This window comes from Protomyctophum parallelum (assembly GCF_964188405.1).
Source record: "Protomyctophum parallelum genome assembly, chromosome: 12".
Lineage (NCBI taxonomy): Eukaryota > Metazoa > Chordata > Actinopteri > Myctophiformes > Myctophidae > Protomyctophum > Protomyctophum parallelum.
The window spans coordinates 6,362,964-6,507,142 of NC_139712.1; the positions used below are offsets into that span (position 1 = coordinate 6,362,964).

The 144,179-nt window shown below is 42.4% G+C and overlaps 2 protein-coding genes across 2 annotated transcripts in view; one reads left to right on the forward strand and one right to left on the reverse strand.

Annotated features, from left to right (window-relative positions):
- The window catches only part of LOC310867478 (microfibril-associated glycoprotein 4-like), a gene marked incomplete at its 3' end in the record, with an annotated part of 8,707 nt that extends 6,778 nt beyond the window's left edge, over positions 1 to 1,929 (forward strand). Inside the window, exon 4 of the mRNA XM_083777593.1 lies at positions 1,640 to 1,929. Within this exon, the coding sequence (XP_083633719.1) occupies positions 1,640 to 1,929 (290 nt within the window). The remainder of the gene's footprint in view (positions 1 to 1,639) is intronic.
- A 12,138-nt stretch (positions 1,930 to 14,067) lies between these two features.
- LOC310867480 (extracellular calcium-sensing receptor-like) lies at positions 14,068 to 87,824 on the reverse strand (the record flags this gene model as incomplete). Its single annotated transcript, XM_083777595.1, has 14 exons — positions 14,068 to 14,378; positions 14,577 to 14,981; positions 15,071 to 15,194; positions 15,359 to 15,565; positions 20,044 to 20,267; positions 27,013 to 27,229; positions 30,149 to 30,235; positions 33,084 to 33,360; positions 34,240 to 34,379; positions 80,290 to 80,364; positions 86,283 to 86,452; positions 86,619 to 86,764; positions 87,339 to 87,459; positions 87,680 to 87,824. The coding sequence occupies 14 exons, from the start codon at positions 87,822 to 87,824 to the stop codon at positions 14,068 to 14,070; spliced, it is 2,649 nt and encodes an 882-aa protein (XP_083633721.1).
- Between the last annotated feature and the right edge of the window lie 56,355 nt (positions 87,825 to 144,179).

The following is a 144,179-nucleotide window of genomic DNA, read 5'->3' on the forward strand; positions in this document are numbered from 1 at the left end:
CCCAGAAGCAAAGATTTTAGTTAAAATTGTTCACTCTGAAATAATAGTAGCAGATCTACAAGCTCATAGTGCGGCACTCGGTGCTTGTAGATCTGCTATTTTTTTATTTATTACATTTTTAATTAATTTTAAATATATTTTTATAATAATACTAATAATAACTAGAACTGCACTCTGTCGAGTGCATACTTGCTTGTTGCACACTAGTAGGCCATAAATGGCCAACTAGTAACACCTAGTATTATTAAGTATGGTTCAAGTTTCTATCTATATAAGAAATAGTTTTATCGATGTAGATATATTCTGGATCCCTTTTTAGTTTTTTAAAGAAAAATATATCATTGATATGTGATGAAAAAAAAGGTATAGCCTATAAACTGAATTAAAATGTTATTTTGTTATTTATTGTAAATTGTCAATTGTTTTAAATGTATTTCATCTTGGAATATAGTGATATTAATACTAAATCATGATCAGAGTAATATGTGTCTCTAAGTTCAATTTCTGTAATAATACTTTCACATTTGTTAAAATATACATGATCTAAAATACTTCCGTAATCTGTAGTTGGATTTGTATTTAATTGTTTAAAGCCTAATCTTGACATGAAGGTCTTTATACTTCTATCTTTCTCAGTATAATATACTGTGGTTACTTTGCGCCAAAAACCGTGCCAGCCAACCCGCCACTTGATGCGTATGCAAATAAAACTGCAGATTTGTGCCTGGTTTGCTGGGACCAGATTACATACATGAACAGAGCTAGTCATACATATACACACCATGTACTCTGGTCCCAGCAGATCAGGCACAATTTGCTATTTTATTTTACTGATTATGTATAATATAGTATACGTATGACTAGCTCTAAATGATGATGTAAGACATACGTATACATATACATATACTATATATATAGATTATGTAGTTGTAAGTTGATTAGCGGTATACTGTGGTTACTTTGCGCCAAAAACCATGCCAGCAAACCCGCCACTTTTGATGCGTATGCAAATAAAACAGCAGATTTGTGCCTGGTTTGCTGGGACCAGATTACATAAATGACCATATTTCTTACATCATAATTTAGAGCTAGTCATACATATACACACCATGTACTCTGGTCCCAGCAAATCAGGCACAATTTGCTATTTTATTTTACTGATTATGTATATAGTATACGTATGACTAGCTCTAAATGATGATGTAAGACATATGGTCATTTATGTAATCTGGTCCCAGCAAACCAGGCACAAATTTGCTGTTTTATTTGCATACACATCAAATGGCGGATTGGCTGGCACGGTGCACACAGACCGGGCAAAATTATTACTTGCGCGCTCTGCTTGCGCAAGTAATAAGGGTAATGATAATAATTAAAAAAAATAATAATAATAGTATGTTACTATGAAAATGCAAAATATGCAAACAAAATGCATAATAAAAAAACACTATGGAAGTGCATATAGACTGCACAGCTTTTATTTGTACTTATATACAATGTTAAACCCTCAGAAATCGCCGTGTTCAATACTTTTCCAAATATCGTATTGAAGTTTAAAATCCAGTATTGTGACTACACTAATAGCAGCATACGACAGCAGATACTACATTACATTCTCTTTTTAACTCTCTCCACACAGGAGACTCACTGAGCTATCACAATGGAAAGAGATTCTCCACTATAGACCGAGACCAGGATACCTTTTCAGGACATTGTGCTAGAAAACAACTGGGAGGGTACTGGTACCGCAGCTGTTATGATTCTAATCCCAATGGAGTTTATCTGTGGGGAGATTATTCTGGCTCAGATGGTGCTGTTGGTGTTATGTGGCGTCATTGGAGAAGTGGCATGTATTCCCTGAAGTCCATCAGTATGAAGGTCAGACCTCAATCCAGAAGAGACGAGCTGGACGGACAGACAGACGAATAGATTCACTATCTGACACTTCAGACACAGGATGGACAGGCAGGCAGGCAGACAGACAGGCAGGCAGGCAGACAGACAGACAGACAGACGGGCGGACGGACGGACGGACGGACGGACGGACGGACGGACGGACGGACGGACGGACGGACGGACGGACGGACGGACGGACGGGTGTTCGGGCGGGCGGACGGACGGACGGACGGACGGACGAATAGATTCACTATCTGACACTTCAGACACAGGATGGACAGACAGACAGACAGACAGGCTTAGAATACTTGTATAGAATACTTTTGTACTTTTACTCAAGTACACCTTGGCTTACATGGAGTTACTGCTCATGATTATACTCACACACATTATTGGTTTAATATGAGAAAGAAACCAAACATAAAGCGGTGTCTCCCAGGGCTCTGTACTTGGTCAGCTCCTTTTCCCCCCCTCTAGTCTCCTCTACACCAAATCTCTCTGTCTCAAATAGCCGATCTACAAGCTACACCACGAGTCCTGAAGCTTCCTGTCTGAACAGGTCTGATAACTCCTGCTTCTGAACATCAGTGTGATCTGAAGTTATAGTTTCACCCATTCTGACCTGAGATCAGATTCATACGAGGTTTTCCACTGGACACACACTGGTCTGATGATTAACCCATTCTGACCTGAGATCAGATTCTAAAAATGTCAGTCGTTCTTCGATTTTTATAAAAATAGCAGACCTACAAGCTCATAGCGCGCCACTCGGTGGCGCGCTATGAGCTTGTAGATCTGCTATTTTTCAATAGCTAAAGCATGACATGATGCTAACACCAAAATGGGTTCCCGTTCAGAATGGGTTTCATCTCCTCTGGTTACGACTCTGGCCTGGACACTGGATTACGTTCTTATTATTTACACAACAGAATTGTTATAGACTGTTATTAATTGTAAAATGTGATCATATATAGCGTGAGTGGAACTAATTAACTCAATGTCATTCCCTTCTCTGTAATGACTCTAATAATAAAACAATAGTAAGCATCATAATGTTCATTTATTTCATTAATTTATGAATACTATTTTCAGGCTATCACTTCATTATTCCAGTATAGTTTTAAGAAAGCTTTTCACTAAACATGTTTTACTGCTTGTGATGTTGCTTACGCTTCTTTATTGTATTCTATTTTATTTATTTTGCTTTTAATCCTTGTAGCACGTTGAGATCCGTAAGAATGTAAAGCGCGTTATAAATAAAATGCATTATTATGATTATTATTATAGTTCTCATGTCAGAGGGAAATACGCTCAGTCAAATTCCTTGTACGTGAACATACTTTGGTTTTAGCTAGTTTTGTAAACACAAAACAGTTACAGGTTTTTTTTGTTGTAAAGCCTTGCTATTTATATTTTAGTAAACTAAAATGTTTAATCAATCATAGGTTTCATTATTTCATTAGTTTTACTTAACTTTACTATACTTTTATTACAATATTTTTTAACCCATTCTGACCTGAGATCAGATTCTAAAAGTGTTTTCAAAAATAGCTAAAGCATAACATGATGCCAACACCAAAATGGGTGCCCGGTCAGAATGGGTTAAAGGGTGCATTTATACTTGTATCTTTACATTGTGGTATTTCTTTCTGGACCACTGGTTGAGAACCACTGTTTTAAATGATTCCCAAGCACACAGGGTGTAGGCACTCTATTTAATGGGTTAGTTGTATTATTATTGTCTCCACCAGGCCATAGGCATGGGGGGAGAGTATGTTTGAGTATGTTTTGCACTCCGTCCGTCCGTGTGTGTTTGTGTCCGTCCGTGTGTCCGTGAGCAGCTAATCTCGGCCACCGTTAACCCGGTCGATGCCAAATTTTGCACACACACTCCCTGGATGCCAACGATGAACCTCTGCCCCAAACTTTCCAGAACGGCCTGTTATAGCGCCACCAGGAGGCCGCTTTGTGCAAAACAAGTTTTTGCACAGTACACCTACAGATTTTGTCCAAACATCACGCAAATTGGTACACAGTCTCTCTAGAGCCATTCAACGAAACCTGTCTTTCACATTTCTCACACTCCATCCTGATTGGTTAAGATTGGCTTCCAAAGTTCACAGGAGTGCTCAGTTTCAAACAAAATGCTGCAAATCATGAACACATCGCGTGATTTCCGTGAAATTCTACACCCACATTCCCACTAGGCTGAGGACGAAATGCCACATGAACAATTTCAACTCAGCCTCAAGGTGGCGCTATAACTGGCCGAAAAGTGTTTTTACCTCTAACTGCACGGATCTGTGGATAACTTTGTATGCCAACTCCCTAGAAGCCAAGGAAAAACCTTTGTCTGGATTTTTTCACATCTGCTCTTTATAGCGCCACCAGGAGGCCCACATATGTAAAACACATTTTCTATTATTACTCCTTCAGATTTTATCCAAATTTCACGCAAATCGGTACACATGATCTCCATAGTCATGTGATCAAGACAGGTTTGTTTGATTTCTCATATTCCATCCTGATTGGCCACGATTGGCTCCTACAGTTTTCAGGAGTAGCCCGCTTTGTACAAATCGCCACAACTCCTCAACGCAGCGTCCGATTGCGATGAAACTGTGCACGCATATTCCCACTATAGGCTGAGGAAGAATCCTGATGGAGACCTGTGCCCAGAAGGGCACTTTTTCTAGTTATTAATATTACTGCTACTACGCCCTCTCCTGGCATAACCATGCAGTTACTTTTTTACAAAACACAATAGCAGAGGGTGATACAAAACAGCCAAGACATGAACCTCACAAACATTGGCCAAAGGGTGGCGCTACAGCGCTCAATTGAACAGTTATGAGAAGAACTCATGCCCCGTTTAGATTCAGCCATAAAACATCAATACACGTCATGTGACAGACTTGACACTGTGACCTATGACCTCTGCCTCCAACCATGTTGAAAAACATTTTTGAATAGTTTAACTAGCTGACTGAGAGTGACACACACAAGTTATACATTTGAAATATTGGTCTACAAGATTGGCCAGAATATGTAATGTATTTGAATATCATTATTAATATTATATATATTTAAAGAAATAAGTAGTAGGCTATATTACAGTACACTTTACACCACTGTTTAGAAGATTTAGAAGATGGAAAAGAGTTGGCATGAGGAGTTAGTCATATAGTCACAAACAGAAGTAAGGTAAAGGTAAGCATGTATTTCCACACAGCCAGGAATTGTCCTTTTTATTAATTGGGTCGTCCACTCACAGTTAACAGTCTTTGTATTGAGTTTGTGCTTGAAATGTACTGTAATTCTGCAAACTGTTAATACATATTTCAATCAATCAATCAATCAATCAATCAATCAATCAATCAAAACACCACGCCACCATACAGGCTCTAATGTCTAGCCTCCATGGATGTACAGTACAACAGTGCCCCCCAGTGGCAGAAACATGCAACTGCACCAAATGGCAGCATGGCAGAGGACAACTTGAAAATGACTTGTTGTTGTTGTTGTTGTTGTTGTAAAAATGGCGGTAGTTTTTAATAACTTGATGCGTTGGTTTTGTGTTGTACCTGTCAAATATTTGTTTTTAAACATTAAATTATTATACTCGAATATACATTTTTTCCCGTATTTGAGGAATATTCGGAAATCTAATATTAATTTACCAGCCCTATTATATTGTATAGTATTATGTTGTATACAGTAGACTACTGTATACAACACAATACTATACAACACAATACTACTGTCAGTAGTATTGTGATGTATACTATACAATTACAATTTACAATTTAGGCATTTAGCAGACGCTCTTAATCCAGAGCGACTTACATTAAGCAAGAACAAAAAAGCATGGGAAAACATTTATCAAGAAACATGCGTAAGCTAAGAAAGTAACAGTGGCATATCTATATAATGAAGCTATACATATAAACTATACATCTATACTACTATGCTATACATATGTACTATGACGTGCTATGACTACATACAATGCAATTATAGTGCTGTCTACATAATATGCTATAAGTCTGTATCAAATGCTATCTAAGTCTACAGAAATGCTATCTAAGGGGGTGGGGTAAGTGCTATGGGCCATGATGGAGTCTGAAAAGGTGGGTTTTCAGACTACGGCGGAAGATTGGGAGTGATGCTGCAGTTCTGACTGCAATGGGAAGTGCATTCCACAGTTTTGGAGCCAGAAGGGAGAAGAGTTTGGGACGTGTGGAGCGTTGTCCCGGCGTTTTTAGTGAGGGTACTTCCAGCTTCCCTGCGTTGGCTGATCTGAGTGCGCGGGAGGGTTTGTAGGGTTCGATCATACTTGCAAGATATGGGGGAGCCATGCCTTTGGTTGCTTTGAATGCCTATAGTGAATGACTATAGTATTGTGTTGTATACTATAGTATTGTGTTGTATGCTATAGTATTGTGTTGTATACAGTAGTATTGTGATGTATACTATAGTATTGTCACTATTGTGTTGTATACAGTAGTATTGTGTTGTATAGTATTGTGCTAAATACGAAATACTATAGCTCCACACGGATTAAATGAGGAATTTGATATCAAACCATTTCTGGGTTGAATAACTTTGCTTTTAATTTTATATATAATTTTTAAATATTTAATACTACTACTACTAATAATTTTTTTTGGTATATTTGGTATATAGTATTTTTTATTGGCCTAAGATATTGTCTATATATTCATGAATCCACGTGCTGACCGGCTGAAAGTATTGGGCAATTTATTTTTCATTGGTGTTTCTTGTGACCCTACCATTAATCACTTTTCACGTTGATCCTTTGTTTTTTTATGTTTAAAAAAATAAAAGAAAGGAACAACAAGTAATTGTATAACGATAAAGGGTGTGGAATAGATGTGATGATGAACTGAAAGACTGTGGAGCTAAAGGATAAACTTAACCCATTCTGACCTGAGATCAGATTCATACGAGGTTTCCAGTGGACACACACTGGTCTGATCAACCCATTCTGACCTGAGATCAGATTCATACAAGGTTTCCACTGGACACACAGTGTTTTTTCAAAAATAGCAGACCTACAAGCTCGTATCGCGCCACTCGGTGGCGCGATATGAGCTTGTAGATCTGCTATTTTTAAATAGCTAAAGCAACTTTAGTTTTTTTCAACCAAGGTTCATGTTTTAGGTTGTTATTAGAGAAAGTAAAAGATGAGTGTTAATTTTCTTTCATTTGCTGCTTTCTTTAGTTTTAGGGATTTTAGCAGTTTTTGACAGGGGGGCGGGGGCATTCGAGCATGGGGCTAAATATGTATTTTTTTACAGAATATTATGGCGATTCATTTTTTTTATTATTTACTATAGTCCTAATAAACCCCAAGAAATTACATCTGACCACAGCAGATCACAGGATCTACTGAATGTGACAAACTGACATATTGAGCCTATACACACAGTATAAGCCTTCCCCCAGTAGGCTACCTTCATATTCAGTAGATCCTGTGATCTGCTGTGGCCAGATGTAATTTCCTGGGGTTTATTAGGACTATAGTAAATATTACAAAAATAAATCACCATAAAATGTTGTAAAAAAATACATATTTAGCCCTATGCTCGAATGCCCCCGCCCCCCTGGGGCTAAAATCCCTAAAACGAAAGAAAGCAGCAAATTAAATAAAATTAACACTCATCTTTTACTTTCTCTAATAACAACCTAAAACATGAACCTTGTTTGAAAAAAACTAAAGTTGTCCTTTAAGAAGGTATTCAAAAACAAAGTATTAAAATGATCGCTACACAGAGTATAAAGGCTCAAATCAAGTGAAAAGGTTACTACTGTGACTATTATTAGCATATTGTTTTGCTTGTTTTTTAGAAAAAATAGCATGTAAGTGTTTATTTTATTATTTTACTTGAATATGACATTGTTCAGTAGAAATTAGCTCTGGTCCATAGCTCTAATTTTGCATTAGAGCTATGTTACTCTCAACTTCCGCCGCTCGCATGAATGCAGAACAGCCTCTACTCTTTAGCGTAAATAAAAACAACGCTTTTGCTACTCACCAAAACAAAGGCGAGTTGTGTCATTAGAAAGCCTACTTTCCTTAGTGGACGCACCCCCCCACCCCCCCCAATATCAGTAGAGGGCGCAGCGGAGTAACTAAAAATGTTTTTTTTCCAGTGGAAACAAAATCCCCTTTTGGCCAAAAAGTACAGTGCAGAGACAGGGCTCAGAGTGCGTCCACTAAGGAAAGTAGGCTTTCTATTGACACAACCCGTGTTTGTATTGGTGAGTAGGTCAAACGTTCGTGAGATTTCCACTAAAGAGGAGAGGCTGGTCTGATTTCGATTTGAGATTTAAAACTGAAAGTCCCATAGCCTTCTGCGAAGCGGAAGGTTATGGAACAGAGCCAAGTAGAGATAAGATGAACTGTTTTGTTTGAAAACCTGTAAAAGGGGTATACATATATATTTGTATTTTTTATTATTTTAAGTTAACTGACAAAAGGGTAGACGTAATAAGCCTAGGCTTCAGTCTATACCTTTTTTTCAGAATAAGAAAAAAAAAGATAATAATAACTAAGAATGTTTTTTGTATGAAAAAAAAAAAAAACTAATAAACTAAACTAAATTAACAGCTATGGCAGGCAAAAATGTCAAACTTTCCTTTTGCAGCATAAATTATGTGACATATCAAACTAGGGGGTTTTCATGAATCTGAATCCATTCCAAGCATTCGTTTTGCACAAAGAAAACACTCCTTGGGCTAAAAACGGCCATAGACGTCATGACATTAATGTGATGAGGTCAGCACATGTTGGGCACATCTGTGTGGCTTATGGCTGCTTTTAGCAAATGGATTCAGAAAAGCAATGTCCTGCTGCCTCCTGCAATTATGTCCTAATTATAAACAGGTGGTACACAGGGCAGGCGAGTGATTATCTTATCTAACGAGCACTTCCAGACTCCAGCACTTAGAAGAAGAATCACCTGCAACTTAAGGACACAAAGTAGCTCTCATAACATGTCTACAGTGGATTTTAATGAAACAAACACTTTGAGGATAGAAAGAGGATAATCAAGCTTTCCGTACAGCTGCAATGTTGGTGAGTTTGATGTTGTTTTAATACAATCAGAGAGGAGTTTTATTTGTGGATGAATGGGCTGCCATTAGAAGTTGCACCTAGGTTAGTAGCACCCTGCCATTAACTTACATGGTATGATGGCCACGGTCTGCATATTATGGAGAATGACACAACCCACTGATTAGTTTAGTGGGTTGATTAGTAGAGTATAAAGGTCTGCCGTATGTGTCAGCTGGTTGTCTCTTAGCCCAGTGCTTACAGCCAGTCTCTCTCTGACGCCCTGTGGAAATCCCTTCCGCAGCCCTCTGGTGATATTCTCACTCCCATGCGAGTGTTTACAAATCCCAGCAAATAAACAAAACGACGTAACTATACTCACCGACAAAAGCCTGCTAGACCTTAAGGTAAAAGTCTATTGTCGTATAGCTGGGAAGCGTCTCAGGTCCCCAGCTTCTCTCTAAAATGCACTTTTTGTGCCATTTTAATAACGCAACTGAATTTACCGGGGCAGAGTCATTTCTTCTACTACGGCATTTCCGGGTTTTGCCTGTGCCGATCTGGTTGGATTCATTTTATTTAATGATTAAAATAGTGCATTTTAGAGAGAAGCTGGGGACCTGAGACGCTTCCCAGCTCCGAGAATAGACTTTTACCTTAAAGGTATATTCAGTGATTTCACTCAAAAAACCTTAGGTTTCGTTTTTGGCTGTGGGACCCAGCCTTTCGTCCAATCAGGATAGAGAGTCAATAACGAAACCTAAGGTTTTTTGACCCCCAGGGGTTAACTGGGGACAGGGAGGAACTCCTTATATGGCCAGCACACTCTATAGTAGGGAGGATTATCACAACAAAACAAAAAAATAAGTGATATTTGAATTAAGTGAAATCACTGAATATACCTTTAAGGTCTAGCAGGCTTTGTGTCGGTGAGTGGTGACCAGGGGGGCAGTCAGCCAGATATTTCGTGAAGCCTCATTTGAAATCGGTAGTTCATATAATGGCCTGTTGTGGTGCTGGACTGGACCCAAAAAGCCCCATAGCTCCATAGAGGCCCATGTATTTTGGCCCAACTTCACCTAGACTGTATTACCTTAATAAACATGGTCATGAATACTTTCTTCTTCCAGTCACTAGTTTAAAGTCTCATTTCTAATGTCATAATATTATTTTTGGAAAATTATGGTCCCATTAATTAAAATAATGACCATAAAGTCGCGTATGTTCTGAGGGGCGTGGCTACCGTTACCGTCTATGATCGGGATTCCCCTCCCACTCAAGAGTCTACTCCTCCCACTCGAGTCAAAATAAAAACCAACGGAGAAGAAGGGGGGAAGTCCTGCCTCGTTGTCTGGGCAGCCAATGGCCAGCTGGACCCAAACGGAGCCAGCCAATGGCCAGCTGGTACCAAACGGATCTAGAAAGATGGCGACTTACATCAGGAATTAGCATATCATTACAGGCTTCATTTTACGTTCATGTTAGACCCGGCGAACGCTTTGTCCATATTGTTTACAGTCTATGGTGGTGACGTCGTTTTGTTTATTTATTATATGTAACTATATTACTCTTGATTCCAAGTAATAAGTAATGTCATAGTATTACTATTTCTAATGAGTAATAAGTAAAGTAAACATATTACTCTTAAGTAATATTGCCCCAGATGACAGTGAAGTGACAATTTAAGGACTTTTAAGACTTTTATAATGCCTCAAAGGCTCTAAAAGAAAAAATACCATTACTGCATCAAAAGTAATCAGCAAACCATGCTATAAAAACTGGTCAAACTGGTGAAAATAGCCGAACTACAAGTTCACAACGAGCTTGTAGATTGGCTATTTTCACAATATTTATCTGTGGAACCATTCTGTTGCTTGTCTGGGTGGGGGATCCCCAGTTCAAATATGATTACTTTGGGGGTCCTCAGAACAGGGGGTCCTCTCAAAACAGGGGGTCCACAGAACAGGGGGTCCACAGAACAGGGGGTCCTCTCAGAACAGGGGGTCCACAGAACAGGGGGTCCTCTCAGAACAGGGGGTCCACAGAACAGGGGGTCCACAGAACAGGGGGTCCTCTCAATTTCAAGGACCCCCAGTTTGACATGCATTAGTCTATGGAGTATGGACCCCCATTTAATGGCATTTATATCTCTGGGACCCCCAATATTTATATTGTAACATCAATAATAATTTAACTTTAGAGTGTAGGAATGGAACCAAATGGACCCTAACCGCTTACTCAAATAAATGTTACTTGTAACAGTATGTATTTCAATGTATTTCAATATTGCAGATACAGTACAAAATGTGATACTTTTTCCACCACTGCATATTGCTAGAAGCTATTAAGACTTAATAGCTCTGCTCATCATGGGCCGACGCAACCTGGTGGTTGAATAGCTACTCCACACTCCACAATAAACCTGTGGGTGTGGCTGAGAACCTGGGGGTGTGTCTGTGGGTGTGTCTAACATAGATACCTGTAGGTACCCATGGATGTCATTTTGAGATCTAGGAAGAAACGGAAAGGATTGTACTGTATATCTGGTTGGACCATATCATGTATAACCTAATTCTGATCAGTGTTTGGGTCTATTGAATTACGCCTCTTGTGCAGATCCAAATAAAATAAATCAAATGTGTGTGTGTGTGTGTGTGTGTGTGTGTGTGTGTGTGTGTGTGTGTGTGTGTGTGTGTGTGTGTGTGTGTGTGTGTGTGTGTGCGTGCGTGCGTGGTATTAGGGAGGTGTTTCAGCTTTCCGTGCACGGACAGAACAGACACATGTGGTGATTTGAAGATTGGGCATCATGACTAAGTCTGTGAATCTTTGGGTGTCCCACACGATTCAATTCGATTCCGATTCTTCAGGTCACGATTCGATTCAAAATCGATCTTTTCGATTCAACTCCATTATCGATCCAAATTATTGTAAAGGTTTTAAAGGGTAAGACCACTTTTTTTGAGGTTTGGGTTGTTTTCTTACCTTATTATGGTCAAACTAGTCCAGTCCAGGAGTTATTTCGCTCTGTTGTGTTGTTTATTAGCAATTTAAGAAATAAAAAATAGGGTCCATTGACTTCCATTGTAGCGGGGAAACAGCTCTCAAAGTCACTCTTTTAGCACATGAACGAACGCAACAAAAGCTGATTCTGACAGCTTATGACATCAGGAAAACTCATGCGGTTTTATTTTTAATAAAAAATGTCAACGTTGTCTTGTTTTGATTAATTTGTGTAGAACGAAGATCTGGTAGGTATGCTTACGCTAACCGAATCACTTCTGTTTTCACGTGACGCGGTACTACGATCCGATTGGTCCAACTCTAACTGCAACAATCTGGAACAGCGCACTTTATCCTCCGTTCTAAAAGTATCGTAAGCCTACAAATTTATAACTGCTTGCCGTGGGTGTCTGTGTCGGGGGTACTGCTCGACTGCAGATGGATTTGGTGCTCTCAGCGTACAACACAGGCAGCCAGCGTGCTTCCTTGTTTACAAATGAAACCGGGAACGGAAGACCGCATTGCAGCTTCAGTGTCCCTCCAAACAAAATAGTACCTTTATAAATATACGTTAAAACACGAAAATAAAACCGCATGAGTTTTCCTGATGTCATAAACTGTCAGAATCAGCTTTTGTTGCGTTCGTTCATGTGCTAAAAGAGTGACTTTGAGAGCTGTTTCCCCGTTACAATGTAAGTCAATGGGGCTCATTGGGCTGGTATTTTTATAAAGCTATTTTCTATAAAACTGCACAATGGAGCGAAATAACTCCTGGACTGGACTAGTTTGAACATAATAAGCTAAGAAAACAACCCAAACCTCAAAAAAAGTGGTCTTACCCTTTAAGGTAAATCCAAGACATGTACAAAGCGTTTTTACTTTTGAGTCTGACACTCAATACATTCAAAGTTAAAACTGCTGTAATATAAATAGAATTGGTAGACTTAGGCTAGGAGGTAGTAAAAATGCACACATGCATGGTATGCAGAAACCCATAAGGTATTACACAGGTACACTTTGAACTCACTAACTTGTAGAGCACACGTTTTTTTAGTGGTGCAACCACTTCTACATCCAGCATGCAATGTCCATGTACCTGTGTACGTGTGTACGTGTGTACCTGTGACCCTGTGTGAGCACGAGTAGTGTGCGCATGCGTGAAATTGGAATGAGAGAAGTATGTGACATGGCTGCCACCTGCTGGACGCAAACGATACAGAGAAGAAATTGGAACGATACAGAGAAGAAATTGGAACGATACAGAGAAGAAATTGGAACGATACAGAGAAGAAATTGGAACGATACAAATTGGAACGATACAGAGAACCAATAGACGGGAGTTGCACCACTTGGTTCACACTGGTGTGATTTTTATTTTACAGTTCACATTTTACAAATAATGCATGCTTTTTGTGTCCATATAACTACGCCCAAAAAATTGTTCCATGTGAGGGTCAAAGTTGAACGAAAGTTGCGCTAATATTTTAGAAATAGGTCAACAATACAAATGACGTTAGTTTTGTGGAGTAATTTACTTTTACTGCGTGGGCCCCTTGTGCTCCCCCACAAAATGACCGGAACTACTTAATATTGACCAAAACCAGAGCAGAACTCCCACCACGGGACTCGGGCAATCAATTAATGCAGTTACAACCACAATATTAATGGCAAGTATACATTTCATACAGCTTAAGTTCAACAAATCTTAATATCCCTTTAATTTACATTTGACTAACTTCCGACTAACAGTCCGACAGGTATTATTCCGACAACACCGACGGTTACAACAGACCCGTGGCCGGGTAAAAACTCATATGTGGCTCCCGACATGTTGCGGCAGGTTAAAACAAAAATGTGGCGGGTTAAAACTAACCCGTGCCATCCTGTGAGGTTAGTTTTGGGTGTTGTGTAGAGTTTCTCATGGCTGTAGATCTGTACACCGGACCAAACACATACACCACATGTTTGCGTCACTGATTGTGTTACTGCTTTTAGTTTATCTGGTAAAAGTTTTAATCTTCTGCTAACAAGGTTATCAGCAGTTCGATATATCCATGTAAAATACACACACACACACAAAGCCTAATCTGCTTCTACGTCTTGGTGGCACCTCGACCCATGATGGACTTCTTAGTGTTTTTCTCAGGTTTCAAAATTATTATATAACACTTTGGTCCAAACAGCGCCAGCAAAATTCCAAAACTAGAGGCTAGAATAGCAAACACCTCCACGACGTCTGCATATTTGCCTGGAGAGCTGATATATGCTGGTATGAAGGCTATCCACACGGCGCAGAAGATCAACATGCTGAACGTGATTAACTTGGCTTCGTTGAAGTTGTCTGGAAGATTCCTAGCCATGAATGCCAGGACGAAACTGAGAAGTGCTAGTAAGCCTATATAACCTAGTAACACCGCAAAACCAACTATTGATCCCACATCACACTCATAGACTATCTTATCACTGAGGTACTGTGTGTTTTTATGAGGAGTCGGTGAGGCAGACACGAGCCAGGCTATGCAGATTATTCCCTGGATTGAAGTAAGAATCAGAACTGTTCCTCTCTGCTGTATAGCACCAAAGAACTTCATGATGCCTGCACCCCCAGGCTTGGAGGACCTGAACACAGCCAGCACCACCATAGTCTTTACCAGGATGCAGGAGACACACAGCACAAAGCTGATCCCAAATGCTGCATGCCTCATCTGACAAGTCCAGAGTCTGGGACGGCCAATGAACAGGAGTGTGCACAAGAAACATAGTTTGAGTGACAGCAAAAGTAGGAAGCTGAGTTCTGAGTTGTTGGCGCGGACCATGGGCGTGGCTCGATGATAGATGAAGATCCCCAGGACAACGGCACAGACGAGTGTTCCTAGCAGTGAGATGGTTGTTAAGGAGATCCCCAGGGCCTCATGGTAGGACAGGAACTCAATGCTCTTTGGGACACAGCGGTCACGCTGGGGACTGGACCAGAAGTCCTCTGGACACACTGTGCACTCTGTAGAGTCTGACAAAGTGGTAGGAAATTAAAGGGACAGACACGTGTCTTCTTATAACCTTCTGTACATCTACTGTAGCTACATTATGTAACCCTACCTGTCTCATTGCTGATCTCTCCCTCAGAACACGCGATGCAGTCGTAGCAGCAGACCGGTTCTCCTTTCCTTCTGGCCACACGGGTTCCAGGAGAACAGCTCTCACTGCACACCGACCGAGGAGGCTGCAGAGGACAGTAAAGAAAACCATCAATCTCTGTCCAAACTAACTTACATTCACACTACAGTATGAAATAACTAGTTATAAATCATCAATCTCTGTCCAAACTAACTTACATTCACAGCATGAAGTAACTAGTTATAACTTCTAGAAAGCCAAAGACGTGACCTTTGAGTATTCAAAGTTCCAGAAGATTTTGTCCTCGTCGAGGATGAGTTCTTCGCCTGCCGCGGTAGATTTCTTGACCACGCCCACGTGTTGAACCTCCATACGTCCGTCAGGGAGCCAGGCGAAGTTCATGATGTCCCAGATGGGCAAGACGTCCCCGTTCTCATCGAACGACACGTCCTCGCCGAACGACGTGGTGAAGTTGACCTTTTCCACGTAATACACAAGCTACAAAGTACAACTAATGAAGCTGACGAGATCGACTTTCAAAAACCTACTTCTCGAATACAATAATATGCACAATACATTAAGATGGACCGTTGTTGTATAAACTACACCCTTGCATTATTTACAACACAATAATGCCAGCCATCTGTGCCTGAGGGATTGAGCTGAAGTATGGGTCTTTGTCTTCGGCATGATTATTTTTTTATCATTAATATAACTTTTTGGTTGATGAAAGGTCGATCATTAAACATTTTTGTAATGATAGGGACTTAATGAATAACTGCATAGACCCTTCTGATAGGGACTTAATGAATAGCTATGAATAAAATAGCTATATAAATAGCATAGACCCTTCCAAGTATATGCATTAGTCCATTAGAAAGAAAGGGCTATTGTTTTCAGCATGACATTATTTATAACACATTAACATTTACTAAAGGCCTATTCATAGTCTGGATTTATTTATAACACATTAACATTTACTAAAGGCCTATTCATAGTCTGGATTTACGGTGGTGAGGTGACCACCGGAGCTGAAATAACGTTGAGCTTGCTGCTCTTATTGAAGCATCCCCTGCTAATTATGAATTTTCATATTCCATGAGGCAGGGAAAAACAGGTGGGGGGACAGCCTCCATATTCAGCACTGCTCTAAATAGTAAGAGTATATCCTTTGATACATTTATTTCTTTTGAATATCATGCCTCTATCTTCAACTGCCAGTCCCCTGTCCTAACCTTAACTTTATATAGACCACCAAAGAAAAACTGCCCTCTTTTCCTAACAGAATTTGCCGAGCTCCTATCCATAATTAACACAAACTACGATATGACAATCATCAGTGGAGATTTTAACTTCCATATAGACAATGAAGCTGATACACAGGCTAATAATCTAATCACTCTATTGTCTGACATGGGATTCGCTCAACATGTGAGTGGCCCAACCCATGACCGCGGCCACACCCTTGATCTGGTCATTACACGGGGCCTTACTGTAAATATTTTATCAATCACGAAAGTTGCTTTCTCAGACCACTCCCTCATTGAATTCTCTGTATGCTTACCAGTACCACAGTGCAATACAAACCGCCTGGTGAAAAAGCGACACCTCGACTCAGATGCCGCTGACAAATTTATAGACCACTTTAATAATGTACAAACCCCTGATACACGCCCGTCATCAGTAGATGAACTGGTTTCTGTTTTTAATATCAAGCTAAGGTCTACCCTTGATTTTATTGCGCCTGTCAGACTTAAGAAGGCCCCCCCAAAAGAAAAATCACCATGGAGAAAAAATGAAAGCGTAATTGAAGAGAAAAAAAACTGCCGCAAAGCAGAACGCAGATGGAGAAAGACAAGATTACAGGTTCACTTTGAAATTTTACGAGAACAACAGATCTTATATAACAAGACCATCAGACAAGCCAGGGGATCTTATTTCTCTGACCTCATCCAAAAAAACCTGCACAACCCAAAGATACTTTTCTCCACTATTGATGGCCTAATAAACCCCCCTCCACAAACCACATGACCTTGCAACACAGGAAAAATCAAACGAGTTCTCAGCCTATTTCAGGGAAAAGGTCACTTCCATACGCATGGATATTGCCAAAACAAGGACAGCAAACACTGCCATAAAGTCCTCTGCACTTTTCAGAAGCACTTTATGCCAGTTCACCCCAGTAGACACCAAAATTGTTAGCAAAGTGGTAAGGGCTCTAAAGTCATCTACGTGTTCCCTCGACCCTATCCCCACTAGCTTTTTTAAAACAGTTTTTAACTGCCTATCTGGTGAGTTACTAGAACTAATTAATAAATCCCTGCTTACCGGTATTTTTCCTGGATCACTCAAAAGTGCCTTAGTAAAACCTATCCTTAAAAAGCGAACACTGGACTATCTGGTTCCCAGCAACTATCGGCCCATATCCAACCTCCCGTTTTTAAGTAAGATCCTAGAAAAACTAGTTTTTAATCAATTAATCTCATTTTTAAACGACAATGAAATGCTAGAGATTTTCCAATCTGGTTTCAGAGCAAACCATAGTACAGAGACAGCACTAGTAAAAGTACTAAATTACCTAAGAAAAAACACTGATGCAAAAAACCTCTCCGTTCTTGTTCTTCTGGACTTAAGTGCAGCATTTGACACAGTAGATTACGACATCCTCCTGGACAGACTCGAAAACTGTGTTGGCCTCTCAGGAACAGCTCTCGAGTGGTTCAGGTCCTACCTGACTGCTCGTGATTTCCGAGTAACACTTGGAGAATACTCCTCCGACATCGTTGAGCTGACGTGCGGTGTCCCCCAGGGCTCTATTTTAGGCCCCATCCTCTTCAACCTTTACATGCTACCACTTGGCTCAGTTATCAGAAAACACAATATACACTTCCACAGCTATGCCGATGATACCCAATTATACATCTCCATATCCCCAGGTGACCTTACCCAAATTGACACCCTCATAAACTGTATCACTGACATAAAAACATGGATGTCAGAAAATTTCTGCAATTAAATGAAGGTAAAACCGAAATCCTCCTTGTCGGTGCAAAGGCCGAAAGGGATAAATTATCTGCATACCTTAAAATAAAAGCACTTCACACCAAGGACCAGGTGAAAAACCTTGGTGTTATTTTTGACAGTGACCTGAACATGGAGGCTCATATCAGAAACACCACAAAAATATCATTTTACCATCTGAGAAACATTGCCAAAGTCCGACCATTCCTGTCCCAAAATGACACCGAAAAGCTCATCCATTGTTTCATCACCAGCAGGCTTGACTACTGCAATGCTCTCTTGTCTGGCTTACCCAAAAAGTCCATAAACCGGTTACAACTGGTCCAAAATGCAGCTGCCCGCGTGCTGACAAAGACCAAACGCAGAGCGCACATTACACCAATTTTAAAGTCCCTGCATTGGTTGCCTATATATTTTAGAATAGATTTTAAAATTATTTTACTTGTTTTTAAAACACTAAATGGAAATGCACCTATCTATTTTTCAGAAATGCTTCCAAAATATGTGCCAGGCAGACCACTTAGATCATCCAGTGCTGGTCTCCTAGAGATACCAGAGACCCCAAAAACAAAGAAATATGGCGAAGCCGCCTTTAGCTACTATGCCCCTGTGCTGTGGAACAGCCTGCCAAGGGATCTACGGTTCTCTGAATCTGTGGACATTTTTAAACGAAATCTTAAAACACACCTTTTTAGCATTGCTTTTACCTCCTAGATCAGGGTTCCCCAATTAATTTTCCTCAAGGGCCATATTTTGACTAGCGTACCAGGCTGTGGGCCGAGTCTGCACGCGCGAGGTCGAGGTCTTGCCCTGAAAATTCATTTTCAGGGCAAGACCCCATTTGAAAAGGATGCCCAGTTTGACATGCATAGGCTACTGACCCCCATTTAATGCCATTTATATCTGGGACCCTTTTTTTTTTGAAATTCTTTCATGGGCCACAAGGGGGCGCTCTGTGGGCCGCAAATGGCCCGCGGGCCGCCTATTGGGGTACCCTGTCCTAGATCATTACATGTCCTTTTCCTGTTTTTAGTCTCTCCTTTTTATTATTGTTTTTTCTTTGTTTTTTTTTTTTTTTTTCTCTGCTTGTTATTACTATATATGTAGTTGATGTTTCCTTGCTTTGTTTTTTGTTGTATTTATGCATATATGTATGTGTATGTATATGTATGGTATATGTATATGTATATATGTATATATATTATTATTATTACTATTATTTTTTTTCCTGCTCTTACTGTAAAGCACTTTGAACTGCACTCGCTGCCTGAAAAATGTGCTATATAAAATAAAGATTGATTGATTGATTGATTGATTGATTGATTGATTGATTGATTGATTGATTGAGCGGTGGTGAGGCGACCACCGCTCCGGCGCTGAGGTGATCACCGCTCCGGTGGTGAGCAGACCACCGGAGCTGAAATAACGTTGATCGGTGGTGAGGTGACCACACCGATCCGGTGGTGAGGTGACCACCACTCCGGTGGTGAGGTGACCACCGGAGCTGAAATAACGTTGAGCGGTGGTGAGTAAAAACAGAGAGAAGGGCTGGAGCGGTGGCGGTGGTTTGCTCTTCACCGCGGCTCAGTGACGTCATGTTGTAGTTGTAGTAATCCAGACTATGTATGAGCCTACCATTTAAAAAAAAGTTTATTTTTCCATCCTACCATTTTTCATGCAATTTACCAATGTCACATTTAAATATGCATTATTATTCTAAATTCCAGGTCTGCTCAAGAGGGTCTGGATCAATGACCTCCAGGTGTACACGAAACAAGCACGCGCGCAAAAACAAATCCACGCTTGCGTTGTCGTACCGTGACTTCTCAGAGCAAAAAAACGCAGGTCTCAGTGAAAATGAACTATATAGGCGTGTTTTATCGCTCCCCGTCAGCAAGGCCCTTAAGAGACTAAAGTGTTAATGAATATCCCACCTGCCATGGCTGTATAGTCTGCAGAGTGGCACAGCTGTGCCCAGGGAAAGGCCCTCTTCCAGGGACACACTGCAGCATGTCATGGAGGCCGTGGGCCAGAGCGTACACAGCCTTGTACGTGTTATACTCTGGTCTGAGCTCAGACAGCTCGTCAAACAGGGTGGTCTCTGCTGTTCCCAGGTCCTCTTGTCCAGTACACACCCTTCCACCAGCGTCCACCCACTCTGGTGGAAGGGGTGCAAATTTACACCGGAATGTGTGCTCCCAAAAATGTCTCACCTGAAAGAAACGCAATGATTATACATAGCAGACCTATAGGGGCCTACTGCTTCCAAAAGCTAATGTGAGATAACGACTAAACTGGTAACTATAATTGTTGACGGTTTTAAGAATTTGCTGAAAACGTATTTATATTTAGTTTGCATTTTGACCTGTGAAATGAAATGTCTACCTGACCTATTTGTGCAGGTCAATGTTTTAATTTGATTGTTTTATTTTGTACCTTGTTGTCCACTGTAGGCTACAGCACTTTCTTTTGGAAAAGGCCTTTATAAATAACATGTACTTATTTACTTACTTATGTAGGGCCCTGTTAATACGTATGGTTTTAATGTCATCTATTTGTATTTAACTAAACATTTTGGGGGGCATGTTATCTTTAACCCTCTAACACCCAGCGTTGCTTTTTAGCAACAATTTTATTTTATTTAATTACTATTTTATTTTATTTTTTCTGTTCTTTTTTCACCTAAACGTCATCAGTGATGTTCATTGCAATGCCATTTCAATGCCATTGGTCATGATATTTGCATATAAATACCCCCCACAGAGGCTGGCATTCACACAAATTAAAAATGTCTGGACAATTTTGAACATTTTTTAACCTAAGACTTTTGACCTTTACCCTAATAAAAGTAGGTAAAATAATTGTAATATATGTTTTTTTGTGATCATTAGAATGTCTAGAACATGTTTTATTCATTATTGTGAAAGATATCCCCAAAATGTAAATTATTAATTTATTATATTATTATATCATTATTAATAATTATACATTTTTCATCAAACTTTTTTTATTTTATTTTTTTCAACATATTTTTTTAGTCTTAGTCCTAGTAGTACAAAGTAGTAGTAAGGTTGAAATCTAGTTTTTGCAAGTAGAAATTAATGCGGGTGTTAGAGGTTAAGGAGGGGTGTAGGCTACCTCACCAGCATTGTGGGAGGTTTTGGTACATTGTGCCCAGTTTGCGGGTGAAGAAAGGAGGAAGAGAAGACAGGTCGTCATCGCTTTAGTTTATTATCCTGCCCAGTGGCATAAACTGTGTTTCGCACGTTCATTGACGACTGCAACTCAACCACAAAGACATACGCTGTGCACGTGAGTGCAGCGCAACTTGTGCGAGCCGTGGCGGACATTAAACTGTCACTAAACTTTGGACAAAGCTTGTGTTCGAGTGCCTGTTGCCGAGAGGAGGAGGAGCCCCGGCGCTTGGAGGGACTGCGCCCGGCTGCAAGTGCCTGCCATGCGGGCAGTATCTGAGGGTTCCCCCGCGTCACAGTAGAGAGAGGATTAAAGCCATACGGCTGTGTCGTTCTACAAGTGGTTCGTGACTTCGTGAGTACTGTGTGTGACGACAGGGATTAGAGTACAAATATTGCTTGCTATACCAAACTGCAGGACTGATAGTTTATGTGAACCAACTGGGCCCCAACGAATTATACATCCAATCCCTTCGTGGTAGGCTATAGGTTATTGAACTGTAATACTGGATTGGACTGGGTGTTTGAAAAAGGAGACTTGTGGCGCCATCTATAGGGGGTTTTCTCTGTTTTGGGATGGCATGTCTGTTTGGGAATTCATGCAGAGGGTTAATTATTGTTGAAGACAAATGTTTGAAAGGTTCTCTTGATTTGATACTTCCTCACCAGTGAGGTTAAGGGATAGGTATTGATTTATTTTTGTTTTTGAAGTACAAAACCGTTTACCATTTATTTGTGTTGGCATTTAAGGTATTTTGTTTGTTTGTTATTGAAACCATTTATTTTCTATTGTGATACTTGCTGGTATATTATTCTAAAACGGCTATTGCATACTGCCATTTAGTTGAAAATGAATAGGTTTAGTTACAAACATTTGATTCAAATTAATTCCGGGAGTAAAGAAAACAAAACAGAGTTGGTTTACATTTTAAAGCACAGGGATATAACATGTTGTTGTTTAAAATATTTGTTACACAATATAAACACACACACTCTCAGTCAGACAATTAATAAACGCATGTTTTGATGCTTTTAATTGTTGTGGACCTGTGTGTCTGTTAAGGTAAAGGTTGTCATACACATTATTTGTCTAAATAATGTTCTGGGGAAGTGCAGATGAATTAGCCCTGCATGGTCCAAGGCTTACAGCGAGTCTCTCTCTGACGCCTCGCGAACCGCCAGCAATGTGATCCTGGCGGTTCGCGAAATATGGAAATATGACCAGAGGGCTGTGGAAGGTACTTCCACAAGGCGTCAGAGAGAGACTCGCTGTAAGCCTTGGACCAGGGCTAAGTGCAGATATACCATAACTGGTGTGGTATTTCCACAGTGGATGCACCGCGCTGTTTAATCACTACAAATGAAGAGGGAAATGTTATTGGGTTTATTTTCGTGTTCTGTGCAGTGCCAGTCAGGAAGTGTTAGCAAATTCACCATCAGCCACTAAGAACTCGGGATCCTGTTTTAACCCATTTATAGGCCTGACGTCAACAAAAACAAAAAATGTCTTTTTTAAACTCATGTTTCTATATCAGTGGTTCTCAATATTTCCTGTCAAGGACCACAAAAACTATATGTAATTGGCCGCCGACCCCCATCTGAAAATATGTTGTTCCAGGGACCTCCCCCATGCAGAGGCAAAGATTTGAGTTTAAAACTGAAACTCTGAATGAACATATTATTCAAAGATTTGCTAAATTGTAACATAACGTTTAAAACACCAAAAGGGGTTCCCGCCCCACCCAAATGGGTTAAACTGTTAATAGTGTAGCCATCGGTTTGTACGGCACAGATACTGTAAAAAATCCTTTAAATATCGTTTATGCCTTTCCTGTCGTGGTGGTGGTGGTGGCTCAGGGGTAGAGTGTCTAGATGGAAACCACAAGGTTGCCAGTTCGAACCCTGTGGGCTCCCCCAGAGTTACTGTCAGGCCCGGCGCCAGGATGAAATGACAGAGGGGGCAATCGGGGGTAGGTATTGGACATGAAGACAATGCGCCACATTTGCATATCTATAGAGGGCGGAGGCGCACGATTTCGTTGGCTTCCTTCCTTTCAATGCCTGGAAATGTACCATTGTTTTGTCTGTAACTATTTGATCTAAGGGGGCAAAGAGGTTGATTTAGGGGGGCAAACACCCCCTTTGCCCCCTCGTGGTGCCGGGCCTGGTTACTGTCGAAGTGTCCTTGAGCAAGACACTGAACCCCTAATTGCTCCTGATGTGCAGGTTGGTGCCTTGCATGGTTTCCGCTGCCATCGGTGTATGAATGAATGTGTGTGTGAATGGGTGAATGTAATGCACAATCTATGTAAAGCGCCTTGGATAAAGGCGCTATATAAATGCACCCATTTACCATTTAACAATAGGGTTACACTTACTTACTTACTTACTGTATGGGGCTGTCACACAGAACTGTGATTCTGCCTATGAGGGCAGATTCTGCAAATGCTTTTCAACGGGAATGGAGTGGTTTGTTGCAGATTCATGCAAAAAAAGGGGGTATTCATTTCAACTACTTAGCCTTTTGTGTACATCCCAGACATTTTGTACGTGGCTTGATTCAATATTTTGTGTGTATTTTCTTCTTTTACAAATAAACGATGGGGTGCACACACAAGCCACATTAAATGATAAAAATGACCCTTGTGGCAGCGGTGGCCGAACGGTTTGCAGAGCGGTCTTGATATCGAAAGGTCACTAGTTCGTATCCCCGGACCAGCACGTTAAAATTACCACCGCTCAAGTGCCCTTTGAGCAAGGCATTGAACCCCTACCATGAAATGTTCTATGAGCAGGGCCTGGCTGTAAACAAGTTCTTGAGCTTAGTCCAGTTACCCTGGGTAAACATAGTACCTTTCCTTTCCTTTTACCCCGGGAGAATGTTTATGGAATATCATATATACAGAATTACTCACTATGGAGTTTTCATTTGTAATGTCATCATCGTGAGGATGTATTTTTGACAAGAAGTCCTTGAATCCTGGTATTTCTCCACGGTGGATGGCGACCCCTAGTGTGCCCGCCAGGTATGGCATGTAGTGAGGAGCGTGGAACTTAGGGTCTGACGCCCAGCCCGCGGCCGCTAACCATAGCAGACCGGTCACTTTCTGTCTTAACACCTGTTGAGGGTGTGGAAAGACACACACACACACACACACACACACACACAAACACACACACAATAATGTATGATATAATGAGGCAATGCATTTCCTTCAGTGTAACTTATTTCAGAATCCTTATAACCATTATTATATCATAATATGAAACGATACAAACATACATGCATGCATGCATACATACATACATCTCAGGACGCCTCTGCCTTGCATAGTATGGTTTAGCCCATTCTGACCTGAGATCAGATTCATACGAGGTTTCCACTGGACACACACTGGTCTGATTAACCCATTCTGACCTGATATCAGATTCTAAAAAATGTCAGTCGTTCTTCGATTTTTCAAAAAATAGCAGACCTACAAGCTCGTAGCGCGGTGGCGCGCTATGAGCTTGTAGATCTGCTATTTTTCAATAGCTAAAGCATAACATAATGGGTTCCCGTTCAGAATGGATTAAGTATGCGGTCTAGCTTAAACTTGGACTCAGGGGGGTGGACGCCTCTGCCTTGCATAGTCCCCAGTGAATAGGCAGTTTGCCCTTCACTGGTAACCCTATTTTGGACTTATTGTCTCCACCAGGCCGAAGGCATGTGGGGAGAGTATGTTTTGCACTCCGTCCGTCCGCGTGTCCGTCCGTTTGTGTGTCCGTCCGTTTGTGTGTCCGTGTGTCCGTGAACAGCTAATCTCGGCCACCGTTAACCCGGTCGATGCCATATTTTGCACACACACTCCCTGGATGCCAACCATGAACCTCTGCCCCAAACTTTCCAGAACGGCCTGTTATAGCGCCACCAGGAGGCCGCTTTGTGCAAAACAAGTTTTTCAATGCCATATTTTGCACACACACTCCCTGGATGCCAACCATGAACCTCTGCCCCAAACTTTCCAGAACGGCCTGTTATAGCGCCACCAGGAGGCCGCTTTGTGCAAAACAAGTTTTTGCACAGTACACCTACAGATTTTGTCCAAACATCACGCAAATTGGTACACAGTCTCTCTAGAGCCATTCAACGAAACGGGTCTTTCAGATTTATCAGACTCCATCCTGATTGGTTAAGATTGGCTTCCAAAGTTCACAGGAGTGCTCAGTTTCAAACAAAATGCTGCAAATCATGAACACATCGCGTGATTTCCGTGAAATTGTGCACCCACATTCCCACTAGGCCGAGGACGAAATGCCACATGAACAATTTCAACTCAGCCTCAAGGTGGCGCTATAACTGGCCGAAAAGTGTTTTTACCTCTAACTGCACGGATCTGTGGATAACCTGGTGGAGACCTGTGCCCGGAAGGGCACTTTTTCTAGTTTTTAAATATAATTATGATTTTTTACGATTTTAATTTTTATGATTTTTATGATTTTTACAAAAAAGCCCCCCTTTTAAAATGCATACACACATACATACATACATACCTACATACATTTCAGAGGTTTTAGCAGTTTTTAAGGACCCACTTTTAGGCCAGTGCACCAGAGCAAGCTCTTGCCTTTTTTTAAACCCTACCCATTTTAACCAAATACATACATACATACATACATACAAACAACATACATCTCAGAAGTGGAAGCAGTTTTTAAGGACCCACTTTTAGGCCAGTGCAACAGAGCATGCTTTTGCCCTTTTTTTAAACCCTACCCATTTTAACCACATACATACATACATACTAGGGTTGGGTGACGATACGAATACATCGTCAATCGCGAATATACGAATCCAATCGCCGAATATTTTTATTAGGCGATTTCTCGGGACGATTTAGCCCATTTCTCGGGACGATTTAGCCCAATTAACCTACAGTATAAAGTGTGAGCAACATGTGAATCAATTTGGCCCAGCAAAGTAGTAACAGCGGCCGGGTGGAAATCACCTCCTCCGTTATAATGTATGCTCCCACAGTCCCCGCACTCAGCAGCATCAGGCACCGGGGCACGGCACTTACGGCAGCCGCCAGCCAAAGTAAAGGCTGGGAGCCTTGGTTGCTGAGGGAGGCTGTACATGTTGTTTAAGCTCCGGAGTCCAGACCCATGCAGTTTAATAATATACAGTCACAACAGAATGCACACTGCTGTCTTGTGTCTCATCACAATCCCAATGCCTCTCCCGTGAAGTCGGGGGGGAAAATAAAAAAACTGTCTACTAGTGTTAGTGTATAGGCACGGGGATCATAAGTTAGCTTAGCGTGTAGCCCCTACTGGTGCTGCAACCCACTGATTGAACTTCATATCCGCCTGTAATCTAATCTAATCTTTATTGACAACGAACCCCGACACCAGCACTGCAAAAATAGACTGATCTACAAGCTCTCAACGCGTAGCGAACGGCACTGCAAAAACAGGCAGGACGCGGTGCCTTGAGAGCTTGTAGATCTGGCTTTTTTGCGACCTGCAGTGAGCTGTTCTCACTTTACTTTTATGACACGAATACATCGTCAATCGGCGAATATTTGTCAGACGATGGGCGGTTGAAAAGAATTGGCATATCGCCCCAACCTTAATACATACTGTACATACAAAACTCCCTGATAATAAAACCAACCTCGTTCATGATGTTTACCATAAAGATTCCATACGCAAATGCGATGACCACACGAGCCGTGGACTCCTTCATGACCGTGACGATCCGGTCCAGTTTGTGCCGGTCGTTGTCAAAGGGCAGAGCCTCTGAATACGCCACGCAGCCCACGCCGGACAGGCCCAGGTCCGAATGGAAGGTCCGGCCGGCGTTGTGGCCGTAGGCGTCGTCGCCAAACAGCAGTCCCACCCAGGTCCAGCCGAACCGCATCATGAGCTGCAGCATGGCGCGCACCTAAAAGGATTTGAATCTGATGAGGAAAGAATCTTACTCAGCTCTATTCCCTGGAACCTAAGGGAGGAATTTATGATGAACTAGAAAAAGTGCCCTTCTGGGCACAGGTCTCCACAAGGAGGATAGGAGTGTTTGTAAATAATTACTTGAGTAAGCATAAGAAAGTATGTAGTAGAGTTAATATTAATACAATCTGAATTATTATTTAAACTAGAGAGACTGTGTACCAATTTGCGCAATGTTTGGACAAAATCTGTAGGTGTACTGTGCAAAAACTTGTTTTGCACAAAGCGGCCTCCTGGTGGCGCTATAACAGGCCGTTCTGGAAATTTTGGGGCAGAGGTTCATCGTTGGCATCCAGGGAGTGTGTGTGCAAAATTTGGCATCGACCGGGTTAACGGTGCCGGAGATTAGCTGCTCACGGACACACGGACGGACGGACGGAGTGCAAAACATACTCTTCCCCCATGCCTTCGGCCTGGTGTTATAAATTATGATGAATTCCTGTTCTGTTCTTTGGCTATATAGAAGTGTCTTATTTGTACGTCTCTAAATGTGTTGATGAATTGAACATGGTGGACTCTCTTGTTAACAAGTGTAATGCTTAACCCATTCTGGGCGGGCACCCCTTTTGGTGTTAGCATCACGTTATGCTTTAGCTATTGAAAAATAGCAGATCTACAAGCTCTCGGTGGCGCGATACGAGCTTGTAGGTCTGCTATTTTTGAAAAATCGAGGAACGACTGACATTTTTAGAATCTGATCTCGGGTCAGAATGGGTTAATTGGATCGTCCACTCACAGTTAACAGTCTTTGTATTGAGTTTGTGCTTGAAATGTACTGTAATTCTGCAAACTGTTAATACATATATCAATATATCAATCAATCAATCAATCTCTCTCTCTCTCTCTTATTACAAACCACACATTAAAGGTGGTTGTACACTGGGCGCGTTCTTCGGAAAACCGATGGAGAAACGCCACTAGAAATCCGAAAAACGCCCTACTACAGATATTCAAATATAGAGCTGCTGTTTTTTTTTTGTTGGACAAAATATAAAACGTACAAAGGTGAGCCATTCGTAATGAGTATTGTACTTTGTAAAATGTTATTTTATTATTATTTTAATTATTTTATAGTATTTACTAAATTGTGGTATTACAAAAAAATCTGACACATCTTAACTGAGTGGTGCTTTGAAGAGAGAGAGAGAGAGAGAGAGAGAGAGAGAGAGAGAGAGAGAGAGAGAGAGAGAGAGAGAGAGAGAGAAAGTTAAACATCCAAATACAAACCTGGCTAAAGATACAAGACTCTGTTAGGGCGGCGGTGGCTCAGGGGTAGAGTGCCTGGATGGTAACCGTAAGGTTGCCAGTTCGAACCCGGGCTCCCCCAGAGTTACTGTCGAAGTGTCCTTGAGCAAGACACTGAACCCCTAATTGCTCCCGATGTGCAGGTTGGTGCCTTGCATGGTTTCCGCTGCCATCGGTGTATGAATGTATGTGTGAATGGGTGAATGTAATGCACAATCTATGTAAAGGTGTGTGAATGTGTGTGTGAATGGGTGAATGTAATGCACAATCTATGTAAAGGTGTGTGAATGTGTGTGTGAATGGGTGAATGTAATGCACAATCTCTGTAAAGCGCCTTGGATAAAGGCGCTATATAAATGCACCATTTTATAGAACCCATTTGCCTCTATGGTTGGTTCTGTTATAGAACCCATTTAGAGCCTCTATGGTTGGTTCTGTTATAGAACCCATTTGCCTCTATGGTTGCGAAGTCTGGGGCCCAACTTGCCGATCAAGAACCGGAAAAATGGGATAAACACCAAAATTGAAACTCTGCATGCAGAATTCTGCAAATCCATTCTCCGCATCCAATGGAAAACGGCAAATAACGCATGCAGAGTAGAATTAGGACGATACCCAATAATTATCTCACACACTGGGAAAAATCTACTCAAAACCAGAGCAAAATGGAATATGCTATTTAGCTCTAAACAGAGAATACACAGTAGCAGAATACTTGAGCACAGTAACTGACCCAAAACGAAGGAAAACATGAACTCGATATAGACTCAGTGAACACAGTCTTGCGATTGAGAAAGGCTGTAGTACAACAATGTGCAAACACAGCAGCGAGATTTGTGACAGGAGAAGGATGTCAAATGGGATACAAGCACCTTAAGGAATACAAACCATATGTGTACACTGTTTATCAAAAGTATAAAGCTAACGTATTATATATGGATGTATGTTGTATAACTATCTCTGACAGAAAAAGCTTTTTATAGTTTCACAAGATGGTATTACCCAAAGTTCTAATATAACACAGCTCTGTTTAGCACCTTTATTTAACCTATTTTGGGCGGGAACCGCTTTTGGTGTTAGCATTATGTTATGGTTTAGCTATTGAAAAATAGCAGATCTACAAGCTCATAGCGCGCCACCGAGTGGCACGCTACGAGCTTGTAGGTCTGCTATTTTTGAAAAATTGAAGAACAACTGACATAGAAACATAGCTTTTTCAGAAAACTGTCAGGATGTAGAAGACATTTTTTTAATCCGATCTCGGGTCAAAATTCCTATTTATATCCAATATTTATTTGTAAATACATTGTTCTATTTTGATTGTCTCGTTCGACTAATAAAGCTCCTTTGAATTAGAGAGAGAGAGAGAGAGAGAGAGAGAGAGAGAGAGAGAGAGAGACTCAGCTACAGGGGTGAATAAACAGAAAAGGTCAAAGGTTATATTATATATATATATATATATATAAATAAGCACCACTCAAACAGTTGTGTACTTCTAACACCACTGTGGTAAATCCATGGCTCTCCTACGCAGATTATTATTACGCAATACCAGTCCCACTCACTAGAGGGCGGCATAGGCCTATGAGTGGAACAGTACTGCCGTTACCTGGAAGTCATTGTTTGGGATTGTTCTGAAGAAGGACGGGAACTGATCCACGTCACTCAGCGCAGAGGAAGCGGCATAGTAACTTATCTGAAAAGGAAGCGGCAGAGTAACTTATCTGAAAAGGAAGCGGCATAGTAACTTATCTGAAAAGGAAGCAGCATAGTAACTTATCTGAAAAGGAAGCGGCATAGTAACCTATCTGAAAAGGAAGCGGCATAGTAACTTATCTGAAAAGGAAGCAGCATAGTAACCTATCTGAAAAGGAAGCGGCATAGTAACTTATCTGAAAAGGAAGCAGCATAGTAACTTATCTGAAAAGGAAGCGGCATAGTAACTTATCTGAAAAGGAAGCAACATAGTAACTTATCTGAAAAGGAAGTGGCATAGTAACTTATCTGAAAAGGAAGCGGCATAGTAACTTATCTGAAAAGGAAGCGGCATAGTAACTTATCTGAAAAGGAAGCAGCATAATAACTTATCTGAAAAGGAAGCAGCATAGTAACTTATCTGAAAAGGAAGCAGCATAGTAACTTATCTGAAAAGGAAGCGGCATAGTAACTTATCTGAAAAGGAAGCAACATAGTAACTTATCTGAAAAGGAAGCAGCATAGTAACTTATCTGAAAAGGAAGCAGCATAATAACTTATCTGAAAAGGAAGCAACATAGTAACTTATCTGAAAAGGAAGCAGCATAGTAACTTATCTGAAAAGGAAGCAACATAGTAACTTATCTGAAAAGGAAGCAGCATAGTAACTTATCTGAAAAGGAAGCGGCATAGTAACTTATCTGAAAAGGAAGCAACATAGTAACTTATCTGAAAAGGAAGCAGCATAGTAACTTATCTGAAAAGGAAGCAGCATAATAACTTATCTGAAAAGGAAGCAACATAGTAACTTATCTGAAAAGGAAGCAGCATAGTAACTTATCTAAAGGAAGCAACATAGTAACTTATCTGAAAAGGAAGCAGCATAGTAACTTATCTGAAAAGGAAGCAGCATAGTAACTTATCTAAAGGAAGCAGCATAGTAACTTATCTAAAGGAAGCAGCATAGTAACTTATCTGAAAAGGAAGCAGCATAGTAACTTATCTGAAAAGGAAGCAACATAGTAACTTATCTGAAAAGGAAGCAACATAGTAACTTATCTAAAGGAAGCAACATAGTAACTTTTCTAAAGGAAGCAGCATAGTAACTTATCTGAAAAGGAAGCAACATAGTAACTTATCCCATTCTGTCATGAGATCAAATTCTAAAAATGTCTGTTTGAAAATGACAGTTTTCTGAAAAAGCTATGTTTCTATGTTAGTCGTTCTTCGATCTTTCTAAAATAGCAGACCTACAAGCTCGTAGCGCGCCACTCTGTGGCAGATCTGCTATTTTTCAATAGCTAAAGCTGCATAACATAATGCTATAACACCAAAAGGGGTTCCCGCCCAAAATGGGTTATCTGAAAAGGAAGCAGCATAGTAACTTATCTGAAAAAGGCACGAGAGAAAAGCACGAGAGAAAAGGAAGGAAGAAATAAATGCATACAAATAAAGCATAATGATAGAAAAAGGCTATATTGTCTTTTTTTCCCCTTCAAACGAGGAGGGCAGGCATCTCAGATCACATTAAATGTGATCTGAGATCATCTGACATTAACTTTCAACACAATCTGCCCTACTGCCCTAACGATGTATAATCCTAAGCATCCCCAGTTTGAGGTGCTTTTTGGTGTTTTAAATGCTTTCACTATTGAAAAACAGCAGATCTACAAGCTCATAACGCGGCACCGAGTGCCGCACTACGAGCTTGTAGGTCTGTTATATTTTTGAAAAAAAAAACCCTGTGAAAATGTGGCCCAAATCTTTGAATATATATTATTTCAGAGGGAACGTTTTTAACTCAAATATTTGCTTCTGGGGGCGTCCCTCCCTGGAACAACATATTTTCAGATGGGGGGTCTGCGGCTAAATACATATTTTTTTGGGAGTCCTTGTCATGAAAATGTTTGAGAACAACTGACATAGAAACATATGTTTTCTTCTGAAAACTATCATGATTTAGAAGACATTTGTAGAATCTGGTATCAAATGGGTCAAGCACCATGGACAGCGCCACTGTCTGCCTGTCTGGGGGCCGTGTAGGATTCCTACTCTCAGATTTGAGCGTCTATACTTCTAACACAGATGAAAAGCTGCTTCACAATCCATTCCACATCATCTCTCTCTGCTCTGCCTGCAAGTAGTTGTCTTTATAGGACACATGTATATTGTATAATATATAATATAGTGATGCACCGAATATTCGGCCGCAGAAAATATTCGGCAGAAAATGGCTAAAAATGCATTTTCGGCCTATTCGGTTTCGGCCCGAATCGGCAGAAAATATATCACCGAATAGTGTATGCAATTAATGGATTCAAAAGAGCTGAATAAATGTTTTATGGACCCATAATAGTGATTATTATTTAAGTTAAGTTTTGCCTTAACCATTTATTTTGCCATAAATCAGGTAGCTTTAAGGTACGGCCATGACAGCAATGGTAGGAAAAAAGATATATAATATTAATCATATTCGGATATCCGGTATTCGGTTTTCGGCCAACTGTTTCCTATATTCGGTATTCGGTTTCGGCCAAGAATTTCCCTTTCGGTGCATCCCTGATATAATATAGTATAGTATAGTATGTATAGTTGACATATGATACTCCACTGTTACGTTCTTAGTTTATACATGATTCATGATAACTACTTTTTATATATGTGATGTATGACATGCTTTTGTTTTTGCTTAAATGTAAGTCGCTCTGGATCAAGAGCGTCTGCTAAATGCCTAAATTGTAAATTGTCAACGTGTAAAAAAAATAACCAAATAAAAAAAATATATATATGTATAATATTTTACATTTGTGAATATAAAAATGACGGGGGCATTCGAGTAGGAAACGTACCATGGGGACTCTGTATAATCCTGATATTCTAGAGATGGCAATGGCACTCGATGAGGTGCCAGGACCCACGATTCCCAGGATGGGAGGCAGAGAGCCAACGCAGCTGCCGTGCAGTGGAAAGGTCTCCCCTCTCCCACTGATCAGTGACATCGCTCCGCGGAAATCAACCTCAGTCGTCATGCAGCCATCGTATAGGATGTATCCCAGGGTGACGTTGGGCAGTAAGCTGGGGTTTCTGTTGATTTCAGTTATGGCATAAGCCTGGGCCATGGCCCACCTGAACCCTTGAATGTAAACACTAACACAACACAACATAACACTGTAAAACCGTGCGTATTTATTTATCTATGTAGAAAAATACAACATTAAATAATCCTTTGTTACTTACTATCTATCAATGCAAGTTTCACCATTCTCCAAAATGTGCTATCAAAATGTGCTGTCAATCAAAATCATCTACTTTAGTCCTATTTTATACTTGATCAACAATTCGAAAATACACCAGCGATCTACACATTTTAAATTGGCTATTTCGAAATAAATTCTGGGAAATCTAGACACATTGTGAAAAATCTGGTATAAATTTGACAAACTAAAATATGACAAACATTTAGTTTTTTTTTGTGTCCCTGGCACACAACCTTTTTCAGATGAGATTCCACCGACAAACGCATAATAATATAGCATCAATACATGGCAGTTACTGTATATAGGACACACATCACATACTGTAGCATGACACAGCCAGCAAGACATGAGAGCATTGGAGAGAGCATTATTGGCCAAATGCAACATACATGATGTCGACACATTCTCTCAAATATATATAAGGGCTCCATGACAACTTGACAAAATGGCATGAAAATGTTTGAAATTCATGTCCGTGCTATTAACCCATTCTGAACGGGCAGTGTTAGCATCATGTTATATGCTTTAGCTATTGAAAAATAGCAGATCTACAAGCTCATAGCGCGCCACCGAGTGGCTACGAGCTTGTAGGTCTGCTATTTTTGAAAAAAAACGACTGACATTTTTTAGAATCTGATCTCAGGTCAGAATGGGTTAATCAGACCAGTGTGTGTCCAGTGGAAACCTCGTATGAATCTGATCTCAGGTCAGAATGGTTTAATTGAATGTGTGCTGCTATATACTTTACCTATAGCAACTGAACTCGTGTGGCTTGGCGGTAAACGACGACAGCTCTGGGGAGACCGAGGAGTAATGGACCGCGAACAAGCCGCCCAGAATAACGTCCCCGGGCCTGGACATTCTGCTCAGCTTAAACTGTGCCTGTCTCTGACACGAGGAGTTGAGCGAGGAAGAGAACAAAGAGAACAGCATCAAGGACAGGCAGGAGAGCAGGACATGTGTGCCTAGACAAGCCCTCATCATGACCCGTCCTCCTCGTCTCTGAGCCCCTCTCCCAACTCCTTTGGTGCAGCTGTTGCATTTTTATAAACGGAGCTGTGTTGTGCCATCGTCCATTCTGTGAAATCACGCCATCATTACGTAACGTGGTACATGTGGACAGAGAGATCAAACTGGGTTGTGTGTAAACACTTCACTTACACAGAGAATGATGCAATCTCTCAATCTTCCATTGCTAAAACTGGGTGGAAACAATTGAGTGTCGAAAAAAAAAAAAAACTTTACGCAATTGATTGAAATATTTATTAACATTTTGCAGAATTTACAGTACATTTCAAGCACAAACTCAATACAAAGACTGTTAACTGTGAGTGGACGACCCAATTAAGCATTACACTTGTTTACAACAGGGTCCACATTGTTCAATTCATGAAAACATTTAGAGACATACAAATAGACATTTCTATGTAGCTAAAGAACAGAACAGGAATTCATCATATTGTGATACATCTCATTGTGAGACGGATAACCACAATGCCTGTGCTGTTTCACCCGCGTTTGGTTTGAAGTTATATCGAGTTACGTACAAACATTGCAAAGTTGTCAGTCCAACACCTGCACATGTTCGGACGTGTAGGCTACTAGCCTTTGCATAGGCCCTTATATTAATTTTGTCCTGTTTTAATATGTGCATTATTTATTTACTCATTGTTAGTGTTGACGTGTAGGCTACTAGCCTTTGCATAGGCCCTTATATTAATTTTGTCCTGTTTTAATATGTGCATTATTTATTTACTCATTGTTAGTGTTGACGTGTAGGCTACTAGCCTTTGCATAGGCCCTTATATTAATTTTGTCCTGTTTTAATATGTACATTATTTATTTACTCATTGTTAGTGTTGACGTGTAGGCTACTAGCCTTTGCATAGGCCCTTATATTCATTTTTTGTATGTACATTATTTATTTACTCTGCACAATTTCTTGCACCCGGTCATTGTTCGTGTAGCATTGCTGGAGATTTGTTGTATACTTTGTATAGGTTTCTTGAGGTATGTCATGGATGTATTATTTGGCTAATTTCTTGGCTATCAGGTAGTAGCTCCATAGAGTATATATGAATAGAGAAGACACCCGAGTTCTCCTCCCATCCACTTGCATTGAGTTGCTCAAAAGCGCATGAGGCGATTTCACTCCTCCTTCCTGGTAGGAACAGAGTGCATTCTGGGATGGATTTGCCTCAAACACATGAACACGCTGCCGTTGACTATCATTGTGCCGTTTGTGCTGCGTTCACGTATGAAACATTCGTTCACGTGTCATGGCCTCAAACACATGAACGTGCGCAATGATAGTCAACGGAGAAGCGCTGGCTCGAGCTGCAATGACAAATTCGGCCACTATTTCCATTTCGCCTCAGGGTTTCCTCTGGGTGCCGTCTCTATTCATATATACTCTAAGAGTAGCTCCCACAACTCCAACTCTCTTAACCCATTCTGACCTGAGATCAGATTATAAAAATTTCTGTTTGAAAATGACAGTTTTCTGAAAAAGCTTTGTTTCTATGTCAGTCGTCCTTCGATTTTTCAAAAACAAGCTCATAGCACGCCACTCGGTGGCGCACTATGAGCTTGTAGATCTGCTATTTTTCAATAGCTAAAGCATAACATAATGCTAAAACCAAAATTAGTTAAAGACTAACGCCCTCATTTATCAATCGAGTGTAAAATCTGCCACAGATTCGAGTGCAGGTTTCGTAGTACACCCACGTCGCCACAAATTAGTTTGTAGGCTGGGCTGGCCTATATTAATTTTACCCATTCGTGCACAGTGCACGGCGAAGGCGTGAGACTGTGCACTGCTGTGATATTAAAGTCCTGTGGGTGAGTGATGCCTGCATGAGACATAGGCTATCATGTCGTCAAGGCAGTCATTATCAGTCATAATCAAGTCAAAATCCCTTGCTTGCCTTGCTGCCCCCTTTCTCATACACACACACAGACGCACGCACGCACACACACGCAACTTTTGTTGTATCTTAAAGAAATGAACCTGCATGAATTAAATAAAGTTGTCTGTTTCTCCTCTCGCTTCGCTTCCCTTGCTGCCCGCCTCACCCCCCCCCCCCCCCCCCGCACGCACATATCGCAATTTGCAAGCAACTTTCACTGTGTGTTGTTAGTTGTATATTAAATTATTCAAGTATTTTTAATTTAATATACAACAAGATATATTAGTGAACGAAAACCTGAACCTGTTTTTTTAAACGAGGAGGAGATTGCACATACCGTAACTCCAGAAAGACGGCCTGCTGTAGATTAGGCTATAGTATAGACTACCCACGTTAATTGGGACTCTCCGTCATGGAAATATTTCAGCACAGACAGCCCAAATCCTCGCATGTATATGCGCTCATGCAAAACACTGTTTAAATGGCTTAAGCATCTAACTTGCAACATTGTTTTTAATTGCGCAATTTTATCTCCTACTAATTTCATAATGACACAAAGACACATCGTTGATGTATTCCTTAACTTTTTTCTTTTTTACATGTAGCCCATATACATACCTACATAGTTTTATCTAAACATTTTAGGAGTGAATACATATATGTTTAGATGCCTCTGACAGCCTCTCAGCTGGTCAAACAATGCTGCCCCGCTGTTCTACGACAGAAAAACTGGTGAGGACAAAGCGTACGACAGCTCCCGACCAGACGTGACTTTTGAACTTTGTCAAGTTCAATTTCAAGCTTTGGCGGAAATGGTAACTGCCGAAAATGTCGGTAATTTCGGCGTGCACCCATATTTTGGCGTACGCACGGTTGATAAATGAGGGCCTAAGCATTTACCGGGTGCGCGGTCGGGTAAGTCCATCTCTAAAAGAGAAAACACCGGCACTCGAGGAACTTTTGTCTTAAAGACACTTTTTTAAAATGTATTAAGAGTTGGCATGGTAGCTGCAGAGAAGCAACGGGTTTTCGACCCTGGCCTCAAGTCTTCATTTTTGATTTGATTTGATTCGTTTGATATATTCATGATACAATTCATAGGAGAGCCGTACAGAATTATCAGGATTGCACAAAAAGGCTGAGGACTTCATCAGCGTCGAACGCTACAAACACAGGAAGTGTCACCTTTTATGGTTTCCCCCTGGTGCAACAACTTGGTCTGTTGTGTAATTTGACATTTAAGTGTAATTTTGTTTCTGCCTCTTGGCCAGTTCACACTAAAAGAGACTCCGTCTCAATGTGTTCTAACTTCTTACTGGTCAAATAAAGGTTAAATAAAATAAATAAATACATACATAGTGCTATGATGGTTCAGGCTATGCCTCATATTGTTCCTATTATTTAGCTTATAGTTATTGTTACAGCATAAGTGATTCTCTTATATTCCTTATATAAGCTCAACGTTGATAACGGAATTACGTGTATATGCGGCAGTGTTGTTTTCGTCGACTAAAACTATAACGAAATATGTCCGTCGACTAGCTTTTTTCCCTGACAAAAACTACATAACTAAATAAAAACTAAGCCATGACGACTATACAACTAAGACTGAAGGCCTATTCATAGTCTGGATTTTCGGTGGTGAGATGACCACCGCTCCGGTGGTGAGCTGACCACCGGAGCTGAAATAACGTTGAGCGGTGGTGAGTAAAAACAGAGCCAAGGGCTGGAGCGGTGGCGGTGGTTTGCTCTTCACCGCGGCGCGTGACGTCATGTTGTAGTTCGGTGGTCACCTAACCACCGAAAATCCAGACTATGTATGAGCCTTAAATCTACTGCTCGATTTAGTCTCCAAATAAAAACTAGACAAAAATGTTAGGAAGGGACTAGTGGACAAGAGATAGAATATAAGTCATTTTACACTTTTTGCAGGTTTCAGCAGCTTCTTCTCGTGAGGTACAGCCACTGGTTCGACCAGTAAAACCTCCACTCAAACGTCCATTCAGGTCTTTGCCAATAAGCACTTTTTGTTGTTTTCTTTTGCACTTAATTTCCGTGATATTCCACAACACTTATTTTATGCTTTCTGGACTTCATACTTGAACCAAAGAAAGACTGTGCTGTTACTTTCCTTTTATACTCATTTTGATGGACTATATTCAACAGCGGTTGCCTCATGTATATGGTGATGAAAGCACTTTAAGTTTTTCACTTTGATTCTGAATAATATATTCAGATTGTATGCACTATGCAGTTATTATTTCAGATTGGAATATACGATTTATTTTGTGTTTGTTATACATTGTCATGTCAAGGGGTTTTTCATGATTCTGAATCCATTCCAAGCATTCGTTTTGCACGAAAAACACTCCTTGGGCTAAAAACGGCCATAGCTGTCGTCACAGATGTGATGAGGTCAGCACATTTGGGCAAGTGGCGATGACCACATTTTAGGTTCAGAACACCACTTCACTTAATTCACTTTGAATTAAAACAAATAAATAATTCTGGCACATTTTCACATGAATTATTATACTCTTCGTGTCACATTTTAGGCAAGGAAATTGGACGGTATTATTTAAAGTTATTACTATTGTAAACAATTGCATCAGAACAGTTCATTTAGCAAGGCATCGACCCATGTGATATTTAATTGGTGTTATTGTGTGTTTCAATATGTTCTTTCAATGGCCTCTAAGGCCTGGGTTAATTAAATAACACCACTGTGTGTGTGTGTGTGTGTGTGTGTGTGTGTGTGTGTGTGTGTGTGTGTGTGTGTGTTTGTGTGTGAGAGAGGTGATATTACATAAAGGCTCTAAGGGGCTGTCATTTGGGACACACCTGATGACTTTAGATGCCTTTGGGTCACGGTGGCGCAGTCGCCTCACAGCTGATTACGTAACGGCAGAGGTGGAAAAAATACTCAATTGTTTTACTTAAGTAAAAGTACCAATGCTGCAATTTTCGCATTTCCGCACTGTGAAAACATGCAAATGCGCGTTTTCACATTTCCGCTCTGTGAAAACATGAACATGCGCGTTTTCACATTGCTGCAGTGGGACATGCAAATCTGCGTTTTCGCATTTCCGTAGTTGGAAAACATGCAAATGCGCGCGTTTTTACATTTCCAGACTGGAAAAACATGCGTTTGCGAGTTTTGGCATTTCCAGGCTTGAAAAACGTGCGTTTGCGCATTTTGGCATTTCCAGCCATGAAAAATGTGCACGTTTTTCATGCCTGGAAATGCCAAAATGCGTAGTTGCGTGTTTTTAATTCCATAGCCATAATTCCATAGCATTGGCCATAATTTCATAGCCATAATTCCATAGCATTGGCCATAATACCATAGCATTGGCCATAATTCCATAGCATTGGCCATAATTCCATAGCATTGGCCATAATTCCATAGCATTGGCCATAATTCCATAGCATTGGCCATAATTCCATAGCATTGGTCATCATTCTATAGCATTGGTCATAATTCTATAGCATTGGTCATAATTCTATAGCTTTGGTCATAATTCCATAGCATTGGCCATAATTCCATAACATTGGCCATAATTCCATAGCTTTGGTCATAATTCCATAGCTTTGGTCATACATCCATAGCTTTGGTCATAATTCCATAGCTTTGGTCATAAATCCATAGCTTTGGTCATCATTCCATAGCTTTGGTCATAAATCCATAGCTTTGGTCATAATTCCATAGCTTTGGTCATAATTCCATAGCCCTAATTCCATAGCATTGGTCATAATTCCATAGCATTGGTCATAATTCCATAGCTTTGGTCATAATTCCAAAGCCATAATTCCATAGCATTGGCCATAATTCCATAGCATTGGCCATAATTCCATAACATTGGCCATAATTCCATAGCTTTGGTCATAATTCCATATCTTTGGTCATAAATCCATAGCATTGGACATAATTCCATAGCATTGGCCATAATTCCATAGCATTGGCCATAATTCCATAGCATTGGCCATAATTCCATAGCATTGGCCATAATTCCATAACATTGGCCATACTTCCATAGCATTGGTCATAATTCTATAGCTTTGGTCATAAATCCATAGCTTTGGTCATAATTCCATAGCCACAATTCCATAGCTTTGGTCATAATTCCATAGCATTGGTCATAATTCCATAGCTTTGGTCATAATTCCATAGCATTGGTCATAATTCCATAGCATTGGTCATAATTCCATAGCTTTGGTCATAATTCCATAGCTTTGGTCATAATCCCATAGCCATAATTCCATAGCATTGGTCATAATTCTATAGCATTGGTCATAATTCCATAGCTTTGGTCATAATTCCATAGCATTGGCCATAATTCCATAGTTTTGGTCATAATTCCATAGCTTTGGTCATAAATCCATCGCTTTGTTCATAATTCTATAGTGTAGGTGCCAAAATCCCAAACAATGTATCGTACGCGTTTCAAAAGCATTAGAGTCCACTTCCAACGTACACTTTCTTCATTTATTAAAACAAAAACAAAAAAATCCAAAGTGTGAAAACTCAATCAAACAAAAACTGTAAAATAATTGTTTCTGGTCTAATATAACTTTGATTGATTGATTGATTGAAATATTTATTAACAGTTTGCAGAATTTACAGTACATTTCAAGCACAAACTCAATACAAAGACTGTTAACTGTGAGTGGACGACCCAATTAAGCATTACACTTGTTTACAACAGGGTCCACATTGTTCAATTCATCAAAACATTTAGAGACATACAAATAGACATTTCTATGTAGCTAAAGAACAGAACAGGAATTCATCATATAGGAAGCAAAAAGGGAAAAGATACATATACAGTGAGGGGAAAGGGGGGGGGGGTGGGGTGGGGGGGATTCAGATTTTACAGAGGCCAGTTTCGAATTGCACTTCAGAGCTGTCTTTCCACTGAGAACCAAACTTGTACTGCCACGCAGTCACTGTGACCCTGGCTAGAATCTGATCTCAGGTCAGAATGGATTTAGTGACCCTGGCTCATTTATAAAGAATCTGATCTCAGGTCAGAATGGGTTAAGTGATCCTGGCTCACTCAATTAACGCAGCTGCTCCAAATACCTTGATTAAAGCAGATCCCTGCACAGATCAACTATGCCCAACAGAATAGTTGAACAAACACTGGACAATACAAACCTATATAACATGAATTTACATACAAAATTGCAAATAAAAAATTCTCACAAATCACAGGTAGGCCTTCAGTATATATGTGTTTTCAGATACCGGCTCCTACATATACTGTAGCATTGGTCATCATTCTATAGCATTGGTCATCATTCTATAGCATTGGTCATCATTCTATATCATTGGTCATCATTCTATAGCATTGGTCATCATTCTATAGCATTGGTCATCATTCTATATCATTGGTCATCATTCTATAGCATTGGTCATCATTCTATAGCATTGGTCATAATTCTATAGCATTGGTCATAATTCTATAGCATTGGTCATCATTCTATAGCATTGGTCATCATTCTATATCATTGGTCATCATTCTATAGCATCGGTCATCATTATATAACATTGGTCATCATTCTATAACATTGGTCATCATTCTATAGCATTGGTCATCATTCTATATCATTGGTCATCATTCTATAGCATTGGTCATCATTCTATATCATTGGTCATCATTCTATAGCATCGGTCATCATTCTATAACATTGGTCATCATTCTATAACATTGGTCATCATTCTATAGCATTGGTCATCATTCTATAGCATTGGTCATCATTCTATAGCATTGGTCATCATTCTATAGCATTGGTCATCATTCTATAGCATTGGTCATCATTCTATAGCAGTGGCCATCATTCCATAACATTGGTCATTATATATGATTGGTCATTGGTTTACCTGTCTGTCTAGCATCAAATGTTGGATGAGTGAGAACTTTCTCAAGCTAAATGAGGATAAGACAGAAGTTCTTATAATCGGTTCTAGTGAGCAGAAAGAATCAATAATAAGCAGACTTGGCAACCTGGCTGTAGAAAGTAACAGTACAGTAAAGAACCTGGGGGTTATTATTGATTCTGAATTGAATTTTAATTCACACATTAATCATGTTACCAAGATTGCCTTTTTTCACCTTAGAAATATTGCACGAATCAGAGCCTATGTGTCCTTGGACGATGCAAAAACGCTAATCCACGCCTTTGTTTTTTCTCGGCTTGATTACTGCAATGCACTTTTTTCAGGACTGCCTAAGAAAACAACTGACAGATTACAACTTGTCCAAAATGCAGCAGCCAGAGTTTTAACTAGAACTAAGATGAGAGAACATATTACTCCAGTTTTGGCATCACTGCACTGGCTTCCGGTTGTTTTTAGGATTGATTTTAAAATGATTTTACTTGTCTATAAAGCTCTCAATGGTCTCGCACCTTCCTACCTACATGACTAAATATGTCCCAAACCGCCCGCTAAGGTCTTCCACTGCTGGCCTGCTCGCTTTGCCTAAAAAAATGGCAACAAAAAAATACGGGGAAGCAGCTTTTTGCTTCTACGGGCCGTCGGCATGGAACAAGCTCCCACTGTACCTTCGTCAGGCAGCCTCTGTAGACATTTTTAAAGATCAGCTCAAGACCCACTTCTACAACATTGCTTTTAATTGATCTTTTATTTTTATTCTTTATTTTTTGTTATTCATGTCCACACTGTATTGCATTACTGCTTGTTTTTTTAATGTCGTTGCCTTGCTTTTCTTTTATTCTCCATTGCTCTGTAAAGCACTTTGAGCTGCATTTCATGTCATGAAAGGTGCTATACAAATAAAGTGTTATTATTATTATTATCATTCTATAGCATTGGTCATCATTCTATAGCATTGGTCATCATTCTATAGCATTGGTCATCATTCTATATCATTGGTCATCATTCTATAGCATTGGTCATCATTATATAACATTGGTCATCATTCTATAGTGTTATAGTGTTTCTATAGTGTTATAGTGTTTCTATAGTGTTATAGTGTTTCTATAGTGTTCCAGTTTCAAATTGCAGCCATCCGTATCTGCCCTTTAAGAGCGGTTTTGAAGGAGTCAAGAGATTCACATGTCTTAATGACTGTTGGTAGGGCGTTCCACATTTTGGTGGCATAGGAGCGAAAATAATTTAGTCCCTTGTTTGTGCCGAATCTGGGTTGTACATGGTTTGTTGCACTCCCTCTGGTGTTGTGGGTGTGGACTTCGTTTACATTAAGGAAGTATTTAGACAGGTACATGGGTATCTTGGTGGTGTATCGAATCTTGTGGACCAGACCCATTGCAAGATGCTGTACTCTGTCGTCGACCCTAAGCCATCCCAGCCTGTCAAAGTGGGCAGGGGTGAGGTGGGTTCGGGGGGTCAGGCCAAGAAGGAGTCTGACCAGTTTGTTTTGGGAGGTCTGGAGCCTTGTTTTAAGGGCCTTTGAGGTGCTGTGGTACCAAGAGGTGGATGCATAGTCAAAGAAACCTTGTACGAGGGCTCCTGTTAAGGTCTTCAAGGTGTTTTTGTTGACCAGTGAAGAGATCCTGTAAACTAAAGGAATCTTGTTCTTTGATTGACTTTTTTTATTACGTTGGTGGCCATTTTATCACTGGAAAGATTGGCCTCCAGGATGGAACCTAGGTAAGTAATTTCATCTTTTCGTGTGAAAATATTGTCACCCACACTAACCAAGCCATCTGCCTTGCTGAGATTACTATTAGGGCCGATTCATACTCCTATTTTACCGCTGTTTCGGCGCTGTAGTGCCTAAATGATTTCGGCTCGTCAGAAATTTTCAGTAGCACCGAAGAGCCGACTTTAGAACGGTACCTGCCCCCCCCCCCCGAACCTCAAATGACGTCAAATTGTAGGCTTTACAGCGCCGAACCAACTTTTATTCGGCTCTAAAATAGGAGTATGAATCGGCCCTTAGATCCGAAGAGAATGGATTCAGTTTTTCCCAGGTGTAAGGATAGTTTGTTATCAGCGAGCCAGGTGCAGATTCTACCGAGTTCAGAGCTGAGGGTCTTTTCAACCTGCAGTTTGTTCCTGTCCGAGACCAGCAGTGCTGAGTCATCTGCAAACAGGAACAAGTTGCAGTCACAAGCTGATGTCATGTCGTTAACATATATTAGGAACAGTAAAGGCCCTAGTATGCTTCATTGTGGGACGCCACAGCTCACTGGGAGGGGGGGGGGGGGGGGGGGGGGTAGTGTTCCGTTCACCTCCACCATCTGTTCTCTCCCCTCCAGGTAGGATTGCATCCAGCTCACTCATGTGCTATCAAAACCAATAGCTTTAAGCTTGTTAACCAGTATGGAGTGGTTCACGGTGTCAAAAGCCTTTTGGAGGTCCAGCATGACCATGCCGCAGCATTTTCCAGCATCCACCTCGTGTTTGATGTGGTCGCTCAAATAGAGGAGGCATGTGTCAGTGGAGTGGGATGTTCTGAAACCAGATTGGAACTCGTACAACAATGTATTAGTGGCAAGATACTTTTCAACCTGTTCATAGACTATTTTTTCCATCACTTTCGAGATGGAGCTTAGAATAGAAATAGGGCGGTAGTTGCCGGGTTCTAATTTACTCCCTTTTTTGTAAAGGGGGGTTACTTTGGCCAGTTTAATATCTTGGGGGACCTGTCCCTGTTTGATGGAGAGGTTTACTATGTGGGTGATGATGACTGGAGCTATGGAGTCTCTGAGACATTTGGAGGGAATATTGTCATGGCCAGTGGCCTTGTGGGGTTGGAGGGCACTCAGTTTTTTAAGTACCTCCTCAGTTGTTACCATTGCCATTTTAAAATAATCTTTACAAACACCTAGGTTTTTGTAGAAGGCTTTGATGTGCTCTACACCAAAACCAAGTTTGTTAACCAGCATTGTTGCAATGTTTGGCATGGGGACCACCTACAGTAGGAAGTAGAAACCCCTTCAGACCACTGGTTGAAAACCACTGGTGTAACGGATATGTATTTGCTATAGTATAATTCCTATGCTGCATAGTATTACGCTGTACCATGGCTCCCCCTAGCGACCGTTTATGCTACGTGCACGCAGCCAGGGTTGCCAAGTCTGCTTATTTCCCGCGATCTTTTGGCATCTTCTTTTCCAGAGATCCTTTTCTTTTCTTTATGGGCTAATTATTAGTATAATACATTACTAAAACATTAATTATCATAGACATACATAGTATGTATAATGATAAATGCATCAAATCATTTTTTATTAGAATTATATGGGGATGTTATTGGGTTTGTTTTGGCTTGTTTTTGGAGGTGGTTTGGCTTATTTCTCTCACGTGGGTTGGCAACACTGGCTCCAGCGCTAATGCGCATGTGCACAACCACCATGTGTGTTCGCCGGGTCGGTCCGTTCCAAGTGAACAGACGTTTAAATTGTAGCTAAAGTTGAACAAAGTTGAACCAGTCGGTCGTTTTGAGGGACTGTCTGTCCTTTTCAACCTGAAGACACACAGAGGACAACCCAGAGCTTTGAGCAACCAGGGCTTCATTCACTCAAACGTCTTATTTCTCTCACACTGCTCCAGTCACAACACAACAGTTGTGCTAGTAGCTAAGCTAAGTCCCTCGTTGCTGTTTCTCTGATGAAGTAAGTTATACTATTTTTGCTTTGTTTATAGTTAGCCTAAAACTAACATAAGATATGTTGAAATGCACACTGTCACGTGACAGTGGTCGCTAATTGTGTGGATTAGTCGTTTTGTATCAGTTATTGTGTCAGACTTTATAGTTTGACCGTTTCTTTTGTAACGCAGATCAATGTAATGTTTACATAGGGCGTCTGAAAAGCCAGCGCAGAACACTGACTACATGTCCTGAACTGATCATTGCAGACGTCTGTCTGGTCATTCAGTTTGTATTAATGCACTCTTAGATTTTTATATTGAGGGGATTGTTGGAGGGACTTTTAAGTGTAGGGCTGCAACAATTCAATTTAGAAATTATTTTAGAAATGAGTCCCAGGACCATTTTATGAGTCCCACTTCAACGACGTTAGGAGTCATATTTTGCCATTTTTACAAATTGCAGCATTTAACTACCATTTAATTTTGTATGGTTATAATAACCATTTCTGCTTCTGTTTTCTACGTGAATATAACCACATTATAACTAAAGCTAGCAAAAATAAACTAGAATAAAAAACAGTACAGTAGTAGGCTACAATAGTGCATCCCGTGGATGCAGGAGTCGTTGTTTTATTGCGTCCCTTAACTATAAACTGCGTTTTGATGTGCAAGATGCACCCTATTTTAATCTCTGATGATATTGCTGCTTTATTGCTTGTTATTATTCATGTCATGTCTATGGATTGATGGCGTAGGGCCTAAATGGAAACAAGGCCGCAAGCTTGTTTTTGGTGTTACTCATTTTAGACGAAGTGTTTGACTGTACTGTAGAAAAAATACAACTTAAATTTCTCAAGTATATCCTAAAAGTTAAAACAACTATCTGTAGTAATATGGTGTATGGTGAGCTGGGGAGGTACCCAATTTGTAGCGCTGTTAAAAAGATACTTATCGGGTACTGGGCCCGTAAACTGAGTCGAATAATGTACGACTGTCTGCTTAACCTGTTCAACACAGGTGCCTATGTGTCACCTTGGGTTGCACAGGTGAAGAAAATACTGGATGACTGGTATGTCTTACATGTGGTTGGCTCAGAAATGTAATAACATTGACTGGTTGAAGCGAACTGTCGAACAAAGGTTGAAAGACCAGTTTTTGTAAAAGTGGCAAAGTGAACTCAATAGTATGACATCATGTGACATCTATGTTGAATACAAGAGTTCAAACTAGAAAAATACCTTCTATGTGAAAACCGTAAGTATAGACAGGCTATTTGCAACCTTAGGCTAAACAACACAAGAATCCCAAAGGTCATCGGTAGATATAAAGGACTGGAAAGAAGTCAGAGGATTTGTAACCTATGTAATGAAGCCAGAATTGGAGATGAGTATCATGTTTTGTTGGAATGTAAGAATACTGGCATTATGAATTTCAGGCAAAAATACCTGCCAATTTATTTTTTTTACCCACCCTTCTATGTTTAAATTATTTGCATTACTAAAATCTGAAAAACTAAAAGTAATCAATAAATTGGGTGCTTTTCTGAAAAATGTTCTTCCACTGTACAAATAGGGAAAGCCTTCCGATATGTCTATGTATATCGTGTAATCTGTAATGTATTCTATACTTTCGATTGTATACTTTTATGAATCTGTTCTCCAAACCATGTGATCATGGTCGTGAGTTAAATAAATGACATTTATATAATAAGCCATTCAATCAATCACATCTCAAGTCTAAGAGCATTCTACCATCAACATTGTAAAGAAAAGGAGGTCTGAAATCTATCTATAAAAGCACCGTTTGTCCGCCTGTATGTGTGTACGGCTGTAATGCACGTAACTCGAGACCCGTTCGCCCCCGCCGACTTCATATTCCACACCACCGGTGTCGAGTCGGTAGGACCCACGGTTGTCCAGAACAGCCACAAAAACAAGATACAGAAATCTCCATATATGGGCATAAAAGGGACACAGACAGATGGGTGGAACGGGTACTCTGACACGGGTACAATGGGTATTTTATAGCCGGGTGGGGAATGGATCTCCAACTTACATCGTTACCGACTCGTTACCGGGCACCGGTCTAGTACTTCTAACTTTCTAAACGGCTACTATAACTGTATGCAGGATTATAGCTTACAATTAAGAACAAAAATATGACTTGAATGTTTATGGTTGTTAAAGTTAACAACCTTTTTCCATTTCGTTATGATTGATCATTAGAGGCTGGTCGGGGATTTAGCCTGGAAGGCTCTATGGAAACACTCACTCACTCTTGAAGTTGAACCTGCCAAAGTGGCGTTCACACACGCCAGAAATGAACGCGTTCACGATGACGTTCATCAAGTAGAAATACAGTACGTTCCGTTAACGTCCACCCTGGATATGAAGGCGTTCGTGAACGATGGTTCTTTGAACACGTTCGGGTACAACTAGGGCTGGGTGCAATAACCGCAATACCGCCGGTATGTAATGCATACCGCGGTATCGGGTTCATTACCGCGGTTTAAAAAAAAATATATATATATATATATTTTTTTTTTAGCGCAAGACAGAAAGAAAGTTACACTCAGGAATAAGTCAAACATCACAGCAACGTGTAACACAACTCACCACTGTTCAAAGACGCTCACAGGTAAAGGAAATAAAAGAGTATGAACAGGAATGTCCGTGGTGAGTTTGTGAGCAGATAAACTCCGACGGGAGAAAACACAGTCTCTTGGCGTCACTTTGTTTGATTACTAAATGAAAGGTGGGCGCACTCCCGCTGCGAGGCGCGCTCATGCACGTGCTTTGGGAGCGTGCCTCTTGGACTTTGTAACTGTGTGTGTGTGTGTGTGTGTGTGTGTGTGTGTGTGTGTGTCATCTATGTCCGATGGCCATGATGGAGACAGCATGTCAGGATGCTGTGATCATTCAGGTTGCTGAATGATAACTAAACATTCTTCTCTGTTGGTGATTTCCACAGAGCACCACAGGAGGAGATCTCACGCCATCAGGAGAGAGATGGCTTCCAAAAGACATTCAGCACGGTCAGAGGAACAGCGGGATATGGACCGCCAGGGACATGGACTGTCTGATGCAACGCTGCAACCCGTAGTAAAGTTGTACAGGATGGGTAGGTACCGTTTCATTTACAGCTAGTTAAACATGTGCTCCTCTCTGACTGTCCTGTTGTACCTTGGATTCAAAAGGTGCTGAAATATTTGCCACTGAACCTGGCAACTCTCAAGCCAATGGGTTCCCAGAACTAGCGCGCCGCCTTCAGCACACACCCCTACTTGTAGATCTGCTATTTTCGACACGTGGCCCATACATTCCGCTGTAACACACGTGCCAGTTTCAGGTTACTGCGTGACTGTCATAAAATGAACAGAGACGAGACGTGTTTATACAACAAAGATTTGTAAAACATATGGGGGTAGTGCCTGCTATGCCACTGAACAAATTGGTATCATCACCTACCTTACATGTTTTCACACACTTCTTCATCACTGTTGGTAGGTCATTGCAAATGAGTTTGTTTGGATGAGGGCTAGGTGTACAGAAATGGACAACGAAACATTTAGATTTGTTTTTTTGTTCATGCAAGGAAGGTGTCCACTGTCCAAACATATACGGTTCAAGAAAAAGGAAAACAGTAAACGTACATGCCTAATTCAAGCACAAGTCTAAAGTACCTTTTGATGAGGGAACTGTAGAGCTGAATACACACGTAGCTAGCATAGGACGTAGCATTCAAAATGTTTGGTGCCGACCATGTGGCTATAGAAAAAGGTAATGAGTAGAATGCATATGATAACCAGAAAATAGTAAATGTAATCATGAAAAAACAAATGCAATCATGGAAAAACAATCATTGAACATGTGAGTTTAAAACATATTGTAAGGACCCTGCAAAAGACCTGGCCGTATCTTGCTCCTTGCTTTTAAAACAAGCCCCAAAAAAGCAACGCGTTGTCCATTTGAATAAAGACCTGGACTGGCGATACGTACAACACAGAGGCCGTCAAAAAGGAACAGAGCAAACTAGGGGTGTAACGATACATTTCAACTGCGATACACGGTTGACGATACATGGACGATATTGGTTCATTATGGTGATCCGATACGATTTTTTTTTTTTTATCGATACAGTAACTATTTAAAATACATTTACATTATTTTAAACTAAGTAATTAATCCCCTTTTATCTTCTGAAAATTGCTAAATACCGTGCACAAAAATATAGTATTGATACAATTGATTATTTGCATAGCAAAACGATACGATACATAATCAATGTTGCTGTTTTCGTTACTATATCGTTACACCCTGTCACGGAGCAGCCCGTGCCCTATACACACACACACAAACTGATTAACCCATTCTGACCTGGGATCAGATTCACACGAGGTTTCCACTGGACACACACTGGTCTGATTAACCCATTCTGACCTGAGATCAGATTCTAAAAATGTCAGTCGTTTTTTTAGATTTTTCAAAAATAGCAGACCTACAAGCTCGTATCGCGCCACTCGGTGGCGCGATATGAGCTTGTAGATCTGCTATTTTTCAATAGCTAAAGCATAACATGATGCTAACACCAAAATGGGTGCCCGTTCAGAATGGGTTAAGGACATTGCACGCACACACCACACAGACTGTGGGTAGTGGGGCAGACAGGTCCTATCATTAATGTCAATACTGTTGATGTATGCATTTACAGGATGTACAAATGAAATGATACACACAGGGAAAACATTCAGTTTATTAACCTGTGTGTTTATTGTAACCTCAGTATTTGTATGGCCTCTCCAGTGCTGGCACTTTAAGAGGGGGAAGGTGCCAAGTACTGGTGAGGAGTAGGGGTGTTCCACAATGTAATTTATCAAAGTATGTCTATTATCTGGGGAAATGAACGTATGATGTTAATCTAAAATAGAACATCTAGGTATGGGGTTACTGATTCAGGTTCAGCTGATAACTGGGAGCTTGTAGATAAGCTGGGTATATTTAATTGCTTCTCTGTGTGTGGTAGGGTCCTCTCATATAAAGGGGAGACTGCAGGCAGAGCTAGTCAGTTAGGCTCGGACAGGCGTCATGCTGACACACCCGTGAGAGAGCTGCTAGGGCCCATGTCCTGGGCATAGCCTAGTGCAGTTTGTTATTTTTCCTTTTTCCTTCGTTGAGCGTTAAGTATTTTTGAGTTCTTTATTTTGTATTTTGGCCAGTATTATTTTTGTTGTTTGATTTTTTCCGTTGAGAATATCTGCACTGGAGCTGGAGTTTGGAGCAATAAAAACCATCAAAAAGCATCGCTGACTGTTTTTGGAGCCTTGGCCCTCGGGCAACTTTACACACCCCTAGAGCAGACTGTACCTCCTGAGGAGGCTCAGGTCCTTTAATGTGTGTAGTAGGTATTGTGTGTAGTATGTACTAGTAGTGTTTTGTGTGTGTTGTCTATTGTACTCTGTAGCATTCTATTTCATGCAGTAGGATGCTGGGGGGGGGGGGGGGGTTAGAGTAAAATCTCATCTGTTTGGCACTCTAGCGCCCTTTATTTTTTTAATTTCCCCGGCATTAAAAGTGTTAAGAAGGCCACCTTTGTTGTTGGCCTCAGAGGTGCAGCACCTTCAGCCGCATGCTCACATTCCCCCCGAGGATGCATATGGAGCGCTACAGACTATTTTATGCCAACTGCCATCCGACTATGATGCAAATGCATAACAACAGTCTCCCCTAATGCATAATGTCCTATGTTTGCCCTGGTCTTGTGTTGTTCTGTCCACCTGTGTCTGTTTCTTTTGTTTCTGTTTGTCCAGTAGCTTCAGTTGTATTTATGTGTCACATTATGCTGCTGTATCTCATCTACTAGCAACCGAGACGCTGATCACAGAGAGTGACAGAAAACACAATGTGTTTCTCTCTGCTGATGTTACCTCCCCTCTCCTCCTTCCAGATTTCGAGGTTTCCCCTGAACAGCAGGAGAGGAGCCCATGTCTGGTCCAGTTGAAACTAGAAGCTCCACTGATTAAAGAGGAACAGGAGATGCAATTTCAAAGACCAAAGGAGGGTGAAGGGTCAATGTTCACATTAGTAGCTGTAAAAAATGAAGATGATGAAAACAGAATGACGTCTCTGGCCAGGACCTCAACTGAACACATGGTTGTGTGTAAAGAGGAAGTTTCTCCTGAACAGGAGAGGAGCTCCAGTCTGCTCCAGGAGGAACCAGAGCCTTCACACGTTAAAGAGGAACAGGAGGAACTACTTCAAAGACCAGAGGAACCTGTTGGGTCAATGTTGGCATTACTAGCAGTGAAAAGTGAAGTTGATGAAGACATCTCTTCACACTGCCCTGAAGTTGAAGTTAAACTTGAATCTGAAACTGAACTCACTGAAGCCAGTGATGATTGGGGGAAGACAAGTGGACGTGGCCACACTGGAGAAAAACCTTTCCAATGTAAACATTGTGACAAGAGTTTCAGATTATCAAATAACCTGAAGACACACCAGCGTATCCACACTGGAGAAAAACCTTTCCACTGTCACTATTGTGACAAGAGTTTCAGTGTATCAAAAAACTTGAAGACACACCAGCGTATCCACACTGGAGTAAAACCTTTCCACTGTCACCATTGTGACAAGAGTTTCAGATTATCACATAACCTGAAGACACACCAGCGTATCCACACTGGAGAAAAACCTTTCCACTGTCACCATTGTGACAAGAGTTTCAGTCTATCACGTCTTCTAAAAATACACCAGCATATCCACACTGGAGAAAAACCTTTTCATTGTAAACATTGTGACAAGAGTTTCAATCTGTCAAGTAATCTGAACAGACACCAGCGTGTCCACACTGGAGAAAAACCTTTTCAGTGTAAACATTGTGACAAGAGTTTCACTCAGTCAAATAATCTGAACAGACACCAGCGTGTCCACACTGGAGAAAAACCTTTCCACTGTCACCATTGTGACAAGAGTTTCAGTCTATCACGTCTTCTGAAAAGACACCAGCATATCCACACTGGAGAAAAACCTTTTCATTGTAAACATTGTGACAAGAGTTTCACTCAGTCAAGTGATCTGAAGAGACACCAGCATATCCACACTGGAGAAAAGCCTTTTCAGTGTAAACATTGTGATAAGAGTTTCATTTTGTCAGGTGATCTGAAGAGACACCAGCGTGTCCACACTGCAGTAAAACCTTTTCAGTGTAAACATTGTGACAAGAGTTTCACTCAGTCAAGTAATCTGAACAGTCACCAGCGTGTCCACACTGGAGAAAAACCTTTTCAGTGTAAACATTGTGACAAGAGTTTCAGAGTATCACATCACCTGAAAAGACACCAGCGTATCCACACTGGAGAAAAGCCTTTTCATTGTAAACATTGTGACAAGAGTTTCAATTATTCATATAATCTGAAGAAGCACCATCTTGTCCACACTGGAGAAAAACCTTTTCAGTGTAAACATTGTGACAAGAGTTTCAATCAGTCATGTCATCTAAAGACACACCAGCGTATCCACACTGGAGACAAAACTTTTCAACTGTAAACATTGTGACAAAAGTTTCATTCAGTCAAATGATCTCAAGAAACACCAACGTGTCCACACTAGGGCTGGAGCTTGATAACCGATACCCGACAAAATCTGATAACAAGCTTATTGAGTACCCATTATCAATAAGCTTTGGGCTTATTATGCCTGTTATGGAGCATAGCGGCCCATGACATCATGTTTACAATATAGGCATTTAGCAGACGCTCTTAATCCAGAAGGATTTACATTAAGCAACATTAAACAAATAAAAAGACAGGAGGTGATCAATAAATAAATGTAATAATCCACGCCTGGCACAAACATGCTTGATAGTGGGCTCGATAAGCCTGATCGATAAACTGCTCGTTATCAATACAAAATGAACGAGCTCCATCCCTAGTCCACACCGGAGAAAAACCTTTTCAGTGACATTGTGACAAGAGTTTCTGGCATTCAAGTAATCTGAACAGATCCCAGCGGGGTCATCCCTATGTTCCCCAGGTTCTATGTTCCCCACTTACCTATAGGGTTTAGGGTTAGCGTTAGGTTTCTGGTTTAAGGACTTCAGTGTTTTGTACTATACAATTGTATGTATAAATACAGAACAAAGAATGTTTGTTTTTGCCATCAGTTGTTGAAGTGTCTGAGCATATATGTTTCATATTTAGTTGGCTAAGACTAGATAGTTTAAGTAGCCTAGGCAGGCCTAAAGTTCAATGGATTGTTCAAAGAGTAACACTAAGGCCTCTTTTCCACTATGGGGTGGAACAAGAACCAGAACTAGAACTTTCCAGATCCCAGAACTACCAGGAACCTGTGAAGTTCCAGAACCAAGTTCTGCTTCTGTTTCCATATAACCAGAACCCAGAACTTTCAAGAACCTGTTAAGTCTCCCCCCCCCCCCCCCCCCCTATTCCCCCACTGCTGAGTAGCTCGGCCGGCAGGGACCCCCCTTGGCACGGCCGGGGGGGTCCCGGAATACAGAGATATTCGTGTTTAAATAATTACTGGTTATTATTCAACAGTGGTGGAAAGTAGCTGTATATAGTATTGTACTTAAATACATTTCGGCCATTTGAAAAAAGACAAGCTCGATGAGACACGTGAGCTTGTAGATTGTCTATTTTCAAATTTATTTGCTTTATTGTACTTTTTTAAACCAATAATATGAACATATTTTATTTTTATATGCCACATGTGCCACAGCTGTGGCAGCCACATGCCACAGCTGTCACATATATTTCCTATACATAATACATATACTGTATATGCACATACTGTAGTTTATATGAACATGGATATATGCAGCATACATTATATATAGGCTATATTTGCCGATATGGATTTCCTTTCCATGTGGGGAGTGGGACAACAGTAAAACACCCGTTTTAAATGCATTAGACCAGTTGTTCTCCAACCTTTACCTGTCTACAATATTTTGCTTAAACTGCAAAAGAAAAATATAATCTCATATAGGCTATAGCTCATATGATGATAAATGATAACCCACCTTTTGAATATAGCATTTAACATTGTGTGGGTTGCAATTATAGTGCCTCTTGAGCAGATTGAGCAAATTGTGCCATAACATCCAGTCCCGTTGTAATGTCAATATCAAGAAATGTGCAAATACAAATCATTTAACCGTTGTGCTAGTTGAATTTAATTCTTCCAATGTGTAGTATTGTGTACAGCACATTTCTAGTAATGCTATGCCTAATGCCTTGCCCTGAAAAAGAAAGACATTTCTGTTCTGGCAATTTAGAATAGATCATATGGCGCGCTCGCGCGCGAGCACACGCACGCGAACACTATCTGCAGTTAGCCTAGCTGTTAGCTGTAGTGATGTAGAACAACAACTGCAAGCAAACAACTCGTCGCGACATCTTTATGGCTCTCTCTCTCTCCCTCACGCACGCACACACAAGCTCTGTCTCTCCCTCTCTCGTGGCCATAGTGTTTCTGTGTGCATTTCCAGGTTATGTTTCTGTGTGTCCGCTGTCGCTGTGTCGCACTTAGGAGTTTAAAATGTGCGCTGTTGTGTTGTGTGCGCTTCTCCTCGCTCCGGTCTCCTCAGTGCTCAGAGTGCCGTCACCTCAGCTCGACCGATCGAGAGCAGCAGCGCTGCTGGCCCCGCCCATAGGTTCCCAGAACTCAGTGTTAGTACTACCTCAAAAGCAGGGCCGAAAAAAGGTTCTGAGAACCTGGTCTGAAACTGTGCCGTTCCGCGCTGTGCGCTGTGGAAACAAACCCAGAACTAAAAAAATAGGTTCAGGTTCTGGAAAGTTCTGGTTCCACCTTGCTAGTGGAAAAGGGGCCTAAGACTAAGGGCGCTTTCACACCCAAAGTTCGCTTAGAAGGTCCGGACCAATTTTGATTTTGGTCCGTTTGGTGTTCACACTGGGCTTTGTAAAGCGTACCAAATATGTAAACAAATGACACGTGGACATGTTAAGCGAACCAAATAGTGAGGGGGAAAAGAACATGAGGGGAAATCACTGTCTACAATTTTTGGGGCAACCTTCAGTCACACAGAGAGAGAAGAGAACAGCAACATGACAGGCAGCAACAACTTGCTATTGCATTCATTCTTATTAATTATTTTATTAGCCAAATCAGAGCAACAGATGAACAGAGGAGCAGGTGTTTGAACAATAATGTGCTTGCTGCTGAATGCTGATGTATAAATTCACGGAGACGTATAGCCTACAACAAGGTATCCCCGATAAAAAGGACTTTTCTTCCATGTGTGCACCTTCACCCATGTTATTTCTGCGCATCAAATCGTCGCCGCGGCGGGCATTTCCATGTCATCTTATGGTTTGGTCAGTTGGTTATTGAGCTTCAAGTCAGAACAGCTCCGCTGCAGCTAATTGAGTTGACCTAGTTTTACGTCTTTTGCTATAGTGATGTAATCAATTAATCATTTGGGACCACCTGTGTATAGCTTATTTAACATTGGCTTTTTCTCGATACCTGCGGCCTGCGCGACATGGATGATTTTAAATATTTCTCTGCGTCTCTCCCATATAAATATATGGGTCTCTCCCCCAGTCCCCTCATGTGCGTGTGCGCCCACGCGCCCAGACACACACACACACACACACACACACAGGGAGGGAGGAGGGGACACGAGTTGAAAGAGAAACTCGCATGAAGACTCATGCATCGCAGATTCGCATACTTTGTCATAACTTTGCGTGGCGGCGGCCGGCGCATGCTTAAAATAAACAGATCTACAAGCTTACATCGTGTGCCATACCGTGGCGTACAGCATTCCATGTCGATAACTTGTACATTTTGCGCATGTGAACCTCGTATGCTGCGCTGCGCCTCGACATATACTGTATGCGTCTACTATTAAAATCAGACTGTCAGCTGTCATATGATCCCCGTAAAAAAATACATGCTTTTATTAATGCAGCCTCACAACTGCCGACGCCCGACGGCTATTTTGCCTATCGTCCTGTATTTGGTCCTCTATAAAGTCCGAATGCATTCACACCAGTAACGAAGCGCACCGTGGTTCGTTTGGAAGCGAACCGAGTCCGGCCTTTTTTAGCGGACCATGGTTCGTTTCTTTGATCCGCACCAGAGTTCGTATGCACGTTCACACCAACCGAACCAAAGGGGTAAGCGGACCATGGTTCGTTTTAAACGAACCAAACATGTCCGGTGTGAAAGCGCCCTAAGTTGCTAAAATACTTTTAGTCTTACTAGAATTATGTTTATTCTAATTGGGAAACAAAGAACCTTTTTTGCATGGTTGGGAATATAGAACCTGGGGAACATAGGTACGCTCACACACCAGCGTGTCCACACTGGAGAAAAGCTCTTTATTTTAAATTATACATATTTGAGAATGTCATGTGGTCCACCTGCAGAGCCTTTGTGATCTACTGGTAGATCTACCTTTTGGGCACCCCTGATCTAGATGTTCTGGCCATAGTTGGACTTGCACTACATTGACTTGTTTTTGTTGCCACTGAATAAATGTGACCAAGGTTGAGTATTTATATATTTGTTTGAATGGTTTATTTCGATCTTATGCCATTGGAACATCACAAGAAGAATGTATTAAAGTACCTATAACATCAAATTCAACTTTTTTGAATTTCTTTTGTGTTTCTGGGGCTCCCATGTGTGTTTTCTATCCCCACAAATAACCAATTTTGAACAATCAGGCTTTCATATCATATGGGTGTTTTAATGGAAATTGCTCTCAGGAACAGCTCAACTGATTTTGGCCTCATCGTGATGTCATCAATGTCACCCTACTTTGTATAATTCCTCCTCTTATTCAGTCTTCAGTTCCAAATTTGCATTCCCACTTTGTTTACAATGTCCACCATTGTTGGTTTTACAAGCTGGCATGGAATGGAAACAAGCCTGGTTTATCTAGCATCAGTATTATAATGACTCAAATATTAAATAATCTGCATATCAGCACCCCCACCACCTCAGGACATTGTGGTACTGCAGCTAAAACTGCTTTCAAAGTCCAGAAAGAAATGACAAGGCCTGGTTATATCAGAGTGGTGATTGAGGCTCAAACCATTAGAAATAACTTTGAGGGACATAGAAAATATGATTATTAACTATTAAAAGCAGTTTTTAAATGCATGTTATTTGCCCTTTAAACTCAAGATGGTTACCAACTCATCATATCTATTTATCTGGGGACCACCTGGAACCCCCTCAAGGACCACTGGTTTACAGCAAAGCAACATCTGTGTCGCCGATAGAAACGTGAGTTAGAATAAAAATAACAAATACAAAAAAATTCAAGAGATTTTACTGGGTGCCTGCAGCTCGCCAAGTCTGTGCAGCATTTTGCAGCATTTGAGCCACTCTAACGGGCAAAGCAGTGAGCTGTTTAGTAAATCAATTCATGAATCAAAATATTATTATTATTATTATTATTATTATTATTATTAGACAATGAATCAATTTGTATATTTATTCAAGAGTACACTTGCCTTTTATGATCCAATAGAATAACAGAATAAAGTAAGTCTATGCCATAGACTCTATGGTACATGATGTGTATTGAAATCAGACACCTTGACGTCTCTCCATGTTGCAGTTGGCATACAGTCTGAGTCGGGATACACAAAGCAGCAGCAGATACAGTTAATTAACATCTACTGATGCATGAACTTGGACACATCATCAGTGTTGTAAACCTGGGATCGTTGGGTGTTTCTGGGTCTTACAACATACACCCTCCATGCGACCCGACCATGGCTGATCAGACCCCGGCCTGTGTCCAAGTCACTCACGACTGATAAAACCAAGAAAAATAAAAAGAAGAAAGCGACGGGCCCCCGCTGGTCGCTTTCTTCTTTTTCATTTTTTCTCTGATGTAAAGAGAAGTTTGTGGCAGCGCGAGCTGCGCGACGCCGCGACCCATGCTGCTGGCCCGTGCACTCAGCACATCGCAATTTCGTTTTTTTCTGCTGCTGCAGTTGGAATTAAAGAATGAAAAATAAATCAATCTTGAATCTTGAATCAACCAGATACAGAGCCTATTATAGCCTATAATAGCCTACACTTTAACAAAATATCATGTCTGTCTGATGAGAATTTACCACGCTGCCGAGAGAGAGTCGCTGTAAGCGGTCCAGCCAGGGCTACAAAAGTGGCAAGACCTGTCACTCATTAGTAGGCTAATCACTCTGTGTGATTCCACAACGGACTGTTTCGATTCTAAACCCCTTCTTGTTGCTTTTCCCTGTGTGCGATCACTCAGCAAAGGTGAAACAGAACACAAAGATGAGTAGTAGCCTATTTTTTTTTAACACGCAGCACCTCTCTCTCTCTACGTCTCTCTCTCTCTACGTCTCTCTCGCTCTCTCTCTCTCTCTCTCTCTCTCTCTCTGTCTCTCTCTCTCTCTCTCTCTCTCTCTCGTGTGTGCATGCACTGCTGCGCAATGTCACAGACACAGACGCGATCAATAATATATAGCATAAATAACAGGCAAAATATAACACTTTCCCTCTATCTGTGACTGTGATCACCTCCTCACACACAACTCCTCTCTCGTTCATGCACGCCTGCTCAAATTAGCAGCAACTGTTAGCGTAAATGTTTATTGTTTTTTTCCCGATCGGGGGGGGGGGGGGGGGGGGGGGGGGGGCTGTTGGGAGTCATGTTCGGTGAGGCCCGGTCGTGCTGTCTCACACCCCGGCCCGGCCCAGTGTTGTTCCGCCACTGCACCACTGTCTCTGTCCTGTGTCCTAGTGGCATGCTACACTACAGCCCCCACTGTCTCCGTCCTGTGTCCTAGTGGCATGCTACACTACAGCCCCCACTGTCTCTGTCCTGTGTCCTAGTGGCATGCTACACTACAGCCCAATCTGTATATTTCTGTACTGCAGGAAGTATACAGAAGAAAGGAGGGAATGGAAAAAAGCTGGATTAGCTGGATTTAGAATAAAGGGAATATTGGTGTAATGTATTCGCTATCATACAATTCCTATGATGCATAGGATTCATATTTTTTTTATTTGCACGTTTAAAAACAACACATTTGGAACAACAACATATTGTGCAGGTGAGATTTGTTAATGTGATTCATCAAAAGGTTTATATTATGGTTTATATTTAAAATGATTAGATAGACTTTGATGACACCACAGTATAGATTCTATACTGAGTGTTTCTCAACCTATGTACCGCGGCACTTTACTGTGCCCTTGATTTGTCCAGGTGTGCCTCGAGATTTTGACCGAAAGTAACACTAGCCCTCCCCCGAAAGCGATAGCTAGGCGTCCTATTGTTGCGTCGTTGTTGTTGTCACACGTCTAAATAGACGTGCGAAAACAACATGACGACGGAACAATAGACTCTTAACGACCATCGGCCATAGAAATGTTAATCGCCTGGCAACTTTACTGTATAAATGGGGCACAGCACAGACATGGCATTCACATTGTACAGCTACTACAAGATGGAACCAGCAGCAAAGAAGAGATGCATCCAGAAGACGCTACATTTCGTTCCCTCCAGAAAGACACCACCAGAACCCGACAGCACAGACAGCGTCGCCGTGTCACCTGCATCTGATGACGGCACAGCAAGCGGTCCCTCGCCGCCGCCACCGGGGGGAACGGCGACTACTACCAACGCAACGCCTACAAAGAAAGCCCCTGCCAGACTGTACCGTGATGATTACATGAAGTTTGGCTTCACGTTTACTGGGGATAAAACGTACCCGATTCCGCTGTGTATAGTTTGTGGATTCAAGCTTGCAAACAGCGGCATGGTTCAGAGTAAACTGAAGCGCCACCTTGATACCAATCATGATGAACTCTCTACAAAGGACAAACACTTTTTCGTGAGCTTGAAAGAAAAAAAGGAGAAAGACACAACGAAGCAGGCAAGTCTCTTGATATGCAGTACCACTAAGACTTCTGAAAAAGGTCTGGAATTAAGCTACCAAATCGCAGAGTTGATGGCACAGTTAAAAATGCCACATACATTGGCAGAAACAGTAATAGCCAGAGCATTCAAACTCGCGGGGGGTGTGCATGGGCTTGGTGCCAGCAGATCTTGCAAAGGAATTAGCAAATGTGCCGCTCTCAGATAGCACAATTGGGCGACGCATTGAAGAAATGTCTGCAGACATCGAGAGTGTTGTCATACACAAATCGATGACGAGTGGTAAATTTGCAGTGCAAGTGGATGAATCAACAGATATAAGTGGACACGCACAACTGTTGGCAAACGTGAGATTCGTTGATTGTGACGCGGATGGTGACTTCATCAGAGAGAATTACCTGTTTTGCAAACAACTACCTGGAAATACAACAGGAGAGGAAGTTTCTAGATTATGAGTTTTCAAAAATAAATTGGTGAAACTGAGGCACTGTCTCTGTCCTTTTCTTTCTCTTTAAAGTTATTTGATGAGTGCTGTCATGTGTGTTTTTAAAAGTATATTGGGTTCATATATATATATATATATATATATATATATATATATATATATACACCGGTATATATACAGTTTATACACACACCATATATCTAGGTGTGCCCCAAGATTTTTAGGCTATGAAAAGTGTGCCCTGGGACCAAAAAAGGTTGAGAAAACTGGTATAGAACATAGAAGTGGGCGTGGTTTTCTGGACCATTCATTTTTTTCAATTTCTATTAAAGAAATATGTATATTTAAATGCATTAAAATATTTATATCAATTATTTTAAGCCTAGAATCAAGCCTTCCAGGATCCTGGTGAATCATGGCCATAAAACATATCAGATTCTGTGAATAAATGGAAATGAAAAAACGCTAAACAAAGAGCATTTATTAAATGTAGTAAATAATATAATTAAATATGCAATCTTGTTGTTTGTTTGTTTTCTCAGAATCAGAGGTGTTATGGTCATGACTCACCAGGATCCTGATGGATTGATTCTAGGCTCAGAATAATTGATATAAATAATATTGATCTCCCATAGAGATCTCCATGGGAGAGTTATCAGCTCTATAGCTGTTCCATAGCTGCTCCCCACTGTATTACACTGTACTTTGGCTCCCCCTAGTGACCGTTTGTGGTATGTGCACCGTGCACGCTCCAGGCTCCAGCAGGGCAGAGCCACAGAGATTTACGACATTGAGGGGGCAAAAAAACAGCCTGGTCACGTGGTTCATGTTCTCGCGCGAGCCCACAGACTCCAATCAGGGGGGCAGTCAGCCAGATATTTCGTGAAGCCTCATTTGAAATCGGTAGTTCATATAATGGCCTGTTGTGGCGCTGGACTGGACCCAAAAAGCCCCATAGCTCCATAGAGGCCCATGTATTTTGGCCCAACTTCACCTAGACTGTATTACCTTAATAAACATGGTCATGAATACTTTCTTCTTCCAGTCACTAGTTTAAAGTCTCATTTCTAATGTCATAATATTCTTTTTGGAAAATGATGGTCCCATTAATTAAAAAAATGACCATAAAGAAAAAAAAAACATTGCGTATGTTCTGAGGGGCGTGGCTACCGTTACAGTCTATGATCGGGATTCCCCTCCCACTCGAGTCAAAATAAAAACCAACGGAGAAGAAGGGGGGAAGTCCCGCCTCGTTGTCTGGGCAGCCAATGGCCAGCTGGTCCAAAACGGAGCCAGCCAATGGCCAGCTGGTCCAAAACGGATCTAGAAAGATGGCGACTTACATCAGGAATTACCATATTATTACAGGCTTCATTTTACGTTCATGTTAGACCCGGGGAACGCTTTGTCCATATTTTTTACAGTCTATGACTCCAATGCATTCCGTAAACTCCCGGGTGTCCCTTAACAATAGAAGTCTATGTAGAAGAGCCGCCATTGCAGCCGCGTCACGTTCCTATAACGGCGGTGGGTGCCAAAAAAATAATAATAAAAAAAAGCCCAAACTGGTACACCCGATAGGCTACTATTTAATATTTCCCTTATTTTATACATTTTCTTATCACGTCTATGGTATGAAAACAATGCTAAGGAGTTGCTTCAATGAAATAGAATTGCTTTAAGCTGAAAACGATATGTTTAATGATGTTTTTTAGCGTTGTTACATTTATCATGCATGCCAATTAATCCGACATGCGCAGCAATTGTAACACTGGAACAGCGTCCACGTTCGGTTTAATAACTCCCGACCTGTTTTATAAAAAAAAATAACTTGAAGTGGTTTATGGTAGCTGACATGTGTAAGTCCGTTGCCTGAAAATATTACATGTGTAGATAAACGGATCTCTGAGTAAAAAAATGAAACATGCAAAGTGTTACATCGTTGGCGGCTCTCCCCTACTTTATTTACAATTTGCTAATGAACACAGTGTTTCAGTTCACAACGAACACATTAAATTGTTTCAGTATTTTGTTTCAACATTTCAGCATGATCAATGATAAACAGCTAGCAGTCGCTTTCTGGCGGTCGCTTATTGACGTACCATTTAATGTACGTGATCCAGGTAAATGTCTCTTTCCAGTAGGGTTGATATTTTCGGGCATATTTTGCGGCTTTTGCTCGGCGGCTGGCTATTAGCTGCTCTTAAAAGAGCCGTTGTGTTGGCGCTGAAGATAGTGCTGTCAGCCTCGGCAGCTACTTGCAGAGTCGGTGTTCATCATCGTAGATTCGTAGTCAAATGGAAATGGAAATGCATCCTGTACTGTAATGTATGTATGCGACATACTCTCTACCTGGCAGCAGAACAAAAGCCACCTTATTAGCATTTGAATGCCCATGGGCGGCGGCCCAACACCTCTCTGGCCCGCGCCCGACGCTGCACAAGCTGGTATGTGACTACGTGACATTTTCATTCAGGACAGTCACTATACAGTGGGTGCATATTCTGCTATTAAAACAGAATGCCAGTGGGTGCAGCTGCACTTCTGCACCCCCGGAGTTGACGCGGCTGCGCCATTGGACTGAAGCCCCGTGACGTGAACAGAGTTGTCGTAACTCTGTCTCACTTCTAATATGGCTCGGCAGCGGCAGGACTAGTGCGCATGCGCACAGCCCTTGCACAGTAGTCCTATGTGCGTTCACACACAGCTAGCTGTTAGCCTGCAGTGTCGTTAGAAAACACTTTAATAATAAATAATACTAATAATACCAATAGTAAACGTTTTGAAAACAGTGTGGTCGTTAAGCAGCTCAACGCTGAAACACAGCCGGTAAGATGAACTGATTCACCTTGTTTTTACTACATTTATCTTTTATATTATTTTAACATGGAACAACACGATGAGTATTTCTCTCATATCTGCTTGTTAGTTATACATTATCCTAAACAAGCAGTAGTTAATACTAGCAGCATTACAGGGCCTTTTATGTTTCGGCCCCCAAACTCTGGAATGAACTCCCCAACCATCTCAGAGCTGCTCCCTCTCTCCTCTCCTTCAAAACCTCACTCAAAACACACCTTTTCAGAATAGCCTTCCCCAGTTGAGGTCTCGTTTATCCTTTTATCTTTTTAACCCTGTATCGGTTATGTTTTAGCTTTGATCTTTTTTTTCTTAATAAAGTCTGTTCCTGGTGTTCCCATGTAAAGCGCTTTGGGTATTTAGAAAAGCGCTATATACATCTGAGCTATTATTATTATTATTATTATTTAGTAGTTAATACTAGCAGCAGTAATAATAGTGTAACCTGTTATAAACAAGAAGTAGTTAATACTAGCAGCAGTAATAATAGTGTAACCTGTTAAAAACAAGCATGTAGTTCATATATGTCAAACTCAAGGCCCGGGGGCCAAATCAGGCCTGTGAATGAATTATCTTTGGCCCGCGGGATGATATTTAATTAGTATTAGAACTGGCCCTCTGGTATATTGCACGGACCACCATAATACTACAAGTCCCACAATGCACTGCGAGTGCATTGTCACACGTGTATCGAGGGCCCGCAAGTGCAAGCATGCGTCTTCTCTCGACTATTGATCGGCCCTCGACTTGTACCAATTTATTTATTTTGGCCCACTGTGTATTTGAGTTTGACATCCCTGATGTAGTTAATACTAGCAGCAGTACAGACGGCTGCAATTCCCTTATCCCTGAACTAATTTGTAAAAAAAATATATTAAAAATAAAAAACGTTTTGAAATAGTTCAAATAGCTGATCTACAAGCTCACAACGTGTAGATGTAGATCGGCTAGTTGAACTATTTAAAATGTTTTTCAAAATAGTAAAACATGGCAAATATTTGGCGCAAGATGGAGCCCTTATAGATGTACTATATAGAGATCTCTGTACGTCTCTACATGTTCTGATGAATTGAAAAGCGTGGACTCGATTATAAACAAGTAATGCTTTCTGGTGTCGTCCACAGTCAACAGTTTTTGTATTGAGTTGTACTTGAAATGTACTGTAATTCTGCAAACTGTTAACACTAGGAAGTCTGAGCAGCCGTTCTGACCGAATTTGAAATTTCAATGTTTATTTTCTTAGCCCATGGAGTCCAGAGAAAGTTCCCCTTGCATGACTTTGTCTAAATATTCGGTTGAAATCATCTCTGTTTTTTTTTCCATTTGAAACATTTTGTAAATATGATTTTAGGCATATATCTCTTACTCAGTCTGACTATAATCGGCCCAATCGACCGCCGTCACCCTTTCTCCCCCTCTCGTCTTTTGTTTGCGCTGCTTGATAATGGTGTTAATGGTGATTCCCCGACATTTCCTTTTCACTTGATATCGTTTCGTAGAGAGCGCCTACACAACCGATTTATATACCAAATGAAAGCCCCAATTCCATAGTTTACATGGTTTTTTTTTATTTTTTTTAAATGAGCAAAAAATGAGCGAGTTAGGGTGGTTATGGTGGTAGGGGTGGAGAAAAAAAAAGAACACAAACGGACAGCTGGAGACGACATTGTTGTTGTTGCTGCATTCCATGTCCAACGAATTAAATCATATACGTTTGGCTGGTTAATTAACTTGGAATTTGTTTATTATTTTGATAAGATAATAGGAATATGAATACAATGATTATTATCATTGTTATTATTATTATTATTATTATTGAATGCTCGGTTACTCGACCCGACATTTACTTTCCATGAAGCGAGAACGCTTGCCGATGCGCGATACAAAATAAAAAGTGTTTGAATAATTCCAACCAGATAGACCTCCCGAACCGCTAAATGTTTTGTCAGTCAAAAGAACAGTTCTTTCTGCAAGCGACGTGGAACTTATGTAGGCATGCTGCTGTGGATTAATTTGTTCTGGCATATAGGCTCAATATCGCCAGCTCTTTGTCAGTCAAAAGAGTTCAGCCTGTCCGTCCTTCTTTATCTGTAAACCTTTTTTTGCAGGCTTTCTATTTAGTGTCTATTTAGTGTGCAAGGCTTACATCCGGTAAGCCACTGTATGCGCTGACTTCCATACACAACACATACACGAACCGTATCCTCTCCTCACCGGATGTTGAATTCACAGTGCTAACGGCCGTATTGTGAACGATGTTTTTTTATTAATTAAACTGATATAACAACATAACGTGGCTAATAATTGTTTATTTGGAATGTACTTTGGCTGGTAATTTAGGTAAATATAACGCGACTCACTTGTATAAGTAATTTACCGCGGACAGGCCGCATTTAATGCAATACATTGGCTTTAGTAATGTTGTTAGCTTATAATATTAGCAACTGTAAGCTAACGGCTGGAGGACTACGGACAATCCGGTCAATAACATCATTACACTTAAACATTAATACAATTATGTCATGTTTACATGCCTAGTCAAGCAGTCTGTACATCGCGTGGGGTGACATATATTAATTACATCGATAACACACAAGAAAAGACAAGTGATCTTGCTCTTTTGGAAGGAAAAAATAACAACAAAAGGCAGCAACGTGACACTCTTCCATGGCTATGTTGCAATATAGTACTAACGGGCAATGGCAAAATATATATTTTTCACATGTATTATTAGTTTTATACATTTTAGGAGTGAAAACATTATTATTTGATCCAAAGATTCCGTTTTTCCCAGGTGTAATGATAGTTTTTGTTATCAGCGAGCCAGGTGCAGATTCTACCGAGTTCAGAGATGAGCTGAAGGCCTTTTCAAGCTGCAGGTTGTCGAAGGTGCAAACGTAGTTTGTAAATGAGCAGGATTTGTACTCTGTCCACTGTAATGTTAACACGTACATCTTAGTCAATCTAAGATTTGTCTCCACCAGGCCAAAGGCATGGGGAGAGAGTATGTTTTGCATTTTTCCTGGATGCCAATGATGAACCTCCACCATGAGGCAGCTTTTCACATTATTTACCTATAACTGCACCGATCTGCGTGAAACGTTGTATGCACACTCCCTAGAGGCCAAGAACAAACCTTTGATCTACATCTTTCACATCTGCCTTTTATAGCGCCACCAGGAGGAGTAATATCAAAAAATGTCGCAAATCGTTACACAGTAGGGCATTAACGACTTGAGATTTTTCCCAGTCGACTTGTCGGACAGTAAAGTATCGATTTATCGATTTATCGTTTATGGCGACGGGGGGGGGGGGGTGGGGGGGGGGGGGGGGGCGGACGCGCAGGGATTTAACAGGGGCGGGTGGAGCTGCCGCGCGCTCAAATACGGAGCATGTCAAACAGTGCGCATTCAGTGGCCTCTCCAATATTACACAGTCACAGTGCATGTATCATCTATATCAGAGGACACGTGGCACTGGTACACAAAAGGGGAATTCAAAGTTTTGCGTCGTTTAAATGTCCAATCTTTGTATCTTTAGCAGCAGCAGCTGTAGGCTATTTTGTGGCGATCGCGTTAATGAAACCAAACGCTACACGCGGTTCCGGTACAGGATTATTATTTCATGTGAATCATGTCAAAATGAAAAGATGATGTTATCCAGGTAAAGTAGTGGTATTGGCACACAGCGCAGCAGCAGCACCGAGAACACAATAAGAGATATAACATTATTATTCTCCTCCTCCTCCTCCTCCACAACTCGATAACGTTCTCATTTTCTGAGCCATGAAAATAAACATCAACCCGCACTGACCGGAGACGGAGAGGTTCATGTGCGCTGCGCGTAAAGCTTAGCCAGAAACAGACAGTCATTGCGTCAGCATGAATGTAGCCTCGGGAACCCAGACGTTATATTTCCAGCACGGAGGTGAGGGGACTATCGTTTGGGGGTAACGTTTGCGTGCTTCTATCTGTTACTTCTCTGACACAGCGCAGTTCAAACAGACTTCAGCCAGTCTCAATAGTGGGACGCGCGGTGAGAGCCACATAGCCTACACAGCTGCATTTGGTTTTTAATTAAGGGCGCGTTCTGAATGCAATGAAAAAAGGGGAGAAAAAAAAAAAAAAAAGCTCAACTTTCGACTCGCGCTGCTGCGAGTCGACTCGTGACTCGTTTATCGATAAATCGATAAATCGATTTTTTGATTAATGCCCTATTACACAGTATCTCTATAGTCATGTGTTCAAGACGGACCTGTCCGATATTTTATATTCCATCCTAATTGGCTATAATTCGTTGTCAAGATTGGCCCGTTTTGAACAAAAAGCCTCAAATCATGAACGCAGCGTTCAATTTATGTGAAACCTTTCACACACTTTCTTGCTAGGCTGAGGATTATATCCCACCCTTTTCACATTGGCCTGTTATAGCGCCACCAGGAGGCCACAACCTGACCTGGCTTGGTGGAGACCTGTGCCCCGAGGGCCACTTTTTCTAGTTGAATTATTTGTTCAACTTCTCCTAGTGCGAGTTTCCTTGTGACAATGAAGTTGACTTGTTGAGAAGTCGACTTTGTTCGTCACCACACTCCTTGAAACCAAAGTCTTTCCAAATAGATTCATTGGTTGTACTTTTCTTGTTGACCAAAGGGTGTATGAATCGGCCCTTAGTCCGCCATTGCCGTAGATCAACGGCAATTGATCTTTTATAGTGCTTGTGATTGATCAACTCATAATGCTATTCCTTGTCCCAGATGGCATTTTGGTCCAAACAAGGTTTATTCCACGGCCCAGAGCCGGCGCTCTGATGCGCCTCCAATATGTTTGTTAGCAGCACCGGCGGTAAACATGGAATAATGATGCATCGTCACACACCCTAACATAAGATCATAACTTCCGGTCTGCGTTTTTTGCTCTTCAAGATAAGAGTTAAACAGGGAAAAATGCTGGTGTGAATTATGTCACAAGTTATCAATAAATGCTGGCGGCCTAATCGTTACAGCATAATGAAATGTTGACATCTTGCCGTATATATATATATATATATATATATATATATACCGACAGCCGGTCAGTAAGTGGACTCATTAAATTAAGTATTTTTTAAGTATATAGGCAATATTTTAGGCCAATAAAAACACATTTCCCACTCCACACCCCTGGCTGCCAGACTATAGATCTCCAGTTATTAAAGTCCTTCCTTATTCACTTGATTTCAGACCGGAGTCCAGACTGCAGGTGAAGACGAACTCTCCAGACTCATAAGAACTACAATACCCATGATGCATCACTCCCAGGTGAAGTTGAACTCTCCAGACTCAGCCAGGGACGTTTCCATTAAACAGGAAGCTGAAGACGTTTCTATTAAACAGGAAGCTGAAGACGTTTCTATTAAACAGGCAGCTGAAGACGTTTCTATTGAACAGGAAGCTGTAGACCAGCCACACCTCAGTAAGTTTCATGTTCTCTTCCTTTCTTTAATATGTTCTGTTCTGTGGGGCTGCCACAATGTCTTATTTTCACTGTACAATAACAATGGCAAACTAGAAAATATTGTTCCTGGAGAAACAATGTGGGCTCGCTGCAAGCCATGTTTGTAGTATGAATTAGTGATGGGAGATTAACGGCAAACACATCGATATTGGCCGATTTTAGTTTTTAGATTAATCGGCATCAGTTAGATTAATCAATCAGACCAATGGCCAGACCGATTAATCGAACCGATTAATAAACCGATTAAATAAACAAGCCCAAAGTAACAGCTTGATCAGATCTACAAGCTCACAATATTAAATATAACAGTGTTTAAGTTAAAACTGACTTGCCTAAGCCTGCAGTGCAGACACCCTGTTACATGTATTTTTCAGAATGAACAAAATCATTTACATTTTTCAATACAGAATGAGATCATATCGATATCAGTTATCGGCCATAACGGCAATTAATTACATTGGATATCGATATCGTCCAAAATGTCTCATCGGCACATCCCTAGTGTAAATAGTACAAATTCAGTTTGACTTGGTATCTCTGTCTGTTTGTTGTGTGGTTGAGGGTTAGTTCACTAAGTATAGTGTTTAAGTACAGATGATGTATATTTGCCTCCTCCGGCTAATCAGATTGGGAGCACCCCTTTCCATTCTCCTAATTGTCGTCTGTTACACACCTGCTTGCATAGCTGATGGTAGTCAGGGGGTGGAGGGGTATGGGGGGCAGGAGTGATGGGTGTGGGGTGCTCCCCCTGGCTCAGGGGGTGGAGTGGTATGGGGGTCAGGAGTGATGGGTGTGGGGAGCTCCCCCTGGCTCAGGGGTTGGAGGGGTATGGGGGGCAGGAGTGATGGTTGTGGGGTGCTCCCCCTGGCTCCAGTGAGCTTGTAGATAAGATATTCCCAATGGTTTACACCAGAGGTTCCCAACCACTGGTACGCAAGAAGGGAATCCCATATCCCAAGTTTTCCTGAGCGTCACCAGGACCTTTTCCAGTTGACTCTGTCCGGTTGAATGAAAATACTAAGGATTCGTCATCCACGCGTCACTGACTGTGGTTTTTAAACTGCTTCGAGTCTGTGTTACTTCCGTGTTGCATAACAGTGATGTCACTGTCGAATCCTTTGTATATTTACAGTTCACGTGTGTTCAGAGCAGCAGCAGCAGAACAACAACAAGCTGTAGCCTATTTTGTCACGCTTGAGCTAATGAAACACCACATGGTACGGGGTTATTATTTTAACAAAATGTAACCCAGCTTTACCTGAGTGCTGCATGTTTAATCAAAGTTTTCCACATGTCCAAAGTAATTTCTGAAAAAAGACAAAAGACAGCATAACCCTATTTGAATCCTACTATCCTTGTTGATATAAAGCCATTTAGGTCAACGATATGACATTATGTTGATATAATATTATAGCAGCGCAGCAGGTAGGCTACTTAGGCCAGTCAATGGTCTTCCCCGTGGGTTAGGTTTTGGTATGCTGATGCGCAGCCCCCCCCCCCCCCCCCCCCCCCCCCTCGTTTGCCCCAGACACACAGGCAGACAGATTCACAAACTCACAGACACATTTACAGACGTGCTATGCTTGTTGATATAACAGCCATTTAGGTCAATGAAATCTCACAAACTGCTGTAGCGATGGTAGCTTAACAATCTATGTAAAAGAGTGGAAATATTTTACGTAGATTGTTAAGCTAACATCAGTCCACATTTCAAGCTTTCATTGTCAGAAGTGCTTCTGTTTCATAATGTCATGCTCTGAGTGGCATGACTAATTTACTTCCAAATCAGAGCCCAGGTGAGAAGTATCATGTTTTTTAAATTGTTTCAGAATTTCATGATTCAAATGAAATATTTGCTCTAACATCTTTATTAATTTTGGTGTTAAAGTAACAATAATTATATTACTTCACACTAGAAATAGGTCGGGAGTGGCTTATTGTCAGTAATAGCCGGTGACACGCAGGAGGCTATCCCCGTCACAATGCGCTAGACACCTGGGAGATGGATTCTGAGGTGGAGTGCCACACCTACCATCAGCTACCAGTACTTCCCGCACGACTTGCTGCACCAAGCCGTGCTACTCATACGCTGAGTTGGCGGTGCCCGGGATCGAACCCATGACCTTTAAGGCAAGAGCTCTGCCGACTGAGCTACCCGACACAAAACTTATTCACATTACTTTCTTTGTATTTTGCTAAAATCTTTCAGAACAGTAATAACCTGTAGTTAGTAACGGTTTAGTCTTGGTAGTTAGTAGGTCATTTTGTACATGGAACATGGAAGAAGAATGGATTTACATTTTAGGAATCCAGTTTTGACCATCATGTTATGTTTCTGCTCCTAGACATCCTGCACATGGTTGTGTGTAAAGAGGAGGTTTCTCCTGAACAGGAGAGGAGCCCCAGTCTGCTCCAGGAGGAACCAGAGCCTCCACACATTAAAGAGGAACAGGAAGAGCTTAAAGAGGAACAGGAGGAGCTACTTCAAAGACCAGAGGAACCTGTTGGGTCAACGTTGACCTTACTAGCAGTGAAAGGTGAAGAAGAAATTGATGATGATGAAGAAGAACACATATCTTCCCACTGCTCTGAGATTGAAGTTGAACTTGAATCTGACACTGAAGTCACTGAAGACAGTGATGATTGGGAGGAGACCAGTGAAGACGATGATGACGAACGGAGTGACAAGAGTTTCAGTGACTCAGGTTCCCTGAAGAAGCACCAGCGTGTCCACACTGGAGAAAAACCTTTTAACTGTGAACATTGTGACAAGAGTTTCGGTCAGTCAGGTAACCTGAAGGATCACCTCCGTGTCCATACTGGAGAAAAACCTTTCCAATGTAAACATTGTGACAAGAGTTTCAGTTTGTCAGGTAACTTAAAGAAACACCAGCATGTCCACACTGGAGAAAAACTTTTCCAATGTAAACATTGTAACAAGTGTTTCATTAAATCATCTCACCTGACGGATCACATCCGTGTCCACACTGGAGAAAAACCTTTTAACTGTGAACATTGTGACAAGAGTTTCAGTCAGTCAAGTAACCTGATGGATCACCTCCGTGTCCATACTGGAGAAAAACCTTTCCAATGTAAACATTGTGACAAGGGTTTCAGGAATTCAACTGGCCTAAAGTCACACCAGCATGTCCACACTGGAGAAAAACTTTTCCAATGTAAACATTGTGACAAGAGTTTCATTAAATCATCTCACCTGACGGATCACATCCGTGTCCACACTGGAGAAAAACCTTTCCAGTGTAAACATTGTGACAAGAGTTTCAGTGTGTCAGGTAGCCTAAAGAAACACCTTCGTGTCCACACTGGAGAAAAGCCTTTCCAATGTAAACATTGTGACAAGAGTTTCAGTCAGTCAGGTTACCTGAACAGACACCAGTATGTTCACACTGGAGAAAAACTTTTCCAATGTAAACATTGTGACAAGGGTTTCAGGAATTCAACTGGCCTAAAGTCACACCAGCATGTCCACACTGGAGAAAAACTTTTCCAATGTAAACATTGTGACAAGAGTTTCATTAAATCATCTCACCTGACGGATCACATCCGTGTCCACACTGGAGAAAAACCTTTCCAGTGTAAACATTGTGACAAGAGTTTCAGTGTGTCAGGTAACTTAAAGCAACACCAGCATGTCCATACTGGAGAAAGACCTTTCCAATGTAAACATTGTGACAAGAGTTTCCTTAAATCATCTCACCTGACGGATCACATCCGTGTCCACACTGGAGAAAGACCTTTCCAGTGTAAACATTGTGACAAGAGTTTCAGTGTGTCAGATAGCCTAAAGAAACACCTTCGTGTCCACACTGGAGAAAAGCCTTTCCAATGTAAACATTGTGACAAGAGTTTCAGTCAGTCAGGTTGCCTGAACAGACACCAGTATGTTCACACTGGAGAAAAACTTTTCCAATGTAAACATTGTGACAAGAATTTCAAGTGCTCAAGTGATCTGGAGAGACACCTTCGTGTCCACACTGAAGAAAAACCTTTCCAATGTTAACATTGTGACAAGAATTTCAAGTGCTCAAGTTATCTGAAGAGCCACCTTCGTGTCCACAGTGGAGAAAACCCTTTCCAATTGCCCATGCAATCTGTATAGGGAACTCAATTCAGCAAAGAGAAGAGACAAATCAATTGAGGCAAAGAAGCGTTTTGAAGATTGAGTAATTATATTGAGGTACCATCAAGGAGAGCACACAACTTACATTCATGTATACACCACAATGACATGTATTGGAAAACCCACGGCTGTGTGTCACACCATACATTAGCACAGGGAGCCTAGATATACTGCAGATTAGTCTCCACCCTCCCCTACCCAACCAAGGGAAACGTCTTAGGAAAAACACTGATCTAACAGGTGGAGAAGTCAAACGCAGGTCTAAGACAATAAAGCAATAAAACTTCTATAATAATAGACAGTAAACAACAGCTGAGTTATAAACAGAGTAGAGCTATAGCCTTCAGGCGGACAGCAACAGCTGAGTTATAAACATAGCTGGCCTGAGGTGTTTTCTGTTTAAACACCCCAAAATTCCTTGACAATACCCCCCTTTTTAAACTTTAAAACACTCACTCATATCGTACGGGTAGGCGAAAAACCCCTTATCATAACATTACCTCATAACGTTCTGGGAAAATTCCTACACCGGCCTATCTCATAAGAGAAAACGACCACCACATGGCGTACGACATGATAAAACCATAAAATCAACAACATAGTATACACAATAAAACACATCAGAATACACAGGTATTCAGGCACAAACATCCCACGAAACCCCAAAGAAAAAACCACACATAGAATCAAACAATATCATCTTCCCAGAAGGGAGGAACCCACCCTCGCACCACTGGGACTTCCAACTGGAGCATTACTACAGAAGCGGGACCCACAATCCTTGACATTACTGCTTTAATACAGGCAGAGATAACACAAATCACAAGCAGGAATACAAACACCGTCATGACAATTAAAACTAGTATACGCGTCCACGTATTTCCCACACCACCAAACCATCCTTCGAAAAATCCCCAAACCACCCCACCATGGATTTTGTGTAATTCCTGTACACCTGCCAGAGTATCATTGTGCAATCTAGCAATAGCTTTTGACGGATCTGACACATAACTGCAACATTCCGTTCCAATAACCCGACAAGCTCCTCCTTTGCTGGCTAAAATTACGTCCAAAACCATGCGATTCTGCAAGGTTACAGTTTTTATTTCATTTACTTCAGTCGCCAAAGCTGACACGGCGTCATCAGATGCATTCATGTGCTTCTCCAAGACAGTTGATAGAGCTGTAAGCTCCGCTTGCGTATTGTACACTCCATAGCTGGGTATCACTACCCCCAGGACCCTTTGCCACCAGGAAAGTGACCTCTTCTTACGAGTAATAGTTTTTCTCATGTGTTATATATATTTATATATATATATATATATATATAAATATTGGATTTCTGTTATATTTACTCTTCTAATCATTGGAATAACATGAGCCAAATAACACAATCCTTGACTATTAGCCGGAAGACGTGTGTAAGCTTTTGCCCCACACACAGCATAAATCTTTTCTGGTAAGTTGGAAGGATTGCTGAGATCTATTACCATTGTAGTATCACTGTCACAAGAACTTTCACCTATAGGCACACTATTACCGCTGCTAGGCTGTATTGTAGTGAAGCAATATTTCACATCTTTGGCCTGCAAAATGGGCATAGTCTTACATGCAGATGAAGACCGGAAACTGACATTATTCTCTACACGTTGATATGTGTGGGCAAATAGATTAGGAGTATTGGGCATCTTTCCTCCTTTGGGCAACTTCTCTGCAGGGTTAAATTTCCATAGAACAGTGTTCACATCTACATTTTGCCAATTATAAAACAACAATTCCTCTCGTGTAAGCGGAATGGACATCCACAAAGGCGCAGCCACACTTGTCGGCAAATGTTGGCAGATCCAGCAATCGCTATAATTCATCTCGACTGCGAAACTCAGTGTCATTGACATTGCCAAGTTGGGGTGATGAATGTCACGCTGCTCCCTCGGAGTGACAGAGCCATCCTCCCTTTCATGGAACTGCAGCACCCACATCATCACTAATACTGGTATCAGCAGCAGTGCTAACTGCACCGCTCCCCACGACCACATCATCTTGTGGTGTTGGAGCCTTCTTGCAATGCGAAGCGTGAATCCACGTCACTCTCTCCTTCACTTTTACTGCTGTGGGTGTAGTCAACAGCACTTCAAATGGCCCTCTCCACCTTGGAGAATTCCAATGCCGCCTCCTGAAGTCTTTCACGAATATCCAATCGCCAGGCCAGAACGGATGCGTTCTCTCACCTTTCGCTAAGGGCGTCGGAAGCGCCGCTTTCACCTGCATAGAAAGAGAATTCACAATGAGATTCAATTGCTTACAATAGGCTACTATAGCCTCGTCAACAGCCACAATATCTGTAGGGCCACCAGTATACAGATTCTGCCCTATAGACATAACTCTACCTGTCAACACTTCATGCGGTGAAAGCTTTATGGTGGAGTGCTGTCTACCTCTCATATACATCAATGCCAAGGGAAGGCAAGATACCCAGTCCAATTCTGTCTCTTCCATCATTTTCTCAAGTTTATTTTTAAGAACGGCGTTAGCCCTTTCAACAGCACCTGCACTCTGCGGATGCCATGCACAATGCTGCCTTAAATCAATTCCAGTTTTCTCTGCCATATATGATATTGTTTTGTTAACAAAGTGGCTTCCGTTATCCGAAGACAACTTTAAAGGAATCCCATGCCGTGAGATAACATCTTGTAATAGATGTTTAGCTGTGGTCTTTGCATCCGCATGTCTGCATGGGAATGCCTCAATCCACTTGGAAAAAAGATCAACTACCACAAGGCAGTACTTATATCCTCTAGCAGGAGTTAGCTCAATATAATCCATCATGACATGTTCAAATGGACAGCTAGGTGTTGGAAAAGCAGATTGTATTGTTTTTTGTGACTTACCCACGTTATGTTGAGCGCACACCAGGCATCTCCTGCAGTAGTTCTCTGCAGTGGTGGTGAATCCGATGCTGTCCCAGGTCTGAGCTAAAAGATTAATCATACCTTGTTTTGAGACATGATCCAGTCCATGTGCCATTTTCGCCATGTAGGAGAACAGCCGTTTAGGCAAGTAAGGTCTTTGATGCGGCCCCCTCCAGATTCCATCTGGGCCACACCCACCATGTTTCCTCCAAGCTGATTTCTCTCCGGACAGAGCCAAAGATTGAATCTCCGTCAAAGACATCCGTGGGTCAAAAGACACATCCGGCTGTGACACTGCCGCTTTCCCAGCGGAGTCAAGAAACATCTGCAGTGCGCCTGTCTTAGACTCAGCTGCCTTTTTCGCCATAGAGTCTGCAAACCAATTTCCTTCCGACACTGCATCTACAACTTTACCATGAGCCGGACACCTACAGACAGACACCTGAGACGGAAGCAGAACGGCTTCTAAGAGGTTGTTAACAAGGAGATGATGTTGAATTTTCCCCCCCTGGGAAGTGAGAAATCCTCTATTTCTCCACAAAGTCCCATAATCATGAACCACACCAAAAGCATACCGGGAGTCTGTATAGATATTTACTGACTTCCCTTTTGCTAAAACACAGGCTCTTGTGAGCGCAAATAGCTCTGCTGCTTGCGCTGACAGATGCGATGGTAGCCTTGCGGATTCAACCAAATCATAATCACTGACCACCGCGTAACCAACTGCTCCTATCCCGTTCACCCTCTTGGCTGAGCCATCCACATAATAAATCAGCTCTGGGTTCAGGAGAGGCGTGGTAGACAAGTCAGGTCTGGGGGTCACTGCCTCAGATATCACTGCTAGACAATCATGGGGCTCCCCGTCCTCCTCCGTAGGGAGAAAAGTAGCAGGATTCAACACATTACACCTTTTCAGAATAACATTTGGTAGACTCAAAATGTTATAGTAATGCAAAGTGGAAGCTGGAGTTAGATGAGCAGTTTTAGCTTGCAACAGAATAGCAGCTACTGCATGTGGTACCAAGACAGTCAGTTGTCTATACGCCACCAAAGATGAAGAAGCCTGCACAGCCACCGCTGTTGCAGCCACCGCCCTGGCACACAAAGGTAGACCTCTCACCACCGCTGACAGCTGCTTTGAATAATATGCAACTGGTTTCAATCTGTCACCGTGTCGCTGTAACAATACAGCACTATAGAATCCGTCTTTCACATCAACTGCTAAAGTGAATTCTTTCGTCAAATCAGGAATACCCAATGCAGGGGCTGAGGCTAGAGCCTCCTTTAATTTCCTAAAGGATTCCATACCCTCAGGGGTCCAAGTCAAAAAGTCATTTGCAGCCAGTCCAGTCCCATGCACCATGTCAGACAATGGCTGAGCTAATCTTGCATACTCACAGATCCATTGTCTACAAAATCCAGTACATCCCAAAAAACCAAGGAGCTGCCTCTTAGTCACAGGCTTAGGTATCGACAATACTGCTTGTATTCTATCATTACTTATAGCCCGGCTATTTTTTGAAATTGTATGACCCAAATATCGCACCTCTTCCTGCACGAGCTGGGCTTTATCCAATGATGCTTTATGACCTTGCGATGCAAGATATTTCAACAAGGCATTTGTATCTAAAATGCAGACCTCCTCAGATGGAGAGCAAATTAGGATATCATCCACAAAGGAAATTAATATACTGCTGCCAGGGAATACAAACCCTGCTAAACTCTCCTGCAATGCTGCCGTGAACACTGACGGGCTCTCTGTGAAACCCTGTGGAAGACGAGTCCATTTATACTTTTTCCCTTTAAAAGTAAATGTGAACCAAAATTGAGATGCTGGTTCAACAGGCACGCTAAAAAATGCGTTACTCAAATCCACTACACTAAACCAGCATGAATCACTGGGAATAACATTCAAAATAGTTACTGGATTTGGTACTACAGATGCACGGGCAAACACAGCTTCATTTATTGAACGCAAATCATGTACAGGCCTCCATGTACGGCCATCGGCCTTTTTTACCGGTAAGAGAGGACTATTTACTGGAGAAGTTGGGGCTGGAACTATAATTTGATCCGTTAGGAGTTGCTCAATAATGGGTGTCATTCCGATTTCAGCATCAGGTCGAAGCGGATATTGTTTCTTATTGGGCCTGTAATCTGACTTAGGAATAACCACTAATGGGGTGGCATCTTTTATTAGACCCACATCATATTTATGAGTGGCCCATAATTCCTTTGGAACCCCTATCAGAGCGGGGTGCTCTTTATCCCCACACACGAAAGTGTGTGTGACAGCGGAAGCAAATGGGTCTGATTCTAATCACACCATCTTATGGACAGTCAACAAGCAATGAAATGGATGGATGGCTCTCTCCCCCACACCCTCTGGCTCCTGTAATAACATGTCAATCTCCTGCTGGGAGAATGTAGGTGATTTTGCCAACACAATGTGAGGGACACCTGCCCGGCCATACATTTCGTTCTGCTTTTCAGTCAACTCCACCAATAAAACAATAAACTCCCCTGTGACCAAGACACTTTTACCACATAATTGCTCATTTTCATGCTGTTCATTCCATACATTCTCAAACTGCTCACTCATGACATCCTGTGACTCATGGGCTACACACTCGTAAGTGAGTAGACCATGTTTCACAAGGTTCGCAGTACCGTGGCTTTTTACAAAATCATGTAATTTCTGAGTAACTGGAGATACATCAACTTTCCAACAGTATGAATAAACTGGCGTTGTCGGAGAATGTGATACCATACTGGTCGACAAATTATCAATCAAATCCGATTTTTTCAAAACCAATCCCTTTTCAGTACAGACAATGGTTAAACCTAGTGCACACAACAGGTCTCTGCCTGCTAAATTCACAGGACACTCTGGGACAATGACAAATGAATGCTGCAAATCTGAAATCCCAAAATCTTCACATGTCACGGGACAAGGCTGAGTCATCTTACATGTGAGTGGTGTACCAGTTACACCCACACAAGTCTTTTCCCTTTCCGACAATCGAAAACCATCAGACATTGTCCTTAGTGATGAATCCGTGGCTCCTGTGTCTGCCAACATATCATACACAACACCATGGACAGTTATCTTGAATAATGGCAGATCAGTAGACTTGTACTTCAAATAGCGAGGTGAAAGGTAAAAAATATCACCTTTGTCAGGGCCGCTTGTGCCAACTTGCACATGCTCACTCGGGCCCTGTACGTCATTGTCAATTGGAAGGCCTAGTCAATCCTGCTGTGGCTGCGTCACAGACACATGTGAAGCTGGAGGCCGCGTTCTCGTTTGTTCATATTCTTCCTCGTAGACCTCCATAGTACAGTCCTTTGCCTGGTGGCCTGGTTTATGACAAGTCCAGCACAAGCCATCATTGTACCTATAACCACCACCTCTGCCTCTCCCTCTCCCTCTGCTGCGCCCGCGACCAGTAGATCTCGCCCTGTTGGCTGACCTACCCCTGGTTTCTGGAGCATAATAGTCCAACTGTGCCATTTGAAGCCTCTCAGAAGTGGCTTTAGATTTTTTTACCTGCAGGCTCTTCTCCTCCTGGATCACTGCATCAGCATGGACACAGTACTTTTTCACCTCATCCAATCTGGCGCTCTGCCAGGCAACACAATGTCTCACAAAAATCGTCTTTACTTCAGGCAGCAATCCATCCACCAGGGTCTGCACAAACTGTCTCTCCCAAGGAGAATCAGCTGAGGTGTCAGTGGGCTGTTCATTGCCACTGTGTGAATTGAAAATAGGCAACTTCCTAGCAAAATAACAATCAAATGCTTCCCCTGCTTTCTGTGCACATGAGTTAACCATTGTCATGTTTATAACTGGTTTAAACTTAGTCTCAAACGCAGTTATCAGAGCGGCTAGCTGTACCTGATATGCAGATACTGCGTCGACTGACCATTCTGCAGTTGACACCCAATCGGCTGGCTTAACCTCAGCCCACAGCAACCCCATTTTAGTAATGCAAACATGTTCTAGCTCTCCTGCTGTAGGGCTGCATTACAACACCATTTTCCTTAAAGCATTTGCAAATGTTTTCCCATTGTTTTTTGGGTCTGGCAATGAGCCAATTATTGCCTGTAATTCAGTCACCTTCCATGGCCTATAAACTCTCTGAATGCCTCCAGCACCATTCGGACACTCAATCATGGGTGCAGACAAGCTGCTGTCTGCAGTGGGCTGGTATGAGAGGCCAGATCTAGTCATACTGGAAGACGGGCTAGGCCCACTAGGGGAATAGAATTTTCTGGAATAAAAAGGAGCACCCCCACGTGGAGTGCCAATTGGAGATATATATTTATCCTCCTGGTTTGCAACAAGCTCAGACATTATCTCTCCATACTGAGGAGGCGACCCCAGCCGTCCCCCCCCTGAGGCTTGGGGCAGCAGCTGAGGGGATTGTATACTCCCAGCTGGTGCTTGTCCCAGTGACCCCCCCACAGGGATGTCACCTACGCCTGGGGGCACAGCAAGGGGTACCGGTGCAAGTTGATTTGCTGGCATGGGAACAAGCACACCCTGCTGTGGCCCCGGGGGACAATCTAACAGGTCATCCACAGTATGGACGGAAACCATAGTAACTTTTGGACGAGATTTAATAATCCCAGTCGTATGATTAACCTTTCGACCAATAATATCCCAGACTCCGACACACTCTCGCATATACGCATAATCCCAATTGGATGGCCCCGATGAGTGGGGTGGAGTAATCAGTTCTCTCAACAACAAATTATGAGCTTTATCAAACGACCCATTCTGTGGAAATGTTGGATCGAAATCCGTCACATAATCACAGAATGGGGTTGTATAGTGATCCGTCCCCGTTAATTCATCGACAAGGGCCTTAGGCCACACATTTTGAAAGCTGATGAATGCCTCATCAGCGCTCAAAGCAACAAAAGCTTTCACATTTGTAGTCATTTTCTCAACACGCTTCCTTGAAATAGCCTCATTCTCCCACTGCTTAAGAATAGTCAACTGCTTGGCCCATTTGGCATTTAATTCAGCAGACGCAGATATTTTCCCTTTTTCAATTTTTGTTTCATATTTCTGTGCCATGTTCTTTCTCAGAGAACGGAGTAATGCGTTACTGAAACTCCCATTTTGAGGAAATCCTAACTCCTTGTGCCACTTTGGCAGAAATTCAACCGATTTAACCCCAAACTTCTCACACATAATCTTAGCAGGGCCAGCTGTCGGGGCCCCTTTTCTTGAGTTAGCAGAACCCATTCTCACACAACAAACAAATAAAAGGAGAAAGAAAAATAAAATAACCTAATCCAGACACTCAAACCGATCATATGAAGTATTTCCGTAGTCACTTTTTCATAAAGAATACTTTGACCCCACACATAAAATAATTTATAATGTAGTAAATAGATTAAACTATTTGAGGCTCACTCTTTCGTCAATATTACTCTGACCCCACATATGACACAGAACCAATATCTATAATAGGATATTTTATAATTTCGTCACACCAAATATATGCCAAGGTAAAAATGAAATTATACCACTCTCTCACACTCACTTTTCCTTTCTTCTCTGTTCTATTTTTTTTCTCTCACACGTCTGCCCTTCATACATACACACACACAGGCAGACCACACAATGTCAACACTCAGGACTCAATCCGCTTGTCACAGACAAAACATTCACTCACGTACGTTTCTCTATGCTCTTTTAGCAAAGGATCCATAAGGCAGAGATCAACTCCCCTTTTATTTCAGTAGCTACGAAGGCAAGATTCTCATCCCCCTTTGTCAGACCATCCAAGGTCTGGAAAAACCATTTAAACAGTCTTCCAACCTATTTTGACCAGCAGCAGGAAATAAATACCCCTCTGTCACTTATAAGGAGCAATACACATGTATTCTCCCCTTCGTTTTGTGGACGGCCTACAACAACACAATACAACACAAACAAAGTATCACCAAACCTTCAAAACACTAATGAACCCAAAAAATTGTCTCCCACAAATTCCCGAAAACAGACTGCAAAGAGAAGAGACAAATCAATTGAGGCAAAGAAGCGTTTTGAAGATTGAGTAATTATATTGAGGTACCATCAAGGAGAGCACACAACTTACATTCATGTATACACCACAATGACATGTATTGGAAAACCCACGGCTGTGTGTCACACCATACATTAGCACAGGGAGCCTAGATATACTGCAGATTAGTCTCCACCCTCCCCTACCCAACCAAGGGAAACGTCTTAGGAAAAACACTGATCTAACAGGTGGAGAAGTCAAACGCAGGTCTAAGACAATAAAGCAATAAAACTTCTATAATAATAGACAGTAAACAACAGCTGAGTTATAAACAGAGTAGAGCTATAGCCTTCAGGCGGACAGCAACAGCTGAGTTATAAACATAGCTGGCCTGAGGTGTTTTCTGTTTAAACACCCCAAAATTCCTTGACACAATGTAAACATTGTGACAAGAGTTTCAGTCAGTCAGGTAACCTGAAGGATCACCTCCGTGTCCATACTGGAGAAAAACCTTTCCAATGTAAACATTGTGACAAGATTTTCAGAAATTCAAGGGGCCTAGAGACACACCAGTATGTCCACACTGGAGAAAAACTTTTCCAATGTAAACATTGTGACAAGATTTTTACTGCATTATCTTCCCTGAAAACACACCAGCGTATCCACACTGGAGAAAAACCTTTGCAATGTAAACATTGTGACAAGAGTTTCAGACAGTCCATAACCTAAAGCAACACCTTCGTGTCCATACTGGAGAAAAATCTTTCCACTGTAAACATTGTGACAAGGGTTTCAGCAATTCCAGTGTTCTGAAGAGACACCTTCGTGTCCACACTGGAGAAAAGCCCTTCCAATTTAAACATTGTGACAAGAGTTTAAATTTTTCAAGTAACCTAAAGCAACACCTTCATATCCACACTGGAGAAAACCTTTCCAATATAAACATTGTGACAAGAGTTTAATTAATTCAAGTGATCTGAAGAACCACCTTCGTGTCCACAATTCTCACAGGACAATAAAAAATATGTTCACTCTAAACGGTGTGACCTCAGTTTAAATAACTCAGGTCACTTGCTAAGACACCATTGCATTCACACCATGGGGTAAATAAAAATTAAATTCCCACTATGTGCCATGCTTGGAGATTGTCGTAAATACATCTCATCTTTTCTGAAGTACACCCGCACCCGGTCAAGTAATTTCCCCAAATTCAAGGTACCAAAAGTTAGCTCTGAACTTGCTTTTGGCTTCTGTGGCCCTAATGCATTGAATGACCTGCAAATTACCAATTACACATTGGTACCCTTAAGTCGTTTTAAAACCTTGGTGAGCATACAGATCCCCACAATATGTAACTGTTTTTAGATCGTTTTGAAATTTGTCTTAGCTTTTTATTTGTAAACCTATGTAATGTATATCTTTTGTTTTTCTTTTCCTGATCTTCTGATGTATTGTGATGTTTTTTCTATAAGATATTGTATTACTCGACGACACTGAAAATGAGTTTTGATTACTCAGTGTAATTTTGAGAATAATCAAAACTTGAATGAATGAAAAATGAGCTCACTGGGAGGATCAAATTAAACAGCTGTATGTTCGTAGAGAGGTCGATAGACAAGGACAATATTATGGATTATTATGCTGCTCCTATATTTCAAAACAAATATGGGTAAATTCTCCTTCTACAGCACGGCCACCCAGACATGGAATGCCCTGACCCCTTCCCTCAAAAAATGCAGATCACTTACATATTTTAAAACAGGCCTGAAAGTCCACCTTTCAGCAGGCCCAGTGGAGAGGAAATGATCACTTCTCCTTTAAACAGGTGACCACGCCCCCTCCTAACTTTCTACCACTCTGTACATTTAGTGTTTTATTATTTCCTTACGCTTAAAGTGATTGGCCGGACATTTGTGATGATTTGATTGGCTGAGCATGGAATTTGAAGTATGATGTGATAAGAGCGCCCCTCACTTCACACAAGTGTGATTTTTGTTGGAATCAGTGTTTGACTGAACTCTGATGCTGTTTTACATTCATGTCTAATAAACTATTCAATCAATCCTGTCAATAGAGGCCTCCATTCTCCTGATCTTTTGTTTTTCTCCTCATGTTAAACCCTTAAAGGACAACTTTGGTTTTTCAACTAAGGTTCATGTTTAGGTTATTAGAGAAAGTAAAAGATGAGTGTTATATATTTTTTCATTTGCTGCTTTCTTTCATTTTAACACTTTTAGCGTTTTTTGGCAGGGGGCGGGGGCATTCGAACAAGTTGGTGAATGTATTTGTTTTACCAAATTGTACAGCGATTTCTTAATTATTGTTTTCTATAGTCCTACTAGACCGCAGGAAATTACATCTGGCCACAAAAGATCACGGGGCACGTTTTAAAAGTCCCGTCCATATAAATCTAAAAGAAAAAACTAATATTTAATTAATACATGCAAATACTGTGCTGGGATTTGTGATTAAGCAAACTGGATTATTGTGGGGAAAAAACAAAGAAAACTATATATTTTTGTAACCGTTTCTTTGGCAATGTAAACGTTTGTTTTTTCATGCCAATAAAGCTCATTTGAATTTAATTGAATAGTCTTTTTAATATGAAATCACATTTTAACGGGATCTATTTAATGTGAAGAGGGAAGTGACAAACTGACATTTTGGAAAACAGTGCATTTTATTCCAAATACTTCACAGATTCACAGTTATTGAAATGTTAGCCCATGTCCGAATATACCTAACCCAACTCCTGTCACATCTACAACACTTTGTTTGAAGTCAAAGCCCAAGACGTTTCTGTTTACTGCTGCTTTTTACTGAGGTTTATGGGTCTGTATTCAGTTTGCTTTTTATTCTGGGTGCCTGCCATGCAATGGCAGAAACACAGGTTGAAATCTGCAACACATACTTAATATTGACTATGAGGTACTGGACTGCCTCCCAGTACTGTTCAATTGTCCTGTCACCCCTCCCGTACTGCCTCCGCAGCCGCTGCAGCCTCTCCTGCCTCCTCCACTTTCTTCTTTGGGTGGGCGGGCGGACACCACGGTCAGCCATCCCAATCACCGTCTCCACCAGGCGTTGCTCGTCTTTAAGACGCCTGATGAAGACCCATATGGATGGGTGGCGTCGATCCATAGTGGCATTCCATCTGTGATGGAAACCTGAAACAATCATAGATGTGTAAATAGCATTTACATACATACATTTCTCAATGACATTTATCTATTTGAACCAATTCTGCGTGAGAAGATGCACAGATGTAACTTGACTGATCTGCAAGCAATAGCGTGCGGTCTTGTGAGATCAGAATGGTCTCATAAGGCTATACCACACACACCTGTCTCCTTACAAATTGTAACGTTTTACAATATATGTTTTTCAACTATGTTAACTAACTATTAAATTAAAGAAATATAAGTTGTTACCTTCAATGCGGTTGTTCATTCGGTTGTCTGACCGACGGCGATAAACATTCCAGACGGCTGGGGGGAAGATGGCATTCTCCCCCACATACGTCCACTTCGTCCAAATCGTCCACTTCTGGGTGCACACGCCTCAGCCGCCTGGTTTGTCGGGACGTGGCCAGGAGCCTAAAGTTCTGACGAACAATTGCAAGTGGCAGGAATCCAATGGCCATGGCCTTCCTGATCCACTTCTTTAGTTGCTGGTTGCGCCTGTATGGACCTGCAAAAGTTGTGTGAAGAAATATAAATTAACTCCCTGAAAATTGACTGAGATCAAAGTACTAAATTGCATTTATAGAAAAAAAATTAACATGCATTCAAAACATCAACAGGGTCTTAGAATCTATGAACCAAATGACTCATTGCTGTGTGCGCTGCCACTATACCTGACAGGCCAAGCTCCTGGATCCTGCGCCACAGGCTCTGACAGAAGTGAAAGTAACAGCCATTTGGGCGGACTCCTGGGAGCTCAGCCCTAATGGCATTCATGGCTGCAATTTCAAAGTCTGTGCAGACTCTTTCTGGCATCCATCTGGTAGATTCATGACAGGAGGGATGAAAGATAGATAGAAACACAGACAGACAGAAAAATGGGTTAGGCTACTCTTATTTCTCACAAAAATATAAAGCAATGATACATGCAGTGAATGCAAACACACACACACACACACACACGGACACGCAGGCAGACAGACAGACAGACACACAGACAGACACAGACATAACTGGAGGTTACGCAGTAACCGTGGTTATATTAGGGATATGAGTGAAGCGATTCACTATGGGAGCGCTCCCTCTGAGCGCGAGACACAGAATAATTATTAATAAACTCACATTCTACTAGTCGAATGGGCCTTTGCGACATGCCGTATTCCGTCTCCTCCCCGGGTATAACCGGCGAAATACGCGCATGCGCACTAATTCGGTGAACATTTTCCTTCTGCCGTAACAAGCTAGAAGGGTATCTTGGTGAATCGCTTCACTCATATCCCTAATATAACCATGGTTACTGCGTAACCTCCAGTTATATAGCGGAATATTCGCTTCAGCGACTCACTATGGGAGACTTCATAAACTCCCTTCACCATATCACTGACGTGACACACCCATCCGACAGGTATCCCACCGTGGCCACCTGCGTCCCTGACACAGTGACCACACCCAGGATTCGGGAAGACAGGCAGATGAAGACCAGCCGGGTCACCGACCCGCTGGCCTCGTCCCTATCTAGTGAGGCGCAGAACAGCCCAAAGGCCGTCTAGAGCACCCCAGGGCTAACTGGGCTGATGGTCTTGGACCACCTTATGGCTCCAGGGCCTAAACCTATGCCCCAGGCTCCAGGCTAACCTAAGTTGCCTGAACCACCGAGAGACCGGACGTGCCCTGTTCGCGCCCTTCATGAAGCGACGTACCAGGGGGTATTCACCCAAGGTCTTCCCCTCAATACCTATGTGACAGGACGAAATGGCTGCCAGATTGACCTTCACCGTGGAGAAGGATTTTCCGTCGTCCAATAATTCCTGATGAAGGTCAGAACTTCCTTCACCGAGGCCAGGTACGGGACTACTTGCCCAGGCCTCTTCAAACACCATCGTTCGAAGACCCGCCAGGCTACATCGTACTGTTTTCTGGTCGACTGGGCCCTAGCCCCTTGAATAGTCGCTATGACGTTAGGAGGTAGGCCCCCCTCTTGCAGATTCAACCTCTCACGGGCCAGGCCCACAGGTCCAGCGCGTGTGGTTGGGGATGGAATATTTCGCGTCTCACTTGAGTGAGCAGGTCCGCCCGCAGCGGGAGCTGCCAAGGGAGGTCGTACAGGAGCGGAGTTATCTCCGACCTCCATGACCCCCAGGACGGAGCGATCAGGATCAAGGTCAGGCCCTGAGTTCTCACCCTGTTCAGCGTGGGAAGGATCAGGGACAGCGGGGGGAATGCATACAGCAGAGTCCGAGGCCACCCATGAGCTAGAGCATCCAAGCCCAGAGGTGCCTCCCCCCCGATAGAGAAGAACAGGGGACATTTCGTGTCCTCCACCGAGGCGAACAAGTCCACCTCGGGAGTCCCGAACCTGTCCCAAACCTGCGCCGCTACCGCGGGATGTAGAGACCAGTTTGCATGCCTGAGCGGACCCCTGGATAGCAGGTCGGCCCCTGCATTCAGGAGACCTGGGACGTGACATGCCCTGATCGAGAGGAGGTGCTCGTCGCACCACAAAATCAGCTGGCGCGCTAGCATGTGCAGCTGGCGTGACCTGAGTCCGCCCTGCTTGTTGATGTAGTACATCGTCTTGGTGTTGTCCGTGCGTATCAGCACGTGGTAACCACGTAGAAACCGCTCGAAACGGTGTAGAGGTAGCAGAACCGCCATTAACTCCAGATAGTTTATGTGGGCGGTTCGGAGGCTGGTGTCCCACGTCCCCCTGGCCGTCCTCCCATCGAGGGTGGCACCCCACCCCGATAGACTTGCGTCCGTAGTGACCACTTTTCTGGAGAGGACTATCCCCATGGGGACGCCCTCCGTTAGGACATTTTGTCCTTTCCACCATTTCAGAGCCAACACACAGTCCGCTGTCACTAGGACGCGTCTGTGTCGTTGACTGCTGGGGATCTGCAGAGATCTCAACCACGCCTGAAACGGTCTCATATACAACCTGCCTAGGCGTACTAGTGAGATGGCCGAGGCCATGAGGCCCGCCATTCTCAGACAGGTTCCAAATGCAACCTTGTGACCTGTTCGAAAAAGAGTTAAACATGCACGGAATGACTTGACTCTCTCTTGACTCAGTCTGGCCGTGAAAGAGAGAGAGTTCAGTGTTATGCCTATATAATCTATCGTCTGTGCAGGCACCAAAATACTCTTCTCGTGATTTATGCTGAAACCCAGAGAAGATAGGAGACTCACCACTAGTTGGGTGTGGGACAGCGTCTCCGGTGGTGAGCTTGCGCAAATCAGCCAATCGTCTATGTAGGTTGCGATGCGGACCCCCCGTCGTCTCAGTGGAGCGATGGCGGCCTGTGTGCATTTCACGAAAACCCTGGGAGAGAGGGACATCCCGAACGGCAGCACCATGTATTCGTATAGCTTCCCCTCGAAGCCGAAACGCAGAAACTTTCTGTGCGGTGGGTAGATAGGGATGTGAAAATAGGCGTCTTTCAAATCCACGCTGGTGTACCAGTCGCCCTGGCGCAGAGAACGCACTAGCGAGTCCGCTGTCAGCATCTTGAAGCGGAAAGTTTTCAGGTGTCGATTGAGAGCTCGTAGGTCTAGGATAGGTCTTAGCCCCCCCCCCTTTTTTGGCACGAGAAAGTATCTCGAATAAAAACCCATCTTGCTCTCGTTCGTGGGAACCTCTCTGATGGCTCTCTTGTTCACCAAAGAGACTATCTCCGATCGTAGTACATCCGCTGCCTGACCACTCGCGTGTGACAGAACAATCTTCTCGAACAAGGGTGGTCTCATTGCAAACTGTAGCTTGTATCCGCGGGCGCTAGTGCGTAGCACCCATGGAGACGCACCAATCTGTTTCCACTGTTCTAAATGTAGAGCAAGTGGATTCTCTATGACTACTGGAGAAAGTTTATGTGGCACGATGCTGCCCCCTGTTGGACAGGGGCTGGCAGCGGCCTGACTCACCTTCTGAGATACCACAGAAACCTCCGCCACCGGTCTGGCACTCATTGATGGTGCAATGGCGCCCTCTGGTGGCGGGAACGACCATTCCTGGAAAATTTGGCCATGACGTTGCCAGCAAGTGACATGTCTGATGCTGCGACCTGTCATTTTGTTGACACGTCCCCCCACACTTCCCGAGAGCCGCAGTGGCTCTCTTGAAGGTGGGTTCATGACCCTCTGGGTTCGGGTTTGAATTTGGGTTTTTTGTTTGTTTTTTATTTTGCAATTTTTTATTACAGAAAAAACATCCACAGAACATTTTGCAATATGACATTCTTGTACATTTACAGAACATTTTACATTGTGGAAATTGTGTACACTCTGAACACCAGCATCGCTCGCTGCGACCCGGTGTGAGCACAACTTTAACCTCTTTGGAGGCGGTCCGCCGGTGAGGTCCGAGACCACTTCCGACGGATTCAAACCCAGAACCAGGGGTGTTGGGGGGCTGGCCCTCTGCGGCCCCCCGAGGCAGGGCCCTGCCTGCTATTTATTGCGTCCACGTCCACGTCCCCTGAACCCGCCTCTGCGTGAGGGGGGGCTCTGGTGGCGGCGGTCATCTCCACGAGGTGCTCGCTGTCTTCCACGGGCCTGGTTGGATGAACGTGGCCCCTCCCCCCTCCCCGTGAAGGGGGGGGGGGGACGGGAGGACGGGCGCTCAGCGCGGACTCTCCAGGCCTGCCGGTTGTGCCTCTCGGCAGGCTGGCGAGCAGGAGGGGGCGGGGCTGACTGAGCAGGTTTACCCGGGCGGGGCAGGTGGCTTCCCGCTTCGGCCTGCCGTCTCTGCTCCTCTCCGGAGGCGATGAGCTTGTTTAGGGCGCCGTGGAACAGGCCCTCATGCGTGATGGACCCCCTAAGCATCACAGAGCGGACGTCACCTGGGTTTGGAATAGGGAACACATCCAGCCATCTCGCTCTTTCCTGCTGGACTGCGTTGGCCATGCCTCGTCCAGCAGCCTCCGTGACGGTCAGTGTGAGCTCAATGATCTCATCAACGAGGCGCTGGGCCTCGGCCAGTTGGTCCGGAGTGGGGGCCGCACCTGCCTCGGTCAGGAGCACCGAGAGGGAGCCCTGCAACAGAGCCCCTGCGTTGGCTGACTTAGCGATGGTCACCATGCTGTTGTAGAGGCGGTTGAGAGCCAGCGAGGCTTCCTTGTCCTTCTTGTCAGGGAAAGCCGGGTCCCTATCCATGGGGAAGTAGTGGGGGCTGTGAGGGTTCACTAGGTACCCTGCGGTGGCCCTGTCTATTTTTGGGAGTCCTAGCAAGCCCACCTCGTTGGCGAGCTCGGTGTCCAAGGCCAGCCCCCGTCGGCGTTGTTTCTTGGCGTCTGCGGTAGGTTCGGCCCAGGTGTGGGTCAGCACACTTTTAAAACCTCCGGCGAGCGGCAGCAGGTCTTTAGGCGGCGGTTCGGTCCGCACGGCTCTGCGGCATTGCCAGCCGTCCTCAGGCGGCAGGCCAGGGTCCTCCTTGGGCCAATCTCGCTTGCACCTGACCGCTGCTGTTCTGTCTAGATCCAGCAGCTCGGTCTCACGCTTATGCAGCTCGGCAGTGGGTGTTGTAGCCTCTGGCGGCGCCGTGGTAGCGGCGGCGCCCTGCACGGGCGCCACTTCCTGCCCCTCTGGGGCTGCCTGTTCGGCCGCCATAGCGGCTGCTTGGGCGTCGACGGTCGGAGGGTCCTCGGCCTGCTGCCCTCCGTCCTCATCGACGTATACCTCCTCAACGATGACGTCGTCTTCGTCGTCGTAGTCAGAGTCGTGGACCTGGTCCAGCACCCTATAGTGTTGGTAGGAGGGAAGGTCGGTCTCCATGTCGTCGCCTTCGTCCCCGTCTCCGTCCCAGTCATGGTCGGCATGTGGGGCGTGGGACAAGGGCGGGAAGTCCCTGTCCATGTCGAAGACTGGGGGGGCCTTGGCCGCCGCTGCTGGGGCCCCCTGGGACCCGGAGGGTCTAGGCGGGGAGGCTGGTGCCTCCGGTGGAGGTCTACTCACCGTGGCTGATGCAGTGGAGCGAGGCCTGGCGCCTTGCTTGATGAAAACCTCTCTCTGGTCATTGTTATTATAATCAGCAGAGGGTAGGGGGATCCCTGAGCTCATTGCTACACACGGGGGACCATGGCTAGGCCGCGTGTTATTTCCCGCGGCGGGGCCTGCACGGCATCCATCTTGTGCTTCTTCGAGCAGACGGTCCTCGAAGTCGTCATAGCTCCCGTCGTCGTCGTCGCGTTCAGGAGACTCATATATCTTTCGCACACGGGTCAAACGGCGCCAAAGATTGCGTTTGTCCATGTCCGAGCACTTAAGACATTTGCCTGGAAAATCTAGGGCCTCTTCTGCATGGTCGAGGCCCAGACAGTAGGCACACAGATTGTGTTGGTCCCATCCGGACATGGAGTTGCCGCAAGAGCGGTTCTTGCATGTTTTCTGTTGCATCGGGTACTTGTCGCCTTGATAGCGGCGGGCTGACGCCCTAGAACAGCTCCGTTCAGCCATGCTGCTGTGGTTACCCTGAGAGCACACTAGCGGCTAATAAGACTGGCTTGTACAGCAACGGAGATAAACGATACGGCTTGTGCAGCACGATAAAGTATTATGGCTTATGCAGCGACCCGAACAGACAGGCTAGAAGCTATCGCTTATACAGCGGGGCAAACTAGCTAAACAGATGCTATGCTTGTACAGCAGCAAACAGGCTAGAAGCTATCGCTTTCACAGCGGGGCTAACTAACTAGCTAACAAAGGCTATGCTTATACAGCAGCTAATAGGCTAGAAGCTAACGCTTTCACAGCGGGGCTAACTAGCTAACAAGGCTAGGCTTATGCAGCAGCTAACAGGCTAAGCAGTGTTAGCTTATACAGCGAGTACTTACTTAGCGATAGAAGTCTTAAATTCGTGAGCTTATATCACCGAGGTGAGATCACCGATAAAGGAACCTCGCGGTACAGGTCGAATTGCGGACCCGTCCTTATTGAGATTAAAGTTTTATATATAACCAATATCGGAAAAAGGATCTCAGTGATATGAAAGCTTGTGTCTCACGAGCAGAAGAAAATCGAATTAGTGCGCATGCGCGTATTTCGCCGGTTATACCCGGGGAGGAGACGGAATACGGCATGTCGCAAAGGCCCATTCGACTAGTAGAATGTGAGTTTATTAATAATTATTCTGTGTCTCGCGCTCAGAGGGAGCGCTCCCATAGTGAATCGCTGAAGCGAATATTCCGCTATATAACCAATTTTGAACAATCAGGCTTTCATATCATATGGGTGTTTTAATGGAAATTGCTCTCAGGAACAGCTCAACTGATTTTGGCCTCATCGTGATGTCATCAATGTCACCCTACTTTGTATAATTCCTCCTCTTATTCAGTCTTCAGTTCCAAATTTGCATTTCCACTTTGTTTACAATGTCCACCATTGTTGGTTTTACAAGCTGGCATGGAATGGAAATAAGCCTGGTTTTATCTAGCATCAGTATTATAATGACTCAAATATTAAATAATCTGCATATCAGCACCCCCACCACCTCAGGACATTGTGGTACTGCAGCTAAAACTGCTTTCAAAGTCCAGAAAGAAATGACAAGGCCTGGTTATATCAGAGTGGTGATTGAGGCTCAAACCATTAGAAATAACTTTGAGGGACATAGAAAATATGATTATTAAATATTAAAAGCAGTTTTAAAATGCATGTTATTTGCCCTTTAAACTCAATTGACATGATTGAAAAGGTATAGGCGGAAGCTGCATTATTATTGCATTATTGATAGTTTGGTTGGTTTCATTTTAAGGGGTCCAGATGGTTACCAACTCATCATATCTATTTATCTGGGGACCACCTGGAACCCCCTCAAGGACCACTGGTTTACAGCAAAGCAACATCTGTGTCGCCGATAGAAACGTGAGTTAGAATAAAAATAACAAATACAAAAAAAATCAAGAAATTTTACTGTGTGCCTGAAGCTCGCCAAGTCTGTGCAGCATTTGAGCCACGGACCACCATGACATTTTCTCAGAAGGGTCCATTTGGTTATATGTGAGCCAGGTCTCCCCATTGACTTTCAATGAGGTATTTTGTCTTAGTTCATTGCGCATTACGTTGCCACCAACATTCTAATGCTAACATGCTAACACTAACATGCTAGCATGCTAACATTTTAATGATAACATGCTAATGCTAACATGATATCATGCTAAAATGCTAACATGTTGCTAACATGCTAATGCTAACATGCTAATGCTATCATGCTAACATGCTAATGCTAACATAAGCATGTTAGCATTAGCATGTTAACATGTTAGCATTAGCACGTTAGCATTAGCATGATAGCATTAGCATGTTAGCATTAACATGTTAGCATGTTAGCATGATAGCATTAGATAGCATTGCTTAAATGTAAGTTGCTCTGGATTAAGAGCGTCTGCTAAATGCCTAAATTGCATTAGCATGATCGCATTAGCATGTTAGCATTAGAATGTTAGCATGATAGCATTAGCATGTTAACATTAGTATGTTAGCATGATAGCATTAACATGTTATCATGTTAGCATGATAGCATTAGCATGATAGCATGTTAGCATTAGCATGTTAGCATGATAGCATTAGCATGTTAACATGTTAGCATTAGCATGTTAGCATTAGCATGTTAGCATGATAGCATTAGCATGTTAGCATTAGCATGATAGCATTAACATGTTATCATGTTAGCATTATAGCATTAGCATGATAGCATTAGCATGTTAGCATGTTAGCATTAGAATGTTATCATGATAGCATTAACATGTAAGCATGATATCATTAGCATGTTAGCATTAGCATGTTTGCATGATAGCATTAGCATGTTAGCATGATAACATTAGCATGTTAGCATGATAGCATTAGCATGTTAGTATGATAGCATTAGATAGCATTGCTTAAATGTAAGTCGCTCTGGATTAAGAGCGTCTGCTAAATGCCTAAATTGTAAATTGTATTAGCATGATCGCATTAGCATGTTAGCATGTTAGCATTAGAATGTTAGCATGATAGCATTAACATGTTAGCATGATAGCATTAGCATGTTAGCATTAGCATGTTTGCATGATAGCATTAGCATGATAGCATGGTAGCATTAGCATGTTAACATTAGCATGTTAGCATGATAGCATTAGCATGTTAACATTAGTATGTTAGCATGATAGCATTAGCATGTTAACATGTTAGCATTAGCATGTTAGCATTAGCATGTTAGCATGATAGCATTAGCATGTTAGCATTAGCATGATAGCATTAACATGTTTGCATGATAGCATTAGCATGTTAGCATGATAGCATTAGCATGTTAGCATTAGTATGTTAGCATGATAGCATTAGCATGTTAGTATGATAGCATGCTAGTATTAGCATGTTAGCATGTTAGCATTAGAATGTTGGTGGCAACGTAATGCGCAATAAACTAAGACAAAATACCCCATTGGAAGTCAATGGGGAGACCTCCTGGCTCACATGCAACCAAATGGACCCTTCTGAGAGGCTAAATGTCATCAAATGGTGGTCCGTGGCTCAAATGCTGCACAGACTTGGCGAGCTTCAGGCACCCAGTAAAATGTCTTGAAATTTTGTTTCTAGTTCTGGGTGCCTGCCATGCAATGGCAGAAACACAGGTTGAAATCCGCAACCAATACTTAATAATTATTATTAGTCAGACACGAAACTTCGACGTCTATGGCCGGCCGCACGGTTTACCAAAGCCCCACAATATATACATCGAAACGTGCGGCTCGGCCGGGAATGGTGTGCTTGTGCTTTTCTTTCCGTTTCGGGTTACTGTGCCGACGTAATTCGCAATAAACGACGCGAAAAATGCCCCATGCAAAGTCAATGGGGAAACGCGGGTAAAAACAGAAAACGACACGTTACTTTGGAGCCACATTGCTCTGGCATACTGTTACGTAGAAACACGATTTAAACCTCAAACAGCACACGAGGCCATCGACTTTGTTGTGGTTCAGACGGAATTCGAATACGTTGCACGGTTTGCCCGCTACCGCAGTTCAAAGTGTGTGTGGTCTGAGCAAAAATCTCGACTCGCAGTGTCGCACGCCCAGAGAGAGAGCGGGTCAGAGGGACAAGACATTGTGAAGACTGTAGCGAAATTCTCTGAACAAATCGTCCTCACGGCCAAAATATTCACTTTACACGCATGGGTTTCGGTAATTTTGTAGCCACACTCGTCCTCTTTCACGCAATGTCACAACCACAGCCCAGATTCATACGGTATGTGAACTACAGCCCTGAAAGCGACAGGTGTACCATCATAATGTGTCATACAACTCCATGTTAAATGCCAGAATGAGTCAGCAATTTTTTCATCACAAACACAATTTCTTAACTCGCTCTCATAACCACGTTTTTTATCGTACCAATACCACGATCGCACACGGCGTACCTCAATGTCTCGGGTCACTCACGGCGAAAACAAAAATCGCATTTGACGTTTACTTTTTGCGATAGAGCAATTTGTTCGGACATACGTTCTCTCACTGAATCAGTGTGGTTTTAACTTTCAATAGTGTTTGCATTCGCATAGACTAGCCCTAGCCCAGGTGAAATTGATACTTTGTTAATGATTCAAGGTCAAGTTGACCACCTCTCAAACACGCGCACACACGAACGCACATGCACGCACATGCACACATGTGCACGCACACACACACATTGAAAGTCAATGGAGAAAATTGGGGAAACGCGTAACTCTGTCATTTCTCGACCGTTTCAGAAGCGGGGCGGCTCGCCGGAACCGGGCCGCGCCCCTGAGCGCACACACACACACATGCGCACGCACGCACACACACACACACACACACACACACTAGGGCATTAACGACTTGAGATTTTTCCCAGTCGACTTGTCGGACAGTAATTTATCGATAAGTCGAATTATCGTTTCTGGCGGCGGGGGGGGGGCGGACGCGGACGCGCGGGGGATTTAACAGGGGCGGGTGGAGCTGCCGCGCGCTCAAATACGGAGCATGTCAAACATAGCACTGCGCATTCAGTGGCCTCTCCAATATGACACAGTCACAGTGCATGTATCATCTATATCAGAGGTTCCCAAACACCGGTGCCGGTCCGCGGGACACGTGGCACTGGTACGCAAGAGGGGAATTATAAGTTTTGCGTCGTTTAAAAATGTCCAATCTTTGTATCTTTAGCAGCAGCAGCTGTAGGCTATTTTGTGACGATAGCATTAATGAAACCAAACGCTACACGCGGTTCCGGTACAGGATTATTATTTCATGTGAATCATGTCAAAATGAAAAGATGATGTTATCCAGGTAAAGTAGTGGTATTGGCACACAGCGCAGCAGCAGCACCGAGAACACAATGATATGACATTATTATTCTCCTCCTCCTCCTCCTCCACAACTCGATAACGTTCTCATTTGTTACTCATTTTCTGAGCCATGCAAATAAACAACAACCCGCACTGACCGGAGACGGAGAGGTTCATGTGCGCTGCGCGTAAAGCTTAGCCAGAAACAGACAGTCATTGCGTCAGCATGCATGTAGCCTCGGGAACCCAGACGTTATATTTCCAGCACGGAGGTGAGGGGGATATCGTTTGGGGGTAACGTTTGCGTGCTTCTGTCTGTTACTTCTCTGACACAGCGCAGTTCAAACAGACTTCAGCCAGTCTCAATAGTGGGACACCGCGCGCTGAGAGCCACATAGCCTACACAGCTGCATTTTGGTTTTTAATTAAGGGCGCGTTCTGAATGCAATGAAAAAAGGGGAGAAAAAAAAAAAAAAAAAGCTCAACTTTCGACTCGCGCTGCTGCGAGTCGACTCGTGACTCGTTTATCGATAAATCGATAAATCGATTTTTTGATGAATGCCCTAACACACACACAAACACACAAACCCTGTCTTCCTATTGGCTGGCCTTTACACAGCTCCAACTATTGTTTACAACATGCTACAGCCTCAAACTTTGGTACATGGACGTAGACCATCAAGAGGAACAAGCTGTAATGGCTTAATTGCTTAAGCCCCGCCCCTCTGTATTCCTATTGGCCGGCCTTTACACAGCTATAACTTTTGTTTGCAACATGCTACAGTCTTGAAACTTGCTCCATGCACTTAGACCAAGTTGACCACCTCTCACACACGCACACACACGACTCTTCTGTTTGGAGTTATAAATGTACTCAAGAAATACAGGAGAGAAAGAAGGTTTAATCAAAAGAATAAAATTGAATAAAAATAACTGCTTTGTCTTTTCTTATTGTTTAAATTGTGTAACAGGCTGCTTTTACAGTGGTGTGAGAAGAAGTACACAACGCTATGTAGCATCCACACAACTGGCATAATTACCCTACAGTTAATTTGCATATATGAATGAAATGCCATGTTATTGCGCAACATAACATGTCACTGTGCTGCACATTAGATCACATTTTCGGCAAGATCCCCTTTCCACGCACGCACGCACGCACGATGGTGCATTTATACTTAGATTATATACGACACTATAATGCTCATTTATAGAGCTGTACGTGTGTTCATGTTTACACCTGTTGTATTGTCTTTGTCGCCCCCATGTGGACAAAACGAACCATTACAAGTAGAAGTCGTCAATAAAGCCACTGTTCACTTGATGAAATAAAAACCTGGTGACGTTATGAGTGTACAAATGGACTTAACCCATTCTGACCTGAGATCAGATTCATACGAGGTTTCCACTGGACACACACTGGTCTGATTAACCCATTCTGACCTGAGATCAGATTCTAAAAATGTCAGTCGTTCGTCGATTTTTCAAAAATAGCAGACCTACAAGCTCGTAGCGCGCCACTCAGTGGCGCGCTATGAGCTTGTAGGTCTGCTATTTTTCAATAGCTAAAGCATAACATGATGCTGACACCAAAATGGGTTCCCGTTCAGAATGGTTCCATTTGTACACTCTCAGAGTTAAAATAACATCCATTTGTACACTCTCAGAGTTAAAATAACATCCATTTGTACACTCTCAGAGTTAAATTAACATTGATTTTACAATATAAATCGGGGGTCCCAGAGATAGAAATGCCATTCAATGGGGGGTCCGTAGACTAATGCATGTCAGACTGGGGGGGTCCTTGAAATTAAACAGGTTCATAATCACTGCTAGAGCCGTAATAATCTTCTCCTATGGGGGGGTCCCTGGCATATGTTTTCAAATGGGGGTCTGCAGGGCTAATTAGGGTCAATTTGGGGGTCCCTGACGTGAGAGATTTTGGGAACCACTGCCTTAGGGTGACTCATTTCCAATGCTTGTCAAGCATCCCACAAATTGAACAGGCAACCAGAGTTCAAATGCCCTAATAGTTATAAGTTAGTCCCCTAATTAATAGTTGGCTTTTCTGTTGTAAAGCTCTCTCATTGTCTCTTTTGGTGAACGGTAAATGGTGCATTTATATAATAATAATAATAATAATAATAATAATAATAATAATACATTTTATTTATAAGGCGCCTTTCAGGGCACTCAAGGTCGCCGTACAGGTTAAAAGCAGTACAAGAACACAGTTAAAAGCAGAAAATAAATAAATAAACTAGGGCACAGCTTGCAGCAGAAAGTCACACAGAGTCATAGGCCTGCCTAAACAGGTGGGTTTTGAGGTGAGTTTGAAATATGGTGTTAGAGTCCATGTTTCTGATGTCAGGGGGGAGGGAGTTCCAGAGGTGAGGGGCAGAGCGGCTGAAGGCTCTTGAGCCCATGGTGGAGAGACGGGCTGGGAGGACTTTCAGGGTGAGGGAGGAAGCAGACCTGAGAGACCGGGTGGGGATATTGACGTGGACAAGGTCAGACAGGTATGGGGGGGGGCGAGGTTATGGATGGCCTTGAATGTGTGGAGGAGGATCTTGAAGTCGATACGGTATTTGATGGGGAGCCAGTGGAGTTGGTGTAAAACAGGGGTGATGTGACTGATGACAGGGGTTCTGGTGACGATACGGGCAGCAGCGTTCTGGACTAGTTGGAGTTCATGGAGGAGTTTGTGGGGGAGACCAAAGAGAAGGGAATTACAGTAGTCCAGGCGGGAAGGGACAAGAGAGTGAACCAGGATAGCGGCACTCTGGGGAGTGAGTGAGGGGCGGAGGCGGTTGATGTTTCTGAGGTGGAAGTAGGCGGATCAGATGGTGGTGTTGATGTGGGTGTGGAATGAAAGGGTACTGTCGAGGACGACACCCAGACTCTTAACCTGAGGGGAGGGGGAAACCGAGTTGTCAATGGTGAGAGTGAAACTGGGTTGCTTGGTGAGTGTGGATTTGGAACCAATGAGGACTACCTCGGTCTTATCACTGTTGAGTTTGAGGAAATTGGAGGTGAACCAGGACTTGATTTCCTGCAAACAGGTACAGAGGGAGGAGGGTGGGAAGGTGGAAGAAGGTTTGGAGGAGACGTAGAGCTGGGTGTCGTCCGCGTAACAGTGGAAGAGGATGTTGTATTTGCGGAAAATCTGTCCAAGGGGGAGGAGATAAATGATAAATAGGATAGGGCCAAGTACAGAGCCCTGGGGGACACCGGAGGAGATGGGGGAGGGATGAGAAGTGAATGATTTGAGCTGAATGAACTGAGTACGGCCAGAGAGGTATGAGTGAAACCAGTCTAGGGGTGTGTCGGATATACCAATGGATGCTAGTCGTTCGAGGAGGGTGGAGTGTGAAATGGTGTCAAACGCTGCGCTCAGATCCAGGAGGATGAGGATTGATATTAGTCCAGAGTCAGCAGCAATCAGGAGGTCATTGGTGATTTTTAGGAGGGCTGTTTCTGTGCTGTGACGGGGGCGAAAACCGGACTGGAACTGTTCATAGAGGTTATTGTTGGTGAGGTGAGCTTGGATCTGTGAAGCAACTGTTTTTTCCAGAAGTTTTGCAAGGAATGGCAGGTTGGAGATGGGGCGTAGGTTATTGAAGATGTTGGGGTCTAGACCAGGTTTCTTTAATAAAGGTGTGACTGCAGCAGTTTTGAGAGATGGAGGGACAGAACCAGAGGTGAGGGAGGAGTGAATGATGGCAGTTATCAGGGGCAGCAGAGAGGGGAGGGAGGCTATAACCAGGGAGGATGGCAGGGGGTCAAGTTGGCAGGTGGATGGCTTGGATGTCCGGATGAGTTTAGCTATATCAGTGGCAGAGGGGAGTTCGAAACAGGAGAGAGGTAGAGAGAGGGGGGGTGGGGAACAAAAGTAGGTGGACAACTGGACATGTGAGGGGTCAGTTGCTGATGAATATTGGCTATTTTTGTATTAAAAAATGACATTGGGGAGTTGCAGTGGTCAGTGGAGTAGAAGTGTGGGGGGAGGGAATCCGGGGGGCAGAGTGAGTTATTTACCACTGAAAACAGGGCCCTGGTGTTCCCAGCACCAGCAGTGATTTTGTCCGTGAAATATTGATTGCTGAGGAGAGGGCATCTTTGTAGAGAAGGATGTGGGAGTGGTACATCTCTTTGTGGAAAGTAGGGCATTCATCAAAAAATCGATTTATCGATTTATCGATAAACGAGTCACGAGTCGACTCGCAGCAGCGCGAGTCGAAAGTTGAGCTTTTTTTTTTTTTTTTTCCTCCCCTTTTTTCATTGCATTCAGAACGCGCCCTTAATTAAAAACCAAATGCAGCTGTGTAGGCTATGTGGCTCTCAGCGCGCGGTGTCCCACTATTGAGACTGGCTGAAGTCTGTTTGAACTGCGCTGTGTCAGAGAAGTAACAGATAGAAGCACGCAAACGTTACCCCCAAACGATATCCCCCTCACCTCCGTGCTGGAAATATAACGTCTGGGTTCCCGAGGCTACATGCATGCTGACGCAATGACTGTCCGTTTCTGGCTAAGCTTTACGCGCAGCGCACATGAACCTCTCCGTCTCCGGTCAGTGCGGGTTGTTGTTTATTTGCATGGCTCAGAAAATGAGTAACAAATGAGAACGTTATCGAGTTGTGGAGGAGGAGGAGGAGAATAATAATGTCATATCTCTCATTGTGTTCTCGGTGCTGCTGCTGCGCTGTGTGCCAATACCACTACTTTACCTGGATAACATCATCTTTTCATTTTGACATGATTCACATGAAATAATAATCCTGTACCGGAACCGCGTGTAGCGTTTGGTTTCATTAATGCGATCGTCACAAAATAGCCTACAGCTGCTGCTGCTAAAGATACAAAGATTGGACATTTTTAAACGACGCAAAACTTAGAATTCCCCTCTTGCGTACCAGTGCCACGTGTCCCGCGGACCGGCACCGGTGTTTGGGAACCTCTGATATAGATGATACATGCACTGTGACTGTGTCATATTGGAGAGGCCACTGAATGCGCAGTGCTATGTTTGACATGCTCCGTATTTGAGCGCGCGGCAGCTCCACCCGCCCCTGTTAAATCCCCCCCCCCGCGCGTCCGCGTCCGCCCCCCCCCCCCCCCCCCCCCCCCCCCCCCCCGCCGCCAGAAACGATAAATCGACTTATCGATAAATTACTGTCCGACAAGTCGACTGGGAAAAATCTCAAGTCGTTAATGCCCTAGTGGAAAGTGAGACCAGTTTTGCTGGAAAGCCGCTCCAGCTGGCGACCTTCTGCTTTCAGCTGACGTAGGTGGGGGGAGAACCAGGGGGAAGTGTTGGGGAATGACACAGTCCGGGTTTTGAGGGGGGCAAGTGAATTTAGCAGAGTCTGGAGACCATCATTGTAGGAGTAAACCAGTTGTTCTGGGGTGCATGGGTAAACATTTAGAAAAAGTAAAGAAACAAGATCCATAATGACAAAAACCCCAAAGCAGATGCAATGGTGCTCAACAGAGAGATGATGATGATGATGATGAAAACCCTGGCTCCAAATACAGAAAATATGCTTTCCTTCAAATTAAAGATATCTTATCATGTATCATGTTGCTGAGCAAACTACACCAGTCAGAACAAGTTCCAAATGTTGAGAGTGAGAGTATGCCTGCAGCCGTCTCACCAAGAAGACTGAATAAGGTTGATAATAGTAACAGACTGAATAAGGTTGATAATAGTAACAGACTGAATAAGGTTGATAATAGTAACAGAGACAATGAGGAAGGTTGATGAAGTCGTATCGTCGGCTCCTCTTGTATTATATAAACATCATAAAAGCTACCTTAAACCTCTAAAGGAAATAAAGCTACATCAAACCTCTAAAGGAAATAAAGCTACCTTAAACCTCTAAAGTAAATAAAGCTACCTTAAACCTCTAAAGGAAATAAAGCTACCTTAAACCTCTAAAGGAAATAAAGCTACCTTAAACCTCTAAAGGAAATAAAGCTACCTTAAACCTCTAAAGGAAATAAAGCTACCTTAAACCTCTAAAGTAAATAAAGCTACCTCAAACCTATAAAGGAAATAAAGCAGCTGCCAGACAAAACAAAGAATCAGAACAGCAGACCAAATGTTCACCTATTTTAATTTAATCAAATGAAAGTGATGAGACTAAACTAAGCGTTATGATGATGACATCCTGAAGACACATGGTCCATGATTTTCTTCATCAATATATCTGAAGCTCTACAGCTCTGTTTTGTCTTGGACGTGCAACTTCTATCAGTGCATATTCCATGGGCACACTTTCAGAGCTAGCATACCACATCAGAGCTTTCAGCTCAATCTACAATTCAAATTGTAACGTATGAGATTTTCCTTCAGTTTCCAGGATCTGTATTTAGACCATCATTAGAACATCTTCCTCAGAGCTCAGAGTCTTCAGTATGTTATTATAACTCCCAGTCAGAGGTTATATACTGTATTGTATGATATTTATCTTTATACGATCAGGTTTACGAGAACATAGTGTTGGTATATGGAGCCAGGGTTTTATGAACATCATCATCATTTCTCTGTTGAGCAACATTTAGTGTTGAAGGTCTTCTACTGCAGAAGTTTTGACATTATGGACCGTGTGTCACTTTCCTTTTTCTATTTGTATTTGGATGTTTTCTTAACCATGTTGTAATAGCGACCGCACGTCACATTTACTATGAAAACATAAATGTCCTGTCAGTCAGTTAGTCACCTTGTGACATCACGTGACATCATTAGGGATGGAGCCCTGCTTGATGACATCCCTGATGTCATCAATATTGGCCAGCGACTCTACATGTGACCTCAAACCTCAAACCCTTAGATCTCCATATATGGAGCTGACCTGTTGAGCTGACATTCCATATTGTATGTTGATCTGACCTCATGAATCCCTGTATACTCAAGACACGCTCCATATATGGCCAGTACAGAATTCATTCCATATGTTCTTATAGCCCAGTAAGGGTCTTTCCTTTTAATCCAGATCCACTGGCTGCCTCTTTCAGCTGCTTGAGAAAGTGTTCTGATTGTCTGCCACAGAGCCTGTCCATGGATGCCAAGTTCCTTCAGTAGCCTGATGGTGGAAGAAGCCACAAATCTACTTGTAGCTAGGGATGCACCGATCCGATACCGATCTAGGCTAAAATTCTAGATCGGGTATCGGATCGGTGGCCGATGCATTATCCGATCCGATAATTATGTGTAATTACAGTATGAAAACAACTCTACCTCCTCTGTGACACAGCAGTGTAGTATTGACAGTATAACATATGGAATGCAGCCAGGCTAGCCTGCGCACACATTAACCTGGTCTAATTGTTGCACAGTTATTTAATAAATAATTCAGAGCATTTATATCTGTGTTTGTTACATTTTGTTTTACAAAGTTGGGAAAGTAATGTTTAAGTCAAGCCTTGATGTTGCCTTACACAAAATAATGATTCCAGACTCCACACAGTGAGGCATACAGCTTAATAGGTTATTACGTTTCTTTGTGGGGGGTATCGGATCGTATCGGCAGATACTGGACCCCCATGTATCGAAATCGGTATCGAATGCCAAAAAGCCGGATCGGTGCATCCCTACTTGTAGCCAGTTGAAGTTGCGCCTCAGAGGCCACCATAGGGGCACTTCCTCATTGACAATCATCAGGTAACTATTAAAGGCCCTGTCTTCTTCCAAGCAGAAGTTTGGTGAATGCTGGCCTGGCCGTGGGTCCTGAGACCTGGGTCTGCTGTTGTTTTTATTAATTTTACTGCCAGGGTGATTAGCATGTCTCATTAATGTAGTTTTAATCATGTTCTGTAATCTATTCTAAACTATATGTTACACTTCAGGTTGATGTCCATTCATGTGCCCTGTGCCAAACTCATGGAAGTGTGTGAGCACAAACGGACAATTAAGGTATACACAAACAAAATAAGTTATAACTTTGATTTGATGAGATACTTCATTTGTTGTATAGTCTAATGTACTAAATGTTTGTTATATTACTGTTGCCTATTTATGTTTCTGCTCTTAAGGTCATTACACACTGGCAAATTAGCGACGCGATGCGAATAAGCGATCTGAAAATGCGAAATATTGCATGTTGCAGTTCGCCTGCGAATCTCTGCAAAATACGACACCAGAGCGAACAAATAAAAGCGAAAACGGTCGCATTTTCGCACATTCGCCACTGATGTGGAAGCTTGCATGGACTTCAATTGGTTTTTTTTAAATGCGAATTATTCGCACGAATATATCGCATCGCTAATTTGCCAGTGTGTAATGACCTTTACTCTGTGTTGTTTGCTCCTTTGTGCCTGTTTTAACTTGATTGTTTATATTGTTGTTTTTACTGTACAGCACTTTGTAACTTTGTTTTGAAAAGTGCTCTATAAATAAAATTTACTTACTTACTTACTTACTCTTGATATTTGGGGTGGACTGCAGGCTCCCTGCATCCCTACAATGATTCAATCACTTTACAATGGCATCCTCGTCCAATACACAGTGACCCGCATATCAAAGGATCCAATCATTTTGGTCTGATTGTCTTTGTCTAGTCTTTCTTAGCCAATCTCCATATCAGGCTCCTCCTCCTCCTCCTCCTCCCAGGTGCAATGTCTACTCTGTTTATAAAACACTCCCTGAATAGCTGCTCCCACACTTGCACTGGGACACTGACTGACTAGCTGCTCCCACACTGACACTGGGACACTGACTGACTAGCTGCTCCCCCACTCACACTGGGACACTGACTGACTAGCTGCTCCCCCACTCACACTGGGACACTGACTGACTAGCTTCCACGCTGACACTGGGACACTGACTGACTAGCTGCTCCCCACTCACACTGGGACACTGACTGACTAGCTTCCACGCTGACAATGGCACTGGGACACTGACTGTCTGACTGACTGCAACCAGAACACATTCAACAACTTTACATTTGATTTTCCAGTCCATTCAAATCCATCGTCGGCATTTCTACAGACCAGGACTCCTCACGACTCGACAGGTAAGGACTGCTGTAGGACTACATTGAATTGAATGGAATTTAATTGGATTGGATTGAATCAGGAATCTCTCAGTTAGATAAAAAACATCTAATTGAACAGAGTTGAGTTGAATTGCATCTAACGGAAGAAGAAGTACTCAATTGTTTTACTCGGTTTAAAGTATCAACCCCCTGTTGTATTAATAGAGTAGAATATATACTCATTTGTTTTACTCGGTTTAAAGTATCAACACAGTTGTATTAATAGAGTATAATATATACTCATTAGTTTTACTCATGTTAAAAGTATCAACACAGTTGTATTAATAGAGTAGAATATATACTCATTAGTTTTACTCATGTTAAAAGTATCAACACAGTTGTATTCATTGTCTGTTAGAAGTTGGGTAATCATTGGCATGATTAAATGTTCAAAGTACAGACATCAAACTATAAGTGAAGTATCCTATGTCAAAAGTAAAAGTACTTGTTGTGCAGGAGGCCCATTGCAATTTACAATTAAAACTTTAATAGCTGGGCAACATAACAGTGAAATATAGTGGTTTTAAAACCTTTTTCATATCAGGGTCCATTATTTATTTATTCTGCATTTGAGCCACGGACCACCATCTGATGAGATTTAGCTTCTCAGACCCTTTTGAGCAATTGATATAATGAATGCATTAACATATGCTAATGACTCATGCATAAACGCATTACTCTGATTCAATCAGTTTACAATGACATCACACTAACAAACACACACGCGCACACACACACACACGCACGCAAGCACCCCATTTTAAATAAATCATGTATACTTTTTGTCACACCCTTTGATGGTGAAAGAACGATGGAACGAGGCAGTTTGTTTCTGGATACTGGAGGCTTTTAGCCAGTGTTTCCAAGATCTGGAAAAAAATTATTCATGCTTTTGTTTCATCCCGTCTCGGCTATTGTAATGGACTGTACACTACCCTTAACTGTTCCTCTATTTACAAACTACAATTAGTACAGAATACAGCCCAGAATACAGCCGCTAGAATTCTCACCAATACAAACCACAGAGCACACATAACACCGGTACTGGCTGAACTACACTGGCTCCCTATCAAATCCAGAATCGATTTTAAAATCCTTTTAACAACCTATAAAGCACTACATGGCCTAGCCCCAGTTTATATCACAGACCTACTGGTGGCAAAACCATATGTTAGACCCCTCAGGTCCTCTGACAGAGGCCTCCTGAATATTCCGGTGACAAAACTGAAAACCAAAGGGGACCGGTCTTTGCAGTGGTTGCTCCCACACTGTGGAACGCCCTACCCCTATGCATTAAAAATGCAGAGTCAGTTGAAGGTTTCAAGTCCAAGTTAAAAACTCACTTATTTAGGTTACATTTTATCTTGTAAACGTTTACTTTTAGTTTGACTATCACAGTAAAGGATATTGGCCAAATTCAGCCCTGCATGCAGAGTTTGGGCATTTTTTTTGTACCCTGATAATAGTTTTGCAGAACTCTGCATGCAGGATCTCAACTGGATTTTTGTCCCATTTTGCCCAATCACTTTGTAACCTCACTGCCAATGATGTTCCTGTGTCACAGAGGAGGTAGAGTTGTTTTCGGATCGGATCGGATAATGGATCGGCCCATTTGCCACCGATACCCGATCTAGAATTTTAGCCTGGATCGGCGCCGATCTCCGATACGAGTATCGGATCGGTGCATCCCTACTCTTTTCTCATTTGTTCCATTTCCTCTTGTTGTAAGAGTCCAGCTGAGTCTTTTATCTTTATGATTCTGATTCAGGAGCATTTCTTTAAGCTGCACCAGTTCTATTTCCAACTGGGTGAAGTGTTCCTTAAGTTCTGTGATGGAGGTCTGATGTGGAGGGCTCAGGGTCTGCTCTGTGTCATCAGGGTGCTCCTCCTCATTTGGTGTGCTAGAGACAGTTGGGGTGTCTGTGTTACTGGCACATGGCTGGAGTTCCCTAGGGGAGGTGTCTTCTCTCTCAACCATAGATTTATATGCCTGGAAACTGTTCTGGAAAGTTTTGAAGTGCCCCTGCACCATGACTTTACCACTTTTATAAACATTGACAGTTGTCATGATGCTGTCAGAGTCCTCTGGGTCCCTGATCTTTAACTGCCAGTATTCCTTGTTGCCCTTTTTTGCCACTGAAGGGTGATGGTTGATAATGGCTCTGTGCCAGGGGGGCAGTCAGACAGATATTTCGTGAAACCTCTTTTGAAATCGGGACTTCCTGAAAGTTCATATAATGGCCTGTTGTGGCGCTGGACTGGACCCAAAAAGCCCCATAGCTCCATAGAGGCCCAACTTCACCTAGACTGTATTACCTTAATAAACATGGTCATGAATACTTTCTGCTTCCAGTCACTAGTTTAAAGTCTCATTTCTAATGTCATAATATTCTTTTTGGAAAATGATGGTCCAATTAATTAAAAAAATGACCATAAAGTTGCGTATGTTCTGAGGGGCGTGGCTACCGTTACAGTCTATGATCGGGATCCCCCACCCACTCGAGTCAAAATAAAAACCAACGGAGAAGAAGGGGGGAAGTCCCGCCTCGTTGTCTGGGCCAGCCAATGGCCAGCTGGACCAGAACGGATCAAGAAAGATGGCGACTTACAGTGCATTAGAGTGCAAGGAATGTCAGGCTTCATTTTATGTTCATGTTAGACCCGGGGAACGCTTTGTCCATATTTTTTACAGTCTATGCTCTGTGCCAGCTTTCAGGTCTGTCAGTATAGAAGATGAGATTACACATTTCTCCATTTTTAAAGAGATCAGCAAAGAGGGTTTCTGGTTGCCTCTTAATCAGACCAGTGTGTGTCCAGTGGAAACCTCGTGTGAATCTGATCTCAGGTCAGAATAGGTTAAGAAGCTCCAGTTTGAACGTGCCTCTCTCTGTGTCATTGTTTATTTCTGGTGGGTAGTGTATGTTAATTATATCACTCATGTTCTGCTCTGGACAGTGGTTTTTATTTCTGGTGGGTAGTGTATGTTAATTATATCACTCATGTTCTGCTCTGGACAGTGGTTGTTATTTCTGGTGGGTAGTGTATGTTAATTATATCACTCATGTTCTGCTCGGACAGTGGTTTTTATTTCTGGTGGGTAGTGTATGTTAATTATATTACTCATGTTCTGCTCTGGACAGTGGTAGTCGTAGAGTGAATATAATTTAGATGAAAAGCATGTGAAACAAAGTGCCTGCTTTCCAACTGCTACTGTTAGCACCCACTGTTAGCTGTCACTCTTATCTTAAAATTATTTCAGCTGCAACTATTAGCTTCCAATGTCCACAGTTAGCTTCATGTAGTTTCAACTGTTATTGTTAGCACTCCTTGTTAGCTTCCAATTGTCACACTGCTTCTGGGTCCACTGTTAGCTGTTGTTAGCATCCACTGTTATCTTCCAAAGTCCACAGTTAGCTGTTAGCATCCACTGTCAGCCCTCAAAGTCCACAGTTAGCTGGTAGCATCCACTGTTATCTTCCAAAGTCCACAATTAGTTTTTAGCATACACTTTTAGACTTCAATGTCCACAGTTAGCTGCTAGCATCCACTGTTATCTTCCAAAGTCCACAATTAGTTTTTAGCATACACTTTTAGACTTCAATGTCCACAGTTAGCTGCTAGCATCCAGTGTTAGCTTCAAGGTCCGTTTTTGGTTCAACTGCAGCTGCTAGCATCCACTTTTTTTTTCTCTTTCTCTCTCTTTCTGTTGAGCTTGTCTTTACATTGTTCTAACTTTTACTTAATTCTTCTCAATTCAAAATGACAAAATAAGTACAAATTTAGGAGCTCATGTAGAACATGTCTCTCTCTCTCTCTCTCTCTCTCTCTCTCTCTCTCTCTCTCTCTCTCTCTCTCTCTCTCCAGTGAACGATGGCCCGGTCCAGCTCCGATGCGGTCAATCGGAAAGTGATGGATCTGAAAGAGATGGATCAGAGCAGTTTTGAGAAGAGATCATGGCATGTGATTGGTGGTGGTGGATTTGGTCAAGTCTGGAAGGCCAAGCATCGTCAGTGGGGATTTAACGTGGCCGTTAAGGCCTTCTATAAAGGGTAAGAGATTAAATATTAGGTATTGATAATGGGTAAGAGATTAAATATTAGGTATTGATAACGGGTAAGAGATTAAATATTAGGTATTGATAATGGGTAAGAGATTAAATATTAGGTATTGATAACGGGTAAGATATTAAATATTAGGTATTGATAATGGGTAAGAGATTAAATATTAGGTATTGATAACGGGTAAGAGATTAAATATTAGGTATTGATAATGGGTAAGAGATTAAATATTAGGTATTGATAATGGGTAAGAGATTAAATATTAGATATTGATAACGTGTAAGAGATTACATATTAGGTATTGGGCACATTGGTTATGGCCGAATTTAGCCCGATGAGTGTTTTTTGTGTAAAACTAATGGTTGGAATGGATTCAGAATCCTAGTTTCATATGTCACACGTTACTTAAAGAATGATGACATTTCGACTTTTCTTTGTCACATTTTATGCTAAACACTAACATTTTCCCGGGGAGTTGAGTTTCAATATTTCAGTAGGCTACATGTTATTAGACACGATTTAGTTTCCAGATTGGTCAAATACCTGATAAAATGCCTGATACCTGATAAAATAGCCTATACTATTTTCACATCAAGTGTCATGTTTTAACTGATTTTGATTGTGGGTCAGTGACGTGACACCCCAAAAAAAGTGTTTTTTTAAAACCTTTAAATAGCAGGAATAAAAATTATTTACTTTTGTTCTACTCACTCTCATCTTTATGGAAACATATTTTGTTTTTAGATATTTTATTGGAATCAGAATTTATTCAGCATTTTGTTGTACTTGTGCCTAAAATCGTCATATGGTGTGACATGACAATAATTGTTTATAAAATGAAAATGGAGTACAACTTTCTTAACTCATCGATTGCGCAAAACGCTCTAAAGCGTTTTATTAATCTCGAGCGCCGTCTGCGCATCACGCTCTAAAGCGTTTTATTGGTGTTTTTACTGTATACTGTACATCAACTTCTCTGACGCCCGGACAACACATAATGTAACACCGTTCATCTCCAGAAAGATCCGCTATGAGATCCGGGAGTTTAAAGCCCCCCACCTCCTGAAAAGAGGCCTGGTCTAACCACATTCCAGGCATGCCGTATCCATTACGACGTACTGGGGAGGCGGCATCGCCGTCCTGCACACGGCATAGACCAACGCAGATCAGGGGATCTAAAATGGAGCTACCCATTTTCTAGTGTGTGTGAAATTTGTGAATACACTCGATTACCCTTCCCCTCCTGTTTCTACATGGTTTCTCCCGAGGCATCTCTCCATCGCATTACAGTTTCTTCCCCCCCCCCCCACTCATTCACACAGATCCACTCGACACAGCCCTCTCTAATTCTTTCCAACGACAACTCACCGGTCTGCCGCCTCATTCTCGGAAATATAAACCCGTATATAAACCAAGAATAATCTCCAACGGTCGATCGCCATTTCACGCACACGGACAGGTATACGCGAAACGAATGACGTATTCTCGAAGGACCGCCATAGGAGAAGCAGTATACATCTGACCAACTGTCTTTTTTTCGCCGTCGCGTCAGCCATGTTTGGACAAAGAAGCAGTATACTAGGCTAGCAGATATCACACCGTGGAACCCCCCCCACACTGCGAGTTGCGATCGATCGTTTTGCAGTTTGCAATGCTACTCTCATTCTCGGAAAAAAGATTCTCGGCAGTTGATCACCATAATCGCCATAGCGCCTTCGCCAGCCAATTGCAGTGATAAGGCGTCTGGGACGTAATCGACCCGTTTGTAATGGATAACTAATACAATCCTAAGCTGCGGAAGCCATCGTGTTGTCTGTCATTTTGTCGAAATCACAGCCAGCCGGGCTACGCTTATCGCTCCTGTGGTTCATGTCCAGACATGTCGTGGAACCCCCCCCCCCACTGCGAGTTGAGTCGCTCCTGTGGTTCATGTCCAGACATGTCAACCTCTCAAGTCACTGTTATGCTATCAAACGATCTGTTGATTTTGTTTACTGAGACAATGATCACATATGTGCATAGAATCATCATCATCATGACGTTATCATGACAGGCAGATATAAACATAAATAAATTATCATATACATACTACACACTGAATGAAAGCCCTAAATGTCTAATTTTAGGAGGAAAACAAATAAAATACACATATCCCATATACTGTTTGTCAATACTAGACTATTGAATCCATTTCATTTATAAAATTCTCTTTTTCAGAGAGAACTTTAGCCCATTCTGACCTGAGATCAGATTCATACGAGGTTTCCACTGGACACACACTGGTCTGATTAGAGAAAGCATGGACCTATAGAACTATTATTCACAAAATAAGGCATATAGCGACATGTACATACTATATACCGTATGAAACAGAAGACTCTCTGCTTTCATAAGAAAAAAACTAATACTGTAATAATAATAAAAATCACACCCATGTGAAGTGAGCAGTGCAATGTTGTGAAGTGAGCAGTGCAACATTGCACTGCTCACTTCACAGGGGTGTGATTTTCATTATTATTACAGTAGAAGTATTTTTCTTATGAAAGCAGAGAGTCTTCTGTTTCATACGGTATATAGTATGTATAGGCCTTATTTTGTGAATATTTAGTTGTCAGTTCCTTGTCTTGTCTAAAATACTCTGAGGATTTCAGAAAATGCATGGACCTGAAGAACCATTATTCACAAAATAAGGCCTATAGCGACATGTACATACTATATACCGTATGAAACAGAAGACTCTCTGCTTTCATAAGAAAAATACTTCTACTGTAATAATAATAAAAATCACACCCATGTGAAGTGAGCAGTGCAATGTTGTGCAACATTGCACTGCTCACTTCACAGGGGTGTGATTTTTCTTATGAAAGCAGAGAGTCTTCTGTTTCATACGGTATATAGTATGTACATGTCGCTATAGGCCTTATTTTGTGAATAATGGTTCTTCAGGTCCATGCATTTTCTGAAATCCTCTCTGGTGGGCGCAAGCTGCATTCAACAGCCAATTACTGACAAACTATACATGGGACCATGTGTATTTGTTTTCCTCCTAAAAGTAGACATTCAGGGCTTTCATTCAGTGTGTAGTATGTATATGATATTATTTGTGTTCATTTTTATATCTGTCTGTCAATGTCTGTCAACTTCAACCTTCCATATCTCTGCTGTTTTTTCAAAAGAGCAGCGTGCAGTGAAAAGCAGGTTTTAGAAAAAGGTCAATATCTCCAGAATGGAAGATGGTAGAATCATATATTTTTTTTTTTAATTGAAGTGGACTAGTTTGGCTTCCTTTTGATTTATGCAATGTGCGATGTGCTATAAGAGGCCCCTCGCTGTGGGCCCCTAAAAAGTTAAAAAGTCCAATGTTAATCGCTTAGCAGAAGCAATATTGAGTAGAATTTCAACAGTTAGCAATCAATGTGTTAAGTTGCTCACTTTATCAAAGTCCTTTATCATAACTAACCTGTGATCCACTATAGTTTTGTGAAAATGTATTAAATCTGTATATTATTTTCGTAATCAACACTCAATGTGAGGCCCATGTTATCGGTCTTTCAATATATTTTGCATTTATTGTGACAAAACTTTCTCTAAAATTACACAAATATTTGTGACTCTTCCTTAGACTATTTGCTATGTAATCCATAAACATTAATGGTTTCATCATTAATAAAGGTTTGATTTTTTCACTATTTGGAACGTCACACCAAATTATTTAGTGTCACACCGTATGATCATATCTTCAATATTTTTCAAAGCAAACTGTGTTTTAACCTACTTATTAGTGAGTACTGAACTTTACAAATTGATTAAACAATTACTCAGGAAAAACAGCAACAGGAAAATTGCCTTAACATTGAATAACATGGCAATGACTGAATAAAACGAAATTAAACACAATTTATTGTGGATAGTTGCAGATTTTAGGTGAAAATGTTTAAAACAAATGTTTAAATGGACAAAAGAAACATGGGACTTTGTTATTTATTGCTATATCTGTAGGAAATTACAGTTTGTATCATATGGTGTGACAAAAAAGTCATAATGCGTGACAGAAAAACAGTCACACCATTATGATAAAGTGTCACACCATATTACGTTTTCTGCACTTAACATAACCTTGAGGCTACTAGCTACACATTAGCATGCTAACAACATGCTAGCTATAACAAAGCAACAGAGATTTACATGTAATTATGACCAAAAAATCTAATACCTTAAGCTTTTTTAATGAAAAAGGTGTCACACCCACAGACACTTGGAAGAGTCGCATTTGTCAGCGTTCCAACAAGATCGTATTTTATGAAAATGTTAAAATGATAATTCACCACAGACACCTGTCATGCTATTGTAATGCAAGTGCTGAACAGCCTTACTGAAGAAGTAGGCTACCTCTCTATCCCAATGGGTGTGTAAACAATTGCCTGTTGAAATTTCCCAAAATGGTGTCACACAATATGATTTTGGTTTGGGGGACAAAATATTTTTGATCAGAAATGACTGAAAACATTATGCTTGGACTTTGAAAAGATTAGGCTCACAAATAGACATCTATATTATATTTATGGATTTTTTTAAATAATTTTAGCATTTCTTTCCTTAGTTTTATTTAAGTTCCTACTTTGAGAAACAAGGCCAGGACAGTCGCACCATATGAGTTTTGCTGTGTTTGGTTGACAATTCTGAAGAAATGAGGAATGAAATGTTTTAATCTTGAGTATGTTCACATGGACCATAATGTCCTGCACAATATTCAGAAGGTTTTTGACAAATATATTTCTTATTTATACATGAGTGACACTAAGGACAGCCAGGGACACCATGTCACGTCACCCACCCGTGTACATACAGGATATTCATATATACACATAACAAGATGATCATTAAATTGAGAACAATAACCCACCTAATCCCTCCCCAGTTTGATTGAATGTACAATTATGTGCAGGATGTAAATTATCATGTAATTTGTAGATGTTAATGGACTTAGTTTAACTGACTACACTTTCTTTGGAACATTTAATTGAAAAGAAAAACCTTCTCTCTCACACATGCCAGTGTGCCAGAGCATGATCACCCCCCCCTGTGCCAATGTTGCCATCATGTGTCGTCATCAGGTTGTCATGTATGTGTATGATGTCATCAACTCATCATGTGTCGTCCTCAGGTTATGTCATGTATGTGTATGATGTCATCAACTCATCATGTGTCGTCATCAGGTTATGTCATGTATGTGTATGATGTCATCAACTCATCATGTGTCGTCCTCAGGTTGCACACAGACGATGATTTAAAGAGAGAGGCTGAATTCATGGTGCGTGCGGCAGAGTGCCCGTATTTCGTAAGGGTCATGGGGCTCTTCAAGGGTTTCATACCCGGGGCCGGCGTCCAGAGTGTGGGTCTGGTCATGGAGATGATGGAGACATCCCTCGACTCCTTGCTGGTAAGCTTTTTACCTCTTTACGGATTCGTTGATTTACAGTACTAGCCCTTACCCGTTGTGAGATATTGCCCCCCCTACTGCGCCCTGGGTGCGTTTTCAAATTTTTTATTCACTAATAAATCCATTATTAATTTATAATTTGTTAAATTTGTTAAGACCTCCATATTATTATGGTCAATGCCTGTGTGAAAAGTGGGAGTGATTGGTGCAGGCGGTGAGGAGATACGGCGGTGTTTCTGACAGACAGACATTCAGGAGACTTAAGGCCGACGACAACGAAAATCTTAAAACGTTAATAACTCGCGATCTAAATCATCCTGTCTAAATATAAAACAGATCCTGTGTTAGACGGCCCTCCGCTGTCCAGTCGCTAGCGATAGATTTATTCTTACCTCCCGTTGTTGTCGATCGCATCGAGAGTGGTTTGGCTACATCTAGCTGCTACAGCCACATCCGGAACAACATCCGGTCCGTCGGTAAAAGTGCTCCGTTGTACTGTTGTAATTGAATGGATTAAATAACCCTGGGCAATTAAGGTGTTACACAGTTATAAGTTATTATTATATCTCCAAACTGGCCTGGGAACACCTCGGGATCCCTCAGGAGGAAGTCACTAATGTTGCTCTGGAGAGGGAAGTCTGGAGCTCTCTGCTGGAACTGTTGCCCCCGTGACCCGACTACGGATAAGCGGTTGAAGATGGTTGGATGTAAATAAGTTGAGGCATTGCTCGGTCCTTTGTTTTGCATTTGTGTCTCTGAGATTGTGAATTAAACGTTTCTCTCTTTTACCCCGACCATCACCAGGAGAAACTAAATCACCTGCCGCCCTGGCCTCTGGTCTTTAGGCTGGCTCACCAAGTGGCTCTGGGCATGAACTACCTTCACTGTCTGGATCCTGCTCTGATCCACAAGGACCTAAAGCCTGGCAACATACTGCTGGACTCAGGCCTCAATCTCAAGGTAACAACATACTGCTGGACTCAGGCCTCAATGTCACGGTCAGATCCTTTTGGGGGGGATTACCATCACACATGTCCCTCTTCTGGCACAGAAAAACAGTTTTATGTGGTTTATGTCCAGAGCCATAGAGTAAGACAGAGTTCCGACAACTCTGTTCACTTCATGGGGCTTCAGTCCAATGGAGGCTCTTCTACATATAGACTTCTATTGAGAATGGGGAACGCCATTAACAATAAAGAGACAATATGACGTACAATTTGCGTCATAATGTGTCATTTCCGTTGTAAATGACACATTATGACGTACATATTCCCTTCATTGTCAATGGCGTTTATAAGACAAGAATTTTACCATAGGATGGGCTAGCGCCTCAAATACACACGACCAGTATGTACTGTACACATACTGTATGTACAGTATGTGATGTACAGTAATGTACAGTATTAGCCTGGCTAATAAGCCAGACTCAAATCACACTGTCGTGCCGGCAGGCTGGCTTATTAGCCAGCCTAGTACAGTATGTGATGCATGCATGACCATGCAGGGTTCATTGCAGGGATTATGAATTGTGAATACATTTTGAATTGTTTATAACTAGAGTTTCGCGGCCCTGACGGGCCGCTCATCCCAGAGTTACGTTGCAGCGCACTATGGGAAGAAGGATATTGCAGGAGTTGACTCCACATGTAGTAACGGATGGGTTATTAGTTATTATTATGTGTCCTTATTAGTGTAGTGTAGTCAACACGTTATGGCTCATACACACTGCCCGGTATTTGCTCCGGTTATGCTGTCGGGGAGCATTTTTGGCTGTCAGCTCAAACACACAATGCAATACTTGTTGTTGCGTACAATCATCAGTAGCAAAGTCAAATACCAAAAATAAAAGCCTACCATTTCCATTTCCCCCCCTCTATTTCCCATTCCATGTGCGTTTGTCTTATATGTAGCCTATGAAAGGCCCCTCAATTACATTTTGTAACTATTTTCAGCAATGGGATGATAGTTTTATTTGGTGGGTATATGTTGTTGAGCTGGTCGTTTTGAAAGTAGCTCTGAAGTAAAAGAAGTGTGGGCACCCCTGGTATAGATGATTATATATATATATATATATATATATATATATATATATATATATATATATATATATTCATTCCATCGGTAAATCCCTGTAGGCTACCCACATATTGGTAGCCTATATTTCACGCATACGCATTTCACTTGAATAATGTTGTGTGCGCTCGTGCGGAGAAAGACAGAGTTATTTAATGAAACTCAAGATTATAACGTCCTGTCTCGCTCCAGTTCTAGGCAACACAGAATGATGAATAAAACTTTTTATAGTGCCTACTGACGCATTTGGTTTGATTGACACCCGAACATATTGACATGTCAATCTGGAGGTCCCCGAGGAGTTCGGCGCGGGCGGAGGGGGTCCGCGGTAGTATGCGTGGGAGTCCACTGTCCACGAGTACAGTCACTGAGTCTGTTACCCATTAAATCAGAGAGTCTGCTGCCACGTTTTCTTGGCGCTCCGCTGTTTTTTTTGCCCCATCAATGTCGTAACTGTTGGACTCGGAGAGGGAGATCAGATCACACTGTGGAGTGGGCGTGGCTTCCAGGCGTGCATGTGCGTGTGTGTGCAATCAAAAGTACTCAGCAGTATGGTTGGCAGGCGAAATAGCGTCTAATCGTAATACTTAGGCACAAACCAACTATTGTCGAAGAACAATGTTGATGTAACTAAGAGACTCGCTGAGTGAGCTATATTTTATATACAGAGATTTAGAAGGAATAAGAAAAATCGTGAGCGGACAATTCCTCCTTCCTCATGTTTCTCTGCGGACTCGGAGAGGGAGATCTGATCCCAGCAGCCAGAGGGGGAGGGGCTGAGGTCCACCGGGCCAATTAGAAGATGGGGTAGAGTGGTGCCAGGTTGGCCAATTGTAAGCGAGTTGTAGTGTGTAAGTAGCGTGTTGAATGGCATTGCTTTTTGTCATAGACCTGGTGAATTTTGCTTGCATTGCATAAATTATCTTTTTGCATGAATTATCTTTTTGCGAACATGTTTTCATTTGTAATAATAGATCATTCTTACATGAATCCATTTCAAAGTAGCAGTAGAATGAGTTATCATTCTCTCTCTCTCTCTCTCTCTCTCTCTCATCCAGATCACTGACTTTGGCCTCACCAAGTTTGACGACAGTGTGACACTCCCTCATAACCAGAACGTAGACTCGTCCTTCTATGCGCCCCCAGAGGCCTCAAAGGGCGGAGCCACCTACGCCTACGATGTCTACAGGTATTCATCGTTCACCTGTCAATATCCAATGTAATGCACCGACAGCTGCTTAGCTGTAGGGCATATGCTTCATACCAAGTAGAACATTCAATAGTTGTTGATAAGCTGTAGGGCATATGCTTCATACCAAGTAGAACATTCAATAGTTGTTGATTAGCTGTAGGGCATATGCTTCATACCAAGTAGAACATTCAATAGTTGTTGATTAGCTGTAGGGCATATGCTTCATACCAAGTAAAACATTCAATAGTTTTTTGCAAATTATCTCGCAGACTATAACACTGATGCTGATAATGAGTTGCTATTGCTGTCTGTCCCATGTGTGATATGTGGATATGTAAGCTATAGTTGCTAATGCAATACATGTGTTATATGTGGATATGTAAGCTAGTTACTAATGCAATACATGTGTGATATGTGGATATGTAAGCTAGTTACTAATACATGTCTTCTGATTTCAGTTACGCTATGCTGCTCTGCAAAATGTTACGTGAGTAATTATCTCTCGTCTTCTTTTTTTTGCTTTCTGATGTTCTCTTCTTTCTCAATCTCATCAAATATTGTGATTATCACAGCCTGATGGTGGTGCTATAGTGTAGCAGAGTGGCTCAGAGCCTGATGGTGGCGCTATAGTGTAGCAGAGTGGCTCAGAGCCTCAGCCTGATGGTGGCGCTATAGTGTAGCAGAGTGGCTCACAGCCTGATGGTGGCGCTATAGTGTAGCAGAGTGGCTCACAGCCTGATGGTGGCGCTATAGTGTAGCAGAGTGTCTCACAGCCTGATGGTGGCGCTATAGAGCACCGAAGTCCTGACGTCACTGTCGGTAGAGGGCGTCAGTCCCCAGGTTCATGTATTTTTTATTTGCATTATAATCCCCATAGCGGGATTTTAGATCTCTTCATATAAGAACTGCGTTTGAAAAATAAACCGATCACCCCAGCCTTTTCACTCATATGGATATGAAGCATCGACTGAAGGTGGAAATGTACAAATATACCCAAAGAGTAACAAAATAAGCGTTCGAAACGAGTCAAATAACCCAGATACTACATTTCCGGGTGGGCGGGTGTCGCACAACATAAACTGAATGTTAATTACGTTTATTTTTATTTTTATTTTATTGATATTTAATGTTTCGTGGTTAGTACGAGTCGAGTCACCACCAGCTGAGCTTATGTCAACGAGGAATCTCAGGAACGCAATGTGTTGACTGCTGGGCGTGACGTATATTAGCAGCGACATTGCCTTCATATGTAGTTTCAAGGGTTTTGCGGCCACATTAATTCAATTTTCTCCAGAAACTGGCTGTATCAAATATTAATGAACATCATTAACGACACACAGCCACCATCCTGACAGAAAGGCCGGGGTGGTCGGTTCATTTTTCAAACATAGTTCTTATATGAAGCGACCTAAAATCCCCCTATGGGGATTATAATGCAACAAAAAAAATACATGAACCTGTGTACTGGCGCCCTCTACTGAAAGTGACGTCAGTGCTCTATAGTGTAGCAGAGTGGCTCAGGGCCTGATGGTGGCGCTATAGTGTAGCAGAGTGGCTGACAGCCTGATGGTGGCGCTATAGTGTAGCAGAGAGGCTCAGAGCCTGATGGTGGCGCTATAGTGTAGCAGAGTGGCTCACAGCCTGATGGTGGCGCTATAGTGTAGCAGAGTGGCTCAGAGCCTGATGGTGGCGCTATAGTGTAGCAGAGTGGCTCACAGCCTGATGGTGGCGCTATAGTGTAGCAGAGAGGCTCAGAGCCTGATGGTGGCGCTATAGTGTAGCAGAGTGGCTCACAGCCTGATGGTGGCGCTATAGTGTAGCAGAGAGGCTCAGAGCCTGATGGTGGCGCTATAGTGTAGCAGAGTGGCTCACAGCCTGAAGGTGGCGCTATAGTGTAGCAGAGTGGCTCACAGCCTGATGGTGGCGCTATAGTGTAGCAGAGTGGCTCAGAGCCTGATGGTGGCGCTATAGTGTAGCAGAGTGGCTCACAGCCTGAAGGTGGCGCTATAGTGTAGCAGAGTGGCTCACAGCCTGATGGTGGCGCTATAGTGTAGCAGAGTGGCTCAGAGCCTGATGGTGGCGCTATAGTGTAGCAGAGTGGTTACGTTCTAACCCGGGATTAGGAACCCTAACCCTGTATACAGGGTTAGGGTTAACCCCTAACGCAAGGTTACGGTTAACCCCTAACTCTGTATACAGGGTTAGGATTAGGGTTAACCCCTAACCCTGTATATCTTCCTCTCCACTCCCTCAGACACCGGCCACACAATTCCAAATCCAGATTTTGATAAGAAGAAAGGAGAAAGGCCGTCCCTAAAGTATGTTAAAGGTCTGAAGGCCAACAGGCTGCAGAGGCTGCTGGACCTCATGGTGGAGTGCTGGAACCAAACACCTGACCAAAGACCTCGTTTTAAAGGTGAGCAGACATGGAATGTTCCCACCCACAGAATAGATACTGGCAGTGGTGTAATGTAACTAAGTACTTTTACTTAAGTACTGTACAATTTTGAGGTATTTGTACTTTAATTGAGTATTTCCAATTTCCAGTACGGAAATTTTTACTTTTACTCCACTACAATCATTTGAAAACTTGAGTTACTAGTTTATTTATTTTAATTTTGATTAGAAAACATACATTATAACCACTTCAACCCTATACATTTCGGCCATTTGAAAATAGCAGATCTACAAGCTATTACATAGTTCCCCTGGTTCTATGAAAATAGCAGATCTACAACCTAGTACATAGTTCCCCTGGTTCTATGAAAATAGCAGATCTACAAGCTAGTACATAGTTCCCCTGGTTCTATGAAAGGAAAGGGGAGATCCGCATACCGTTTTAAAAGCTCCCGAAACATACAACGTGTCTCTCTCTCTCTCTCTCTCTCTCTCTCTCTCCCATGTGCAGTAGTGTCACCTTGTTCATTCAACTGGCCCCAGCTGTGGTACGCTGCACTTCCACAGTCTGCCACCAGGTGACTCAAGGGGGCTGTGTCTGAGCGTCTGAACTAACTTTGTTTCTGTGTTTGTTTGTGTCTGTGTGTCTGTGTTCTTCCCAGAATGCGTTGCTGTGACAGAACAGTCGTATGAGGTGCACAAGGAGGGGATTCATGATGCTGTCTACAAAGTGCAACGGGAGCTGGTAAAGAACACATGATGATAGAACACATGATGATAGAACACATGATGATAGAACACATGATAATAGAACACATGATGATAGAACACATGATGATGGAACACATGATGATGGAACACATGATGATGGAACACATGATGATGGAACACATGATGATAGAACACACGATGATAGAACACAGGATGATAGAACACATGATGATAGAACACACGATGATAGAACACATGATGATAGAACACATGATGATAGAACACATGCCCGAACCACCTATGCTGGCTCCTTTCCTTCATGTTGAAATGTAAATGTAATAACATGACTGTGTTCAACAGGATGGTGGAACCGTGGTGGAGAACACCTCTGGGACCAATCAGGACACCGGACTGAAGGAGCTCAGAGCAGAACTCCAGCTCCAAAAAGACAAAATCGCTGCATTGGAGAGAGATGATACAGGTAAAGTAAATTTGGATCATACTTACCACTGGTCCATAGCGTTAGGAAGACTTCTCCTTAAATACATTTTATTCTACCTAATCGAAATATCACCCTTTTTTATTTTGAATGTAAATGAATGAAAATAATAATGTAATTTAATACACAATTAAAAAGGTGGCATAACTAAACAGGCACTTTGAACAGGCATAACTCATGCAAGCTTGTTTTGGCCTAAAGCCATGGAACTTGGAACACCCCCATGTGCCTTGACTCATGCAGAACACATCTGTCACTTTGTGCCTTGACTCATGCAGAACACATCTGTCACTTTGTGCCTTGACTCATGCAGAACACATCTGTCACTTTGTGCCTTGACTCATGCAGAACACATCTGTCACTTTGTGCCTTGACTCATGCAGAACACATCTGTCACTTTGTGTCTTGACTCATGCAGAACACATCTGTTACTTTGTATGTGGATGTATTTCTAACAATAATTAAGAGGCGCCAAGGAATACAGCAATGAAATATATATATATAAAATACGCACAATATGCCAGGTTCACTTCCAGGGCCGGGGCGGGGCCTTCGCTCGGCTGCTCGACCCGTCCTAAGGGCCACGCTTCCTGAAGTAAAGTACTATCATATCATATTGAATAGAGCTGACACTAAAGTACTATACAGAAGACATATGAAATAAATGCTTAAACATGTAGCTAGGTGTAATGTTAGAGACAACAGAAGACATGTAAATATGAAATAAATGCTTAAACATGTAGCTAATGTTAGAGACCACAGAAGACATGTACATATGAAATAAATGCTAAAACATGTAGCTAGGTGTAATGTTAGAGACCACAGAAGACATGTAAATATGAAATAAATGCTTAAACATGTAGCTAGGTGTAATGTTAGAGACCACAGAAGACATGTAAATATGAAATAAATGCTTAAACATGTAGCTAATGTTAGAGACCACAGAAGACATGTACATATGAAATAAATGCTAAAACATGTAGCTAGGTGTAATGTTAGAGACCACAGAAGACATGTAAATATGAAATAAATGCTTAAACATGTAGATAGGTGTAATGTTAGAGACCACAGAAGACATGTAAATATGAAATAAATGCTTAAACATGTAGCTAGGTGTAATGTTAGAGACCACAGAAGACATGTAAATATGAAATAAATGCTTAAACATGTAGCTAGGTGTAATGTTAGAGACCACAGAAGACATGTAAATATGAAATAAATGCTTAAACATGTAGCTAGGTGTAATGTTAGGCCTCTTTTCCACTATGGGGTGGAACAAGAACCAGAACTAGAACTTTCCAGATCCCAGAACTACCAGGAACCTGTGAAGTTCCAGAACCAAGTTCTGCTTCTGTTTCCATATAACCAGAACCCAGAACTTTCAAGAACCTGTTAAGTCTGCCCCCCCACCCCTATTTGTCTATTTTCAAATTTATTTGCTTTATTGTACTCTTTTAAACCAATAATATGAACATATTTTTATTAGTGGAGGTCAATATTTCATGAGAATCGTTCACTTTATGGTACAAGCACCAAAATTGGCACACGAGTGCTTCGGAACCTACTCTCTCAGAAAAGTACGTTGTCCACTTGAAAAAACAAAATGGACACCATTTTTCAAGATGGCCGCCAAATAAAAAAGGCCTTTTGTGGTGGTTCTGGACAACCGTGGGTCCGACCGACTCGAGACCGGGTACTGCACTCCCTGTGGGTGTGTGGAACGTGTGTGTCGAATTTGAAGTCGGTGGGGCGAACGGTTCTCGAGTTACGTGGATTACAGACGTACACACACACACAGAATTTGTGCAATTAGCAGATCATTGGAACGGTTGTTCGCTTGGTGATACAAGCGTGACATTTGCCGTGAACATTCCTTTGGTCAACTCTTTAACTTTTTAAACCGAGCCATCCAAAAATCCAATATGGCGGTGATATTTCAAGATGGCCACCAAAATTAGACTGGTTTTGCATTTCAGCATATATTTGGCTATACCTTTGTGATGTACTGTACCATACTACTGTATAATACTGTACGGCACTGTAGGGCATCATACTGTACCATAATGTACAGTACAGTATCATACCGTACCATACTGTACTGTACCGTACTGTACCGTACTGCATGGTACCATACTGTACCGTACTGTACCATACTGTACCGTACCTTACTGTATGGTATCATACTGTACCATACTGTACCGTACTGTACTGTACCATACTGTACCGTACTGTACCATACTGCATGGTACCATACTGTACCGTACTGTACCTTACTGTATGGTATCATACTGTACCATACTGTACTGTACTGTACCGTACTGTACTTTACTGTACTGTACCGTACCGTACTGTACTGTACGGCATCATACTGTACTGTACCATACTTTATGGTATCATACTGTACCATGCCGTACCGCACATTACTGTACCGTAGTGTACTTTACCATACTGTACTGTAACATACTATAGTGTACTGTACAGTACCGTGTGTGTGTGTGTTTGTGTGTGTGTGTGTGTGTGTGTGTGTGTGTGTGTGTGTGCACGTGCAGGGAAAAGGGGAGGGGTCGGTTAATGTGGAAATTGTAATGTAATTTGTGTCACAGTGAAATGTTGTGCAATAACAGTATGTCATACAAAAGCAATATTTGTACAGTAAATATGACATGGATGCAATGTAGTGCAGATGGATTTCTGTGGCATGCATCATTTTTTGTGCATAGAGAGATGTGTGCTAACGGAGTGATTTGGTAGGAGAAGTCGGACGGATAAACGGACATATTGCTTTGCATCCCCTATAGTAGTAGGATCTAGGATGAGCATCAAAACTATATATTTTAAATACTTTTCATTAGCACATGCTTGAATTTTACATTCCATAGGGCTGGACCACACATGGACCCCATTTGGTTTTGTTTTCTGCATCTTCCTCTGTGACCTGCCACCTTCATGTCATCTCTCACAGCATCCTTAAACCTTGTCTGCATCCTCTTACCTGGCAGCTACATCTTCAGCATCCTTCTCCCAATGTACCCTCATCCCTCCTTTTCACATGTCTAAACCATCTCAACCTCACCTCTCTTGCTTTATCCCCAAACCTTCTAACCTGGGCTGATCCTCTAATTCAGTCATTTCTGATAATGTCCTTCCTTTTCACTCCTAATGAGAACCATAGCATCCTTAATTCTGCCACCTCCAGCTGTGCCTCCTTTTCATCAGTGCCACCGTTTCAAAACCGTACGGCATGGCTGGTCTCACTACCATCGTATACATCTTCCCTCTCACTGGTAGCCTTCTGTCACAAATATTTCCTGACCCATACTATGTCCCATATTCTCAATACATTGGCTTCTCTTGCTAGAACATTTCCATCTCTATACTCACCTTAACCTGTTACACTACTGTCTACTGTCTGGTCAATTGGTACAAATAATTTTCTCCCTCCCTCACCATCTCTCTTTGCACTTACTGTACATCTCATATAGCCCTGACCACTTCTTAGCCCACACCACCTGACATCACATCTCTCTCTTCTTACCCATCATCTAAAAAAAAACCCAATGGGCATTGCCCATTGACATATATTCAAGTCTGTGTGTGTGTGTGTCTGTACATCTGTAATCCACATAACCCGAGAACCGTTCGCCCCACCGACTTCAAATTCGACACACACGTTCCACACACCCACAGGGAGTGCAGTGCCCGGTCTCGAGTCGGTCGGACCCACGGTTGTCCAGAACCGCCACAAAAGGCCCTTTTCATTTGGCGGCCATCTTGAAAAATGGTGGCCATTTCGTTTTTTCAAGTGGACAACGTACTTTTCTGAGAGAGTAGGTTCTGAAGCACTTGTGTACCAAATTTGGTGCTTGTACCATAAAGTGAACGATCGTGTCATTAATATCCTCCACTAATATGCCACATGTGCCACAGCTGTGGCTGCCACATGCCACAGCTGTCACATATATTTCCTATACATAATACATATACTGTATATGCACATACTGTAGGTAATATGAACATGGATATATGCAGCATACATTATATATAGGCTATATTTGCCAATATGGATTTCCTTTCCATGTGGGGAGTGGGACAACAGTAAAACACCTGTTTTAAATGCATTAGACCAGTTGTTCTCCAACCTTTACCTGTCTACAATATTTTGCTTAAACTGCAAGAGAAAAATATATCTCATATAGGCTATAGCTCATATGATGATAAATGATAAGCCACCTTTTGAATATAGCATTTAACATTGTGTGGGTTGCAATTATAGTGCCTCTTGAGCAGATTGAGCAAATTGTGCCATAACATCCAGTCCAGTTGTAATGTCAATATCAAGAAATGTGCAAATACAAATCATTTAACCGTTGTGCTAGTTGAATTTAATTCTTCCAATGTGTAGTATTGTGTACAGCACATTTCTAGTAATGATATGCCTAATGCCTTGCCCTGAAAAAGAAAGAAAATTCTGTTCTGGCAATTTAGAATAGATCATATGGCGCTCTCGTGCGCGAGTACAATTGAGTATGGGTATATTGTAGATTAAAATGTAATCTTGGTCATTCTTCAGTCACATTAATGATTTATTTTGTCGACTCTCCTTTCAGGACCTCCTGCATGGAGTACAAACAGACGAGACTTTTTACAATGTGAGTACACGGTGTGTGTGTGTGTGTGTGTGTGCGTGTGCGTGCGTGTGTGTGTATATATATCTCCAAGGCACTTTACACGGATTAGATTGTGCATTACATTCACACACGTTCACACACCGATGTCGGAGGAAACCATGCAAGGCACCAACCTGCAAATCGGGAGCAATCAGGGGTTCAGAGTCTTGCTCAACGACACTTTGACACTAACTCTGGGGGAGCCCACAGGGATCGAACCGGGAACCGGCCGTTATACCGCCCACTGACAGTTTTCTGAAATACCTATGTTTGTATGTCAGTGGTGCTCCATTATAATTTTTATTATTATTCCAGGAACCCCTCAGAAGCAAAGAGTTGTTAAAAACGTTCGCTCTGAAAGAATATACATTCAAATATTTTGTGCCACATTTTCACGATTTTTCAAAAATAGCAGACCTACAAGCTCGTAGCGCGGCACTCGGTACTGTTTGTCAATAGCTAAAGTATAACATAATGCTTAAAACACCAAAAGGGGTTCCCGCCCAGAATGGGCTTGTGGGCTTGCAGATCAGCTATTTTCAGCAATTTCTTCAGTCATCAGGACGGCATCAAGGTCCGCTAAAATACATGTTGTTCAACTAAATCAACTGTAGATGTAACTATTTTCATTTCAAGGACCCACGTACAGTTTGCCATGCATTATGCTACAATAACGTACAGTTTGCCATGCATTATGCTACAATAACGTACAGTTTGCCATGCATTATGCTACAATAACGTACAGTTTGCCATGCATTATGCTACAATAACGTACAGTTTGCCATGCATTATGCTACAATAGCGTACAGTTTGCCATGCATTATGCTACAATAACGTACAGTTTGCCATGCATTATGCTACAATAACGTACAGTTTGCCATGCATTATGCTACAATAACGTACAGTTTGCCATGCATTATGCTACAATAAATAAATCATTTCGTTCCATTTATACACTCTCTGAGTAACAGACCAATACGGGTCCATTTGGTCTATATTACTATATTACTGATAGCCTATCATTCACCTGGGGACCCCCTTTAGCCCTTTATCTATCATTCACCTGGGGACCCTAGTTCTCTGTATTTAGGACGTATAGTTACCGAGGGATCTCCAGCAAGCATCCCTGTGGTCCATTAGCCTTTAGCCATGATCCACCATGCCGTGGTCCATTAGCCTTTAGCCATGATCCACCATGCCGTGGTCCATTAGCCTTTAGCCATGATCCACCATGCCGTGGTCCATTAGCCTTTAGCCATGATCCACCATGCCGTGGTCCATTAGCCTTTAGCCATGATCCACCATGCCGTGGTCCATTAGCCTTTAGCCATGATCCACCATGCCGTGGTCCATTAGCCTTTAGCCATGATCCACCATGCCGTGCGAGTGGTTATACTTTACAGAAAAGGAACAAAACCACGTAGCTACTCGCCGGAACCAGGCCTACTAGACCTAGGAAGAAGTCTATTCTCCAGGCTGGGAAGCGTCTCAGGTCCCCAGTTTCTCTTTAAATGCACGTCGTGTCATTTTAATAAAGCAATGTACCGGACAAAGTAGCTTCTTCTAGTATGGCATTTTGGGGTTGTTCCTGCGCCAAACCACTTGGATGCATTTTATTTCATGACAAGAATAGTGCATTTTAGAGAAGCTGTGGACCCGAGACGTTCCCCAGCTTGGAGAATAGACTTTCACCAACACAAACCATGCTGTGTTTAGCTGATTAGCTGATAGTAGGTTTGTTTATTTAACACAAACCATGCTGTGTTTAGCTGATTAGCTGATAGTAGTTTTGTTTATTTTCAGCAAAGTCTGACACCTCGCACAGCAGTGAAAAATGTCCCTCGCTGTTACTGGACCGGTGGCACGCACACTGTCGTTGTTGTTGTTGTTGTTGTTGTTCTTATTATTATTGTTTATTACCATTATTATTATTATTATTATTATTATTATTATTTATTACCCTTATTATTATTATTATTATTACTCTTATTATTATTATTGTTATTATTATTATTATTATGATGATGTGTGATTGTAAACTGGTGCTGTATTGTGTTCTTCTCATCAGATGTGTGTGAACTCACTCTGGATCCAAACACAGCAAACAGCCTCCTCTCTCTGTCTGAGAACAACAGGGAGGTGAGCTGGGTGAGAGAGGATCAGAAGTATCCTCCTCATCCACACAGATTTATGTACTGCCGTCAGGTGCTGTGTAGAGAGGAACTGACTGGACGCTGTTACTGTGAGGTACAGTGTAGTGGAGATGTTTATGTAGCATTGACACAAGGAGATATCATCAGAGATGGTGCAGGTGACAGTCTGTTTGGAGTAAATACTATATCATGGAGTCTGAACTGTGATGGTGATGATAAAAGTTACACTGTGTGTCACAATGATAAGGTAACTGGCCTCCCTGTCAGACCCTCCTCCTCCTCCAATAGAGTAGCAGTGTATCTAGACCATGCTGCTGGCACTGTGTCCTTCTACACAGTGTCCTCTGACTCACTCACACACCTGCACACCTTCCAGTCCACGTTCACTGGACCTCTGTATGTTGGGTTCAGGTGCAGGAGCGATGACTCCTCAGTGTCTCTGTGAGTCAGATAGAGGAGGAGGAGGAGCTACATGTACAGTAATGGGTATAGTATAATGGGGTTGTGGCTCCCCTGTGTGTGTGTGTGCGTGTGTGTGTGTGTGTGCCTGCATGTGTGTGCGTGCGTGCGTGCATGTGTGCGTGCATGTCTTTGTTTGAGTGTGCGTTCACACATGTATACTGATACTTCACACTGTATGCCCAGGCAGGCAGGCAGGCAGGCACGCACGCACGCATGCGCACACACACACACACACACACACACACACACACACACACACACACACACACACACACACACACACACACACACAGAGGCTCCTCAGTGTTTGATATTATTATTATTATTTGTATTTCATAGAAGAGGGGGAGGGGCAAAAGATCTACAAGCTCACAACATGTTGTAAATCTACAGTTTTCACTGCATTCCAACTTTTCTTTCTTATTTAATCAGAGTGTTGGACCAAAATGACATTTGAACTGAAGTTAAACAAGTGATATATATTTGTATGCATATTGTTCTGAACGCCTCGGTGCATTCTGTAAATTAAAAGTATCATTTTAGGAGCCACTTTGAGAACCCCTGTTGTAAAAGACTCTTCTGTTTGGAGTTAAATGTACTCCAGAAACACAGGAGAAAAAAAAGGTTTAATCAAAAGAATAAAATTGAATACAAATAATTGCTTTGTCTTTTCTTATTGTTTAAATTGTGTAACGGGCTGCTTTTACAGTGGTGTGAGAAGAAGTACACAACGCTATGTAGCATCCACACAACTGGCATAATTATCCTACAGTTAATTTACATATGAATGAAATACCATGTCATTGCGCAACATGTCACTGTGCTGCACATTAGATCACATTTTTGGCCAATCCCCTTTCCACGCACGCACGCATGCATGATGGTGCATTTATAGTTAGATTATACACAACACTATAATGCTCATCATTTATAGAGCTGTATGTGTGTTCATGTTTACACCTGTTGTATTGTCTTTGTCGCCCCCATGTGGACAAAACGAACCATTACAAGTAGAAGTTGTCAATAAAGCCACTGTTCACTTGATGTAATAAAAACCTGGTGACGTTATGTACAAATGGACTTAACCCATTCTGACCTGAGATCAGATTCATACGAGGTTTCCACTGGACACACACTGGTCTGATTAACCCATTCTGACCTGAGATCAGATTCATACGAGGTTTCCACTGGACACACACTGGTCTGATTAACCCATTCTGACCTGAGATCAGATTCTAAAAATGTCAAAAATAGCAGACCTACAAGCTCGTATCGCGCCACTCGGTGGCACGCTTTGAGCTTGTAGAACTGCAATTTTTCAATAGCTAAAGCACAACATGATGCTAACACCAAAATGGGTTCCCGTTCAGAATAGTTCCATTTGCACACTCTCAGAGTTAAATGGTTCCATTTGTACACTCTGAGAGTTAAAATAACATAGATTTTACAATATAAATCCAGGGTCCCAGAGATAGAAATGCCATTCAATGGGGGGTCCGTAGACTAATGCATGTCAGACTAAATTAAACGGGTTCATAATCACTGCTAGAGCCGTAATAATCTTCTCCTATATGGGGGTCCCTGGCATGTGTTTTCAAATAGGGGTCTGCAGGGCTAATTAGGGTCAATTTGGCGGTCCCTGACGTGAGAGATTTTGGGAACCACTGCCTTAGGGTGACTAATTTCCAATGCTTGTCAAGCATCCCACAAATTGAACAGGCAACCAGTGTTCAAATGCCCTAATAGTTATAAGTTAGTCCCCTAATTAATAGTTGGCTTTTCTGTTGTAAAGCTCTCTCATTGTCTCTTTTGGTAAATGGTAAATGGTGCATTTATATAATAATAATACATTTTATTTATAAGGTGCCTTTATCCAAGGCGCTTTACAGAGATTGTGATGATTATGACGACGAAACCGGGTTTCTTTTGGACTACAACATGCCAGTGTTGTTTTTGGCAGCAAATTTCTATTTTAGTTTTAGTCATATAGTCTCTTGAATAGTTTTCACTTAGTTTTACTCACATTTTAGTCACCTGGAATGTATTAGTGTTTAGTCTAGTTCTGGGTGCCTGCCATGCAATGGCAGAAACACAGGTTGAAATCCGCAACACATACTTAACTAGAAACAAAATTTCAAGAAATTTTACTGGGTGCCTGAAGCTCGCCAAGTTATTGCGCATTACGTTGCCACGAATATTCTAATGCTAACATGCTAACAACCTAATACTAACATGCTAACATGCTAACATTTTAATGCTAACATGCTAATGCTAACATGCCCTAACATGCTAATGCTAACATGCTAATGCTATCATGCAAACATGCTAATGCTAACATGCTAATGCTATCATGCTAACATTCTAATGCTAACATGCTAACATGCTAATGCTAACATGCTAATGCTACCATGCTAACATGCTAATGCTAACATGCTAACATGCTAATGCTAACATGCTAATGCTATCATGCTAACATGCTAATGCTAACATGCTAATGCTATCATGCTAACATGTTAATGCTAACATGCTAACATGCTAATGATATCATGCTAACATGCTAATGCTATCATGCTAACATGCTAATGCTAACATGCTAACATGCTAACATGCTAATGCTAACATGCTAATGCTATCATGCTAACATGCTAATGCTATCATGCTAACATTATAATGCTAACATGCTAATGCTATCATGCTAATGCTATCATGCCTTCATGCGAACATGCTAATGCTAACATGCTAATGCTAACATGCTAACATGATAATGCTAGCATGTTAATGCTATCATGCTAACATGCTAACATGCTAATGCTAACATGCTAATGCTAACATGCTAACATGCTAATGCTAACATGCTAATGCTATCATGCTAACATGCTAACATGCTAATGCTATCATGCTAATGCTATCATGCTAACATGCTAACATGCTAATGCTAACATGCTAATGCTATCATGCTAACATGCTAATGCTATCATGCTAACATGCTAATGCTAATATGCTAATGCTAATATGCTAACATGCTAATGCTAACCTGCTAATGCTAACCTGCTAATGCTAACATGCTAATGCTAACATGCTAATGCTATCATGCTAGCATGCTAATGCTATCATGCTAACATGCTAATGCTAACATGCTAATGCTAACATGCTAATGCTATCATGCTAATGCTAACATGCTAATGCTATCATGCTAACATGCTAATGCTAAGATGTCTGAGCTGTAAGGGTCCATTTGGTTTCGTTCAGGGGGGCGGCCCGGTTCCGGCGAGCCGCCCTGCTTCTGAAACGGTCGAGAAATGACAGTTACGTGTTTCCCCAATTTTCTCCATTGACTTTCAATGTGTGTGTGTGCGTGCACATGTGTGCATGTGCATGCATGTGCGTTTGTGTGTGCGCATGTTTGAGAGGTGATCAACTTGACCTTGAATCATTAACAAAGTATCAATTTCACCTGGGCTAGGGCTAGTCTATGCGAATGCAAACACTATTGAAAGTTAAAACCACACTGACTCAGTGAGAGAACGTATGTCCGAACAAATTGCTCTATCGCAAAAAGTAAACGTCAAATGCGATTTTTGTTTTCGCCGTGAGTGACCCGAGACATTGAGATACGCCGTGTGCGATCGTGGTATTGGTACGATAAAAAACGTGGTTATGAGAGCGAGTTAAGAAATTGTGTTTGTGATGAAAAATTTGCTGACTCATTCAGGCATTTAACATGGAGTTGTATGACACATTATGATGGTACACCTGTCGCTTTCAGGGCTGTACTTCACGTACCGTATGAATCTGGTCTGTGGTTGTGACATTGGGTGAAAGAGGACGAGTGTGGCTACAAAATTACCGAAACCCATGCGTGTAAAGTGAATATTTTGGCCGTGAGGACGATTTGTTCGGAGAATTTCGCTACAGTCTTCACAATGTCTTGTCCCTCTGACCCGCTCTCTCTCTGGGCGTGCGACACTGCGAGTCGAGATTTTTGCTCAGACCACACACACTTTGAACTGCGGTAGCGGGCAAACCGTGCAACGTATTCGAATTCCGTCTGAACCACAACAAAGTCGATGGCCTTGTGTGCTGTTTGAGGTTTAAATCGTGTTTCTACGTAACAGTATGCCAGAGCAATGTGGCTCCAAAGTAACGTGTCGTTTTCTGTTTTTACCTGCGTTTCCCCATTGACTTTGCATGGGGCATTTTTCGCGTGGTTTATTGCGAATTACGTCGGCACAGTAACCCGAAACGGAAAGAAAAGCACAAGCACACCATTCCCGGCCGAGCCGCACGTTTCGATGTATATATTGTGGGGCTTTGGTAAACCGTGCGGCCGGCCATAGACGTCAAAGTTTCGTGTCTTGATTATTATTGCGGCGATTAAGTATGTGTTGCGGATTTCAACCTGTGTTTCTGCCATTGCATGGCAGGCACCCAGAATAATCGTACTCGTATATGTTCCGAAACTTTGACCGCTATGGCCGGCCGCACGGTTTACCAAAGCCCCACAATATATACGTGCGGCTCGGCCGGGAATGGTGTGCTTGTGCTTTTCTTTCCGTTTCGGGTTACTGTGCCGACGTAATTCGCAATAAACGACGCGAAAAATGCCCCATGCAAAGTCAATGGGGAAACGCGGGTAAAAACAGAAAACGACACGTTACTTTGGAGCCACATTGCTCTGGCATACTGTTACGTAGAAACACGATTTAAACCTCAAACAGCACACAAGGCCATCGACTTTGTTGTGGTTAAGACGGAATTCGAATGCGTTGCACGGTTTGCCCGCTATCTCAGTTCAAAGTGTGTGTGGTCTGAGCAAAAATCTCGATTTAGAGTGTCGCACGGCCAGAGAGAGAGCGGGTCAGAGGGAGAAGCCAATGTGAAAACTGTAGCGAAATTCTCCGAACAAATCGTCCTCACGGCCAAAATATTCACTTTACACGCATGGGTTTCGGTAATTTTGTAGCCACACTCGTCCTCTTTCACCCAATGTCACAACCACAGCCCAGATTCATACGGTACGTGAACTACAGCCCTGAAAGCGACAGGTGTACCATCATAATGTGTCATACAACTCCATGTTAAATGCATGAATGAGTCAGCAATTTTTTCATCACAAACACAATTTCTTAACTCGCTCTCATAACCACGCACCATCGCACACGGCGTACCTCAATGTCTCGGGTCACTCACGGCGAAAACAAAAATCGCATTTGACGTTTACTTTTTGCGATAGAGCAATTTGTTCGGACATACGTTCTCTCACTGAATCAGTGTGGTTTTAACTTTCAATAGTGTTTGCATTTGCATAGACTAGCCCTAGCCCAGGTGAAATTGATACTTTGTTAATGATTCAAGGTCAAGTTGACCACCTCTCAAACACGCGCACACACGAACGCACATGCACGCACATGCACACATGTGCACGCACACACACACATTGAAAGTCAATGGAGAAAATCGGGGAAACACGTAACTCTGTCATTTCTCGACCGTTTCAGACGCGGGGTGGCTCGCCAGAACCGGGTTGCCCCCCTGAGCGCACACACACACGCACACGCACGCGCACGCACACACACAAACCCTGTCTTCCTATTGGCTGGCCTTTACACAGCTCCAACTATTGCTTACAACATGCTACAGCCTCAAATTTTGGTACATGGACGTAGACCATCAAGAGGAACAAGCTGTAATGGCTTAATTGCTTAAGCTCCGCCCCTCTGTATTCCTATTGGCTGGCCTTTACACAGCTATAACTTTTGTTTGCAACATGCTACAGTCTTGAAACTTGCTCCATGCACTTAGACCAAGTTGACCACCACTCGCACACACACACATTGAAAGTCAATGGAGAAAATCGGGGAAACACGTAACTGTCATTTCTCGACCGTTTCAGAAGCAGGGCGGCTCGCCGGAACCGGGCCGCCCCCCTGAACGAAACCAAATGGACCCTTACAGCTCAGACATCTTAGCATTAGCATGTTAGCATGATATCATTAGCATGTTAGCATTAGCATGTTAGCATTAGCATGTTAGCATGTTAGCATTAGCATGTTAGCATTAGCATGTTAGCATGATAGCATTAGCATGTTAGCATTAGCATGTTAGCATGATAGCATTAGCATGTTAGCATTAGCATGTTAGCATGATAGCATTAGCATGTTAGCATGATAGCATTAGCATGTTAGCATTAGCATGTTAACATTAGCATGTTAGCATGATAGCATTAGCATGTTAGCGTTAGCATGATATCATGTTAGCATTAGCATGTTAGCATTAGCATGTTAGCATGATAGCATTAGCATGAGAGCATTAGCATGTTAGCATGATAGCATTAGCATGTTAGCATTAGCATGTTAGCATGTTAGCATTAGAATGTTGGTGGCAACGTAATGCGCAATAAATAAATTGAAAGTCAATGGGGAGACCTGGCTCACATGTAACCATATGGACCCTTCTGAGAGGCTAAATGTCATCAAATGGTGGTCCGTGGCTCAAATGCTGCACAGTCTTGGCGAGCTTCAGGCACCCAGTAAAATTTCTTGAAATTTTGTTTCTAGTTTTAGTCATAGTCTCTTGAATAGTTTTCACTTAGTTTAACTCACATTTTAGTCACCTGGCATGTCTTAGTGTTAGGCCTAGTTTTAGTTGACTAAATGTCGTAAGATTTTAGTCGACTAAATCAACTGTAGATTTAGTCGACTAAAATGTATTTTGGCGGGTCTTGATGCCGTCGTAATGAGTGTTTTTACACTTGCTGAAAATAGGCGATCTGCGTTGTGAGCTTGTAGATCAGCTATTTTCAGCATGCAACCAAGTGTAAAATGACTTATACTGGATCTCTTGTCCACTAGTCCCTCCCTAACATTTTAGTCTAGTTTTTATTTGTCAACTAAATTGTCAGTAGGCCTATATTTAGTCTTAGTTTTAGTCATCATATAGCTTAGTTTTCATTTAGTTTCCATTCAGTTTTTGTCAGTGAAAAAAGGTAGTCGACGAACATTTTTCGTCTTAGTTTCAGTCGACAAAAACAACACTGGAGATCCCACCGTCACAGCTCCTTTGACCTTTAGTCTCCTCCTTGGTATAATGTATAAAAGCTTTGCCACACCTCCACCTCTTCCTTCTATATCTCCGCATGGAACGAGGTGGGTGTCTTAATGTCTTTGTTGCTCTCTGTATAACAAAATAAGCTTTGTACTTGTTGCAAAATGACTTATACAGTGTTTGTTCAACTCTGTTTAGAGAGGAGTCCCTGCATTAGGATCTAACGTGGAGACGTGTCTGTGATTAATTATTCCTTGTCAGGTATGTTACAGTATTGTGTATATGTATTGTGTTACTGTCGCTCTTCCTTCTGTATTTCCGCATGGGACGAGAGAGGAGTCCCTGCATTAGTAACTAACGTGGAGACGTGTCTGTGATTATTCCTCCAGTCAGAATAAAGAGAGAGAGAGAGAGAGACTACACCGGTTACACTTGTCCACAGAGAGAGAGAGAGAGAGAGAGAGAGAGAGAGAGAGAGAGAGAGAGAGAGACTACACCGGTTACACTTGTCCACAGAGAGAGAGAGAGAGAGAGAGAGAGATCATCCATCCACCAGGCAGCCCGTGGTGGAAAACCCTCCCGATTCCTGAAACCTTCCTTGAAGAGTGAGTGAAATGACATGGCTATATACCGGTAGTTATTAGTTTGCCTATCACGGCCAAGCTACACCTGCAGGATTTTCTCGTGCGTTTACGCTAAACGTGCGGACCGTGCGTGCGTAAGCCACATGCCCGCCTGGCTACATCGATCTGTCAGACGCGCGGCAGGTTTGTGCGGGACCTTCCGGGAGGATATATAGATACACGCGCATAGGGGCATACGCACGTAAAAAAATCCTATCCTATCCGATCCTATTTTTAGAGCATGCGTAGGATGGCCCGCGGTATCCGTGCGTCTGTCTGGTGTAGCTGGTATCATTGGCATATATTGGTCCTATCCAAACGCACTGTACGCGCGCAGTAAACGCATACGCACGCGCGCAAAATTGCCTGGTGTAGCTTGGCCGTCAGCCTATATGTTCCCACAATCCGATAAGTGCAAGTGTAATAAATGTAATAGTGTAATAAGTAGGCTATATTGGTGTAATAGTGTAATAAGTATAATAGTGTAAGTGTAATAAGTGTAATACAGAAAAAAGCCATTAGATGGCCCTATACTTCCCCCCAAAAACAGCTCGTCTCTTTTTATTTTTCTCGTCTCGTCCTTTTTTGGGGAGTATAATTTTGTATAATGTTTCAGTTCCTTGTTCCTTGTATATATATATATATATATATATATTTTTTTTTTTTTTACCTTCCTTGTCTGATTAAATGAATGTGTAAAAAGGCTGAGTCACACTTGTTGTTCATTATGGGGTGTAGTGTGGAGAAGTTTGAGTAAAGTTTTTTTGCATAAGACTGTAACAACAAAATGTGTAAAAGATGAAGGGGTGAATACTTCTGCAATAAGGATTGGTTGATTGATTGAAATATTTATTAACAGTTTGCAGAATTACAGTACATTTCAAGCACAAACACAATACAAAGACTGTGAGTGGACGACCCAATTAAGCATTACACTTGTTTACAACAGGGTCCACCATGTTCAATTCATCAAAACATTTACAGACATACAAATAGACACTTCTATGTAGTTAAAGAACAGAACAGGAATTCATCATAAAAGAAGCAAAAAGGGAAAAGAAACATACAGTGAGGGGAAAGGGGGGGGGGGGATTCAGATTTTACAGGGGCCAGTTTTGAATTGCAGCCGTCCGTAGGTGCCCTTTGAGAGCGGTTTTGAAGGAGTCAAGGGATTCACATGTCTTAATGACTGTTGGTAGGGCGTTCCACATTTTGGTTGCATAGTCCCTTGTTTGTTTGTATTCGGAATGGCACATCTGTGCATAGTGACATGGATTATCGTTGTTCCATATTTATATTCCATTATCCATATTTCCTCACCTCAACAGCTGGAACCCTTCTCACCAGCCCATCAGCTGCCAATACCACTCAGAATGGACGCCAAGACAATCAAGATGGAAGAAATTTATCAAGATTCCAAGGTAAATCTATTCATAATGTGTATTCCAGAACATTTTCATCACGCCATTGTCTGTAATTACATTAGCACACCTACTGTAAACCTAACCTTAACCCTCTCTCAACCCTTAACGCACCCCTCACCAACCTTAATCCGGTCGTTTTAACGCACCCCTCACCAAGCTTAATCCGGTCGTTTTAACGCACCCCTCACCAACCTTAATCCGGTCGTCTTAACGCACCCCTCACCAACCTTAATCCGGTCGTTTTAACGCACCCCTCACCAACCTTAATCCGGTCGTTTTAACGCACCCCTCACCAACCTTAATCCGGTCGTTTTAACGCACCCCTCACCAACCTTAATCCGGTCGTTTTAACGCACCCCTCACCAAGCTTATTCCGGTCGTTTTAACGCACCCCTCACCAACCTTAATCCGGTCGTTTTAACGCACCCCTCACCAACCTTAATCCGGTCGTTTTAACGCACGCCTCACCAACCTTAATCCGGTCGTTTTATCACAACCCTCACCAACCTTTATCCGGTCGTTTTAACGCACCCCTCACCGACCTTAATCTGGTCGTTTTAACGCACCCCTCACCAAGCTTAAAAAAAGCTGATCTACAAGCTCGTAGCGCGGTACTCAGTGCCGCGCTACGACCTTTTTTTCAATAGCTAAAGTATAACATGATGCTTAAAACAACAAAAGGGTTTCCCGCCCAGAATGGGTTGATTCCTAAATCAGTTCCTCTCTATTCCACTTCTGTATATTTGCATACATTACATACAGAATGACTCACTGAAATTATTATTATTATTTACATACTTTACATACAGAATGACTCACTGAAATTAACATCATTTTGCATTTTTGAGACGGGCCTAAACATTCTCCCCTTCCTCCCCACACAGGTTTTGACATTGGTTTTGAGTTTTGACCATAGACTGTAAAATAATATGGACAAAGCGTTCTCCGGGTCTGATATGGACGTAAAATGAAGCCTGTCAGTCCTTGAATTGTAAATCGCCATCTTTCTAGATCCGTTTGGGCCCAGCTGGCCCATTGGCTGGCCCAGACAACGAGGCGGGACTTCCCCCCTTCTTCTTAGTTGGTTTTTATTTTGACTCGAGTTGGTGGGGGATCCCGTTCATAGACTGTGACGGTAGCCACGCCCCTCAGAACATACGCAACTTTATGGTCATTTTTTTAAATAAATGGGACCATAATTTTCCAAAAAGAATATTATGACATGAGAAATGAGACTTTAAACTAGTGACTGGAAGCAGAAAGTATTCATGACCATGTTTATTAAGGTAATACAGTCTAGGTGAAGTTGGGCCCAAATACATGGACTTCTATGGAGCTATGGGTTATTTTGGGCCCAATGACAGCGCCACAACAGGCCATTATATGAACTTTCAGGAAGTCCCGATTTCCTTAGTGGCTTCACGGAATATCTGGCTGACTGCCCCCCTGGTTAAATATCTGTCTGACTGCCCCCCTGGTTAAATATCTGTCTGACTGCCCCCCTGGTTAAATATCTGTCTGACTGCCCCCCTGGTTAAATATCTGTCTGACTGCCCCCCTGGTTAAATATCTGTCTGACTGCCCCCCTGGTTAAATATCTGTCTGACTGCCCCCCTGGTTAAATATCTGTCTGACTGCCCCCCTGGTTAAATATCTGTCTGACTGCCCCCCTGGTTAAATATCTGTCTGACTGCCCCCCCTGGTTAAATATCTGTCTGACTGCCCCCCTGGTTAAATATCTGTCTGACTGCCCCCCTGGTTAAATATCTGTCTGACTGCCCCCCTGGTTAAATATCTGTCTGACTGCCCCCCTGGTTAAATATCTGTCTGACTGCCCCCCTGGTTAAATATCTGTCTGACTGCCCCCCTGGTTAAATATCTGTCTGACTGCCCCCCTGGTTAAATATCTGTCTGACTGCCCCCCTGATTTTGACACACAATTCACAACATTTCACAAGATCAGTCTCGGACACACATCGGTATCGGCCGATCACAAGAAAAGCAATCGGTGATCGGTATTGGTCCCAAAGAACCTGATCGGAGCGTACCTAACTGAAATGTTTTTTTGTATCACAATGTTCTCAGGAAGCAGCAGCAGTGCATCATGTCAGTCATGACATTTCCTATTGCAATGGAAGAAAAACGGTGGAGATAACGTGTGACAGAGCCCAGACCGTCGCAGATGCACTGCAGATAGATTTGACCCACAAAGCGCATAAAGAACTTGTGATTCTGAGAGGTAAAAGGCCTGTCGCCTCACACTGCCCCTGCTGGCTAATTGGAAAAGATGATCTTCTGAATATTAAATATATAAAAGCTGAGGGAAACTCTGAATCCCTAAAGGGTGTAGTAGTCGGTTCTCCGCAACTCAAGGCTGTAATCTTTCACGTAAAGACAGAAGGAGGTCAGGGCATCAGGTATAACATTCTGAACAATAACAATCTTAAAAAAATAGCCGACGAGGTCAGCGTGTATGCGTTTGACGGAGAAACGGTAGTTCGCTCTGAAACGAGATGGACGCTTCAAAAGTGATGTGTTCAGTAAATACTCGCTGAGAAAGCTAACTGATAACGAACTTGATGACAGAGACATAAAATGGTCCAATGATGTTAAACATCTTGATGACAAAACTTTCATGATCATACAGGGCAAACCTAGTGCTAAACCCAAGAGAGCAGTCTCCCGTACCAGTACCAGTGCTATTACCAGTCCCAGTACCATTTCCTCACAGCCGTCGGCAACGCATGTGCCAGTTAATACTGACACGGTGGAGCGAGCGGCAAAACTAAATTATTTCCCTACTCTGGCGGTCAAACCACGTCCAATTGCAGATTCTGAGAAAACCCTCGCTATCCTACGTGCAGAGTTCCCAGGTTTATTGAAACGCATGCAAGACAGAGAAGGAAAGTCAAAAACTGTGAGAGAGCTCTTCCGTGTAGAACATGGAAAGAATATCAAAACATGCAAGACAGTGAAAATGCAGAGGCGGTTAATGGTCCGGGCTGACTCTGTTTGTCAGGTGAGAGAAGAGGGCTTTCCTCTAGGGAGTGGCTTTCTCCTGTTTGATAAGTTCATCCTCACATGTGCTCATGTGATTTATGACGAAGATAATAAACGCCTGAGGCAGAAGCTTACAGTGTCTTTCTGTTATGAGGACCTAGAGAATCTAGAGCACCGGCAGTCAGTGCCTGTTAAACCAGTGCCAGTTGTCTATGAGGCTGTGAATGAGTCAGGATGTTATCATGATTTTGCTCTGTTGGAGCTTGACTCAGCCCCTACCCAAAGTGGACTGTTAAAAGACTTCGCCGCCTCGCCTCAGACGGGTGGAATCTGTCTCATGGGACACCAAATCGTAAATCGTGCGGCCGGCCGTAGAGGTCAAAGTTTCGGAACATATACGACGAGTATTAAGTATTGGTTGCGGATTTCAACCTGTGTTTCTGCCATTGCATGGCAGGCACCCAGAATAATAATCGTCCTCAAGACACGAAACTTTGACGTCTATGGCCGGCCGCACGGTTTACCAAAGCCCCACAATATATACATCGAAACGTGCGCCTCGGCCGGGAATGGTGTGCTTGTGCTTTTCTTTCCGTTTCGGGTTACCGTGCCGACGTAATTCGCAATAAACGACGCGAAAAATGCCCCATGCAAAGTCAATGGGGAAACGCGGGTAAAAACAGAAAATGACACGTTACTTTGGAGCCACATTGCTCTGGCATACTGTTACGTAGAAACACGATTTAGACCTCAAACAGCACACGAGGCCATCGACTTTGTTGTGGTTCAGACGGAATTCAAATACATTGCACGGTTTGCCTGCTATCGCAGTTCAAAGTGTGTGTGGTCTGAGCAAAAATCTCGACTCATAGTGTCGCACGGCCAGAGAGAGAGCGGGTCAGAGGGAGAAGCCAATGTGAAGACTGTAGCGAAATCGTCCTCACGGCCAAAATATTAACTTTACACGCATGGGTTTCGGTAATTTTGTAGCCACACTCGTCCTCTTTCACCCAATGTCACAACCACAGCCCAGATACATACGATACGTGAACTACAGCCCTGAAAGCGACAGGTGTACCATCATAATGTGTCATGAAACTACATGTTAACTGCCTGAATGAGTCAGCAATTTTTTAATCACAAACACAATTTCTTAACTCGCTCTTATAACCATATTTTTTATTGTACCAATACCACGATCGCACACGGCGTACCTTAATGTCTCGGGTCACTCACTGAGTCAGTGTGCTTTAAACTTTCAATAGTGGTTGCATTCGCATAGACTCAGCTCAGCTGAAAATGATACTTTGTTAATGATTCAAGGTCAAGTTGACCACCTCTCACACACGCGCACACACGAACGCACACGCACGCACATGCACAAATGTGCACGCACACACACACACATTGAAAGTCAATGAAAAAAATCGGGGTAACACGTAACTCTGTCATTTCTCAACCGTTTCAGAAGCGGGGCGGCTCGCCGGAACCGGGCCGCCCCCCCTGAACGAAACCATATGGACCCTTACAGCTCAGACATCTTAGCATTAGCATGTTAGCATTAGCATGTTAGCATTAGCATGTTATCATGTTAGAATCTTAGCATTAGCATGTTAGCATGTTAGCATTAGCATGTTAGCATACATAACATGCACAACATACACAAGTGTATGATCAAAACAAGCAAACATAAACATACACAACAGAAGGAGATACATACACACGCAAGCCCGCCGTTGGAGAAGTTAGCCACCGCTCAAAACAGAAATAAAGAATTAAAGTTTTCAACCCTTTTCATATCAAGGCACATCATTATTATTCTGTGTTTGAGCCACAGACCACCATGGGATGAGATTCAGCCTTTCAGAAACCACCAAAGACTCCGGCACTAGTCAGTTTGTCGCCGCCCGGACGCATGGGTATTTTAGGAAAACCTTCACTTTCAATTCCCCCAAAAAATCAGGAAGCAAAATCACCGTATAGCTAATGTGAGCATCGTGACTTTAAAAGTCATCAGTACTGCGAGGATATTGTAACCGCGAGGTAGCGACGATTCAGTAATGAGCCGCTAACATCGACGTTCTGATCAATCTTGTCACACTGTTTACAACAGAAAAGTTTTTTCTCCAGTGTGGATACGCTGGTGGCTCTTGAGTTGGCCTAACTGATTGAAGCTCTTGTCAC